The sequence below is a fragment of the Erpetoichthys calabaricus genome, chromosome 11, assembly GCF_900747795.2.
Source record: "Erpetoichthys calabaricus chromosome 11, fErpCal1.3, whole genome shotgun sequence".
In the NCBI taxonomy this organism is placed as follows: domain Eukaryota; kingdom Metazoa; phylum Chordata; class Cladistia; order Polypteriformes; family Polypteridae; genus Erpetoichthys; species Erpetoichthys calabaricus.
This window is the reverse complement of record NC_041404.2, coordinates 45,811,646-45,913,894: the sequence shown is the minus strand read 5'-3', so window position 1 is coordinate 45,913,894 and position 102,249 is coordinate 45,811,646. Positions and strand designations below refer to the sequence as shown.

The 102,249-nt window shown below is 37.7% G+C and overlaps 3 protein-coding genes across 8 annotated transcripts in view; 2 read left to right on the top strand and 1 right to left on the bottom strand.

The window, feature by feature from the left end:
- LOC127529610 (uncharacterized) overlaps positions 1-14,122 on the bottom strand; it is a 24,075-nt gene extending 9,953 nt beyond the window's left edge. The window contains exons 1-3 of the mRNA XM_051933742.1: positions 13,998-14,122; positions 8,011-8,349; positions 1,658-1,859 (exon numbers count right to left, since the gene is read on the bottom strand). Of these exons, the coding sequence (XP_051789702.1) occupies positions 1,658-1,859; positions 8,011-8,349; positions 13,998-14,058 (602 nt within the window). The 5' untranslated portion in view covers positions 14,059-14,122. The remainder of the gene's footprint in view (positions 1-1,657; positions 1,860-8,010; positions 8,350-13,997) is intronic.
- A 5,919-nt stretch (positions 14,123-20,041) lies between these two features.
- sra1 (steroid receptor RNA activator 1) lies at positions 20,042-32,662 on the top strand. 2 transcript variants are annotated; one of them, XM_028813050.2, is made up of 5 exons: positions 20,042-20,176; positions 25,906-26,043; positions 27,223-27,431; positions 29,481-29,589; positions 30,652-32,662. In XM_028813050.2, exons 1-5 carry the CDS (start codon positions 20,152-20,154, stop codon positions 30,813-30,815), a joined length of 645 nt encoding a protein of 214 aa, XP_028668883.2. In that variant the 5' UTR covers positions 20,042-20,151; the 3' UTR covers positions 30,816-32,662. The 2 variants fall into 2 exon arrangements, with proteins under 2 accessions (XP_028668883.2, XP_051789703.1); XM_051933743.1 differs by having other exon boundaries at positions 25,906-26,073; positions 27,241-27,431.
- A 7,859-nt stretch (positions 32,663-40,521) lies between these two features.
- hmgxb3 (HMG box domain containing 3) lies at positions 40,522-92,976 on the top strand. Of its 5 annotated transcripts, XM_051933719.1 has the most exons (22): positions 40,575-40,618; positions 46,309-46,382; positions 46,698-46,884; positions 47,319-47,493; positions 49,356-49,880; positions 51,581-51,676; positions 53,064-53,195; positions 53,285-53,664; positions 55,887-55,996; positions 56,331-56,423; positions 58,647-58,735; positions 60,633-60,734; positions 64,530-64,679; positions 66,917-67,218; positions 68,173-68,300; positions 76,065-76,196; positions 77,493-77,677; positions 80,165-80,384; positions 81,055-81,188; positions 87,020-87,139; positions 87,933-88,142; positions 90,270-92,976. In XM_051933719.1, exons 3-22 carry the CDS (start codon positions 46,739-46,741, stop codon positions 90,720-90,722), a joined length of 3,882 nt encoding a protein of 1,293 aa, XP_051789679.1. In that variant the 5' UTR covers positions 40,575-40,618; positions 46,309-46,382; positions 46,698-46,738; the 3' UTR covers positions 90,723-92,976. The 5 variants fall into 5 exon arrangements, with proteins under 5 accessions (XP_028668881.2, XP_051789677.1, XP_051789679.1 ...); XM_028813048.2 differs by lacking the exon at positions 46,309-46,382 and having other exon boundaries at positions 40,522-40,618; XM_051933717.1 differs by having other exon boundaries at positions 40,574-40,618; positions 46,309-46,884.
- Positions 92,977-102,249: the final 9,273 nt, after the last annotated feature.

Genomic DNA, 102,249 nt, shown 5'->3' with positions numbered 1-102,249 from the left:
GACTGCTGGTTATGTTTCATATTTCATCAGCATTCTTTACACACTCATACAGTCGGTAAGGCGCATATTTGGCTAAGAAAGAACGTTACATTTCTAGCGGCGAGAGAGAGTGGAGGGAGCGCATTTGGTCCTCACCCTCCATGTGTTCTAAATTTGCAATTGCAATTCCACAATTCATACTTATTCAATATTCAATGATAGTACTGAGTAGTGTACAAAAACAGATTTCAGTTTTTACCTTAATTGAAATATTTAGTTGTTTTTAAAATGCTTTTAATTCTGATGCTTTAATCAATTTTAAAACAGACTGTTCAACAAAAAGGTAACAAGAAAAACAAAAGGATAGGCTAAAAGGTCAAAATTGAGTTTTTAAATATTGGATTGTTTTTCCTTACTTTTTTCATTTTTTATAAAATTGAAAACCGTTTATGATTTTACCTTAATTTGTAAATGAAGTCCATGCATCTATCTTTCTCCGTGAAAATCTCCGTCACTTTCTTGTAAAATTCCTCCTTATTTTCCTTTAGTTTTAAAAATCTTAATCTTTCATTTTGGCAGTCAGTTGGAACACAAAATAAAAATTAACGGCCCGCTGCATTGCACTTGACTTTCTGATATCGCTAACTTATTGGCACCTCTGCGTAGAAGAAAAGCAACAACGAGGACCTGTTGGGCTCACATGTGCCCCCTTCAGTGCGGCACGGTACTGTCTGCCTCACCTTGTGCCTTTTCACTACGGTTTTATGTCCGATCAGTAAGACTAAATATGTCACCCACATTCATTAAAGATATTAGCCAGACTGTTGAAAGTCAGGGTGTACAATAAACATGTCTGCAAACATTATATTGGTGACACACAGAGAGACAGCAACAGGCATGCACTAATTGCATACATCAGCCCCATGTGTGTGAGGGAGAGTGCAGTCCGAGGTGAGGGGAGGCTCGTCACTGCTGCACCTCACGTTTCTCCCCTGTATTTGAACAGAAAATGCACCAATTCAGCAATTTTGACTATAAAAATGATCAAAATTATTAGAATCATACAGAAAACAAATTTATAGCACAGACCAGTGGACACATTTATTTTATGTTATCATTATTTTTTTCTTTTTACTTTTCATGATGACAGGTGAGGCAGCCTGACTGCATGTCCCTGTACCCACCCATCATTTACCCCAAACCACACCACACTCCACCCTCACAAAACTCTTCTTTCCCCATTGTACCCTCTCACCAGTTCTACCATTTTTTTCTGAGCTGTTTTACCTCTGCTGAGGCATACAACATCGGCCAGTTCTCCACTGGTGGAAGGGAGAAGTCAAATTCTGACTAAATGGATTATGCACAACATTATCATGGCCCCACCGCTCAGAACCGCTAATTTAAAATAATCAGTTTTTTGAGTTGATTGATATTAGATGAAGCTATGGTAGCAAAATGATATCGGTTATTTCCCTTTATCATTTTGGTATGGAAGGTAAAAGGCTCAAGGGCCGCTAATGCAACCAACCTACACTTACAGTAAATGACCCAAATTGTGTTTTTTGTTTTGGTGTTAATCGTCATGGAAGGGTGGCAGCAATAATCTCTTGTTACATCTAAGTGGCTATCTTATCATTGTGGTTTCTAGAGGAAGCATTGCAATAGCTTGGCTCACCTTTGTTGCAGTGTCTTATACTGGTAGCAAAGACAAACGAAGGGGATGAGAAGCAGCAAGGCAACACAGCTGCAGGACAAAAGAACTGTAAATGTCATGGACAGTGGAGCTTTCTCCAACATCTCCTCTGTGGTATAGGAAGGCTGAGTGATGGTGTGCTTCCATGAGGCTGCTGGCTCTGTGTTCACTTTCAGGTCTTTTGCTTTATTTAACAGGGAAAAAAAAACAAACAAAAATCATAATTGTGTTTGAATAATTATCTCCTTTACACAATGTCATGGGTTATAGGCTGAAACAAAACAGTGGCAAGACCATACAAAGTCCAAGAAACACACAATGGTGACGACAGAGTCTTCCAGTAAGTAAGTGTCAGAGAGAGGATGTGCTGCATTGTTCATAATGGCACTCTGTTATGTTTTAATTCTCTCCTTCACTAACACCTCCAGGGGGTACAGTGTGTGTCCAATAACTGAGCCTGCCCTTTTAATTAGGTAATTAATTTAGTGGGCCTCTCTTGAAGTGATGTTACCAGCCCAGCACACCACAGTGTAGAAAATCGCATTGGCCATCACAGAGTTGTAGAACATGTAAGGGATGTCACTAACCACATTAAAGAAGTGCATTCTCGTAAGAAAAAAAGTGTCTGCTCTGCCCTGTCTTATACACTTCCTTTCTGTTATGAGACCAGCCTGTCATTAATGTGGACCCCCAACTACTTGTAGGGATGCATCACCTCCACATCCACTCCCTGAATAATGACCGGTCATGGAGGCTGTTAGGAGTGCTGAAAGTCAGTTTATTGGTTTTGCAGATGTTAAGTTGCAGACATACATCATAAAATACATCTTGCCAGAGTAGTAATTTTCTCAAACAGAATAAGGAGAAAACAGAAATTTTAATGATTGGCAATAATGGATATAATGAGGTTATCTATACTAATAAAAGGCAAAGCCCTCACTCACTCACTCACTCACTCACTCACTCACTCACTCACTCACTCACTCACTCACTCACTCACTCACTCACTCACTCACTCACTCACTCACTCACTCACTCACTCACTCACTCATCACTAATTCTCCAAGGTGGAAGGCTGAAATTTGGCAGGCTCATTCCTTACAGCTTACTTACAAAAGTTAGGCAGGTTTCATTTCGAAATTCAAAGCGTAATGGTCATAACTGGAACCTCTTTTTGTCCATATACTGTATTGGACTGCAGCTCGCTGGCCGTGGGAGGTGGGGTTGCGTATCGCGTCATCACGCCTCCAACGTAATCACGTGAACTGACTGTGAACGCAGTACGTAGAAAACAAGGAAGAGCCCCAAAGAGCGCTGAAGAAAACATTCATTACACAATTGAGAAGGCAGTGAAACAATAAGAAGCGAGCGAGTGACGCATACAAGCATATTCATAAGTGCAACTAAGGCGGAAACAAAGCACGGTGTAAACTGTAAGTTTAAATTAAGTTTGGCAAGATTGCTTTTCTCCTGTACAACTATACGTTGCATTCTCAACAGTAAGCTTGCACGACTTGGTCATATTACAACCGGAGTGCTGAACTGACAACGTGGTATACAAAGAGAACTATAACAATCGTAATAAACGAACAATAAAACAATACAGAACCGCTAAGCAAGGAGAAAGGACAGCCTTATATGGCGTTCGTTTATAAAACAGTGGACAGGCTGTGTAAAGGCAGCTTCACAAAAAAACAGATCCTTAACAAATTGTTATTGGTATATTTTCCCTCAATTTAAAAAGGTTTTCTTTTCTTCTTAATTAAAATTTAAAAGCAATACTTCACCGCTGCGAAGCCCCTCTAGCGCTGACGTCCGAGGTTCGATTCCCGTAAGTGGAGTGCAGTGAGTGTGTACGCCTGATGAACCAAGAATTAGGGCGACACACGTGTCGCGTACTCTTTGCATTATTTGACAGTAAACTATTTTCAACCATTCTATGATCTGCTTCTCACAACTGAAGGCACCGTGGCTGATGTTAGCTGACTTGCTGGCCAACCATAAGCGTTACCTGGTAGGTAACCACCCATACAATCATATTGTGATTCAGACTACGAATGCCGTGAATGTAATTACCCCGATCTACATGCTGTCAAATAAACGAACCACACGCCGTGGCGCAATGTTAGGGGCTTCGCCTCTAGCGCCGAGGTTCGATTCCCGTAAGCGAGTGCAGTGAGTGTGTACGCCTGATGAGCCAAGAATTAGGGCGAAACACGTGTCGCGTACTCTTTGCATTATTTGACAGTAAGCTATTTTCAACCATTCTATGATCTGCTTCTCACAACTGAAGGCACCGTGGCTGATGTTAGCTGGTGATTCAGACTACGAATGCCGTGAATGTAATTACCCCGATCTACATGCTGTCAAATAAATGAACCACACACCGTGGCGCAATGTTAGTGGCTTCGCCTCTAGCGCCGAGGTTCGATTCCCATAAGGGAGTGCAGTGAGTGTGTACGCCTGATGAGACAAGAATTAGGGCGAAACACGTGTCGCGTACTCTTTGCATTATTTGACAGTAAACTATTTTCAACCATTCTATAATCTGCTTCTCACAACTGAAGGCACCGTGGCAGATGTTAGCTGACTTGCTGGCCAACCATAAGCGTTACCTGGTAGGTAACCACCCATACAATCAGATTGTGATTCAGACTACGAATGCCGTGAATATATATATATATATATGTGTATATATATGTAGATATGTATATATTTATATGTATATATATGTACATATGTATATATATATATATATATGTAGATGTGTAAATTTGTATATGTATATATATATGTATATGTGGATGTGTATATGTATGTATATATATATGTATATGTAGATATGTGTATATGTAGATATGTATATATATGTATATGTATATATATATTTACATAACCTCTTTAACACACTACTTCTCCGCTGCGAAGCGCGGGTATTTTGCTAGTTAGAAATAAACTTGATCCATTAGGATTTAAAGTCAATAATAATAATAATAATAATTCATTACATTTATATAGCGCTTTTCTCAGTACTCAAAGCGCTATCCACACAGGGAGGAACCGGGAAGCGAACCCACAATCTATCTATCTATCAATCTTCCACAGTCTCCTTACTGCAAAGCAGCAGCACTAACACCGCGCCACCTGTGAGGACGTCAAGACGGAGGTAAAGAATTTAGGAGTAACTATTGACTCTGATCTGAATTTTAAATCACATATTAATCAGATTACTAGGACAGCATTTTTTTCAATTAAGAAATATAGCAAAAGTTAGACCTCTTATAACACTGCAAGATGCTGAGAAATTAGTTCACACTTTTGTTTTTAGTCGGCTAGATTACTGTAACGCACTCCTCTCAGGACCACCCAAAAAAGACATAAATCGATTACAATGAGTGCAGAATGCAGCAGCCAGAATCTTAAAGGAAAGGAAAAGAAAATCCGAGCCCATCACCCCAGTCTTAGCGTCACTACACTGGTTACCTGTGTCATTTAGAATTGACTTTAAAATACTGCTTATAGTTTACAAAGCCTTAAATAATCTCACTCTGTCTTATGTGTCAGAATGCCTTTCACCTTAAACTCCAAATCGTAACCTTAGATCTTCAAATGAGTGTCTGCTTAGAATTCCAAGAGCTAAACTTAAAAGAAGTGGTGAGGCGGCCTTCTGCTGTTATGCACCTAAAATCTGGAATAGCCTGCCAATAGGAATTCGCCAAGCTAATACAGTGGAGTACTGTAAAACACTGCTGAAAACACATTACTTTAACATGGCTTTCTCATAGCTTCATCTTAGTTTAATCCTGATGCTCTGTATATTCAATTAATTATCATTATCATTCATGGTGGCTCCAAAATCCGTACTAACCTTTACTCTCTCTTCTGTTCTTTTTCCAGTTTTCTGTGGTGGCGATCTGTGCCACCACCACCTGATCAAAGCACCGTGATGTCCCTATATTGATGGATCAAAGGCCAGAAGTCCACATGACCGTCATCATCAAGTTCTTCCATGAGAACCCTGAATGAAATTAGGACTGACTGAGGTCATTTATGTTAGGTAGAATGCCTAGAGGGGGCTGGGTGGTCTTGTGGCCTGGAACCTCTGCAGATTTTATTTTTTTTCTCCAGCCGTCTGGAGTTTTTTTTTGTTTGTTTTTTCTGTCCACCCTGGCCAATCTGACCTTACTTTTATTCTATGTTAATTAGTGTTCCCTTATTTTAATTCTTATTTATTTTGTCTTTTTTTATTTTTCTTCATCATGTAAAGCACTTTGAGCTACATTATTGTATGAAGATGTGCTATATAAATAAATGTTGTTGTTGCCTGAAGAAGGGGCCTGAGTTGCTTCGAAATCTTGCATATTGTAATCTTTATAGTTAGCCAATCAAAGGTGTCATTTTGCTTGACTTCTCACTACATCCATAATGGCTAACACAGTACAACACCCTAGTACTACAGACATACAAGACACCGAAATATACAGCTACTACATGGAATTGAAGACCCGGCAGAAGATTACATCTTGCCTGAAGAAGGGGTCTGAGTTGCCTCGAAAGCTTGCATATTGTAATCTGCCTAGTTAGTCCATAAAAGGGGTCATTTTGCTTAACTTCTCACTACATATATCAAGAAAATAAATTCTCCACCTGACTCCTCTGTGTCACTGCCCCTTATCAATACACCCCATTATTGCAGAATCATCTGAAAAGTTCTGCAAGTGACATGACCTGATGTTATATTTATAGTCTGAGGTGTTCAGAGTGAAGAGAAGAGCAGACAGGCCTGCTCCTTGTTGCTCACATCTGTATCAGAAACACCGTCTTTGAGTTTAACAAACTGTGGCCTGCCTGACAGATTGTTCATTATCCAGGATGCCATAAGCTCATCCAGTTTACCCAGAGTTTACCCCTTAATAGGGATGGCTGGATGGTGCACTGAAGGCAATGGAGAAATCAAAAACCATACACCCTCACTGTGCTGCCAACTTTGTCCAGGTGAGAGTAAAGCCTTGAGGAGCAGGCAGATGATGATGGCGTCAAACTGAAAAAGGAGGAAACAGAAATCTTAATGATTGGCAGAAATGGATATAGTGAGTGTATTAGAAATAAACCTGATCCCTTAGGTTTAAAAGTCAAGTCAGAGGTATAGAATTTAAGGGTAACTATTGACTCTAACATAAATTTTAAATCTCATATTAATAAGATTACTAGTACTGCTTTTTTCACTTAAAGAATTTAGCTAAAGTTATACCTCTGAAAACTTTGCATAACACTGAAAAATTAGTTCACGCTTTGGTTTTCAGTCTACTAATGGTTTACAAAGCCTTAAATAATTTTGCCCCATCCTATATTTTGGAATGTTTGTCCCCTTACACTCCAAGTCATAACGTTAGATCTTCAAATGAAGGTCTGCTTATAATTCCAAGAGCCAACCTGAAAAGAAGTGGTGCGAATTTTTGGTCATTTTTGACTCTTTTGCCACACACCTACTTGCACCCTGCTGCAGCATTATTTGACTGAAGTCACCAGGCATATCAAGACGTTTGGTCGCATGCATCAGTTTCACTATCTGTGTTGACATCTGATGACCAATACACATTGTCATCACTATTGCTTGATTCAACTAATGGTTCAGTTTCAGTTTGTTATAAAATGGACTTTGTAGCTTCATATTGTCCTCACAGGTGGCGCAGCAGTGGTAGTGCTGCTTTGCAGTAAGGAGGCTGTGGAAGGTTGTGGGTTCGCTTCCCGGTTCCTCCCTGTGTGGATAGCGCTTTGAGTACTGAGAAAAGCGCTATATAAATGTAATGAATTATTATATTTCTACGTCATTGTGTTTTGGGTTGAAGGCTCCACCCTACTCATGAATATTGATGATTTACCTTATAGTGACGAAATGCATAGATATTTTCATGATTTTTTGCAGCATGATGTTTTTGCATCCACTAGATGGCAACAGAACACTGTCATGAAGAGTTTTTCGTGGTTAAAATTGTAAAGCAGATCATCATGTCACCCGAATCTGACTCGGGAATAACCGTAATTACATAGAATTCCGGGCTGGAATCATGCTTATGGTTAACACAGAGGAGGTAAAGTCTAGCATATTGTGAATTTCCCATTGGGATTAATAAATAATCTATCTATCTATCTATCTATCTATCTATCTATCTATCTATCTATCTATCTATCTATCTATCTATCTATCTATCTATCTATCTATCTATCTATCTATCTATCTATCTATCTATCTATCTATCTATCTATCTATCTATCTATCTATCTATCTATCTATCTATCTATCTATCTATCTATCTACATGTGATACATCTTACCTTCAAGCACTTGGAGAAGGATTGTTTGCATTGACACAATTCCTTTGGCATCATACATTAAGCATTGATATGAACCCTGGTCAGCCTTCCACACATCATGAATTACAAGAGAGTAATTGTGCTGTTTAGTCGATTCTCTTGCAATTGATATCCTTCTGTCTTCTGTTATATGAATGATGTTGCCTGTAGCTGAAATAGTCCCAAGTAGCTGGTCACATTTCTTGCCAAAGCAACGGTACCATGAAAGACCACCATCAAGTTTTAGCCTCGACAGACCATTCTTCAGTTCACAAGGCAGTGCAATAGATGATCCTGGCCAAGTCTGAACAGAGTAACAATCTGTCAAAAATCAGTAAAATAAATATATACAGTAGAAGAGTTAAGTATGGAGCCATGGATGACATTAAAAATACCAAAAACAGCAATTAGTTGCAAATTGTTGTTATTTATTGATTGACTTTCTGACCCTGTTCATTCAGATTCACAGTCACAAGAGCCCACAGTGAACTCTGTTAGTGCTGAGAACAAAGAAGGAGAAAAAAATCGTGGATGGGTGTTCAGTTTGGCTTTTGTGATTACTAATGTTAGACTTTAAAACAAAAATAGTTGCTGATGCCTGACTTTGTAGGCCTTTATGGTGCAGTAGAGGTTAGTGCTAATGTCTGTCAGCTGCAGTGTGCCAAGTTCAGTCCTGGGTATGAGAACTACAAGGGTGGAGCGTACATTACCTCCAAGTGCTTGCATTTGTTTTCCTGGGTATTTCACTTTCTTCTTACATCTCAAAAATGTAGTAGGTGTGTTGGTGTCATTATATCAGCCTGGTTTTTGTGTCATATTGTCCTTATGCATTGTGATCAAGATAGTTTTAGAATGTTTATGATGAATTCAGAACGTATTCAGACGCTGTCACTTTCTTCACACTTCATTGTGTTGTGGATTTAATTTCAAGTGGATAAATTTGCCATTTTGATCATTAATCTACACTCAATAACCAATAATGACAAAGTAAAAACAGGTTTTCAGAAAGGTTTGCAAATTTCTTAGAATTTTAAAAACTGAAATGTCTCATTCATGGAAGCATTAAGACCCTTTGGCACTCCATATTGTGGTCAGGTGCATCCTATTTATCTTAGTTCTCCTTGAGATGTTTTTGAGAACTTCATTAGAGTCCACCTGTAACAAACTGATTTGATTGGACATCATTTAGAAAGGCTTTCCTGTGGATATAATTTTCCACAATTCACACTGCATGTCAGGACAAACACCAAGCCATGATGTCCAAAGACCTGTGCCTTAAAACTGTGGTGAGGCTTAGATCATGGCAAGGGGATAAATCCATTTCTAAAGCTTTAAGAGTTCCCAGGAGCACAGTATTCTCAAGAAATTAAATGAAGCTTAGCGATTACTTAAAGAAATGGACTAGATGGACTGCATGGTTTCTTCTCGTTTGTCAAATTTTTTATGTTCTTATGAAAGAAGTTTGGAACCACCAGGACTACTTCATAGGGTTGGCCAATCTAGCCAAATTAAATCAAGAAGGGCTTTGGTCAGGAAGGGGACCAAAAACTCAATGGTCATGTTAAACAGAGCTTCAGAAGTCCACCGCTGAGATGGGAGAACCTTCTAAAGGGTGACCATCTCAGCAGCTCTCTATTGATTAGGTGTTTATGGTTGAGTGGCTAGGTGGAGGCCACTCTTTAGTAAAAAGCATATTAAAGTTTAATGGATTCTGAGAGCATGAGGAAGAATATTCTCCGATCTGATGAAACAAAAAATGGAACTTTCTGGGCAGAATTCTAAGCATTAAATCTGAGCCAAAACCAAGAACTGCTCATCACCTGCCTAATGCCATTCCTATTGTGAAGCATGGTGGAAGTAGCATAATGCTATGGAAGTGCTTTTCAGTGGAAAGGACAGAGGGACTTATTGGAACTGAGGGAAGGATGAATGCAACCAAATACAGAGAGGTCCTTGAAGACAATCTGCTCCAGAATGCACTTGATGTCAGACTGGGGTGGCAGTTCAATTTTTAGCTCAATAATGACTAGAATTAAACAGCCAAGACAACACTGGAGTGGCTATGGGACAGGTCTCTGAATGTCCTTGAGTAGTCCAGACAAGTGCAGACTTAAACCCCATAACACAGCTGTGTAGGGACCTGAAGAAGGTAGTTTACCGACCCTTCCCATTCAATGTAATGCAACTTGAGAAGAAGAGTGGAATACACTGCCCAAAGCCAGGGGTGTAAATGTTGTAGAGACTCACTCAAGAAGACTCAAAGCTGGAATTGCTGCCAAAGGAGCTTCTACAAAGTACTGAGTTAAGGGTCTGAATGCTTACGTAAGTAAGAGATTTCAGTTTTTGATTTTTAATAAGTTTGCAAAACTTTGTGATATAGGTAGGATATCAAATGAAGTGTGATGGACAAAAAGGGCAAATTTATTTATTTGATATTAAGTCTACAACACAAGAAAGTGTGCAGAAAGGGAAGGGGTCTGAATATTTTCTGAATCCATTGTAAAATCAATTGAGTTCATTTTAGGAATCTTTTTCATTGTCATTTTATTGATTTACCAATGAGATCATTTTAAATTACTTTTCATTGTGTGGACTTCTAGATGGCTGCAGCCATGTTGTTTTTGCTTGCTAGGGCCACTGCTGTTGTCATGTGACAAATTGTGTGATTGCACTTCACCAATGAAAGATGGTGGCACCTAGGAGCCTGCACTCGATCAATGAATTCATTTAACAATAAAAATTTCAAATGTTTGCAAGAGTTAAGGGAGAGAAACGCAAGTTAGTGTGAGGACTTCTTGCAATAAATATTTTGTTAGCATTTTGTCTGTGATGCTCATTTTCATTAGGCACTTTTGGTGCCCTGGCCAATGCCTATTGTAAGATAACAAATTTTGCTCCCTCCTTTTTATGGTCATTTAACATCGTAAGTATTAAATTCCATTGTTGATCACAAACCTTTTCCTAGTAGTCATAACACTTTTAGTTTTAGCAACAGAAAATTTACCTTGTATACTGTATGTGTAACTCCTTTTTTTACATAACTTTGAATTTGCAAAGCTGCATGCAAAACAAATTTTTTGAAATGGAGCAAGTTTGGCTCTTTTGCTCATCACTAGCCATGAGAAGTGCCCATGGCAGAGATACTAAGACAAAGGAAATACAGCACTTGTGAACAAATGCCTGTTCTTTGTTATTTTAATGCTGGCTTAACCCTTTGCGGTCGTTAGGCCAGAAAACTGTCCTTAGTAAAAAGTGCGCTATAGGTCGTCAGGCCACCGCTGGTGGCCCTGCAAGTTTCTGACCGATTTGCACAGTCGCCTGGTCGAGAAAAGTGGCCTGTGTTATTCCTACGTGCTTGAAAAAAATAACTGCTGTAATTATTGGCGTTTTTTCAATAATTAATTACGACTAATGTAGCGTGACGTTGAAAATTAAATACGACTGCAAAGGGTTAAAGTCCTAAATAAAAACAGCAGAAGAAGCCGATTGAAAAGTTTAATGGTAGAGCTCAGTGTCTGAACTTCACTTGTGTTCCATTCATGGAAACAAAAGATATTTTACTCTAAAGAATAGTCAATCAGCCATTGTCTAACTTGCATAGTCCTAAACAGGGCCACAGGGGGTGGTGGAGTCTAACCCAGCTAGCATAGGGCACAAGGCAGGAACAAACCCTGGACAGGCCGGCAGTCCATCGCAGGGTGAAAACACACAGACACCCCAACCACACACTCAGGCTAATTTAGTAGCACCAATCCACTTAGCCTGCATGTCCTTGGACTGTGGGAGGAAACTGGAGCAACCAGAGGAAACCCACACAAACACAGGGAGAATGTGTGAACTCCACATAGGGAGAACCTGGGACATGAACCCTGGTCTCCTTATTGCAAGGTCAGATTAGCATGGGAAAGGTGCTCTATAAATAAATTCATTATTATTATTATTATTGTTATTATTATTATCATTATTATCTAATTAAGCCCCGTATTTTTGATATTAACGCAACCCAAATCTTGCTTCCAAAACTTACAACTACTTTTTCTCTCAATTAGCAGTTAAAAGAATTTAAAATAAATACAATAGAGTCATTGATTACTAATAGGAATGGGGATTGGGTATGATTCAAAAAGGTAATCAAGAATAGATTAATAATACAGAAATTGAATTATCCAATAAAGAAAAACAATGAATCAATCATATTTTAAAATACTGTATGTGAGTTATTTTAGTGGCATGTTACATTATTAAGTTGCTTGTAAATAATAATGCATTTAGGTCTAAACAAGTTATACTAGCCAACATTACACGGTTCTCTAATAGCACTTTTCTGGGTTGCGTGGTTCCTCATAGAACCAGTTGCTTGACAAAGAACTATTTCATACTGGGAAGGCCTTTGAAAAGGTTTTTAATGTATGGACAAAACACATCTTTAATGTATAGTAGGCAGCCTGAGTGACTTTAAGCTGCAAAATTCAATTTAAAACCAGAAGTCCACTGGTATTTCAAGAATCTGACATCACCTATTCATGGTTATTTATGGGAATTGTTACAGATTTAAATAAAGCTTCTTTTTGGATCTTTCATATAGATAGGTCTTTTGGAAACAAATAATTGTTCTTGGGTGGCACGGTGGCGCAGTGGTAGCGCTGCTGCCTCGCAGTTAGGAGACCTGGGTTCGCTTCCCGGGTCCACCCTGTGTGGAGTTTGCATGTTCTCCCTGTGTCTGTGTGGGTTTCCTCCAGGCACTCTGGTTTCCTCCCACAGTCCAAAGACATGCAGGTTAGGTGGATTGGTGATTCTAAATTGGCCCTAGTGTGTACTGGGTGTGTTTGTGTGTGTCCTGCGGTGGGTTGGCACCCTGCCCGGGATTGGTTCCCTGCCTTGTGCCCTGGGATTGGCTCCAGCAGACGCCCGTGACCCTGTGTTCAGATTCAGTGGGTTGGAAAATGGATGGATGGATAATTGTTCTTCTATGGCATCACCCAGAAAAAAAACACGTTGACACCTTTATTTTTAAGAGTGTATATGTCTACCATTTTTTCTGACTGGTAAACTGAAGCTCCACTGTGCTTGAAAAGGGGGTTAGGGAGTTGGTATTAGGGTGGCTTGTTGAGGGGTTTAAATGTGTACTGTCACATTGTTCATAAAATAAACCTTGAGGGGCTCTCATCGTTTAATCATTTAGATAGATAGATAGATAGATAGATAGATAGATAGATAGATAGATAGATAGATAGATAGATAGATAGATAGATAGATAGATAGATTCTAATGGCGTACAGTATTACCATTGTTATGAAGGAGTGTTTCTTGACACACTTCTGCTGAATAAAGATAGAACTTTATTTGTCTCCAAGAGGAAAATTGGAAATGTATGTATTGTGTTTATTCTCAATGTCTTTCAAAACGATGCCTTTTATGTTTAATATTGATCGATTCCGATATTATTCAGTTATACAGCCTAGGCAGACGACGAGACGTAGACAGAATGTCTTAAGATGTGCGCCCTTAAATGTGACGGCGCAGGTTAAGTAGAACGTTAACGTTAGGGTACTAACGGCAGACGGAATAAAACTGAGGTCGTATTCGTCTCATTCATTTGTTCCCTACGATGGATCTTCAATCCTGAAGATCAGCTCCTGCCAGACCCGTACTAAGTACAACATTCTCGTTGTGCGTTTGCTGTTGACCATCATCCTTAAACTCATAAATCGCGCTTTACCTGGTTTCTGCCTGGCTCCTGTATGTTGCAGGTTAGGCTTCGACCACCATGACCCTGAACTGAATTAAGTGGGATCGATAATGAATGGATTAGGTAAATTATTGATTTATAACTTTAAATTAACCAAAATAAATCCGGGCTAAAACTCAGCGTTATAAATATACATTAAAGAATAGCCGATTTAGAAGGCAAAAAAGAAGCAACAATGCAATGTACAGTACTGTCGAGGTTTAAAACATTTCACTCTTACCTGTGATCTCCGTGTAGAAAAACAGATGAAAACCAAAAACCAAAACCAACTTGCTACACATGATGAACGCTATTTGTTGGTGTCAGAAAGGTTATATCTATTCCAGTTTCTTCAAATCCATTGTTGTTTTTTATCATGAATTTAATGAAAAAGCAAAAAAAAGAAAAAAAATCACTTTTCTTTTACAGATACGGACGTGTAGCGCTTCTGATTAAAATGTTCCGATGTATCACTCATTTGCAAACCGCATAACCACATTAAGATAGATTTTTTTTGTTCGCCAGCAGTCAGAAGATCATGCTCACAGTGTTAACGAAAGAGTCCGGAATTCTTAATAACAAAGAGAAAAGTATTCAAACAATGAAAAGAACAGGAATCAAAGATAATCATATTAAAGAGACAAAAAAGTTGAAATTGTTGAACGGAATTTATTCTCTGTTTGGTAAATTTGCATCTCAATTTGATGGATGCTATTTATTTATTTTTTCTAAACCGCTGTCCTCCATAGACTGCTGCACCTAACGTAATGCTGGGCTAATAAATCATATAATTAATTCGTCAACCATTATTTTATAGAACACCTCAAATAATAAAAACTATAACAAGGATACTTGAAAAGAAAGTAAATACGAAACAATAAAGCAAAATAAGTTGGGGATTTTTGTCACAAATCTAGAGCTGGTTACATCATTGTATCAGATAAAAGTCTTTTATCTATATAACGTCCTTACAAGTCTCTTTATGAAGGAAATTATTGTTTTTAACAACAAAGATTGAGCCTGGCTATCCCACTGTTTATAGGTTTATAGGCTTATCGCCACTTTACATTTTGATACTATCAACACATTCATCCACCTTAAAAAATACTGACACTGTTACAGCGTGGTGCTGAGGTGCCACCTACTGCACTCAGGTCCCAATCCAGGTGGTTCGTTTTGTGGTGGCTGTGCCAACGTGCTATCAGCACATGCTCCCAACATAAAGTACCATCATTATAACACAATAAAGAATATTCTGTAAACACGAGACAGCAAAGTACACAGAAGGTCATACAAACCCATTAAAAACTCTGATTAAAATATTACATACCCTACAACAACAAACATTTATTTATATAGCACATTTTCATACAAAAAGTAGCTCAAAGTGCTTTACATAATGAAGAGAAGAAAAATAAAAGACAAAATAAGAAATTAAAATAAGACAACATTAGTTAACATAGAAAGGAGTAAGGTCCGAAGGCCAGGGTGGACAGAAAAAAAAAAAAAAAAACTCCAGCTACATATGCAAACACGTTAGAAAATGTACACATGGCCTAACAATCAGTGTTCGAAGGCTGTGCAGGCATTGTAGTCATCAATAGACTAAATTTAGTAGGTGAGTTCTAGAACCTTTTGGATCCACATCAGGTTTGCAGTGGCTAAAGGCTATCACACCAGGACTGGCTGAAAACCCATCACAGGGACCACTCTCACTCACACACACACACACACACAGTATAAACACACAAGTGTCATTTAATATTACCAAAAAAAAAATAAACTTGTAATTAATTCCTTATTTGCTTGAGCATATCTAGAGTTAGTAATTTTGCGAAATGGTTCTTACAAATCTATTCCATTATGACAAATGTTAGGGAATAACAGTGAAAGGCAAACTTTATTACAGCGACTGGTCATTATGTGGCACTCTGATGGTAAACTATAGGGTGACCAGATAATTGAAATCTCAGACCAGGACACTTGTGTAGCATGTATGCCCACACATAACGCCCATCCTCATGATGCCTGGCCTGCTTCATCATCATCATCATCATCATCATCATCATTAATCATCATTAAGGGGATCAGGGATCAGGGCATGGAAAGAAAAGCATGTTCACAGATGAATAAACAGAATTGCACACAGTGCTTAACTAACAAATGCCGGTGCTCTGTTTTTGTCTGCTTCTTGTTGATCAATGTTTTTTAAATTTCACACAAGTTATTAATTAGTACCAGCTTTTGTGTATAGTGTGATGGTATTTGTTTAGGTGAAGCAACGTTTGCGGTATTGGAATAACTTTATTAGACAGTTAGCCCATTAAAACCGAGAAAGCTTGATATTAATCAGTTATTTATTGGGACTCATAGCCTGAAATCGGAATTGTCCTTGACACTGGGACATATGATCCCAATAGTAAATTAAAGTGTCAGTGAAATAAACATATTACAGGGTACTTCATTCGTATCTAGTGTGGTGGACCCTGGCCCGGATGCCCCTTCGCCATATGTTCAGAGGGAGTAGCCATGGACGGTGCAATACCTCCCCCTGGACGCTAGATGGCAGTCCCCCTGGGTTGGAGCGGTGCCTTGGTTTCCTGCAGGGCTCCATGGGAATCAGAATTGGGTCCCGCAGGCACCGCCACGGAGTGCTGCAGCTGGGACTCCTGAGCCATTATGGGCAGTGTATTCGCCATACCCAGAAGTGCAGCCGGAACTCAACCACCTGGAGCACTTCAGGGGGAATATAAAAGGGGCCAACAACCACAACTCAATGGCCAGAGTCGGGAGGATGAGGACGAGGTTGCCTAGGAGGAGTGGTGGAGGAAGAAGAGTGTGGTGTGCTTTATTTGGTGCACTTGGGACTGTGTTGTGCCTGTGGGGGTCACGGGGAAGACATATCCCACAGGTGAAGAAAAATAAAAAGTTTTTTTTTTCTTTCTACGTGCCTCCGTTGTGAGTCTGTGTCGGGTCAGGCACCTATATAGCGCCTTGTTACACTAGATAACGTTTTGTTTTCTGTGCTTGCTTATATTTTATAATTGTACAGTTAGGAAGATAATTTAAATTACAGTGACTCTGAACCTTTTGGACCATTTTTAGTTAAAGAATCTCTTCCTGGACCAAGGGTTTGGGTACTTCACAGAATTTCGAGAGGCTCTGATGAACATTTGATCAAAGAGCGAGGGTCCCCCATGGGGCTTTGAGTGGATCAATCAAGTAATAATAGATGGAGGAGCGGATTGCTTCCATGGGAAGCTCCACAGACCAGTGACAAGTCATAGCCAGCTTTCTTGGAATGGCAGTAGGGAATAACAATGTTAATATGCTTGCCACTCCTGCCTTTTCTCAACAAATTAATGGAACACCAGCAAAAGCTTTTTACAGAACAGTGCCGGTCCCTAGGAAACACTGGCTTAAAGCACTTGGAGGAGTGAAATGCTGGTACACTGTTTGTCTTTTGTTTATGTTCAAGCTGCTATAAAGCCTTCATAAAGCAGAAACAACATGGGGATGGAGAGCTTTCTGCATCCGAACAACTGTGCTTGCAGTTGTCGGATTGAGCAACAGGCCGGTCATGTGCCTACCTAGCCTTATGCTTACCCGCCCACACAAGCACAAATGGCCACTGACAGTGAATAACTTTCTACCCGCACACACAGTCCACTGGCATTTCATTAACTTGATACTCCAATACTGGTGGTGTGGTAAAGGAGATCGATCACATCCTCGTGGGCACATGCTGAAGGCTTCTACAGAATCGCAGGGTCTACATAAGTTCCCAGTTTGTGAATTCTGACCACCGACTTGTTGTTGCTACTCTGAAGATCCAGCTTAGGCCCAGTATGCTACCACCTAGTAGGAGAAAGAGGCTGGACCTGGCCAGACACCAAGATCAGGTTGTTTCTAATGAGTTTGCATGCAGTTTGTGTGAGGAACTTACGGATAGGTGTGACTGCTGATCCTAATGTGATGAGACCTTCCGTCACTAGACCTGAAGGTTGCTGAGAGTTGTGTTGGTGTGAAGGAGGTGTTTCATCTTGCAGGGCACCCTGGATATCTTTGAGAGGATTCACAGCACACGGCTTGATGGCAACTCCAGTCTGAACTGGGAACTGAGAAGGATGGCTATGAGGGCTCTGAGGGCAGATAAGGAGACGTTTATTAGAGGAATCTATAAGCAAGTGACACACCATCTGTGGTCAAGTGACCCACATGCTGCTTACAGAAGAATCAAAGTATTATGTACATCCAAATATATTCCTTGGATGGTTGCAGTCAGGGTGGGTAATGACACTACACTTGTGACCTGCTGGGCTGGCTACTTTGAGCAGCTGTTTAAAGCTGATCCTCCAGTTAGGATGCTGGACATCTCTGGGTCCATGGTTCTTGAGGCTGACCCTCCAATTACCTGTGAACCCCTCAGTCTCAGTGAGATTGCACAGGTGGTGAACCAGCTGAGGGTTGGGAAGGCTGCAGGGATCTGTGGTATCTGGGGTGACCTTCTCCAGGATGGTCGTCAGGCTGTCCTCCTGGCATTGCAAGCAAACTTTGCTTCCATTTGGGGGACGGGTGTCATTCCAACTGACTGGAAAACAGGACCCATTGTCCTTGTTTGGAAAGGGAAGGGTGATTGCCTGGATTGTGGAAACTACAGGGGGATAACACTGCTCTTGGTGCTGGGTGAGGTCCTTGCTAGGGTCATCCTCAATTGGATCTGTGATCACTTGCTCACCTGCCACTGACTGGAGCAGTCTAATTTTACACCTAAGATGTCTACCATCCATTGCACCCTGGCACTGAGGGTTCATATCAAGAGCAAATGTGAAAATCAGCAGTGTTTCTTTGCAGCCTTTGTTGGGTTTTGTACAGCATTCGGCTGAGTTGATCAAGCTGCCTTGTGGGACGTCCTGAGACTTCACGGGATCCCCCTGAAGTTGCTGGATGTCATGGTTGGCCTGTACACTGGTACTGGAGGCTTAAGAGACTGAGTGAGGAGTCTAAGTGTCTGGGCTTGCGAGTGTCCTGATAAAAACTAAAATCCAGGCCTTTAATGACCTGTTGGGCACGGTCATCAGCAGTGTGTCTGTCTGTTTGAGAGAGTGTTGATCTTGTCGAAAGGTTTACTTACCTTAGCAGTGACATTCATGTATCTCGTGGCTCTACCTGTGAAGTCAGTAAATGGACTGGGAGAGCAAGGGGGTGGGGCTCATGAGGTCACGGGAAAGGGGTACATGGCATTCTCAATATCTCTGCAAAAGGACGAAGGTCCAAGTTTTCAGAGTCCTGGTGCTTTTTGTTTTGCACAACATGGACGTTATCCAGTGATCTGAGATGAAAATTGGACTCCTTCAACTCTTGGGTACCGCTGGTTTGAATTTGTGTCGAACGAGTGGTTGTTCATGGAGTCCCTAATGAGGCACAACACCTGCATTGTGAGAGATTGTCAGATATGGCCCTATGGTCATGTGATGCAATTCACAGAGGGTGATCTGGTTCATTGGATCCTAATTGTTGAGGACCCGAGCAGCTGGATCAGGCCAAGGGGACACCCACTTAACACCTGGCTGTGGCAGATAGATGGTCATTTCATTGGGGGTGAGATTGGACCACCTGTCTGCTTTGGGGGTTGCCAATTGGAATCCCGTGCTGTTTCATCGTATGGTGGTTGCAGCAATATGCTGTAGCAATGCATGCTCCCCAACCTGACCTGACCTGATGGTTTAATGATTTAACATAATACTTTGATTGACTTTCTTTAGATTTATTTAAGGCATATATGAATGGTTTAAGACTATGCAAACATTGCCTGAGCAATTCTTTCAACTTTTTTTTTGTTTTCATGTTGTTTTTTTAAGCAGTTCTGTGTTATTTGTAGACAATTTCATTGTGTATTTATTTTAGCCTGACAGAGCTAAAAAAATGAAACTGGCAATGGTAAATACAAATCTACCTTAATAAACTGACAAGTACCTATGTGCCAAATGGCATTCCATACCACATTTCATAGCAAATGGCATATAAAAATGGCATGGACACACAGCTAGCTACACAGACTGGCACTTGTCAATAATAACATGAAAACACATAAAAGAATATTCAGTTGGGAAAAGTAATCCGTTCCTGTTTCATTTCCAGGTTTCTCCTCGTCTTGCATTTACGGGCTACGCAGTTTACAGGAATTCTGTTAATATCCCACTGCACGCTTGTAAAATGTGAAGTCGACCGCTCCAAGATGACAGCTCTATTAACGCGCATGTGCAGCACCGCACAGCACAGGAAGTGCGTCACTCGAGTGGCTGACGTACTGAAAGTGCTTACCGGCGACACGTTCCCGGAACTGCTAGAATTAAATCGAAGTTGTGATTTGGCATTTGAGGTTGTGGAAGTAAATGGCTGATCTCTACGTTAAACCAGGTAACCAACACATTTATGTGTTCTTTAGGTGAAGGGCTGCCACTTTACATCGCGGATCACTGTAGGTTTGGCTTCCCTAATTTGTAAAATACTCTTTTTGTAATTTACGTGAAATGAATCATTGCTCCGCTGTAATCAGTAGCCCGTGGTCAACGTGTTTATTCGACATTTTCACACTTGGTACGCTTTCTTCTGTTGAGTTTGTGTGTGTAACAGCGTTATAAAGATGTTAACGTACTGTCTGATGCACTTATAATTTGTTTGCAAACATAACCTTTAATTGAACAGAACTTAATTCCTCTACTTATTCAGTTTTAAATTAGAGGCATGCATATAATAGGTAACACCAAATCACGATTTGATTCATTTGTATTGTTTTGTAGTGGTGATTTTGTTCGTTCAGGTAGACCTTAGACTTTGTAAATATGTACGTTACTATTTTAGTTTACAAGAGAAACGTTTTTATTATAAAGAGAGCAGGGAGTGGCGGTTACCTATCTGTTTATAGACCTCATCTTTAGATAAAGGCGATGTAGTTGAAAAGAAAAAAACAATGACAACTTGATCTTATAATAATTTATTAAATATAAAATGAACAGATATGCCATTTCTGTCTGTAGAAAGGTAGGTCCACCCTGGGCACTAATAGCTGGTGTTGTCTCCTCAAGTTACCGTTTCCTATAACTGTCAAGGAGTCTCTGATAACAACAGGGAGAAAGTTTTACCCATTCCTCCGTGCAGAATTATTTCACCTGTGCGATGTATGAAGGTTATTTTGCATGCACACCCTGTTTTAAATCCCCCCCACGGCATCTGCCCAGGCTCTGACTCGGCAAACCAGAACATTTCCACTACCATGCTTTACTGTTGCCATCAGGTTCTCCTGGCCAAGTGCTGTTGTAAGTTTCCACCATGTCTTCTGGCACTGTGGCCAAATAATGCCATCTTTTCTTCATCTGTTAAAAGCACATTGTTCCAAAAGTCCTGGTCCTTGTCTAGTGTTCATGGGCAAACTTTAGCCTTGTCCTGTTGTACTTTCTGGACAGCAAAGGGTTCCTCCAAGCACACCTCTCGCATAGGTCTGATATGTACAGCCTGTTTCTAACAGTAAGCTGCGCACTTTGACATAAAAAGTTGCAAGAGCTGCCTGGAGGTCCCATGATGAGATTTTGGGCTTCTTAGAGACTTCTTTCAGCATCTTGTGCTCTGCCCTCAGGGCGAACTTGCTGTGGCATCCTGGTATGGACAAATTGGTAATTGTTTGAAAACTTATCCACATGTAGATGATCTTCCAGACAGTATAATGGATGATGTCCAATTGTTTGGAGATCATTTTAAGTACCTAGTCGGGCTCATAGGCATTTATAACCTCCTTTCTGATAGCCCCAGAAAGCTCTTTTGATATCAGCATGTTGATAACAAACACTTCAAAAAACAAAGAGCAAGACAAACTGAATGCCTGAGGTATAAATAAGGTAGGGTCAAACAAAATCCTCTTTAAATTTGTTCTAATCATTTGCACCCGATTCTAATTTGAGGTAGCATTAAATGTAGAGATGTACATGCACAATTTGCATTTATGTTTATCTAAATTATACAGTGAAATAAAAAATGTAATTCTAGCAGGATATTTGTTATATTACACTATCCTGCTTTGCCTTCCCTGGCTCCCTGTGTCTTACAGAATTGAATATAAAATAACCTACAAAGCTTTAAATGGCCTCACACCAGATTACATCAGTGACCTTCTCCATCTCTATGCTCCTCTTCGCCCACTAAGGACCTCTGATTCTGGCAATCTTGTTGTGCCTCACACTAACCTGCACTCTGTGGGTGACCGGGCCTTCAGCTGTATAGCGCCCAGACTTTGGGAATGACCTCCTGAAATTAATGAGATCAGCTGACTCCATTCATCTGTTCAGGAAAGCTTTTAACTTAACCTGACATTCTTTCAGTCTTCTTCTCTGTCCAGATGCTCAGTATGATTTGTGTGTGTGTGTTGTATCACAAATTATGTTATTTGCTAGGCTTTCTTTTAGTATTGAATGTAGCATTTTACTCTAGTTTATTGTCTCTTATTCTGTTTAATGACTTTGTATATCCTGTATCTGTTTTTTAACGTTCTATTTAGGAAACATCAGTTTCCAATGTTACATATGCCCGCTGTTTCTTTACGAGACTGTGTGAAGTGCCTTGAGCATGGGAAAGATACTATATAAATAAATTATTATCATTATTTGTATCTATACATATTGTTTAAATGAAGAACAAATCTTGATATGTCCACATATCTTTAAAAAAAAATAAAAATGGGGTGAGCTAACATTTTCACCTAACTGTACATAGGAATTAACCCATTGTCCACTCTGTAGGCAAGCATTGTTGGATACATGACATGCACTTGCCTTGGCTAGTTGAACAGCAGATGTACTACTGCATTTAAAAAAAAATACATATATAGATATGCTCAAAAAATGAAGGGAACACTTAATCATCACAGTCTAATGCCAAGTCAATGAAGCTTCAGGGACATCAGTCTGTCCAGTTAGCATAAGTGATTGTGAGTTAACTTTCCCTGCTTTGGTGCAAATAAAAGTGACAACAGGTGCATTGAAGAGGAAACAGCAAGACAACCCCCAAAAAGGGACTGGTTTTACAGGTGGGGCCCACAGACAAATGATCTCCCTTTATCCTTCCTGATGGATTCTTCTCTAGTTTTGCATTTTGCTAGTGTCACTTTCATTTGCACTAAAGCAGGTGAAGTTGATTCACAATCAAAACTTGGACAGATTGATAACCCTGCTGCTTAATTGACTTGTTGTTAGACTGTGCTGATTAATTTTTTTTTTGAGTAGTAGATATAGATAAATTTATATATAGATAGATAAATAAAATACTGAGCAAGTATTTCTTTGTGAATATTCTGTTTATTTTGTTTGGTGCTTAATAAAGACTTGTCAGTGTAAGAAAAATCCTTTAATTATTTTTCTGTACCAGCTTAGACCAATTCGTGGTTGCAGTGGACAAGCTCATGATGACAGCAACCATACATTTGAGATTTTTCAATAAAATAAAGTATTTAGTTTTGTTGTTTGTTAGTGTCCATCTTGCCCTGATGCCCTGCTTTCCTTGTATTTTGTAATTTTTTTTTTTTATATATCCATTTGGTCCTGCTGATTGCAAAACTGCAGTTAATTTTATGGTCACAATAACTTTGAGGCAGAGTATACATTTCCCCCTTGATCTCATATTCCTTGTTGTCATTATCATTTGTATTTCCTGTCTTGTTGTTGGTTAAACCTTTTAAGTTCAGCTGATTCCGTGTTCCACTTTATACTCCGATCCTGGTTATATTTAGCAAACATTTACACACCAAACATTGCGTCAGAGAAGTCAGTTGTAGCAGGATATAATATGCACAGTATTTTATTATGTATTAAAGCATGGAGAAATTATTTGTTTCTTCCAAAATTGTTTCAAGGAATATAGGTAGAAAAGTAAACTCAAATGAACATGCCAACAGGATAGGCTACAGCCCCTGTGACCATGAACTTGATTAAGTGAATTCAGGAAGGGGTGAATTGATTTAAAAATTTTGTGGCTGAAAGTCTTCATTGTTAGTGTGTCAGAGAGAAGGTGTGTAGCGTTATTTATTGTGATATCCTCCCCTGACAAAGAAAATGTCCCTCTTATGAGTATAAAATTTGAATTGAACTGAAATTGAAGTAGGCAGCATATTCTGAAAGACATCAGATATGCAGTTTCCATCTTTCAGTCCTCTTCCTTGCCACACCCTCCATGGTTTTTCATCTAGTACATCATGTTTTTTGTAATGCAATACTTTTCTGCTTGTTGCCAGTCTGAATGATTTATGAGGGACTGGCAATGTGCTTACTGTCCACCATTTCCCCTATACCTATAATATGTTAATTTTATTTTTTTTGCCCACCCCCTTCCCCCAGCCAGGGCGCGATACACGCCAGCCACTTTGCGTCTCTGCCTCTTGCGTTGTGAAGAAGGGGGCTGAACGCATGCTAAGGAGATGGCCTCTCCTCCGAAACCCACTCTTAAATGGTGATACAATGGGAAACAAATACATTTTTTTTTTTACCTCCTCTATGCTCGATCACGACTTGCTGCTGCTGCTTGTGCCTTGCTGCGTGATCTACATGATCTACATGTCACACCGCACTTTGAACATTTAAAAGCCTGTACAGCAGCCGTCCGAGAAAATCACGTCTTGACCCAAGATTTTTTTATATAATAGATATGTTAATTGGACTCCTTGCAGTTCTTCCATACATAATTTTTTACAAGGAAAAAATTAATATTTAATTTATCAGTTTGTTGTTCACAGACCCTGGCAATGACTCAGTTTATTTTATTCCTATTAATGGCCTTTTAAATCAGTAATGCTTACTTGTTTATATTAGACATATTTTTCTTTAAAGCTTTAATAAGTCTTATTCATTTTAAAATTGGTTAAAGTGTTTCTTAAATTGACAAGAATTTTTAGAATACTAGCCATGTGCGCCCAACTACATTGCGCGTGTTAAAGTTGTTTGTGAAGGGCTCCCTGTTTAAACGCGGCTGCCAGTCTTGAACTGGGCCCTTTGTCGCACAGCATTATGATTTTTTATAAGGGAAACAAAATTACAAAACAAAACCCTTGGACATTAATTCGATAGAACGACCTACTCGGAATCACTGTGCGAATAGTAATTATGTGGTGGTGTAGGAGCATTTCTGCTTCTCTCCGTTCACAGTCCGTCTCGTTTTCACGACGCTGTCGTTTCCTCTCATGATCTCTTCTCAACCTTTCTTCAGTCTCGCAGGTTGCTTTGTGGCAATCCAAAGAGTAAGGCAATATACACGGAGCAATGGTTATAAAAGGGGGACACATAGGTATTCAGACTCTTTAAAGCATAAATAGGGATCACTTCACTGACATGTGAGCAAGCCAGGGTACAACTGTGAGACACGCAGCACTCGCCGGCTACAACGTAACAATAATAATTTCCGGAACGTGCTGTTACGTTGTCATTCATTTTACCCACTGTCTTTCTTTCATTCATATGTTATGTAGGCACGTACCTTTTATCTTCGGCAATCTCATTCTCTAACCAGGCCTCAGGAGCTAACCAGCGTAACACTATCCACCACCCCTTTCGTTATTCCGGCACATTGTTGACATCCGTGAGTAACAACAACGTACTAAACTGGAAGGTGGTCCACGCGTGTGTGGAATTCGCGGACAAACAAAGATCAAGATCCAAATAAAGATTATATATAAAGATTAGTTAATTTAAAGCACAACAATTTGTTTAGTTTGAATGTCTGTGTTTTGAGGTGTGACTGGAGTACTACAGTCTTCAGTAGTATAAGCCTGGAGGAGATTCTTAATGCACTGCCTATGTTTTAGCTGTCTCTCTACTGCCATCTAGTGCTTCTTTTCCTAATTCGTTCGTGGACAAACAAAGATCAAGATCCAAATGAAGATCATATATAGAGATATTTGAATTATTGGAATTAGACATTTGAAGAAGTGCATTTGTATTTAATACTTTTCTTATGGATAATAAAGATAAATATAAAGGTCAACCTTTTTCTTGATATGTATTACTTTCTGTCATAGGACACTTTTAAAAATCACATTTACATATGTTTATAATACATGCTGTTTTAAATTGCTTAGTCCTCAGTCAGACTTACCTTTTTTGCTATACTAGGTAACCACGAAAGGGGATGGAATGATCCTCCTCAATTCTCTTATGGACTTCAAGCACAGGCCCAAGGGGCCCCAAAAAGAAATCTGTTAAATAAGAGAGTTCCCCCACCTCAGATGAATGGACCACAAAGCAATACAGGTACTGTAGACTATTGCATACCTGCTAAAAGTTATATTTTGATTAAACAGTTACATCTAACATCATTACAGTTTGGTACAAAAGTAGTTGTGCACTCAGTTCACCTTATTGGCATTTTATAGTGTTATGCATTTTTTTCCTTTTTTCTTTTGCAATGATGGAAATTTGGCTTAGATGAAAATTATTTAATTTTGAGTGACAGTCCAACTGTTAGGTTTTCTTTTAATGAAAGATTGTAAACTTGTGGTGCAGTGGCTCTGTGATTATTGCTGATGTCTCACAGCTCCAGAATTGTGTTTAAATTCAGACGTGGACATTGCTATTGTGTACTTAGATATCTTTTATCAAATTCCAAAGGCATACATATTAAGTTAACTGAGGACTGTAAAGTGGCCTCTAATATAGGTTAGTCTGTGATTCTGCCCTGTGGTAAGCCAGTACACAATCTAATCTTGGTCCCTGTCGTGTGCCCAGTGAGGTCAGGATAGGCGCTGCAATGTAATGATATTAATCAAATGTGTCAGAGTGTTTATCATGAAAGTTTTTGACTAAAGCCAGTACCTTTACTCAACTACATCATGTGTTTTTCAGGCAAAGTAAATAGCATCTCTTATTTTTAGAAACAAGGAAACATTGTGTATTTCTTTCCCTAGAAAACATTCTGCTTCAGAAGACTAAAGTAATTGTTGGCTAGTAATGTTTAGGAATAATTTGATATGGAAATATACATGAATATGTTAATTACAGTACAGTCTGATGGCCTTTATTAGCACACAAAGTTAATAAGCATGCACAGTCTTCTTTCTATACGACCATAAAAAGGCTTGGAAAGAAAAAATATAAAATGTATTAGTAATCTATACATTGTAATTTATAGAGCTTCTTTAGGTAATTTCATCACAATTTTATGTCATACATCTTATTAGTGATTGGTACACCAAATCTCCAGTGCATATACAATTCAAGACATAACCTGTATACCAGCATACTGCTAATGTTCACACTTTCACATATTACATCTTTCCTGTGCAATTTTGCAAAGTTTGGTGTATTTTTGTGTCTTCTACATATTTATTAAAGTATGTTGAAGTGTAGTCTACACTCTTCTCATAATAATATATTAATAAGTATCTTTTCAAAGTTGTATGTAAATTTAACTTTTTTCTGTTTGTTTTATAGGAAGCCTGGCCAATAAAGGGACACCTTCTGCTCCTCCCACAATGCCTTTAGCACCTCCTCCGTGTGCATTTGTTTCTCCGCAGCAGAAGCGATCTGAGGAAGACAACTCAACAGTGATCACTTCTTCAGACAGTGAACCTGATATACATGTAGATACTGTTATGCTGGTTTTGAACTGGGCACTAGCTGTGTGCCAATCAACAGTAAAGGCAAGGAAAAACACAAACTAAGTTCAATTAAGAGATGATCACAAAGACATTATTTTTGTAAACTGTACTATATTTCATCAAGTACTGATGATTCTTTAATATAGTTTACTATATTCCATCGTAACCACTTAAAAGAATATTGACAGCAGAATTCCACTTATAAAAAGTTAATCATTTTCTGTTGATTATTGTGAACTCTGTGTTCAGTACCAGTTCTAGCAGATGCATGTTAGATTAGGTTTCTGAGGCCACTTGTTTTCCCCCTTTTTTTTTCATTTATGTCTTCACATAAGTCAAGCATAAATCAGCCATGCAGAATGTTAACACAGTTTGCTGGGTACAACCAAATATTACAACACATTTAAATTGGATAGGTTTTGAATGGACAGCCAAGCATGCTTTACATTTTAAATGGTCCATATTCACTTTTATAATAAAACAAAAGTAAATTAAAAAAATACAAAGCTGACTAATCCAGCTTTGAACAGTTGAAAGTGATGACTGGTGCTAGTGTTGCCTATGGAAGGGAGCTGTGGTGACAGGGCCAAGACTCATTTTAGTTCTTTTGTATTGTTCTTACACTTAAGTCTTGCGTTACATGTTCTGTTTCTCACCAAACCTTATGGCTAATTTGATGATCACCTCTTAGAACATTCAGGGTCTTACTCTAAAGGTTAAAAGATTGAGCATTCTCCATCTCTGGTAAATCAAAAAAAAAAAAAAATCCTGGCAAAATTAAGGTAATGAGCCAAGTACATTCTCTGACTTGGAAACAAATTCTTTATTTCCATTTAGTTTTGAAATTTCATTTTGCATCCTTCACCACTCTTCTGGAATACAGTTTTTTTTTTTTTTGGAATATCTCACTTTCTTTAAACGACCCTAATTATTAACATAGTTAACTGATACTCATGTTTTATCTATATACAGTATTACTTCTGGCAAGTACTATGATGTTAGATGGCAGAATGTATCAGTGGCCAGTCTCTTTTCTTTAAATGGCCCTGGCATGTTGCGCCACATTTTTGAAACTGTCATCTATCTTTTCCTTCTGTACCTTTGTCTCTAACATTTTTATTGATTTTTTTTTTTTCTTAAACCATATGCAAGTCTCCTAGATCTCTCTGCTCTTACTCTTGCTTTTGTACAGCAAATAATATTTTCCTGTGTCACCCTTGCTGCTAAAACTGGTACTGACCATTTGCTGTAAAGTCCCTCATCTCTCATTTTGGTAAATTCTGGAAGGTATTTGTTTTCAGCTTGGCACTTTTGGAGGTGACAGTGTTGCAGATTAACTAAAGAAATCGACATCTGCCAATAATTTGGTCGAAAGCTTAGTGGTTAGTGAGGCGGGGATCTCTAAATCCTTTTTTGTCTTTATTCTTTAACTTTTAATTTTTGGCCAGCCTCACTCACGGCTATCCTGGCACAAAATGTATTTACCTTTCTCATAACATATTCCTCACAGACGTGGAGTAGAAAAGTTTCTTTGTTTTATCTACTTTGTTTCAATTGTTTGTTTTATTCACAATAGTGAACATAAAAAGAAACTTTAATATACCGTGACGTCTGATCTGGCATTTAGAAACATACAGCAGTTTCTGCTGAAATTTGCTTTTGCAAGCAATAATATGTTAGTTTTTTTGAGCTGCCTACATTATAGAATTTTACTGATATTCATGACTTAATAGCAGTAGTAGTACTTGAGCATCAGGCAATCCTATATATGACAGGTTGACATGACCTTACTTTTTTATTGTTCAAATTTCTCTTAAGCTTGCTGCATTTAAGTATTTTTTAATGATCTCAGCTAAAATGATTTATTATGTTTCTTCAGCTACATGAGTTCAATTTGGAAATAAATGTAGGATTGATTAATGTTATCTACATGAAACTGATGAAAAGTGTTTTAATTTAATATGCAGATTAAATGCTCCGCCTTCCAGCAACTCTAAATATGGTTTAAGTAAGTGTAATTGATGCATGGATTATTAATATTTTAATTCATGTGTGATGCTATTCTTATTATTTTATCTTTCCATTGTACAGAAACAAGTTTGTGATGACATCAGTAAACGTCTAAATTTATTTGTGGATATGTGGAACAGTGGAAAACTGTCACTTCCTGTGAAAAAAAGAATGAACATTTTGGCACAAGGTAATCATTTAATTTAATTGTGATTTAGCTTTTACCATATAAACATAGGCAGTCCATAGAAAATGAAGTTGGAGGTGATAAGAAAACAATGGGTCTCACCCCATAGGATGACCAGGACCATGGATAGTGAAGGAAACCACTTTGGTGGGTAACATGCTAACGTGTAAACCTAAAGTGTGGCTGCTAGCCATTCATGATAATGACAACAATGATGATGATTACCAGTCAAGAAAGAAGTTGCATTTGATAGTATACTTTTTGGATCTGGGTCCTGCGTGTTTGGATTTGAGCTCACTATGTTTTGTTACATGTAAATGACATGTTTTATCACTGTGATATTCTTTCCGAGTTTGTTATTATATTGTGATAATTACTGAAAACAACATCTGAACACTTATGTATTGTGACGCGTGAGTCCCTGTCTTGCACCCCAAAACACGAGGTTGAGTCTCAGTACTTTAGCAAAACCAGCTTTATTCCGCTTGAAACAGGAACAGCACAGTTATTTATTGTAGTTGGATCTACCACTATCCTATACACAGGCACAGCAGTCAGACAGGGTCGTGGCCAAGTAATACTGTTCCCAGCATTTATAATGTTCCTTGCATCACCCATTGATGACAGGCTCTTATAGCGCGACCTCCATCGGCGCGCCACTGCAACGCTGTGAGCCTGCGGTTGCCCCGGCAATAGATGCAGCAGGCACACTTTGGCATGTCGTCCCATTGGGGTGGGTCCCAAAAGAGTTCAGAAAGCTCACAGTATATTTATAAAACAGAACAGAAAGGTCCCAAACCTTGCACATTTGAATAACCAAGCACAAATCAAAGAGATCTATATAAGTGGGATTAATGTAATTGAAAACACACAAACAAAAGCACTTCTATGCTGTAGCTGTCCTCCTCCAAGTAGAATTCTTGCCCTCCACTTCTAAGGTACATACACATAGAATTACACTAACACAGTTTGAATTCAGAGCTGGCAGTCATATAGCAAGTAATTTGAGAGTACAGAGAAACTTGAGACCTTAAAGCAGGGGTTAATTCATATTCTTCTTTTTAGAAATAAAAAAACAAAATTGGAATGCTGCTGATGAAATTCATCGTTCTCTTATTGTGGACCATATAAATGAAGTAAGCCAGTGGATGGTGGGAGTTAAGCGGTTAATTGCAGAATCCAGAAGCTTACCTGCTGAAGTGTTCACTGTTGAAACAAGTGAAGACTAAAAAGACGATGTCCAGACACCTGACTACTGTATTTAATTAATTCACTGCCTGCTAAAAGCCCATTCTGTCAACTGGCAAGAAAATGAAGTGGAACTGAGAATATCTATTTTGGTACAGTATTTGGACTTTGTGTGAATCCTATCAGACCACTATGAACATTAAGACCTGTAATAAGGTGCTATGGTTTAAAAAGATACCCACTGTGGCGTTTTACTTGCAGAATGATTTTAGCATTGGGTGTTCAACTAAACTTTACTGTGCCTTGTGGTGTTCATGCTAGCTGAAAACCGGAATTATATGGATTGACCAGATTTGTTGATCTAAAACCTATTTAGTAAAGTTTCAGCGAAGGTACGTATTAAACACTTTTTTGACACTTAAAGAAGCTTTACGTTTATTTAACAGTTACATTAAGTGGATGCATTTAATTGTAATGGAGAAAAATTAAATTATGTGGTCTTATGGCACTATGTTTTGTAAACCTTCAATTGTTTTCCAGTTTTACAGAAGTCTATATTTATTTCTTTATTTTAATGTGCAGTATTAATTTTTAGTCACTGAAATGGGATTGTTTACTTTAGTTGCAGATATATTTGTTAACTGTACTTCAATGGGAAAAACCTTAATTACTTTAACACTAAACTGAAAGCTTAGTACTAGTAAAGGCTGCATGATATAAACACTCAAATTCATAATTGGAGTTTGAAACTTACTTTAAATGATAAAATGACTAGATATATGACATTTTTAAATATAATAATACATTGCTAATAAGTGATCATTTCAATTAAGAAGATAAAAAATATGAATGCACAATAAACCAAAATGTTTGATTTGTATAGATTTTGCTGAGAGATACAATGAGATCTGTTAGCATTAATTAATGAATAAGATTAGCCAGTCACTTATCAAGTCTTATTTCATGACTGCTTTAAGTAATACTACCATGAGTTTTTAATCTTAAAAGAAGATAAATTCTGACTTATGCTAGACTATGCAAGTTATTGATAAACTTGAAAACGATATGCTTAAATATGTGTTCTCCCACTTAAAGCACTTAGAGCATAATAAATAAAGAACCCTGCTTTGGAAAAATATAGCACATTGTTGTATCATAGTGATTTTCACCTAAAAAGATATTAAATAATAAACTTTGATTTATTTTACAAAAATAGTAATTATGTCCTAAAAATACTGTTGTTTTGATGATGCACTTTGTATTTCTTTTACAGCATATACCTTTTTAATAAATTGTTCATGCACATTTAAAAATAAAGTAAAAGGCTAACTAGTTTGAACATTTTTTTCAAGGTATGCAGGCTTTCCAGTATTAGCATCATAAAGCTCAAGAACGAATTCAGTAGCCTTCAGTAGTTTTTTTATTATCACATATCACTGAAAAATAATTTAAAGCACTGCAGTGCTTATAAAATAAATAAACACATAAGGAAAAAAAATCAAACAAGTAAATGTGGAGAATATCATCATGTCCTTCTGTCCACTAAGCAATATTAAAGCCTATTCCATAAAATGGCACCTGTGTGTGTTGCCTTAAATATTAATAAATTAATCACTCTTTTACCCCCAAGGTAGTATTTGGGACTGTTTTTGTTTTTTTCTTAATCTTATCTAAATCCTTCAGAGTACAGCTAATTTATGTAGATTTACAGTATGGCAGTTTGAAATAAAGTCCCTGCTTTCTATGATATGAAATACTGAATTATGGGAAACGTTTTCTAAACATTTGAATTTATTTACTTTTTGTACCCTCACTGTATCACTGTGGAGACATTGTTTCAAGTAATGTTATATGAAATACTGTTTGTTCAATAAAACAATATATTTTATGTTGAGTTTTTTTTTTTTCGTTAATTGCTTGGAAATGCATTTTATGCTTTTTCCAATTGAGAAGCTTGCTTTATTATTACACTAACTTTGGAACTACTGGAAGTAACAAGTACAAGCTAATTAATTTTTTTAATATGTTACTTGTTGTAAAAATAAGCATTGCGAAAGAAATGTTATAATACTTCATCTAATACGACAAACGTAAGTTTCACCGAAACTGTAGGAAATTTGGAGCATGTGGCCTAAGGAAATTATATCTGCATGAACAATAAACTGCCATTCATCTACAGCAATGGTTCCCAAAGTGTCGCTCATGACCCCCTGAGGGATTGCAATAAAGACCTGGGGCGGGGGTTTGCGACAGGATTTCTAAAAAAAAAAAAGCAAAAAACCATATTAAGGTGTTTATTAACACCCTATTAGAAAAGAAGCATTGCACTCAAGTATGAACTGGTGTTCTGTCTATTGATTCAATTTGACAGTCTTAAGCTGGGGCAAGGTGAAAGACTGAGCATTGGTGATAAGCATTTTGTTGAATGGTTGTGTTTCGCATTGAAAAGTGAGTTGAATTATTGTTCGAGATAGAAACATCTGTACCAAAATTCAATTGCTACGCTGAACTGACCACAATGGGATCAAGTTGGATAAGATGGCTAGCACTGTTTGAGTTGTTTACGGATGGCAAAGACTAATTTTAACAGATAATAAATTGGAAATGACAAAACAACGGAGAAATGGCATTACTTTTGCAGGATGTATTTTCTACTGTGGAAAATACCGATGAGCTGGCGGATTACAACAGTGCATTAGCTGTGTTAAATGCTTACTTTGTGCCCCAGGTGAACATGGCTTTTACAAGGCAAGCTTTCTACCAGCTGACACAAAAGCAAGGTGAGACTGTTCAACAGTTTCTTACATGGCTTAGGCAAGCAGCTAAAGACTGTGGTTTCGAGGGTGATAGAGACAGTCGAAACAGAGATGCGGTAAGTACACTTCAGAATATGTATAGAGGAAGTTGCTAGAAGAGGGCTAACACGGACACTTGAGATTGCAGCACAGTGTGAGCTCCAGAATTTTACCGTATTAAACACTGCAAAATTTCCCATGAGTTCTTGAATACACCGGAATGAATCAAATGTCTTTTTGTCAATTGAAGTCAACCAGAAATCAAGTTTTATAAATTAAATGTATATTATTATTATTATTATTATCTTCTGCCATGTTGCTTATTCTTCTTTGGATCATATTATTGGAGAGAGAGTATTGTTTTGAGCTTGTCAGCTTCTTTTTCACCGACCATTATTTGCACCATATCAACAGCAGGTCATAAAATCTGATTTTTGGTAATTGTATGTGGCTTATTGGCTTTTCCAATGTGAAATGCAGCTTGATAACTTGCTTTCTCATTAGTAGTGGTTGCTGAAGTAAAATGGCTTGCTCCTTGTGGAGGCAGTTTAGCCTTCTTTCCAAGAATTCCACATGCTTGTCTTATATATTTTTTTTTTTTGGTCTGGATGTTTGGTATTTAAATGTCAAAGTAGCTTTGATGGCTTAATACTTTATTTTGACAACACTTCTTGACAAACTACATACTGGGGTTTATTGGAAATAACAGTAAAACCATATTGGAGGTATTTATCACTGTCCAATCTATTTTTCATTTTATTCTTGTCACTGCCAGAAGGTTCCAATGATCTTTTTAAAAATGTATCCATCTTGGATTTAAAATGGATATAGCTCATACTTATTGTTGAATATTCGATATTGTACTTATCACTGAACAGCAAAGCACTCAGTTTAGAAATGATGCCCCATCGTGCTTCACTGCTTATAAAAAGAAAACCAAATTGAAATTTCCAGAAGACTCCAGTGTCATTGAGTAATGATGCAGCGATTAAAAATAATTGGCATGCGCTTGTTTGAATGTGGTGGAAAGTCCAGGAAACATGAAAAACAACAACAAATTGGACTACTGGATAACAGATGTTGCCAGTATTTCTATTATATGATAACTAGTTTACTGCTGCTCAGCTGCTGTTTGTTTACAAGTGGGTTGTACCTAAAAAACTTTGGGAACCACTGGTCTACAGGAAAGGAAGAAAGATTTCCTTTTATCTCACAAGAACTGTTTCACTTCAGGATAAGATGGGCTTTCTCCCCGTCCCCGCTAGTTGAAAGTTAACGAAATAGATTTTGAACTGGTTTTATGTCTTCAATGTTAACTGGAATTAATTTTTGTATTTATATTACAAATGTAATTTCTTTATAGTCCTGTTTCGTATTAAATTAATGCTAATGTTCTGGTGAATTTTTTTCACCCATTTCCAGAAGAGTATGTTTCTGTTATTAAGTGCCTTGAACATGGGAAAGGTGCTATATAAATAAAATTTGTTGTTATCTATGAAAACCCTTTCTATGTTTATGCATATTAATGATGCAAATCCTAGGTATGCTTTCTCAGGGAATGGGTTTTTATGATATGCAACATGTGAGTTTGCTTTCCCTCTCTTTCTATTTCATGGCTGCCGAAGGAACTGGGGCCTCATGTATAAATGGTGCGTATGGCCATTTCCACGTTTACTTTTTTTTTTTCTTTATTTCGCCTTATACAATTTCTTGTATTAGGAATTTGTTAGTTTTCGCATACCCCTTGGGGTCAGAGCGCAGGGTCAGCCATTGTACAGCGCCCCTGGAGCAATTACAGGTTAAGGGCCTTGCTCAAGGGCCCAACAGAGTAGGATCTCTTTTGGTAGTGATGGGGATTCGAACTGGCAACCTTCGGGATACCAGCGCAGATCCTTAGCCTCAGAGCCACCACTCCGCCTTTGAGATGTATAAAAACTAAACTTGACGTAAAGCCACACATAATTTTCATGGCAGCCTCACACTGTGAGTACGTAAGTTTATGCCATTTATCTGTTTACACTGTTGGGGCTGCTCTGTGTTCATTTATGAAAGTGATTTTTTTTTCTTCATGCCCTGTCCCTCTGTGATGATGATAATGATGAGATAAAGCACCCATCAAACAAATGAAGATGGGCTTTATGTGTGGGCATATATGCTACACAAGTATTCCGGTTTGGGACACTGAAAATCTGGTCACTCTACAGTTAGGCCCATAAGTATTTGGGCATTGATGCAATTTTTGTCATTTTCTGTCTGTATACCACCACAATGGATTTAAAATTAAGCAATGAAGATGTGACAGAAGTATAGACTTTCAGCTTTAATTTATGGGGTTTAACAAAGATATTACAGCCATTTTTCATAGAGTCCCTCCATTTTCAGAGGCTCAAAAGTAATTGGATATGTGACTGACAAGCAGTTTCATGGACAGGTGTGGCCCGCTCCCTTGTTATTCAATGACAAAATAAGTAGATAAAAGGATTGGGGTTGATTCAAAGCACTGAATTTACACTTGGTAGCTGTTCACTGGAACTTAACATGAGGTCCAAAGAGGTGTTAGTGCATGTGAAGGAGGCCATCATTTGGCTAAAAAAACAAAATAAACCTATCAAGTGATTGCTGAAACTTTAGGAATGTTCAAATGCACAATTTGGTGCATTCTGAATAAGTAGGAATGCACTGGTGAGCTCAGCAACACCAAAGGTCTACAAAAGACAACTATAGAGGATGATCGCAGAATTCTTTACTTGGTGAAGAAAAACGCCTTCACAACATCTAGTCAGGTCAAGAGCACTCTTGAGGAGGTTAGTGTATCACCATCAAAGTCGACAACCCAGAGACATCTTCATGAATGTAAATACAGAGGGTTTACCTCTAGATGCAAACCACTGGTGACGCGGAAGAACAAGAAGGGCAGATTAGACTTTGCCAGAAAACATCTTAAAATGCCTGCCCAGTTTTGGAAGAAGGTTCTTTGGACAGATGAAACCAAGAATGATGGGAAGAGAAAGGTATGGAGAAAGAAAGGAACAGATCATGATTTGAAGCATACCACCTCATCTGTCAAACATGGTGGAGGCAATGTTATGACATGAGCATGTATGGCTGTCAGTGGAAGTGGGTCACTGGTGTTTATTGATGACGTGACTGCTGACAGAAGTAGCAGGATGAATTCTGAAGTGTACAGGGCTATACACTCTGCTCAGATTCAGCCAAATGCTGCAAAACTCAATGGAAGGTGCTTTACAGTACAAATGGATAATGACCTAAAACGTACTGCGAAAGCAACCTACGAGTTTTTCAAGGTAAAGAAATGGGTAAGTCTTTAATGGCCAAGTAAATCTCCTGATCAAAACCCAATGAAGCGGGCTTTTCAGATACTGAAGACAAAACTGAAGGCAGAAAAACCAACAAACAAGCAGCAATTGAGGGTGGCAGCAGTAAAGGCCCGGCGAAGCATTTCAATGGAGGAAACTCTGCATTTGGTGATGTCCATGGTTTCCAGACTTCAGGCAGTCATTGACTGCAAAGGATTTTCATCCGAGTATTAAAACAATACATATATTTAAATTATATTACTTTGTCCAATTACTTTTGAGCTTCTGAAATAGGGGGGACTCTGTGAAAAATGGCTGTAACTTCCGAAAGCTTAACGCAAAACTTTTGTTAAACCCCTTAAATTAAATCTGAAAGTCTATACTTCTGTCACATCTTCATTGCTTAATTTCAAATCCATTGTGGTGGGTGGGATACAGAGAAAAAAATACAAAAATGGCATCAGTGTCCAAATGCTTATGGACCTAAATGTTTAATTTACTATGGTGGGCTGGCGCCCTGCCCAGGGTTTGTTTCCTGCCTTGCGCCCTGTGTTGGCTGGGATTGGCTACAGCAGACCCCTGTGACCCCCTGTAGTTAGGATATAGTGGGGTTGGATAATGGATGGATGTTTAATTTACCATCAAAATGCCACGTTCACCTGATATCCGGAATGGTCATTCACTGTGATAAAGTTTTCCTTATACTTGTTATTCCCTAACATTTGTCATAACTGAACAACTTTTCAAATCCAGTTTCATGAAAATTACTATGACCAGGCATGCTCAAGCACAGAGGGAATTACAAAAGGGTTTTATCTATCTTACTATCCGAAGGTTGTAAACCAGATATGGACGCTGGGCGCAGGGCGCATCGAAGCGCACTGCCGCACAATATGGACGAGCCCACCACAGAGCAAAAAAATAGCGCAGGGCGCATCAAGGTGCACGCGCACTGCAACGAGCCCGCCACAGAGCGAAAAAATAAAACCCCACCACAGAGCAAAAAAATAAAAACGAGCCCGCACACGCACTGACGCACTGCAACGAGCCCGCCACAGACCAACAAAATAAACGAGAGGAGTCGAAGGTTGTATTACAGTACGGAAACCCCAGAGGTCCACACTACACAGCATACTGGTGAGGAAGGCAAGCTCTATTGTTGGCATGGAGCTGGACAGTTTAACATCTGTGGCAGAGCGAAGGGCGCTCAGCAGGCTCCTATCAATTATGGAGAATCCACTGCATCCACTTAATAGTATCATCTCCAGACAGAAGAGCACCTTCAGCGACAGACTGCTGTCACTGTCCTGCTCCACTGACAGATTGAGGAGATCGTTCCTCCCCCAAACTCTTTAATTCCATCCTGGGGTAAACGTTAACATTTAACATTATACATAGTTATTGTCTGTTTTTCACCTGCATTATTATCATTCTTTAATATTATTTATCGTATCGGTATGCTGCTGCTGAAGAATGTGAATTTCCCATTGGGATTAATAAAGTATCTATCTATCTATCTATCTATCTATCTATCTATCTATCTATCTATCTATCTATCTATTTGAATCACATTACAGTATTGCAGTATGGAATCCCCAAAGGTCCACACTACACAGCATATTGGAATCACATTACAGTATTACAGTAATACATTATTAACAGTCCAGCCACAGAAAACACAGAAACGCCACCAGATGGAAAGAAACAATACACAAGCGCTCCATATTAAACGTAAGTGCAATTATAATTCGTAACAGTAGATGCCGTATAGCTAACAGAGTCACGGCTCCAAAAACAAACAGCTCAACTAACGGAAATACAAAAACGCGCCCGCATGGATACACACGATGAACGCAGGCACCTACAATGCGTTTCTAAAACAGCGGAAGCAAAACAGTCACGGCTCCAAAATGAAACAGCTGAACTAATGGAAATACAAAAACGAGCCCGCATGGATAGACACAATGAACGCAGGCGTCTACAACGTGCTTCTAAAACAGCGGAAGCAAAACAGTCACGGTTCCAAAATGAAACAGCTCAACTAATGGAAATACAAAAACGAGCCCGCATGGATAGACACAATGAATGCAGGCGTCTACAACGCGCTTCTGAAACAGCGGAAGCAAAGGAGTCACGGCTCCAGAACGAAAGAGCTCAACTAACGGAAATACAAAAACGAGCCCGCATGGATAGACACAATCAACGCAGGCGCCTACAATGCTCTTCTGAAACGCCACAAGCAAAGGAGTCACGGCTCCAAAAAGAAAGAACTCAAGTAACGGAAATACAAAACCATGCCTGCATGAACAGACACAATGAACGCAGGCGCCTACAACGACATTCTGTACTTAAATGACATAACAATTACATTTCGATTTTAATTTAAACATATTAATTAATATAATTACGGATATATGTATTTAATTAAATCCATACCCTCCATCGGGTGTCATCCCTGCAACGATTATATGGAACACAGAGTGATTGCCATTCATTCATTTGCGATTTGTTAAGAGAATCGGGTGGTTACTGGTTTATTTAGGTTATGTTAATTGTCATTTGCAATTTGTCACTGTGTGAATATGGTGTGTTTGTGTATATGAATGACAGTGGTCCCTGAGATAGACTAGGGTCCTGTCCAGGCTTGTTTTCAGTCTTTTGCACAGTCCTGGTGGGATTGCCTCTGGCCCCCAAAACCCTGGAATGGATTTAGAAAGGTCTAGAAGCTCTCTCTGTCTCTGTAACTGAGGACTACATTGCCTGCACTGTCCTCAAACACGCTTTAATCTTATGCCATGTGTGCATTTTCTAACTTGTTTATACCATGCAAGCTTTGCTACCTGTCTAAATGGATTGAAATCCAAGTATTGGTGTAGACCTCTGCATTAGCGTGTGCACTACACCATTCAATGCATAAATCTCTGCTATATGCAGTTTGGGTAAGTGACTAGTAAAAGCAGTTGATGCGTGTAATGCACCATCTGTTGGAATGACAGAAACATGGCAACCAGAAAGACAGACACATAACCTTTCATTAAGGGGAATGGTTTCCTTTTTTTATCAGGCAACTATGCCCATACGATACTTAATTATTTTAAAAACCTTTCGTTTTCCTTGTGTTTGCTTCTACCGATTTTAATCTGCAATCGCACTGCCCCGCTTTGTCGCCTGCTGCATTGAATGAGTTTTGGATGTCTTTTACTGAGCTAATTATATTCACCATCCAAACACTGACAATCACGTTCAGGGTCTGGCCATGTGTTCTTCTTTTGCAATACCAGCTCTAACGCGCATAAGATTACGAGAACTGAGCTCGGCACAACAGCTGCGATATTATTTCTGCTTTTAAAAACAGACCAACGCATTTTTCCAACGTTTCCAAAAAAGGGTAATCCGCGAAAGTCCCATCACACCCCCGAGAACCGATCAAGGATAGTCCAACTGGGCGGGTAAAACGCGAACTCGGCAAGACTGCTACAGTTTCCACTGACCAAATAGTTCCGAAAACGGTCCTGTTAACCAAAATGAACTATCGAGACGGAACGTCTGTGTGTTTCTTTAAGAGGCAGTCTTGTCGGCCGCAGCACACCGCGTCTACGTCTCTAAAACGTCTTCATTGATAGGTTCCTGCGGATTCAACCTGTCACCTCATTGGCTGACTCCCTAGCAACAGCAGCGCCATCTTTTACGAGGCCTGGAGGATCCGGGACGTGAGGAAGATTCTGGCTTGTGGTAAGACGATAATAAGTAATAAACACGCAGCGAGCGTATTGGATTGACAGGCTCGTTTATTATTATACTAACCATCGCTTAAAATGAAGTAAGTGTACTTCAGTTAGGAACTGGTTTAGAGGTATTTATGAACGGCTTGGGACCGGGTGGCAACAAGACTGCTGCCTATTGGACGGCAAGGAGGGCCTCGAGTCAGTATGGAGGCACAAGAATAACTTGGCTCGAGCGCGGGGAGGGCGCGGACGTGCGAAGGAAGCGCATTCAGATCGCTAAGGATTACATGAGAGGTGTTGGGATATCGAAGCGGCATTGCTGTGCATCAGGGAGACAAAAAAAAAACGGAGGGCAAAAACCTAATTATAATATGTTAACGCGGTCACCTGTAAAGTAACGGTGGTCGGCTCCTACTTGACCTGAAGACACGAGTGCCTCATCAGTTCTCCCACCCTCGATGTGCACAGTGTATGATTGAGAAGCTGGGTTTTGTAAAGCGACAAATTAGCCTCCCGGAGACTTTTTTTAAATGGGCGTTTCCGAAATGTAGGCCGATTACGAGTTGCCTCTGAAATCAGGGCAGAGTTCAGTTGCACACCACGTCGCGTCATTTTCAGCGATCAGCACTTTAGGATTTGGGAGGACGTACAGGGGTGCTGCCAGAAATCAAACGTTTTGCCACTTAACTTTCATACGCGTTGTTGCTCACGTATTCGGGGCTTTCGAGACTAGTCACTTGAACAAGTATTTAAAGTTTCTTAGTCTCCCATTATGATGATCTTTGAGAGACGAGTTCTCCTGTGGTAGACCAATTGGACCCTCTGCAATTTGCCTGTCGAATAAAGATTGGAGTGGAGGATACAATTACCTGTCTGCTCTTCATGGCTTACTCTCACCCGGACAAAAGTAGCAGCACTTGTGAGGCTTATGTGTTTAGATAGATAAATAGATATACTTTATTTGTCCCCAAGGTGGCATTAGAAGTTTACAGAAGCTCGAGAGAAATATATAAATAATAAAGCAAACAACAACCCCCTAAACGCACACAAGAACTTCTGGCTTGGGTACTGGAGAACTTGTGCAATTAATAACAGAGGTATAGGTGACAGGAAGGTGGTCAGACCAGTCCAGATGTTCATTTTGAAGGCGTTACAGCAGGTCCAGCTTATTGTGTCCAAGAAAAGAATTGTGATTTCTCCAGTGCCTTCAGTATTATCTGGCCATCCTTATAGGGGTGAGCTCAGAGATATGCCAGTGAATGAGCCTGTGGTGTCATGGATAGTGAACTGTTTGTCGGGCAGACACAGTTTGTGAGTCCCAAGGGCTGTGTTTCTGATAGGGATGTGAGCATTACTGGAGCACTAACAAGGAACAAACCTGTCTTATTTTGTCTACTCCGTACACCTCAGACTATAAATATAACAGCAGATTTTGTCACTTGTAGAAATTATCAGGTGTTTCTACACTTAGGAGGTGCAATGATAAGCAGGGTGAGATACAGGACAGGGGTCAGGTGGAGAAGTTTGATTCTTGGTGCAGAAACAATTGTCTGCAACTTAACATCAGCTAAACCAAGAAACTGCTTATTGATTGTTGCCACACCAAAGAGCCTCTGTGTTTGGTCACTATTCAGGTGAGATGAAGCATTGCTTACAAGTATTTGGGGTCCACATTAGTGACAGCTTGGACTGGTCTAGTAACACAGTGGAACTATGTAAGAAAAGGCAGAACAGGCTAATTTTTCCTTAGGAGATTACATTCCTTTAATATGGGACATCCTTCACATCTTGTACAACTCTGTGATGGTCTGTGTGATTTTATTTTTTTATTTTTTAATGTGGTGTGTTGGGCAGGTAACATCATTTAAAGAGTGACCCACCGAATCAACAAACTAATTAAAAGGACAGGCTTAGTTATGGATGCACTCTTGACTACCTGGAGGTAGTAGCGTAAGAGAAAATTGAAACAAAAATGAGTGCCATTATGAACAATGCCCCACATCCTCCCTGACTCTCCCCTGACACAGTACTTTTAGCCAACAAATTAGACAAAAGAAGTATAGGGGCTCCTTTATATCAACAGCAATACACCTGTATAATGCCTGTTTGTGACTGTTACTGCCAAGTCAGAAGTTTTCTTCCTTTAAATTTTTCTCCTTTTTTAGTCATTCTGGTGTGTTTTCAGACCTTAATTGTGAGTCTGTCAATCTGTCTGTATGTCTGCCTGTCTGTCTTATCGTGCCTTTTATTTAACTGTCTAATGAGCTTCTGTAAAATGCAAAATTTCACCTGCAGACAAATAAAAGTTGTTTCTTTGTGTCTGTCTTAGTTGAATCCATTTATATTTTCTGTAACAGATTATATACACTACTTGTGGACATTCACAATTTTAGCATTGAAGTTGTAACATTGTTAATTAGCTTGTGTGGGTCATCAGCTGGGAGACAACAACTGTGTGTCCATTGTCCTTGTCAAAACAGTGAAATGAAAGAATATAATTACACATGCAAAGGTTCTGGGCTGGCAGGGTGGCCATTGTGCATACTTTTGGTCTGGACGCTACCCTTGTGGATTTTGTGTTCTTTCAGTGTCTGCATTCGGTTTTCTCATGGAACTTAATTTGCCTTGCTGCTAAGGGTTATTGTCCAGTTGGAATTGATGGATTAGCTATGGGTTAGTTATATGATATGCAAGTGTGTCCTTAGCAATGGACAGGCTTCCTGTCCAATGCTAGTGTCTGCCTTATGCCTGATCTTGTCAGGAGAAACCTCCTCTACCCTGGTTTGGTGAAGCCAATGCCATATTATTCAACTTCTAGCCATGGGGTATATCAGTTTTGCCTACTGCAGTTGCTGATTGCATCACCAGCCATGTCAGTTTAAGCAACTGAAAATCATTAGTTCTGTCACATTTAGTGATTGCGTGCCAAGTATCTAGCACATTCGTGCCAGTTTTCTGACAGCAAATACCATTCTGCCTGACAGATCCAACGCTGTGCAAAAGGTTAACAGCTGCGGTGAGTTCAGCAGCAGTCTCTGCTCTTTTATTTTCATTTTGTCATTGCATATAAAACATGAGACATCAGACAGACAAGCTTCTCTGCTGTTTACATGGTCCAAAGCCCTCAATTTCCTTATTACTAATTGATATCTTCTATCCGTAATACTTTGGAATGAACATACATATCCTTTCATTTGCTCCAGACTAAGTGAATTTATGATTGTTTATTTCACAAAAAAAAAAAAAAAACGTACTGGCCAATAGGGTATCAGGTCAAATATGAAAATGAAACCCCAAAAACTTGGAATACATCCATTGTAAAGCCAAAACTAGTGCTGTGTATCAATTTTAACTTTTTCAGACCTCCTTAATGCAGGATATCCATGGTCTGGATGCAAAGCAGGAAACAGCCTTCATCAAGACAGGCCCACACATGCACATTCAATCAGTCAGTCATTATGCAACCCACTATATCCTAACACAGGGTCACGGGGGTCTGCTGGAGCCAGTCCCAGCCAACACAGGGAGCAAGGCAGGAAGAAATCCCGGGCAGGGCACCAGCCCACCGCAAGACACACTCCCATACACACCAAGGACAATTTAGAATTGCCAATGCACCTAAGCTGTATGTCTTTGGACTGTGGGAGGAAACCCATGCAGACGCGGGGAGAACATGCAAACTCCACGCAGGGAGGACCCGGGAAGCGAATCCAGATTTCCTAACTGCAAGGCAGCAGCCGCTACCCACTGCACCACCCCATACACCAAGGTGGAAATGCCTATCAGCCTAAACATCTCCGCTGTGGACATATTGAAGGAAAACAGAGACAGGCCGAATGTGTAAACTCTAATTTGCTTGATTTGAACCCAAGATATTGGCTGCATGAAATGATATTGTTACCTGCTACACTACCGGCACCAAATCGTTTTGAAAAAAATTGATTTTTAACTTACACATGCTGCAAGGCCAGTTTGTCATAGAGCACATTTATGCATATGTATCAGTCAACCATGAAACACAGAATACACAAACTCCACATGGACTGTGGACCCAATTTGAATTAAACCTTTTGCTGTGAGGGAGACAAACTGATTTCTGCATGGTGGTACTAAAAAGTGGCCATACAGTTAATCATTTCCAGTCTATTTTGTTCTCATAAATATAATCTGAAGCATAAACTGTAGTTAAGGTTTATGGCTTTTAATTCATGTTTAATTGTGTGCCCCTTGCAGAGATTTCAAGTGACTAGGTTTTATGGTAAGTATACCACCAATATGAGAAAGTAAGTTCAATTTCTGAAATGTCAAACATCTCCTATAATCTGCATATCTTACTCCAGTTATGTTAAAATATATATATTTTAATGTTTGCGGTGGGTTGGCACCCTGCCCAGGATTGGTTCCCTGCCTTGTGCCCTGTGTTGGCTGGGATTGGCTCCAGCAGACCCCCGTGACCCTGTGTTCGGATTCAGCGGGTTGGAAAATGGATGGATGGATATTTTAATGTTTAAATTGACTGCTTTCATACTGTTTTATAGTCTTATATTTTTAATTGTTAAATAGACCTGAATAATTTAATTAACCTGCCAATGCTATGTTAGTTATAGTGATATATTGTATAGAAGCAGCACCTGGCATTGCACAGTTAAGTAATTTTAAACTCTGGTCCCCTTTGTTTGCAAATCTGACTTCAGTCTGTTCTGGTGTTTCACTTGCTGGGAGCCACCAGGTGGCACTGCTGTTCAAATTGTAGTCAAAGTTACAAAAAAAAGGTTCCTAATCAAATGAGATGGCTGTTCAAGTTTTGGCAGAGATACCAGACATGCACGTATATTCACGCAGACACACACACAGATTTTGAGCTTTATATATTAGACTGTACTAGAGGGGAAAGGCCTTCGGTGCCCAACCCCAAGTTGCGGCCAGAATATTAATAAAATCTGTAAATGTGTAAAAGAAAAATGATTATTTATTGGAGTCAAAATCACAAAATTGTACAAATAGGTAAAAGAAAAAATAATTATTATTTAACGGAGTAAAAATCATGAAATAAGAATAAAATATTTACTCTCTTACCGAATGGAGTATTCCCGTTAAACTGAGGTCCACTATGCTCGACGAGTATTTATAAGAGACTAAATAAACAATCCATTCGTTTTAACTGACATTCTTATAGATTAAAAAAAACAAAACTTTTTTTTAAAAATGACTAATTTAAATAACAGGAAAAATCACGTGAAAACTAAACTGGTATGCAATGGGTCATCGTAACTCGACCTTCAGCTAACTAAATAACCTAAATACAAACATTGGTGTTATAAATAGATAATTTTTTTTAATAGTTTGTTCCTGTGAAAGAAAGTTTACTTGATCAAAAATAAAAACCACTACTTAATTTTTTAGTTTATAAATGAAAAGCAGAATAAGAATCTGAAAATCTAACAACATCACATTAAAGTTTGATAAATTCTGAAAAGAATGATACCAAATATATATATGTAGGTTTTAAAATAAGCCAGATTTAAAGCGTGATAGAAAATGTGAAATAAAAACCTCACATAAAATCCTTACGCTTTTAAGCTTAGGATTTTATATATATATATATAGAGAGAGAGAGAGAGAGAGAGATAGTAGATATAAAGTCAATATAAAGCTGAATATAATGTTTTTTCGACTTAATCCACATCTTTTTTTAAGGTTCAGGGGACTGGAGCCTATCCTGACAGAAATGGGTGCCTTGATGATCTACCCTCAACATCTGCCGGTTCATGGTAGGGTCTAACTATATATACACAGCTACATAGGAACAGTTTGGAATCATCCATTAACCTAACATACATCCTTGGGGTTTTAGAGAAAACTTGGCAAAAAAACACAAGAGGGGACTGCGCAAACTGCACAAAGACAACATCTGGGAGCAGGATTTGAACCAAGGATACTGGATCCATAAAACAGCAGCACTAATCACTGTACAGTCGCTATAGATTGCTTGAAATATCTCAATAGTAAACAAACAGTGGTATTTAGTGTTTAATTATTATTGAGTCATTTATGCACTCTTTGTTTGTTTTTTTTTCTTCTTACAGTTTTGTAATATGTGTGGCTTAGTGGGTTCCAAATAATAGCTATGGATGATGTCTGTGAAGGACCTGGGATGAAAGTAAAAGCAGAAGGCAATGAAGGATGCTATAGCTTCATAGAAGTTTCATCACCTAAAAAGAAAAAGAAATGTAAAGGCTATGGAGAAAACACAGAAAAGGCAAAAAAGCCAAGGTATGACTAACTCCAAAACCAAACCAAATCCAGAGATTTTCAAACTTTATAAGCAAATGCACACAAAGTAAAATGTAAATGCATTTTTTTAAAATATCTTTCACAATTCTAATATATTTGTAATCCTATCGGACTCACTAAATATTTCTTAGAAAACCATGGGCAAATGAAAATCCAAATTGAGTAAACTTGCCTCATTGATGGTATGGCATTTCCATAATGTGAGAGGATTCTTTTTTAATGCAGTCTTTGAATGGTTCTTGGCATGCTTAGAGTTAAACCTGCAGTTAGAACAGAATGTTCCATATGCCCATTTTACTGTAATTTTATTGTTCAGGTAGAAACATGACACAATAAAAAATCAAAAATACATAACAGTCCAATTTCTTTCTTAATCTGTGTCACCTGTTTTTACTGCTTTATTTTTCTTGCAGGTCTGCTTATCTCTTGTATTACTTTGATGTTCATCAGAGCATTCAACAAGAATACCCTCACCTTCCACAGTCTGAAATTAACAAAAGGATCAGTGCAAGCTGGAAACAGCTAAACGTTTCAGAAAAAGGATATTATTTGGAGAGAGCCAAACTTGAGAAGGAAGGAATAGATCCAGTAAGTGTATTTCAACAAACAGCAGTTTGGTTTACGCTCCGTTTAAAATTTTTGGATTTTCTATAAATGCAATTTTTTTTTAATTTGATTTTTCCACTACAAATTTATATCAGTGGTTCCTAGCTCCTAGGTCTCAACCCGCATCTCAAACTGCCTTGCTGATATCTCCTCTTGGATGACTTCCCACCACCTCAAGTTGAATCCCAGCAAGACTGAACTCTTGTATATCAGAGGCAACTCATCTCCGAATCTTGACCTTGCAATCTCTCTTGACAACTCGGTTATCGTCCCCTCAAAAACGGCAAGAAGTCTTGGTGTCACTCTAGACGAAGAATTGTCTTTCTCTCCACACATCAGCAACCTCTCCAGGTCCTGCAGATATCTCCTTTACAACATTAGGAGAATCCGCCCCTTTCTCACTACAGAGGCTACTCAGCTTCTCGTCCAGACCTTGGTCATCTCTAAGCTGGACTACTGCAACTCTCTGCTGTCTGGACTTTCACTAAAGGCAACACGACCACTTCAACTGATCCAGAATGCAGCTGCAAGACTCGTTTTTGATATTCCCAAATTCTCGCACACTACACCTCTGCTGCGGAACCTGCACTGGCTCCCTGTGGCTGCCCGCATCAGGTTCAAAACCCTAACACTTGCCTTTAAGGCCAAAACTGGAGCTGCACCACCTTACATATCAGCACTGGTCAAGCAGCGTGTCACTTCTCGCTGTCTCAGAACATCAAGCACTGCACGCCTCGAACCACCCTTACTTAAAAGAAGAGGACGACATGCATCAAGACTCTTTGCAGTGTTGGCTCCTCAGTGGTGGAACGAACTTCCTCTTGCTGTACGAACAGCGGAGTCCCTCACTGTCTTCAAACGTCGCCTGAAGACACACTTCTTTCAACAGCACTTGGACTAAAGTCCCCATACTTTTTTTTTTTTCAAAAAAAAAAAAAAAAAAAAAAAAATTTTGTACTAACTTACTATTTTCTTCTAGCAGGGTTTTGTATACAACTTGGTCAGCGGTAACTTGTTTAATGACAGTAGATTTAATCCTAGCCTTAAAGACTGAAGAACAGTCGTAGACTACTAAGCACTGTTGTAAGTCGCTCTGGATAAGAGCGTCTGCTAAATGATGTAAATGTAAATGTAAATGTAGCTGCCAGGACCTGGAGAGTAGTAGTAATTCATTGTTGGGCTGGTTTTAGACATAACCAGATTTTATAATCTGTATCGATGGGTTAAATTATTGTTGGTTTTTATGAACGTATCTTCAATTTTATTTTGACATTTATTTCAAAAATTCTGTTATCAGTGGTTTCTTTAGGACCTCAATTTGATGATGTTGTTTTTCATGACATTTGAACAACATAACCTCAATTAAAATTTAAACAAATAATGAGTTCCGTTTTTCAACATTAGCATCTTTGTTCAGGACAAGCAGATTTTTGCCTTCCTCTTTGGTTACACTTGGGGAATTGAGAGATACATAATTATTTTGCTTTAAACTACTTTCATGTATTACAGAAACAATACTTGATTCTCAACCTAGTGGCACACAACACCACGAGCTAAGCACAAACTAATGTAATTTTTTTAATACATTTTTTGAGTCCAGATTTTTAATTTTTAATATTGGTTCACAGAGCAGCTCTGTGTCATGTTGTGTAATGTGTCTGCCTTACATTCCTTGGGTTCTGAATGACTCAACCGTCTTCTGTGTGTAATTTGTATACCCTCTAACTGCTAGTGTAATAAGATTCGTTTTGAGTCTGTTTCAGTAACAGTATAGCCTTTGCCTGTTTATGATTATAAATAAAGAACACAGCAAACAGCATAAATATAATTCTTTTTCTTTCTAGGATACTCTGATATCAGGACCTTCAGCTGATCTACCAGGTTTTAGAAAAATTCTTCCTCGCTCTAGTTATGTCCTTATTCCAAAAAGCTGTCAACCTGAGGAGAGGACAAGCCAGAAATCAGAACTCTGTTTGGATCAGGATGAGGCAGAAACCTCTGCCGCTTCTCAGACTTCATCTCTTTCACACGATACTCTGTTTTCTCCAATTGGACTGGGCAGTGAAGTTGAACTTCCTGAGCAGTGTATTGCTGTTGAAGGACTGACAGATGAGGCAGCTGCTGTTCTTAGTCAGTCAGTTGCCCTGCAGCAAATATTGTCTCAGTACTCCAATCCTTCACAGGACAAGTCAGCTGCAGGTTTTGTGTTAGAGCAGGATACTTTGGAGCTGGTGGGTAACCCAACCTATGGAGCGTTTGGAGTGGTTATAGAGGAATCCGTAATGGATGGGTCTGGTTCTGTAATATCTGTTCCACCTGGATCACAGAATGTCGATGAAGGGCATTTAGTGACCATCATCCCAAACCAGGTTAGACACCACAGATATGACTGTTTATTGTGTATGTATTGATAACTTTCACTTTAGCAATGTTTCATGTATCCTTTTTTTATAATTCATTTCACCACCATAGAGTATCTAGTTTTAATTAAACAGGTTAATATGATTGAAGTAATAATAATAATAATAATGCATTTTATTTATAGGGGCACTTTACATAAGCAGTAAATCTCAAAGTGCAACATAAAAAGATTAAACAAAGGCAAGGCAAGATAAAAATACAGATAAAACAACAATAATTATAGCATTCTTGTTAATATGCTTTCCTAAATAGAAAAGTCTTTAGCTGTTTTTTAAAACAGCCCACAATCTGCTGTGTTCTCAGGTTCTCTGGTAGGGCATTCCAGAGCCGTGGAGCAGCGGCTGCAAAGGCTCAGTCACCCATTGTACGTAGTTTGGTCACAGGGGGTCAAAGGCGGTGGGTATTTGTAAAACAGAGGTTTCTTGTAGTGGATTGTAATACAGTGATCCCTCGCTATATCGCGATTCGCCTTTTGCGGCTTCACTCTATTGCGGATTTTATATGTAAGCATATTTAAATATATATCGCGGATTTTTTGCTGGTTCGCGGATTTCTGAGGACAATGGGTCTTTTAATTTCTGGTACATGCTTCCTCAGTTGGTTTGCCCAGTTGATTTCATACAAGGGACGCTATTGGCAGATGGCTGAGAAGCTACCCAACTTACTTTTCTCTGTCTCTCTTGCGCTGACTGTCTCTGATCCTGACGCAGGGGGGCTGTTCGCACACCTAGACGATACGGACGCTCGTCTAAAAATGCTGAAAGATTATCTTCACGTTGCTACCTTCTGTGTGCAGCTGCTTCGTGAAGCGACATGCTGCACGGTGCTTCACATACTTAAAAGCTCAAAGGGCACCTATTGATTTTTCACTGTTTTGTTTTTCTCTGTCTCTCTCTCTCTCTCTCTCTCTCTCTCTCTCTCACCCTGCTCCTGACGGAGGGGGTGTGAGCTGCCGCCTTCAACAGCTTTGTACCGGGCGGTGCTTCGCATACTTAAAAGCCAAACAGCCCTATTGATTTGTTTGCTTTCCTCTCTGTTTCTGACAGCCTGTGCTCCTGACGCGCACTCCTTTGAAGAGGAAGATATGTTTGCATTCTTTTAATTGTGAGACAGAACTGTCATCTCTGTCTTGTCATGGAGCACAGTTTAAACTTTTGAAAAAGAGACAAATGTTTGTTTGCAGTGTTTGAATAACGTTCCTGTCTCTCTACAACCTCCTGTGTTTCTGCGCAAATCTGTGACCCAAGCATGACAATATAAAAATAACCATATAAACATATGGTTTCTACTTCGCGGATTTTCTTATTTCGTGGGTGGCTCTGGAACGCAACCCCCGCGATGGAGGAGGGATTACTGTATAAGGAGTTCTTTAAGATATTGTGGAGCATTTAGTGAAGTAATGAAGTAGTTGTCAAGAGTTTATGCCTTGGCTGTACTGCATAATGTGATTGTGAAGCCACATCTGAAGCCTTTTATAGCTGTTGCAAAAATGCAATACTGTTAAAGGTTCACCTTCTCTTGGTTTGGGGTCCAGCTACATCACCATTTGGCAGCTGTCTGAGCTAGAACTGGTCTTACAAAGTCAATAACTTTTCTTTTCCTAATACATTCATTTTCTGTTATTTATATTTTGATTTCTGTCTTGTAGGAAGCAACAGAAACTGGCTCCACTGCATCGACAGGGCTGATAGTCTTACCCATCAGTAACAAAATTGATTCACATTCTTCTCCTTCATTTAAACTGGTTAGTAACATGTGCTTATGTTTGACACTGGAACATGAAAATGATGTCTGTTTTATAGTTATTTTTTGGTTAATTAGATGTGAGTTTCAGTTGTTGCAGGATGATCATTTTTCACTATTTTTTCAACTTATTAAGCAGAGTATTTAAATGAATAATATATTAGTAGAACAATAGTGCTGTTTGATTCAGTGTGAGAATCTAATATATCTTATTAATAGAGTACAAGAAAATAACAATAGTGCAATATTTGGCGTTTTATATTTTTATACACCTTATATTGACATTCGTTTTGTGACGTTCTGTGAAGCACAGTAGTTAACACTAGAATCCCTGAAGCCTATGAAAAAAACTCATAATCCCGGCCCACCTTAAATTCCTTCACACGTCTCCATCAGTGTCTTTTGATTTGTAAATGTGTCCATCAGCACAAGCAGCCTGCTAAGCAATGCAGCTCAAGTCGCAGAGAAGATTCTCAGAGTTACAGTCTGTTTATCTGGGTGTGAGGTGCCTGGAGTTGTAGAAGGTAAAAAATATATCATCATTTGGAATACATACATTTCATGTGTTTTCCGTTTCTACAACGATCTGTGTAAATGTAGGATGAAATGCGAGGCAGGAATTGTTGAACACAAAACTAAAAAAGAAATGTTTTTCGTATTTTAGTAATAATTGACCAAATGTAGACATGAAGTGTATAATGTGTGAAGACTGATGTCCAAATATCAAATAAACACTTTTAAAAAATTACAAATATAACAAAACAAGTGTGATTTTATTCAAATATATAAGTGTAGAAAAAGAAATTGGGTTAGGGTACGGCGCTGACACAACCACTTTGTTGGTGCAGCGGTAAGAAATGTTGACTTGTAATCAAGAGGTTCCTGGTTCGATTCTGATCTCATTCGTTTTAAGTAGTGAGCTGTTCTTATTGTTACTATTATAGAATATGGGATAGCATATAGGATTGGATAGCAGGCTGCTTGTGCTGATAAACACATTCACAAAATAAAAGACGCTGACGGAGAGGTGCGAAGGAATTAAAGGTGGGCCAAGATTACGAGTAGGCTTCAGAGGTTCTAGTGTTAAAGGGGATCAGAACAAAGCACAATATGACTTTTGTCATTGCTTACTTTTACAGCTTTTTTGTTAAATTTGTGGCCATGTTTCCTTGCTTGCAAAACATTATTGAAAGTTGTGAGTGTATTGTGTGTTAGTAATATCGGTAATATTTGAAAACGATATTATTTTTTAATGCTTATATAGTTCATTTCTATTCAGTGTAGTTATAAATATAGTTTTTCTATGAAATTATTTAAAGTTAATTAAAAAAAGACTTGTTGTTTATATTTACACTAATGGAAACTAAAGATCTTATTGTATTTTTCAGTCAATAAAATACACCAGAAGAGGAAGAGGAAGCTGTCAGACTCCAGGTTGTTCATATACATATGTAACTCGACACAAGCCACCTATATGTCCTCAGTGTGGAAAGAACCTTGGTGGAAAATGGGTGTCAAATGTAATGGTTCTTTTTCAGTGTCTTTATTAAAACAGTGGTTCTTTCTCATCTAGTTTTTTTTTAATCATTTCCTCTCAAATACTTCACAGGAGAAAAAAGGTCCAGACAAAGCAACTGCAAAAGCCGTAGTCAGCAATGTTACTTCTACAGACCAGCATAAAGGTTCCAGTGAAACTAGCAAACCATCCCTTGAGGCTTCAGAAGCAGTGACTCAGCTCATTGTTGCTTCAGCATCGTTTGAGCAGAGAGAAGAACCTTCATCTGAGTGGGGTGAAGTTCTGTTACCCGAGGTTCATGGTGTGAAAAGTGCTCCACAGAGAGACAACGGAGCAGTTACAAAACCGTTAGTAAATACAAACAAACAAGTGAAAAAGGTATCTTCACATTCTAAAAAGTCATCGGCAGGAGTTACAAGGAATAAATCATCAGATATACTGCTTTCTTCAACTCCACCAAGAAAACATTCTAAGTGAGTTGCTTTCCTAAATATTCAATTTTTTATATTAATTCATCTATGAGGTGTGATCAGAAAGTTTGGGGACTAACTGTATCTTCAAAATGCAATATCATAGTGTGACACAGATTGTTGCAATATGCTCTTTTACAATTCTAGACATAATGGTTCATGATTCAGACATTGATTTGTAGTTCGATATAAATTGCACTCATCACACATTTCTTGCATTGGAATAAGTAGTTTAACTTAACCTACTAGTCTAGGCAATTAGCATTTACATTCTGAAAGTGCTTACTATTACACAAGCACAATTTCTTTGAAACTCTGTAAAAATATTTGGTTTGAAAAATACGAAGCACCTTTTACCAGGGACGTGCGGTCAGGGGAGTCAGGTGAGGCATCATAATGAAAAGTAACAAAAACTAATAATGATAACATAAAATAAATTTGTCCACTGGTCCATGGTATAAATTTGTTTTTTGTATGATTCCAATAATTGTGATAATTTTTATAGTCAAAATCAATGAATTTGCGCATTTCCTGTTCAGATACAAAGGAAAAACGCAAGTTGCGGTAGCGACGAGCCAAGCCTCACCTCGGACTGTGCTCTCTCTCACACACTGCAGGTTGATGCATGCAGTTGGTGCGTGTCTGTTGCTGTCTCTATGTAGGTTGCCAATATAATGTTTGCAGACATGTTTATTATACACCCTGATTTTCATGCATGCAGTTGGTGCGTGTCTGTTGCTGTCTCTATGTAGGTTGCCAATATAATGTTTGCAGACATGTTTATTATACACCCTGATTTTCCACAGTCTGGCTAATATCTTCATTGAGTGTGTGTGACATATTTAGTGTTGCTGATTGGACATAAAACTACAGTGAAAAGGCACAAGGTGAGGCACACAGTACAGTGCCGCGCCAAAGGGGGCGCATGTGAGCCCAACAGGTGCTTGTTGTTGCTGCTGTTCTTCAATGCAGAGGTTCTCGGCGCTAATAAGTTAGCGATATCAGAAAGTCAAGTGCACTGCAGTCTGTTTATTTTAATTTTTTTGTTCCGACTGACTGCCAAAATGGAAGATTAAGATTTTTAAAAGGAAAATAAGGAGGACTTTTTACAAGAAAGTAACAGAGATTTTTGTGGAGAAGGATAGGCGCATGGACTTAATTTGCAATTAAAGGTAAGACCATAAACGGTTTTCAATTTTATAAAAAATAGAATCAGACTAAGAAAAAAACAATCCAATATTTAAAAACTAAATTTTGACCTTAAATAAAATATTCTTTTGTTTTTCTTGTTACTCTTTTGTTGAACAGTCTGTATTAAAATTAATTAAAGTATCAGAATTAAAAGCAACTAAATATTTCAGTTAAGGTCAAACTTGAAATCTGTTTTTATACACCACTTTATACTTTAATTTGTATTGAATGAGTATTAATTGTGGAATTACAACGGCCAATTTAGAACACATGGAGGGAGCAGAGCAAATGCGCCCTCTCCACTCTCGCCGCTATAAATGTAACGTTCTTTCTTAGCCGAATATGTGCCTTACCTACAGTATGTGTGTGTAAAGAATGCTGATGAGATATGAAACAAAACTAGTAGTCAATGTGCATGCTGGCTGCCAATTATGTAGTGAATACGCTACTTTTTTGGGTTCATATATTTGTAAATTTGACTCTGACTCACTGCACGTCACTGCCTTTTACTGAATGTAGTCACATTGATTGGCTTGTATATTAAGGTGATCATTGTTGTAATTATTGCTACCAGCTACAGTTCATCTTATTTTAACTTTAAAGAGACAATAGGTCATTTAGCTCAGATATTGATAAATGGCGCTCTATGGTACGGGTGGTTCAGGGCCAGATGGTAAGTGCAGGTACTCATCAACTTTCTTCTTCTCTCTCTCTTTTGAGGGCATGTTGTGGGCATTTCAACCTCCTCCACTGCTAGTTCAGAGATTGCTTTACTTCAGATTCTCTTAATACAGGCATTTTCAGAAGTTTTTTTGTGGGGTGTGTTGGGTGGCTATTTATATGCCTAATTTGGTTTGACCTGTTCCGTACCTTCTACAGTATTACCATTTTGCCATAATAAAAATTTGATCATAAAAAATATTTCTCAAGATACAGAACCAGTCCTCAAATCATCACACCTCATAAATGTCTTGTTTTAAAAGAACTGAGTCATAAATAATTGTTTTATAGTGCAGAACTTGTTTTTTTCACAGTATCTATAATTATGCCATATCCAGTGCTAAAACTAAAGGTGGAGCGAAACATGTAGCACTTGTGCCTAAACGTCCTGTACGAGCCATTCTTCCTGCTCCTGCTCAGGCAGGTAAGGCATATAATTGAGGTTATTATATGACAAAATACTGTATATACCAATCATAGTTCTCGCCCAGTGTTTTTGAAGCCCTAGTTCTCAAGATAGTGAGTTGTATTCACAGGGTTTAAAGATAGATAGGTAGGCTCTGGTTTACATGTTTTCTGTAAGTGTAAAGTTACTTTGAGGTATACTGTAATAAGATTTATTTTTACTTGATTTAAAAATGTGAGACAACATGGTCGGTATAAGATAACATATCTACAGCTGTAATTTTACAATATTATTAATTGCTGAAGTTATTCATACAGCACATATATTAAATTTGGGGCGATTCTCCTTGTAGGGCCAGACCACAACTCTGCTTTTGTTCAATGGGTAACTGTACAACCAGAAAAATGGAAGAACACAGAAGTGGTTAAAAATAAAAGCAAGTCAGGTAAGGGAAATGCAATTTTTTCAGTATACATTTGAGTTATACTTTTATCAATATTTTGCATTTTGTTGTGCATTTAAATTATTTATTCTTCATGCATGGATTTATGAAAAAATATTTGACTTGTGATCATTTTTAATATGTTCATCATTTTGCCTCTTCTTAGTTTACATTGTGACACCACAAAATTTGAAAGAACAGTGTGTTGTTAGTGTACAACGTAATAGACTGGTAAACTGTTCAGGGCTTATTTCTGTGTATTGTTGATTAATTACAATTAATTCTATGCAACCCAGTAATAAAAAGACAGGTACTAAAAATGGAATGATGGGTATATGGATGTTTATTGTTACCTACAACGTTGCCAGACATTTTGTCTGTACATTTTAAAGTTCTACCTGTTTTGCTGTTAGTAGCAACTGTGGAATTAGATTAGTAAAAGAGAAAATGTTATAAAATTTAAAACAGTAAACTAATTTGTAGTTGAAGTTACATTAAATATTCCCCTACTTTAAGACAGATGACTTTGTAAATTCAATGGTGCTTTTCAGTGGGAGATTTTAAAATTTCAGAACTCATTAGATCACACTGTTCTTGAAATATCTCAGTCATGAGATATTATAATATAAGTGTGCCAAATTTTTGCAAAATTGATCAACTGGGTGGTGAGTTGTTTAAGGCTAAAAGTATTATTGACACACTTAAAACTTTCTTTCAGTCCTCTTGATGTTATTCCACCACACCCCTTTGTTGAAACGTTTGATGTTTTGGGTCCATCTTTGTTTCCTATTATCAATGTTTCTATTAGTGAGGGGGCTTGTGCCCGCATTTTTTGCGGCTATTGCACCTCGTCTGTGGGACTCTTTACCTCATTACATTAAGGTGTCACCTTCAATTGAACTGTTTAAAACTAGATTGAAGACTCATTTCTATTCTCTAGCTTTCAGTGACCTTCATTAATACTGATGGTTGCCCTACTCTTAGTCATTTTCTTTCATTTCTTTAACTCACTGCTGGCTGCATTTCATTTTATTGTACTTTATTTATTTTCTTCATGTTAATTGTATGTTTAATGTAAATCACTTTGGCTACAGCATTACCAATGTTGTTTTAAATGTGCTGTATAAATAAATTGACATTGACACTAATTTTATTTAGGCAATCAATTGAATTTGTGGAATTGAATCCTTTCTTTAAAACATACCCAATTTAAATAAAAGAAGGATTTAAAAGTACAAATATAATGTTAAAATTACAGTAAAAGTGCACATATATACAGTGCATCCGGAAAGTATTCACAGCGCATCACTTTTTCCACATTTTGTTATGTTACAGCCGTATTCCAAAATGTATTAAATTCATTTTTCCTCAGAATTCTACACACAACACCCCATAATGACAACCTGAAAAAAGTTTACTTGAGGTTTTTGCAAATTTATTAAAAATAAAAAAATTGAGAAAGCACATGTACATAAGTGTTCACAGCCTTTGCCGTGAAGCTCGAAATTGAGCTCAGGGGCATCCTGTTTCTCCTGATCATCCTAGAGATGTTTCTGCAGCTTCATTGGAGTCCACCTGTGGTAAATTCAGTTGACTGGACATGATTTGGAAAGGCACACACCTGTCTATATAAGGTCCCACAGTTGACAGTTCATGTCAGAGCACAAACCAAGCATGAAGTCAAAGGAATTGTCTGTAGACCTCCGAGACAGGATTGTCTCGAGGCACATATCTGGGGGTGGTTACAGAAAAATTTCTGCTGCTTTGAAGGTCCCAATGAGCACAGTGGCCTCCATCTTCCGTAAGTGGAATAAGTTCGAAACCACCAGGACTCTTCCTAGAGCTGGCCGGCCATCTAAACTGAGGGGGCAGGATTGGTTTCTAAATACTGACAGATTTCAGCTGCTTTCTTGGCTTTCCATTAATTTTTGTACCTCCTTTTTTTCCATGTGTTCAGTACTTTTTTCCCCTGTGTCTTTCCACTTTATTACATAACTTAATTTATAGACTTATTTGTTTTGTTTTCTTTATATATGTGGATTACTTGGGTTGTTACCGACATCTGGTGAAAATTTCACGTCAATAGCCCCATTTGAAATATATTTACTGAGAAAAATATTGACTTGTTTAATATTTATTTTCCCCGTTGTATATATAAAACAACTTTTGCAAGACTATCCTAAATAATAAAAGTATGTATACTAAAAGTACGTTTTTGTTATGTAGTTAAGCAGACTTCGCTGAAGATGTACGGGCTAAAGCCTAATACACTTAAACAACTGGGACATCAGATCAAACAAACAGAGGATGAGCAAGTAAGGAGGTTTTTATAAAACCACTTTGTACATTTCATAAAAAATATATATATATATTTTTTGTATACTTTATGGATTGCTGATTGTTAGGAATTGACTGAGTGTATGATTACAGTGATCCCTCGCTATATCGCGCTTTGCCTTTCGCGGCTTCACTCTATCGCGGATTTTATATGTAAGCATATTTAAATATATATCGTGGATTTTTTGCTGGTTCGCGGATTTCTGAGGACAATGGGTCTTTTAATTTCTGGTACATGCTTCCTCAGTTGGTTTGCCCAGTTGATTTCATACAAGGGACACTATTGGCAGATGGCTGAGAAGCTACCCAGGGGTGTGAGCAGGGGGGCTGTTCGCACACCTAGACGATACAGACGCTCGTCTAAAAATGCTGAAAGATTATCTTCACGTTGCTACCTTCTGTGTGCAGCTGCTTCGTGAAGCGACATGCTGCACAGTGCTTCACATACTTAAAAGCTCAAAGGGCACGTATTGATTTTTGACTTTGTTTTTCTCTGTCTCTCTCTCTCTCTCTCTCTCTCTCTCTCTCTCTCCCTCCCTGCTCCTGACGGAGGGGGTGTGAGCTGCCGCCTTCAACAGCTTTGTACCAGCAGTGCTTCGCATACTTAAAAGCCAAACAGCCCTATTGATTTGTTTACTTTCCTCTCTGTTTCCTTTGAAGAGGAAGATATGTTTGCATTCTTTTAATTGTGAGACAGAACTGTCATCTCTGTCTTGTCATGGAGCACAGTTTAAACTTTTGAAAAAGAGACAAATGTTTGTTTGCAGTGTTTGAATAACGTTCCTGTCTCTCTACAACCTCCTGTATTTCTGCGCAAATCTGTGACCCAAGCATGACAAAATAAAAATAACCATATAAACATATGGTTTCTACTTCGCGGATTTTCTTATTTCGCGGGTGGCTCTGGAACGCAACCCCCGCGATGGAGGAGGGATGACTGTATAGCAATATTTTAAGTTTTTTTAAGAAGCCTTCTTGTTTATTATAAAATAATCAAGGTTTCTTGACTATATTATTATATATAATTAAAACATTATTTTGGACTGCTTTGTGTAGATAAACCAAGAACTACTGTAATTGTGTCAGTTTTTGAAATTTAAATATTCACATTGAATAACATTCCTTAAACAAATACTCCACCCAAAAATAATATTTTTTTACATGTTACTTAAACCATGTGGTTTATTGTGATATCTGAAAAAAACTTTAATCTCATGTTTTCATGGAGAATTCAGTTTTTTTCTGATAGAATGGGAGCCTTGGATGGCCAGTGCTGGGCAGCAGCAAACAATATCAAAAACATTCATTAAAAAAGCCTCACGTTACTCTTGTTGCATAATCCACATATTAAGTCATCTATTTCTGTGTTCACAATGTGCAAAATGCATGCATTTTTGCTAAAATATTGTTAAATAAATAGTTATGGAAAAAATAAAGTAGTGCAGCAACAGGATTGCTGTTCACAAAGAATCCTGTCTTCAATTCAGAAGCACAGTCTTATTTGCTGTTGTCCACCAACAAACCACATGAGGTAAGCAACCTATAAAAAAATATATATCATATTTTGGTGGAGTATTCTGTTTAACAATCTAAAAGAGCTGTTTTGAACACATTAACTTAATTAACTGTATCATTGCTTTTAGTTATGGAATATTCATTGTAAATTTCATTAAAGGTTTTATTTTTTAGCAAAATGAATTTTTATAAATTTCAAATGCAAGTTATCTTTTGAAGTCATATTGAAAAGAATAGGTACTTTGAAAGTATGACGGTTTTCCTTTTTTATTGCGCTTGGCAGTACTTGTGCCTAATCTGAAAATCTGAGTAGTGATGATGTTAAACATGATGTTGAAGTTTAACTAAACTTATTTTTAGAGACTTCCCAGTTTGGCTAATGTAAATCAAAATGAATCGCCAGAAAAAGGAGTGAAGATTTTGTCTGTTTTGTCCTGCAAACATAATCCTCCTACATCTCTAGTAAGTACAATAAACATTTTAAGTCAATCTTCCTTGCTGTCGTTGTATTATGTTTAGAGGTGAAGGTTTATTGAATAAATAAGATTTTTAATTGCAAGATCACATAGCAGCAGACTTTGCACAGCATATTTTAAACATTATCACTCATGTCCTGACAGTTCAGTATTAATGTTGGTGTTCTATTAAATGTTATTCAGTGCTGTAAAAAAGTGTAAAGCACATATTATTTGGTGTTTTTTATGTATATATTGTGACAATAGGTGGCGCTGTACCAACGCTTAACCCGACATAGACAGACACAAGGGGCACACTTACACAAGTTCATGCTTTTTATTTTCTTCTTTTCCAATTCAGCACAGCACACAGTGCACAAATCACCACAAATATAGCTCAGTCCTTTTCTTTCTCCTTCTGTTACTCTTCTGCTGCCTCCCGGCTCCAGCTCCCTGAATAGAGTGAGGTGGCCCCTCTTAAAATGCACCCAGATGTGCTCCCTGATGACCATCCTGCTGCACTTCCTGGTGTGCCAGAAGTGCTACATGGGCACCTGGCTGTACCTGCTTCCTGGTCCAGCAGCACTTCCTGGTGTGGAAGTGCTGCATACCATGGCCTCTGAATCATCCAGGTGCCCCCTGGCGGTAGCTACGGATCCGACAAGGTTGACCTTCCAAGCTCTGTTCCCTTGGCCCCAACACCCACCAGGGTGGCTGCCTTCTCGTGTTCCAGGGGAGGTACTGCTCCTCTCCTGGTCCTTCCATCCTCCAAGCGTCCCAACTGGGCATAAGCCCCAGCCGTCTGCCACAATATATATATATATATATATATATATATATATATATATATATATATACAGTGCATCCGAAAAGTATTCACAGCACATCACTTTTTCCACATTTTGTTATGTTACAGCCTTATTCCAAAATGGATTAAATTCATTTTTTCCTCAGAATTCTACACACAACACCCTATAATGACAATGTGAAAAAAGTTTGAGATTTTTGCAAATTTAAGGTCCCACAGTTGACAGTTCATGTCAGAGCACAAACCAAGCATGAAGTCAAAGGAATTGTCTGTAGACCTCCGAGACAGGATTGTCTCGAGGCACATATCCTGGGGAAGGTTACAGAAAAATTTCTGCTGCTTTGAAGGTCCCAATGAGCACAGTGGCCTCCATCATCCGTAAGTGGAATAAGTTCGAAACCACCAGGACTCTTCCTAGAGCTGGCCGGCCATCTAAACTGAGCGATCGGGGGAGAAGGGCCTTAGTCAGGGAGGTGAACAAGAACCCGATGGTCACTCTGTCAGAGCTCCAGAGGTCCTCTGTGGAGAGAGGAGAACCTTCCAGAAGGACAACCATCTCTGCAGCAATCCACCAATCAGGCCTGTATGGTAGAGTGGCCAGACGGAAGCCACTCCTTAGTAAAAGGCACATGGCACCCCGCCTGGAGTTTGCCAAAAGGCACCTGAAAATTCTCTGGTCTGATGAGACAAAGATTGAACTCTTTGGTGTGAATGCTAGGCGTCACGTTTGGAGGAAACCAGGCACCGATCATCACCAGGCCAATACCATCCCTACAGTGAAGCATGGTGGTGGCAGTATCATGCTGTGGGGATGTTTTTCAGTGGCAGGAACTGGGAGACTAGTCAGGAAAAAGGGAAAGATGACTGCAGCAATGTACAGAGACATCCTGGATGAAAACCTGCTCCAGAGCGCTCTTGACCTCAGACTGGGGCAACGGTTCATCTTTCAGCAGTACAACGACCCTAAGCACGCAGCCAAGATATCAAAGGAGTGGCTTCAGGACAACTCTGTGAATGTCCTTGAGTGGCCCAGCCAGAGCCCAGACTTGAATCCGATTGAACATCTCCGGAGAGATCTTAAAATGGCTGTGCACCGACGCTTCCCATCCAACCTGATGGAGCTTGAGAGGTGCTGCAAAGAGGAAACTGGCCAAGGATAGGTGTGCCAAGCTTGTGGCATCATATTCAAAAAGACATGAGGCTGTAATTGCTGCCAAAGGTGCATCGACAAAGTATTGAGCAAAGGCTATGAATACTTATGTACATGTGATTTCTATTATTTTTAATAAATTTGCAAAAACCTCAAGTAAACTTTTTTCACGTTGTCATTATGGGGTGTTGTGTGTAGAATTCTGAGGAAAAAAATGAATTTAATCCATTTTGGAATAAGGCTGCAACATAACAAAATGTGGAAAAAGTGATGCGCTGTGAATACTTTCCGGATGCACTATATATATATATATATATATATATATATATATTTATATATATATATATATTTATATATATATATATATATATATGTATATATATATATATATATAATGTGTATTTTATTATTTTTAACAAGGAACTGAAAAAATGCATTCTGTAATAAGGTTATAAATAAACACCAAAAAAAAAACTACAGTATATATTTGCCAAATGCATGGCTGTCCAATTGACAACATTGCCCACTTAATGTGCTTTGACCCATGTTCGATTCCTTATTGGTGTGCTATTTGCAGGATGCCGGTAATTTTTGTTTGTGACTTTGTAGAATTCAGATACACATCATTTGTTGATTAGTTACTTTGAATTGTACATGTGTGTCCTCTTGTCTACTGTTTTCTCATCCAAGGCCTTACCACATCAGTGCCATACCACCTGACTTAGAAACAGTTACAATAGAAAATAAATAAATTAGTGGATGTATGGAAATTGCACACTCTTATCTTTTTATTTTCTTGTAAATATTTATTTTTGATGTGCTTGACTGTAATAGAGAATTATTGCTCATTTGACTGTATTTGCCCTTTACGTCATTCAAGTTTATTGGACTAAATTAATGTAAAAAATATGACTCACTAATGACCTCAGTGGTAACTGATCTAGATATTTTGTACTTCTTTGTTCAGTCTGTTACCAACCATTTCTACTTCTATGATCACAAGGGTGCTAAAGGCCATGCCAAAAGAAATGATTCTGAGGCAGGTGTCGGCTTCAGATAACAAATGGGCCTTAATGTATGTTGCCTACAAACACAAATCGTGTAACCTTGTATACGTTCATTATATCTTTTTTTAGTAATCTAAAACATCATTTGGCTGGGCCTTTGCACAAAACTTTCTGAAGAAAATCCTCATGAGCACATGAATAAAATGCAAACTTCAAGCTTGATGGAATCCTGGAGATCCAGAATGGTGACATAGTAATTGTACTACCCTTACAAAATCTAGTTTTTATATACAGTATCCATCCATATATTAGCAGAAATGGGCAAAGCCTCTCTAGCACAAATTAGAGGTCTGATGAGCTGCACGTCCTGTATGAGAAATACCACTTGTGTATGAATGCATAGAGCCGAAATGGCTTTGCATTACTTTTTCCTAAAATTTAGGTTCGCTACACTGAAGGGAAGTGCTCTTCAATTTATGTAGAAGATACCTGTTTGGAAACTTGCCTTTAACTTTCCAATTATTACTTTATTATACAATCACTTAACATAATTTTCTCAAACTCACTTAAGTCCAGATCCTATCTCTGCAGTACTTGTCCAAAGGCAAGAAATCGTTTCTGGATAGAATGAGTTAATCGCAGAGCCCATTCACATGCAATGCACCCACACCGACATTAACACTAGGCCAATTTGGAAGCATTATTTAAACTAACCTGTACCTCTTTGGGCATGTGGGAGGAAAGTCTTAGTATCAAAAATTTAATCACATAAATTGTTAATAAATTGTCATCTGAGCTTTTATTATATAGTTTTGTTATTTTTGCACTGGTTTTCAGGAACTTGGATTATCAACAGCTCGGGGCAAAGGAAAGTGCAAAAACCCATCCTGTGATTTTGTCTACAAAAACAGACACAAACCCCAAGTGTGTCCCACATGTGGCTGGGATCTCACCAAAGACAAACAAGGAAAAAAATCATCAACTTTTGTATGTATTTTTGTAACTATTAATGATCTTAATCAAGTCCAAAATTGTTACTGACAGTATAGGTGGTTCATAAGAAAACATGAATAAAATGTTAGTTTTATTTTTTTTATCATATTAATCGTCTTGTAAAATTATTCAGGACTGTCTGAATTTTCACATTTTTCAAAAACATTTTGAACAGTATAGGTTAAAACTTTCAAATTTAAGGCAAACCATAGTAAATATCAATAACATAAGAAAAAATGAATTAAACTGAGCACTAAATAAATGCCGTGAGGTCAGAGTTCAGTTATATAAATACAGTGGTAACTGTGTAACATTTTTTTAGCGGTCCGTGCTTATCCAGGAGTTTGTTATAGATAACATTTTTAAGGTGTTTCATAGACTTTCAGTTTGTTCCTTATTCCTTACAATTTCACTGAAAACATGAACTTGAATAGATTTATTGGTTTACAGAAAGAATATTATCACAGGTGTTTTTTTTTTTATAGTAATAACCTGTATTTTGCTTTGTTAAGTTTTTCTCTCAATCCTAACAGTTTACTGTCTCTGTTGAGTGCTGAAACAAACATATAATGCTGCAGCTACCAGGTTTCATAGCTGTGATGACCAATAAAGAAAATGTATTCTTAGATTTGAATTAGTTTTGACTGTTCTTGTTGGATAAAAAATTGTATCTAATTACCTTATTTTTATTGCAGTGAATTAGTGGAGATCAGATACAGGGGTCGTCAACTGGTCCTGGAGGACCACCGTGGCTGCAGGTTTTCATTCTAACCCTTTTCTTAATGAGTGACCTGTTTTTGCTGCTAATTAACTTCTTTTGCACTAATTCTAATTGACTTGCTCTTGAATACTCAGACCCTTTAATTGTTTTGTTTTCCTTAATTAGCAGCCAAACAATAATGAGATGCAAAATGAGTCAAAACAACTGGTGTCCATCATGCAATATCTGAAAATAAAGGAAAATGAAGGTTTCAGGAAAGTTGATCTGCTCAGGTCCCCAAAATATTTTAACAGAGCTCTTAGAAAGAGAAATATCAAAAATTTTGGAAATGTCTGCTAATGCACCACGAGCCACAGAATTTAAGAACGGGTTTAATTAATGACAAGAATCGGCATCTCATTAAGCTGCTGGTTGGAGTTTGAGGCCCTAACTTAGCTGGTCTTCTGTTGGCTCCCTCACTTCACATTTCATTTCTGTTTGGGTGCCATTTAAAGAAAGAAATGAAGCAATTCAGAGGAACGATGAAGAAATTCAGGGGAACAAATCTTAAAAAAGGAATTCAATTAAAATGAATTCACAAGAAGTTAATTAGCAGCACAAACAGGGCACTCATTAAAAAAAGTGTTAGTATGAAAACCTGCAGCCATGGTGGTCCTCCAGGACTGGAGTTGGCAATCCCTGAGATAGACACTGTTTTAAAGATCTTAACACAATTAGGGGTGCATACAGTGCTTTTTATATTTAGTACATCAGCTAATATTGTGGTAACATATTATATACACTATTGGTCAAAAGATTTTGAACACTCCCATTTTTCAAGCTTTTATTGAAATTTATTCACTTCAAGTCCAATAAATCGGGGTTAAAAAAAGTTTAGGTCACCAAAAACTGAAAAGTAATGTCATTTTAAAAGTTATACGTAAAGGCGTTTTTCAAGGAACAAGTAATTGGTTAACAACTTGCATCTTTTCTGCAGCAATTCAAGTGTTTAGAACCTTGACAACTGATGCAAACAATACTTACTTGTGTCCTGACGTTTGTTAATTACTGACTAACCCCTCTATCTGTATGAAAGCAGTGTTGGAACAAAGTGTGTTGCCACCCCCTCTTAAGCATTATTTGGACAGTATTGTGCTTTATAGTACTATTATAATTGTAAGAAAAAGACAATTAACAAAGGAAGACAGATCAGTATAACCCTTAAAAGTGTAGGTCTTTCCTTTGGAATGGCAGTGTGAAGAGCAGAAACTCACACAGGCACATGACTGTTGCACACTAATAATCCTCCCATCACTAAAAGCTCCGAATTTCTTCTATAATAGTGTCTATGTATTACCAGTTTAGAAAGATTTCTTTGAATGCAGAGATTTTGTCAAGTATAGTAATTTATCAGATGAATGTGTTTTAATAATAACGGTTTATTAGCAAGTGGATACATATGTGACTGGAATATTCAAGTTACACAAAAAAAAGTAAACTCTTTAACATTTTGGACTTTTTTTCTTTTGAGGAGGAACAAGTGGAAGTTCCAAACATGATAGACCCTTATCAACCCTTGAATGCAGCCCAAAAGGAGATTCAGCGTCAGTCAACCTTGCAGCTGCTCACAAAGACTGTGCTGATTCCAGAAAGTGAAGGAGAACTCTCTGAAACAATGAGCATGATACAAGACCTGAACAGCTCACAGGTGACTTTGACTGCTGGCAATGAAGAAGCTGTTACTGTTGACCAGACAGGCTGGCCCCGCTATTATGAGTCTGCTGCAACTGAGTGTGCCCTGTGTAACTTTGCCCTTTTCAAAGGGGGGCAGAGGTAAGTAACTTATAATTTTTTAATAAAGACAGTTGGACCAAAAAGTTGCATTATTTTGTTTTCTTTTAGTCATTATTCAGTAAATATATACGAAATTTACATCCTTTGTATTTAGACACAGTATTAAACTTTTTGTTTGTTCTTAGGTAATTATAAAAATGAACCATTAAAATGTTTACTTAGGAAATGGTTATCCTTTTTTTAAATTGATCTGCTTTCTATGGTTACATCCACACTATTACATTTTTAATTGAAATGCAGACATTAGACTCCAATTTCACATTTTGTCAACACTGTCTCACTGTTTTTAACACCCAAAAAAAGGAGACTTTTGAAAATGCTCTCTAGAGCCATATACTTCTGAAAAAGCTGGCTCAGCATTGCAATGTGGACGAGTGGAAAATATAGATTTTTAATAACAAAGATGCTAAATGCTCTCTGATTTATTTGCCCTTTCCTGATCAGAAACTGTTCAATACAATGTCTCATTCCCTGATGGTAACCCTTCACAGTAGAAAATCATATTTTCACATAGTGGCCAAAAGTTGCTTTTCGTGGTGCTGTTGCATTGCTTACCTGTATGCATCTAAATTGTGTTCTATAAAGTGTCAATTCTGCATATATGTGCAAATGGCAAATCATTTACTAGTCACTACAGTTTTGCAATAAGTTCCATGGCCTTTGGTGTTACCATCCCTTCAAGGAATTTTCTGCCAGTGTGTGCATGCCCAGTGCAGACAAATGTCTACATCATAGTGTTAGTGTAGCCTAAAATTGCCTTCACTTTATTGCCTACTTGATTTCATTACATTAGGAAAGTTATTTTCCTAATTAAGTCCTAATGTAAACATTGTGCAAACCAATTAATCTGTCCAGTTTGAATTTAATGGTAGATGTGGCAATATAATATTTTTCTTTATAAATTTTTTTTTCCATTCCATTATTATATTGTAGTTCCATAGCTGGACAAGAAGACTGCTGGTTGTTGACTGATTCACAAATACAAACGGCTACAATTCAGCTGAAGATCTGTCTGAATCCACAGTGTCTTGCACTGCATAGTTTCAACGATATTCACTTTGGTAAGACATGTCAATTTTAATCCTAACATAATGCTTTTAATTAAGAGCAGCCTAATTTATTATTCTGTAACAAAAAGGAAGAAAACTAAAGGACTACTTAATTTGAATTCCTTTCACTCTGCAATTTTTTTTCCCCCTCTAGCTTTCCCCCACATCCTGAAGATGTCCATGTTGGTTAGCACATATGCATTCCTTATACGATAGTCTCCAGCTCCCCCACATTCCTCTAATGGACAACATACTCTAAAAAGATACAGTGACGTGCAAAGGTGTTCAATCCCCTTGAAAGTAATTTTAAGTTTCTACATGACAAAAGATTTCCACACATATTTATCCATTCAGTATTTTTAATGTGAACTGTTATTAAGCAATACCTTTCCAAAGTCAAAAGAAACCATTTTCTGTACATGTTTAACTGAAGAAGAAAAACTCAAAAGTTAGTGTTTACATACAGTACATATTCTAGCCCTACACATTAATATTTAGTTGACAACCCTTTTGCTGCAATAACAGCCTTAGTTCTTTTGGTGTATGTACCAGTTTTGCACATTGTTCAGGAGTGATTCTTCCCCATTCGTCTTGGCAGAATTTATAGAGATCCTGTAGGCTGATGGGATGGCGCCTAAGGACAGCACTTTTCAAATAGTGTCACATATTCTCAATAGGTTTAAAATCAGGGCTTTGATTTGGCCATTCCAAGACATTCACCGTTGTGTTTTTGAGCCATTCCAGTTTCGCTTTGGCCTTACACTTAGAGTCATTGTCATATTGAAAGAGAATCTCATGAGCCACAGGTTCATAGCAGACTGGAACAAGTTCTCCTGTGATGTTGTGCGATATTTGTGTCCATCCGTTGTCCCTTTAGCTCTTACAAGATTCCCAGGCCCAGCACATGAAAAACATCCCCATAGCATGATGCTGCCACCACCATATTTCACCATAGGAATGATGTTTCTTGAGGGATGGGTGTTAGCTTTATGCCACACATGCCTCTTTGAAGACTGGCTAAAAAGTTTTTGGTCTTATTTGACCATAAAACCTTCTCCCACATCTTAACTGGGTCTTTCTCAAGCTTTGTAGCAAATTCCATTTATGCTTTTATGTAGACCTTCTTAAGGGATGTCTGTTTTCTTGCTACCTTCCTGTAGAGGCCTGTTTTATATAGAGATTTTGAAATTGTGCACCCCTGCACCTTCACTCCAGTTTCAGCCAAACAGCATTTCAGACTTCTGAGAGTGACATTTGAATTCTTAGTGGTCTGTCTCACCATTCGACATCTTGCCCTGATGTTTAGTTTTGAGGGACAGCCTGTTCTAGTAAGAGTCTGAGTGCTGTGCTGTGATGAACCTTCCACTTTCTGATGGTGGTTCCAACAGTACTTAATTGGACATTCAAACTCTTCGATACTTTTTGTAACCAGTTCTTGTGTTATGCATTTCAATGACTTTCTCACATCAGCATAATGTTCCTTTGTTATCAGTTTTGCAGTTCAACAAAGACTATGGGCCCCACAAAGGTGACTTTTTATATGCAGAGAGATATAAAGGACTCACAAACCAAATTATCATTAATTATGGTCAAATGACTGTCACCTTTTTGTTGTTTGTGAATAATTTGTCATTTGTGTAATCCTAGAGCTTCCAAAGCACAATGGTTTAAATACTTCTGCAAACACTAACTTTTGAATTTTTCTCCTTCAGTTAATTAGCTAGAGAAAATGGTTTATTTTGACTTTGGAAATGTATCATTACAGCATAAGAGGTTACATTAAAAATACTGAATGGATAAATATGTGTACAGAACTTTTGTCATGCAGAAAATGATGATGACTTTCTAGAGGATTTGATACTTTTGACACCACTGTAAATAGAAATTCAACATAATTTGTAAGAAGGGTGGCACAGTAGTACTGATACTACAGCCTCATGGCTTAAAAGACCTGGATTCAAATCACAGCCTTTGCACAGTTTGTCTGTCTGCTGTGAGATTGTCTTTGATTCTACCAAATATGTGTGTGCTAATTGAACTGGCTTTTTAAAATTAACCAGTACAGTAATCACTCCTCCATCGCGGGGGTTGCGTTCCAGAGCCACCCGCGAAATAAGAAAATCCGCGAAGTAGAAACCATATGTTTACATGGTTATTTTTATATTGTCATGCTTGGGTCACAGATTTGCGCAGAAACACAGGAGGTTGTAGAGAGACAGGAACGTTATTCAAACACTGCAAACAAACATTTGTCTCTTTTTCAAAAGTTTAAACTGTGCTCCATGACAAGACAGAGATGACAGTTCCGTCTCACAATTAAAAGAATGCAAACTATCTTCCTCTTCAAAGGAGTGCGTGTCAGGAGCACAGGCTGTCAGAGAGATAGAGAAAAAACCAAACAAATCAATAGGGCTGTTTGGCTGTTAAGTATGCGAAGCACCGCGGCACAAAGCTGTTGAAGGCGGCAGCTCACACCCCCCTGTCAGGAGCAGGGAGAGAGAGAGAGAGAGAGACAGACAAACAAAAATCAATACGTGCCCTTCGAGCTTTTAAGTATGCGAAGCACTGTGCAGCATGTCGTTTCAGGAAGCAGCTGCACAAAAGATCACAACGTGAAGATAATCTTTCAGCATTTTTAGACGAGCGTCTGTATCGTCTAGGTGTGCGAACAGCCCCCCTGCTCAATCCCCCTACGTCAGGATCAGAGAAAGTCAGCGCAAGAGAAAGAGAAATGTAAGCTGGGTAGCTTCTCAGCCATCTGCCAATAGCGTCTCTTGTATGAAATCAACTGGGCAAACCAACTGAGGAAGCATGTACCAGAAATTAAAAGACCCATTGTCCGCAGAAACCCATGAAGCAGCGAAAAATCCGCGATATATATTTAAATATGCTTACATATAAAATCCGCGATGGAGTGAAGCCGCGAAAGGCGAAGCGCGATATAGCGAGGGCTTACTGTATTAATGATGTGCGCGTGATTGTGCTGTACAATATTTAGGCGCTCTGTCAAGTACTGTTTCCTGCCTTGCTCAATACTCCCAAGTTAGACTATAACTCTCATGACCTAGAATTAGGTATTGCAGCTTTGATATTGTTTAGAGGAATGAGTAATTTAAAATACTAAAGTTGTTAATTTATTCTGTTTAATTTAAGTCTACTGTCCAATATCATAATCTGAATGCACTTATATTTAGTTGCTTTTTGAGTTGTAAATTTTCAGAATATTACTGCAAGATACCATCTTCTATACCCTCAGTTTTTGCTTTGTTTTCGATCATTTTGCTTTCTTCAAAAATATTTTAACTTTTTATTAACTGTTTATTGAGCGGTTGAAGTTTGCTTTAGTCTGGGTTAATCACACTTTACAAAGATAGTGCAATGTGCAGTCTAATTTTCTTCCTTATTTAAGGAATGCTACTGTTATTAATCCTTTTATTAATAAAATTATTAATAAAATCCTTAATTATTGTGTGTTTTGCACAGACGCCATGCAGAACTAAAGCCACACCTTGTTTTTGCTTTTTTTTATTTTTCTTGCAATGGGGATCTTTTTGTAGTACTTATTGCTGTTATAGTATATTTTAGCTTATTACTGCTATAGATTTTCAAAATTTAAAAATACATTGGAGAGCACAGCTTTAATCTCAAAAATGAACCTTCCTACATGAAGAAAACAACCCACTATCAACAGAACAAAGGAACACTGTGGACATTACATTACCTTAAACATTTTTATCTTGAATTCCAGACTGCACCGCTTGATACATCATAAAACATATGAGTATATCACAAGGGTTTGTCGTCTAAGAAGTGGCAAGAAATTAAAACATGTTTTTATAATTTGATTGAGTGAGTTTGTTGTTCAGATCAAAGTTTACATAAAAGAGCTATCACTACTTTCCCGATTTAAAGATTCATTTAATTGCTTTGTTTATTGTATGTGAGATGAACAAAAATTGTTTTATGCATGGTTAAGCACAGTAAAACAAGTAAAGATTTAATGCATGTAATAGTTTGTAATGCATGTAATAGCCTGCATAGCAACATATATATTGCGAACGGAGTACGATATCAACAATTGCACACAGTAATAAAATGCATGCTGTTTAGCAGCCTTTCACTAATGCCCGAGATTTTATTTTCAGTAAAATTCAGGAGTGGTAAACAAGCTTACTTTTGACAGTTGCTGATTGATATTTGAAGCCTGACTAACCAGGGTGTACAAAAGCAGTGGGTTGTGCTTTTTCTTGCAGATTGCTGTGTGTTTGAGTAGGATTTGGGAGAAATTATGCACCAATTTTCAAAACTGCTGTTATGCAATTGTTAGTGTAATGGAGGAGTACAAAGCCAGACATGTCGATTACTCTATCAATATTACAAGAAGAGTAAAGAAACTCCAGGGTCACAACACTAAAGTATATACAGCTAACCATTAAAAGAAAGAACAACATGAAGATTCATAGTGAATCTTATTTGATCCAGCTATAGATGTTCATGGCCAGATTGGGCTGAAAAATATGATTTGTAATTGATTGCTGGCCAGATTGGGCTGAAAAATATGATTTGTAATTGATTGCTGGTTTATGGTTATGAATCCTGTTTAGAGTGCAACGGGTCCTGGGTTCAAATCCCAAACAAACCTGTCTTAGTTAGATTTTACCACAGTGTTTAAGTCCTATATGAATGTGCCACTGAGCGCTAAATATGTCAACCAGCAGGTTTATTTTTATAATGGCCACGCACATTAGTGTTGAGTGAATGTGTAATGAAGAAGAGTACTGCACTGTCATTAAGGACAACCTAGCTTTTAGGTAATCAAACAAAATTTAAGGACTGAGTGATCGTCAATTATTTGTGAAACAGCATATATTTTAGGTCTGTTAGATACAAGTGAATGGATATCTGGTTTCCTGTTAATGTTAAAAGGGAACAGTCAGTTTTTTTTTTAATTTTGTAATATCAAAATCCTCAGAATCAAGTCGGCAGCATGAGCTGAGCCATGTAATGCAAGCCCATCCCCTAACTACATTAATTCTTCAAATTTGAATTCTCCCGCCAACTCAACACTAGACTTTCACGTTGACTGGTCTGCTTTTTTTTGGTGATGTATTTGCAAACTTTTACATGTTTCATGCCACAATTTTGTCAAAGCGTCCACATGAAAGAGTGCTTTTGGCCTTTAAAAGATTGAACAACTTGACTATTCCCTTTTAAGGAAAGTTAGAGAATGCTAAGCAACACGTACATTTTAGTCATTAAAAAATTGACACGATATACAAAACAACCTAAATACAGTGCAGTGTACATACAATAATGGTTATGCAATGTGAAATTAGTAGTGTACAAAAATAAATACAGTATATCACAATTCAAAATGAGTATTTAAACATCTCAAATATTTGAAGGTATATGATAATACTGTGATAAAGTGCTTTAATAACCTTTGCGCAGATTAATGTAAAAGTGAACATTTGTTGTCAGTAGGGTTTTCCCATAAGACAACATCGGACATAGGACCGTTTTGTGTTTTTTTTTTTTTTCTTCTAAAAAAAGGGTAAAATATTCTTTAAATCAGTGGAATATGTTTTTTATCTTCTTAATATTGAACTGTTTGTTAAAACTAATAGTATTTAATTATTGCTTTATTTTAATTAATTCATTTTGAAATTCTGCTTAACCCAATACATAATTGTAAAGAGCCACAGCCTATCCCAGCAGCAGTGAGTGCAATGCAGACGCTAACTGCAATTTTGCATTTCTTGTCACGCTAATCCTTGCAGTTTGTGGATTTTGCACATTATCCCTGAATCAAGGTGGATTTAGTACTCTGGTTTCTTCAAAAATCCCAATGACTGTATCTGGACTTGGAACTTAACAAAGGACTCTTAAAAGACCAGAAGTAACCAGAATTCCAGTTATTGCCCACAGTAACTTTTTACATTTTTACATATTATACAATCATATGAAAAAGTTTGGGAACTCCTCTCAGCCTGCATAATTATTTACTCTACTTTCAACAAAAAAGATAACAGTGGTATGTCATTCATTTCCTAGGAACATCTGAGTACTGGGGTGTTTTCCGAACAAAGATTTTTAGTGAAGCAGTATTTAGTTGTAGGAAATTAAATCAAATGTGAAAAACTGGCTGTGCAAAAATGTGGGTCCCCTTGTAATTTTGCTGATTTGAATGCATGTCACTGCTCAATGCTGATTACTTGAAACACCAAATTGATTGGATTAGCTCGTTAAGCCTTGAACGTCATAGACAGGTGTGTCCAATCATGAGAAAAGGTATTTAAGGTGGTCAATTGCAAGTTGTGCTTCCCTTTGACTCTCCTCTGAAGAGTAACAGCATGGGATCCTCAAAGCAACTCTCCAAAGATCTGAAAACAAAGATTGTTGAGTCTCATGGTTTAGGGGAAGGCTACAAAAAGCTATCTCAGAGGTTTAAATTGTCAGTTTCAAATGTAAGGAACGTAATCAGGAAATGTTAGGCCACAGGCACAGTTGCTGTTAAACCCAGCAGGTCTGACAAGCCAAGAAAAATACAGGAGCGCATGTGTGCAGGATTGTGAGAATGGTTACAGACAACCCACAGATCTCCTCCAAAGACCTGCAAGAACATCTTGCTGCAGATGGTGTACATCGTTCTACAATTCAGCCCAATTTTCACAAAGAACATCGTGAAGGGTGATGGCAGGGTGATAAGAAAGAAGCCCTTTCTGCATTCACGCCACAACAGAGTCGCTTGTTGTATGCAAATGCTCATTTAGACAAGCCAGATTCATTCATTTTGGAACAAAGTGCTTTGGACTGATGAGACAAAAATGGAGTTATTTGGTCATAACAAAAAGCGCTTTGCCAAATTTGGTGCAGGTTCCATCATGCTGTGGGGCTGTGTGGCCAGTTCAGGAACTGGGGCCCTTGTTAAAGTTGAGGGCCGGATGAATTCAACCCAGTATCAACAAATTCTTCAGGATAATGTTCAAGCATCAGTCACAAAGTTGAAGTTACGCAGGAGTTGGATATTCCAACAAGACAATGACCCAAAACACAGTTCGAAATCTACAAAGGCATTCATGCAGAGGGAGAAGTACAATGTTCTGGAATGGCCGTCACAGTCCCCTGACTTGAATATCATCGAAAATGTATGGGATGATTTGAAGCATGCTGTCCATGTTTGGCAGCCATCAAATTTAACATCACTGGAGAGATTTTGTATGGAAGAATGGTCAAAAATACCTCCATCCAGAATCCAGACACTCATCAAAGGCTATAGGAGGTGTCTAGAGGCTGTTATATTAGCAAAAGGAGGCTCAACTAAGTATTGATGTAATATCTCTGTTGGGGTGTCCAAATTTATGCACCTGTCTAATTTTGTTATGATGCATATTGCATATTTTCTGTTAATCCAATAAACTTAATGTCACTGCTGAAATACTACTGTTTCCATAAGGCATGTCATATATTAAAAGGAAGTTGCTACTTTGAAAGCTCAGCCAATGATAAACAAAAATCCAAAGAATTAAGAGGGGTTCCCAAACTTTTTCATATGACTGTATGATTAAAGCAAAATTACACTTTTACTTGGAATTATCTTTTATATTTTATTCATGTAATGAAATAAAATATAATCATCATATTAATTTGAAATCTTCATAAACTGAGATTGCATTTTTTGCTGAAGAGCTTGGGATGTCTTACAGTTGTTTCATACCAGTCTGCATGATTCATATTTATTTATCTTTCATTTATTTTCCTTTTTCTATTTTATAGGTCTCTTTAATGTAGGTAATAGGCTTTTGATAAGCTTGGACATTCTATTCAGAATTAGAAATGAAATAAAGCTTGGAAGAAACCCAAAGGAAGCTGCTTTGTACATTCTAGATACTCTTCAAAGCCAGCCTGGTAAATATGAAACGCATAGTGTAGTAAATACTTGCTTTAAATTTCTTACATTTCCTTAATAATGTGTAGAGAAAAGCCAAGCAAAATGACACCTTTTATTGGCTAACTAAAAAGATTACAATATGCAAGCTTTCGAGGCAACTCAGGCCCTCAGGCAAGAAGAAGGGGCCTGAGTTGCCTCGAAAGCTTGCATATTGTAATCTTTTTAGTTAGCCAATAAAAGGTGTCATTTTGCTTGGCTTTTCTCTACATTCATAATGGCTAACATGGTACAACACCCTAGTACTACTTAATAATGTGGAAATGTTAAAATTTTCACATTATGTTTTAATGTATATACTAACCGGTGTCTACAGGTTGTCTTGTGGCGTATAAGTGTATTATTTGTTGTTGATGTTTGTCAGACTCATTGTTACATTATGGTTTGTGAAGATCACACAATGTTCACCCTTCACTTCATTTCCCACACACATTGTAACCATGAGCCGGTCATCTGTATGCTAGTGCCACTTTGCAATTAGTATTGTACAGTAAGTGTTATTAATGCACCCTTGCAGATGTGTTCAGGGACCCTTGTCATTTTAAATGTACTGTAAAGCCAATCTGCCAAGATAACACAAATTAATGAGTTAAGACTAATCCCTTAGTTTTATTGCCATTTGGGGGTTCTTGCAATTTATTTGTTTTATAATTAATAAATTATTATGACAAGGTTTGGTACAATAGATCTCAGCTTTTCAAACGAATTGTGCAATAAGCACATGTTCAACACAGTTAAAAGCTTGTTAAGGGCAGATTTCACAAAAATGTTAAGTTTTTCTTTGAGCAAAGGACCTTGGAATAAATTTACATGTAGTGTGGTATAGAGTCGAACTTTGGGGACCTTTAAATCACAACACGATGCTTTTTTGGACAGTCTAGATGAATAAGCTGGACAAGCTTGTTAGAGTGAATGGCCTGTTCTTGTCACAGTTGTTCTAATGTTCTAAACATTATAGGGTCATTATTGTCGCTTGTAGGGTGTTCAGTGAAATTCTTGCTTACAAACATGATTAACATTCAACATATCATTTAACCACCAACTTATTGACAGACAGGGCTGTTTTCTTATAAATATCTATATTCCCTTTGAAAACTTTTATACATAGTCTTAGTGATTTTGCATGAAAAAAAAAAGATTTTCATTCTGCAAATATTAAATGTCATTTCTTGTAATTAGAAATGTAAGAGACGTGTGCTTTTTTTAAACGTATTCTGCTAAAGGGCAGACTAATTTTTTTCCTCATCAATGTATAGTAAAGAAGTTAAATCAAAGTGAGCTTTGTCAAGTCCAAGAGCTGCTGTACAGTGGATACTGGGCTTTCGAATGTCTTACTGTCAGAGACTACAATGATATGATCTGTGGAGTGTGTGGCATTGCACCGAAGGTGGAAATTGCCCAAAGAAATGTAGAAACTGTTCTCCTTTTGAAAAATCTTGAGGTAAGGTCAACAATCAAAATTTACATTTTTTACATTGTAATGTTTACCAGTTTGTTGTAACCTTACAGTATAGCCAGTTCATGCTGCTTACAAGAATCCTGGATTGACTATACTAGTTAAAGTGAATGGCAAGACAACTTTGTCTAGTATTTAAATTCTGTAGTATATTTTCTTAATTTACTTTTACAGAAATATTAAAGTTACTAAAGTGTATAATTGTTTGTTTTTTATCTTTAACTTTTATTATGATTGAATATCCATCCATCCATCCATTTTCCAACCCGCTGAATCCGAACACAGGGTCACGGGGGTCTGCTGGAGCCAATCCCAGCCAACATAGGGCACAAGGCAGGAACCAATCCTGGGCAGGGTGCCAACCCACCGCAGGACACACACAAACACACCCACACACCAAGCACACACTAGGGCCAATTTAGAATCGCCAATCCACCTAACCTGCATGTCTTTGGACTGTGGGAGGAAACCGGAGCGCCTGGAGGAAACCCACGCAGACACGGGTAGAACATGCAAACTCCACGCAGGGAGGACCTGGGAAGCGAACCCAGGTCTCCCAACTGCGAGGCAGCAGCGCTACCCACTGCGCCACCGTGCCGCCCATGATTGAATATGGTTATTAATAATTTTGTAGACTGAATAACAGAAGTCAAGACTTGCTGTTTATATTTTCAAATAAGTAAATTGAAATATACTGTTTGATTTTTAGGTTCAAAGAAAAGTGTTAAACTTTGATGCAGTACTTTTTAAAATGATTATCAGCATCTGCTGAGGTTGCCAACTGAGTATATGTTGCCAGAGATCTCTAGCTGAAGGAGTCCAGAATAACCTACTGAATTTGTTTTCAATAGCCAATACAGGACTCTTTAGAATCCAAACCAGCCCACTGTCTCTACTGAGATTAGCAGGACTTAATTCCTGAGATTTCCAAGTAAATGTTTCCATAAATGTTTATTGTGTTACAAACAGTCTCTCTAGATCTGTAATTTGTTCCTCCATCTCCATTAAAACTCACGGCTGTTACAGGTAGGATGTATTTGGCATCTATCTATCTGAAGAGAGCCTCAGTGTCAAGCTAACCCAACAAATGCATCAGCGATCATCTTTGTCTTCAGCCACATAATAATAATAATGCATTTTATTTATATAATGCCTTTCCCATGCTTGAGGTGCTGTACAGAGTCTCAGAAAGAACAATAAGATATATGTAACATTGGATACAAATATTTTCTGCATAGCACACTAAACAAGAGAAATAAAAGACTTGCAAAGCATTAAATAGAACAAAAGACAATAAAACAGAGTAAAATACTAAATTCAATACTAAAAGAAAAGCCTGAAGAAATAACATATTTGTGATATAACAACCACACACAAATTATCTTGAACATCTGCACAGAGAGGTAAAATGAAAGAAAGGGTGGAATATTAGGTTAAGTTTAAAGCCTTCCTGAACAGATCAGCTTTACATTTTTTAAAAGAATGAGTTGAGTCAGCAAATTAACATTGGGAGGTCATTCCAAAGTGTGGGTGCTCTACAACTGAAGCCCCTGTCACCCACAGAGTTCAGTTTAGTGTGGTACACAAAAAGATTGCCCGATTTAGTGGACCTTAGTGGGTGAACAGGAGCATAGCGATGGAGAAGATCACAGATGTAGTCCGGTGTGAGGCCATTTAAAGCTTTGCAGGTTATTAATAGAATTTTATATTCAATCCTATAAGATACAGGGAGCCAGTGAAGTAGAAGCAGGATGGGTGTTATGTTCTCGCTTTTACTGCTTTGAGTAAGGACTCTTGCTGGAAAGTTTTGAATTAACTGGAGTTGGGATATAAGATTTGAAAGCCCCCCTGCCAGTAGGGAGTTATAATAATCGAATAAGGATGTGATAAAAGCATGGACAGGTTCCTCAGGATTAGAAAAGGACAGGAATAAACGAACACTGGATATGTTACTGACGTGGACATAAGAAAGTTTCTTAATGTGGTTAATGTGGGTAGAGTAAGAAAGGGAGAATTAAAAATGACACCATGATTCCTTGCATTAGAAGAAGGTCTGATGAGATCATCGTCAAGTGTGACTGAAAAAGGAGCTCATTTTGTTAAGATGCAGTTTAGCGCCAATTTTCAGTTCAGTTAATACTGTATATATGTGTCCATGTGTCCACCAGCAAAGTTTGATTCTGATAACCAGGCTTTAACTTAAGACCATATGGGGGACTTGTACGTTTAAAATACAGTTGGAGCTCAGAAAATGCAAGTGACTTACTCATGTCAAAGAGTGGACTAAACCAGCAACTTTAACGTCCAATACCTTAGCTAAAATTCCACACTACCTGTATTTTACCATACTATTTTATTGTAGAAAGTTACAACACAACTACTTTGATGAAAATTAAAATAAGTAAATAAAAACAAAAAATAGTTTGTCTCTTCAAAGAACTTCATAATATGTTTGTCTTTTCCTTTTTGTAGTTCACTTGGCCTGCTTTTGAAACCTCAGAGGAGGTAAATGTTGATGACTTCTGGTCAACAATCGAAATTGAAGCAATTGAGCAAGCAGCATTTCCATCCAGTATCCCAATCACAAAATTTGATGCTTCCATTATTGCTCCTTTCTTCCCACCTTTAATGAGAAGTTCTATTATTGTAAATACTGAGAGGCACAAGCATTCATGTGAACAAAATGTAACAGGTATTTTTTTGTCCTTTTTATTATGTTGTTAATGATAAAAATGTGTTGTAATCAGTAGGTAAAACAAATCATGATGTTTCAGAACATTGTTTCATGCAATGAAAAGTTGTGTGGCTTTTCAGAGAACTGGATAATATCTTTGTCTTAACTAGTTCTGTCATTCTGCCTGAGATAATGCAGTATACTGCAAGTGTTACTGTACATCAAGTTATACTGTGCCACTTATTCACTATGATTCACTTAAATCACAGCAGACTGTTGCAAAATAAACTATGCCAACAAAATCAACAGTTTTGCCCCCTGCTTGCTTCACTCGCCAACCTCCCTGCGTCTTCGCGTCTCTGCCACTCGCGTATGTGGATTTCATTTTCACCAAATAACAAATCTTTTAATTTAAGCCACATATTGTGCATACATTCGCAAATATTGCATAGATTCTATATTCTTCTGAAATGGTGTGTTTATTCCTCGTTAAAGGCCACTCAAGTAACAGTAATTGTGAAATTATGTTTTAATGGTAATTATATTTTGATATATCAAATTATGAATCTTTATTTATTAGCAAGCATTTACCTATGAGATACGTGATAATGTATCATTCTTTACTGAACTGTGTTAACATAAAATTGTAGCAGTGTATTAACAAGAGTTTTTTATACATACATTTCAGGAAATATTGGTGCTTTTGTCAGGTTAATACATGAGGGTACCTTAAAACCATTCCACATCAACTCGTACAGTGAAAAAGAACTGAGAGAATTTCTAAATGCATGCAATATAGAGAGTCAACCAGAAGATACAAAGGTAAGAACATGATGTAAAAATATAATTTGCTCTTGTCAAATTCAGTTATTTTTTTCATGCTGTGTTTTAGATCGATACTATATTAGGGAAATGGATAGATTGAAGTTTGATTTTTCAGTAGTTTGGGAGTCATTCTGTGTTTATTTACCATTATTAAATGTTCTAGTCAGGGCAAAAATAATCTTTTAAGTCATTTTTGTTGTCTACTTATAGCAGAAGTATAATTGATCTAATGCCACATATCATCACAATGTCTACAGGTTTGCATGCTGTCAAAGTTTTAATCAGTGGCTAATTCATATCTGAAAATGAGATCCTTTCTGTTATATATATATATATATATATATATATATATATATATATATATATATATATATATATGGTTGAAATAGTTTACTGTCAAGTAATGCAAAGAGCACACGACACGTATTAAGCCCTAATTCTGGGCTCATCAGGCGTACACACTCTAATGCACTCCCTCTCGGGAATCGGACGTCAGCGCCAGAGGCGATGCCCCTAACGTTGCGCCACGGCGTGTGGTTCGTTTATTTGACAGCATGTAGATCGGGGTAATTACATTCACGGCATTCGTAGTCTGTGTCACAATCTGATTATATGGGTGGTTACCTGCCAGGTAACGCTTGTGGTTGGCCAGCAAGCCTGCTAACATCCGCCATGGTGCCCTCAGTTGTGAGAAGCAGATCATAGAATGGTTGAAATAGTTTACTGTCAAATAATGCAAAGAGTACGCGACACGTGTAGGTAACCACCCATATAATCACATTGTGACACAGACTACGAATGCCGTGAATGTAATTACCCTGATCTACATGCTGTCAAATAAACGAACCACACGCCGTGGCGCAACGTTAGGGGCATCGCCTCTGGCGCTGACGTCCGAGGTTCGATTCCTGAGAGGGAGTGCATTAGAGTGTGTACGCCTGATGAGCCCAGAATTAGGGCGAAACACGTGTCGCGTACTCTTTGCATTATTTGACAGTAAACTATTTCAACCATTCTATGATCTGCTTCTCACAACTGAGGGCACCGTGGCGGATGTTAGCAGGCTTGCTGGCCAACCACAAGCGTTACCTGGTAGGTAACCACCCATATAATCAGCTTGTGACACAGACTACGAATGCCGTGAATATATATATATATATATATATATATATAATATATATATAAAATATTATTTTTTCTTATCTTATGTAACCTTACTTACTGTATATAATGTGCTTTTGCCCTTGAATTGAAGATTTACCTTACACACATGTGAATTATATTCAACATACTGTATTCAATGATAACATTTGATTTGACAAACCTAGACAGGCACTTTGGAGGCATTTGCTGTTGCCTTTTATGAAACTCACAAGGAGGAGTAATGATAAAAAGCACACTTGTAAGAGCACTTTGCTCACTTTCATATGCATATATGTCCTGGGCTTTGAATGCATGATGGTGAAATCACCAGTCCTGGACTAGATTGTTAGAAAGTTTTATTATTATTATTATATTTTATATTGCTTTTGTTTTTTTCCCTTCTCTTTATAACAAATTACACACACATCTGGAAACACAGATCTAAAGATAATTTTGGCATATACACTTCTCCAGCATGCTGAGGTTATAGTCCTTGGAGGTGCAATTTATCACTAGAGATCACAAAATTGAGGTATCTTAAATGCAAATCTGCTAGCTATTTATTGACACTTAAATGACTGACGCATGGCCTGCTGCCAACCATTCTAATATCTCCCCATATCCACCTCTATCTGCCCACTATGCGTGTCTTGACTAGACATTATAGCTACAAGCAACACCCACAATGACGCTAACTTTACAACCCCAAATGCTGCCTAGTGTAAACAATGGAAAAATCACTTCCAGCTTGCCACAGGCATTAGCCTTCTCCAATCCCACCCTACCGCTATAGTTCTGAAGAGAGCACATTAAAAGACACGTTAGTTTTTCAACACCTAAAAACGGCACAAAATAAAACAGCAGTGAAACCTTATTATTTATGAAATCCCCAAACTGTTTAATTTCAATGTCTTTCTTTGAAAATTGTACATTTTATGTAAGGAAGAGCTGAAGCTTACTGCAGTGCAATGCACGTCTGAATTGTTTGATTTGTAATTTTAAACTGTAGAGCAGAGGGGCAAAGCAAGGACAAATTTTTTTGTCCCAAACATTATGGAAGATACTGTATGTGTCACATGACATTTTAAACCAATCGTCTATAACTTATTTAATTTAATATTTGATAGAAGGAATATACCTTAGCAACATATCAACACCAACACAATACAGAGCAATAATCCAAAGAAAAGGGCAGTTTTTCAATGCTAAAAATGAATTAAATTGTACATTTTCTTTATGTATGGGGTAATTTTATTAATAAAAAAAGAATTGTATATAAATTGTAACGATGGTTGTGTTAAAGCAGAATCTTAGACAGTATCTTGAATACTGTAATTCCATCCAGTGTAACAAGCTTATTCATCATTAAGAAATAAATCTGAGTTAATCATGATTATTTTTAACTTTTCATTAAAAAATATCATTGTGTCTGAACAATCCAAATAAAAGAGAAGTGAATATCAGGTTTTTGATTAACTTAAGAGCTATTGTACAGTATTTTAATAGCTCCCTTGTAATTTGTACATGCAATTTAAAGAGGGACAGTGAACAGAAATGTGGTTGCTTGGAGAGGGCATTGGTGCAGTCAGAAATGAGTTTGTGTGTTAAACTGGAAACGAATGGCTACAGACAAGCTTATCCCAGTCAGTGAATGGGTCATACTAGCATTAGTATATGCTTTCAAAATTAACTCGTAAGATATTGCGACTGTTGAGGTATTTAACATTGAATAACTCATTTGCAAATATGCAGCCTAACTAATTAACTTCTTTTAATATTTCTTTCAATAATATGATGTCAGATCAACAGAATACTTTTAATCAGTGACAGTGTTTTTTCTGTAACCAATTAGTCTTTGGTTAAAAGTGACAATGACAATAAAGATCTATCTATCTAAATAAAATGTCTTTGTTATGTGTAATTAAAATATCTTGAGTATGTCTCCATAATTTCTCAGCTGCTTTAACTTTGAATTTGTTATGTGAAGGTTATTTCTGAAGTGTGCATTCCCCTGTATTATAATAATATAACACAGAATCATGTACTGACTTGCATATGCTTAGTTAGCCATATTAGCATACACACAAACGTGATATTTTAAAATATTTTATATCTATATTGTCAAGGCTGTCATTTAAATGGGGATAAAGATAAACATGGTTGTAATTAGCAGAGCCTATAAATGTTTGGCTACTAATTTTGTATACCTATTTAATTGATCAATAATTTTATTGTTCCATGTCAGGCAGGTTACACATTGGTAGAAGTATGTCTTAGATTTATTCAGGCTGTAGTAATTGAACAAAATGTAGTGCTTTTGGCACAAGTGACTTCAAAGAAGTGGACCAAGAACCTCAGCTGCTAACTAGCTCAGGCTTTATTTCATTCTCACCAATTGTGTTGTTCTGTCAATGATGGAGTAAACAGATTAGTTACATTAGGGTTCATTTCCAGATCCTGTTCTCCATACAACAAATCAGATTTTCTCTGAATATTTGATGGGGTCAACTGATGCCGGATTGAATACTGCCCAGAATTTGCCCTCTTTCTCCAGCTGTGATGCTGTTTCTACTGTTTCATCATTTGGAATATTTTCAGAGGATTTTCTTCCATCCAAACAATATATTCAATCGTAACTGCTCTGTAACTTAAATTTCACAATATCCAATGATAAATCACTTGCAACAAACACTGTCCTTTCTGTGTTATTCAGTCTAGGAAATATGGGTCTTAAATGAAGCAGGTGTACTTGTTAAACTGGGCCATCTACAACCCCTGATCATTAGGATAATACTCCAGTTTATGTACACAAGAATACTAATAATCTTGCATTTTATGTTGGCCCCAAAAGTGAAGAAAGTGGTTCTACTTCAATTTCAATAACAGACATTAACTGTAATGTAGATTCCACTAGCTGCCCCTTATGTTTATGATGTCTTTGTGCAGTTATCTTAGCTTTTTGCTCCTGCACACTATCGTAGGACACCCAAAGTATATACATAACATAGCCCATTCATTTGTAACAGGATGACCATTTGTTTCACTTTCAATGCCAGTAAAAAAGTTAATTGGCAATTGAAATTGCCATTTAAGTACCAGATAATATGAACAATGGTGACATGAACACTAGTTTTATAGGCATAGGTAATCTAAGAAAGATACCAAGGCCAATATCTCTTCTATGCTGGAGGTAGAATTCTTAACAAGTCCTGGAACATTTCATAAAACTTCAAGCTGCTCATTCCCTTAGAGATGTTTAGTGGTTGTCGTACTCTTTTGAATCCAATGTGCTTAGTAAAGCTCTTTAACCAGATTACTCTCAAACTCTCTTCCCTGATCAGAATTGATATGAGGTGGGATCCCTAAAACTAGAGCCAATGATGAAACAAGAGTATCAGCAACAGTACTGGACCTCTGATCCTTTGAAGGCCATGCTGCTGACCCCAAAACAGTAACATCAATTGACATGGTCAAATTAGGCCTGATTACTCATATATGGCAAACATTTGGCTGAACTATTTTGGTCAAAGCACATCTTCCAGATTTTGACACCACTGCTAAACATCCTTTGCCATACTGGGCCAATAGCAACGATTCTGTACCAACTGTAATGTAAATCTACTCCTAGTGACCATGGGCATCATTTAAGGTGAGTAGGTACTTAATCCTGCAAGCACTGAGGTAGTAACTGTTGGAATAGCAAACCCTCACCTGCACCATCGACCCTTCATGGAAGAACCCTTTGTGCTCAACCAGCCACTCCCACTGACAAAGCACACTTTAGTAACTGAAGACATTTGCTCTCATGCTTCTCATGAAAGGCAGTGACTGTCTTGACACTTCTCTGTACTGACCCAATAACTGGATCCCATTCCTGCAGCAATCTCATATTCACAGGAGAACAGCCAGATGCAGTTGTATAAGTAATTTTCTAAAAAAACTGTTTATGTATCATCTTTGATTTTACTTTCAATTACAGTCCTAAGGAAGATATTTCTAAACCATACTGTGTTTTTATTGTTGTGTTTATTTACATGTTTAAATCTTTTACTTTATACTAGTTTTACATACTATGAATAATAACACATATTGTATTATTTAATAAAATACGGGGACATAAAACTCAAAGTTATTAATTCTTCTCAGTTGATAAAACATCCTTTATAATGCTCATCAAGATAATGTCAGTGGGTTTGAATATGTAGATATAAGCATGTGTGTTGTCACAAAATCAAAGAAGCTACAGAAAGATTTGGGGCAGCCACCAATATTATATTATTCCCTGGCTGCAAAATGGTTTAAAGGTTTGTACTGATGTGTACAGATTGGAGTCCAGAACAGAACTGAGGGAATGGAGGAAAGGTGGCAGCTTTAAAGGTCCATATAGGAAGTGACATCAAAGGGGGCCGGAACCAGGAATGACGTCATCAGTGCCAGGTAGAATTTCCCATGAATGGTCTATAGAAAGCAAAGAGAAAGAGTCGGTGTACTCTGCTACCTCCCGGTTTGGCTCGGAATTACTCTCATTCAAACCCTTTAGCTGCCTCCCATGCGCACGTGTGTGACAGTGTATATATAGTATACAGTAGCTCTAATTGTATATTTCCCTAGAATATATTCTTAAACAGAAAATATTATTGGTTTTTACCTTTTATATTGACTTCCTCTTCTGTATCTCATTTTAGGAACAGATGGGATTTTCTCTCCTTGCACTCTACGCATACATTCAGAATGGAGTTCTGACTGCAAAACAGCCTCCTTCACATATTACTGGAGGCAAGTTATACAAAATTTGCCCTCACCAGGTAAATATAATATTTTTATGGTATTTAATATATCTTTAGTCTACACAGTTCTGTTAGCACAGTCAGGAAATGGTGATCATAGCTGACTTTCCAAATATTAACTGAAAAATCTTTTGTTGGAAAAAAAAGTACAACTAACTAGCTTAAATTAAATTAAATGCTCCCTCACTCAATTTGTCTAAAGGTCAGCATGGGAAAATGCCAGCATAGACCTTATTAAAAGAAAAATGATTACCCAACTAAAGTAAAGTTTACAATAGACATCGAGTGGAGTCCACACAAATATTTGCCGAAATGTAGAAATCATTTGCTAAGCAAACTTCTTCGGAATGTGAAAACACCCGTAAAATGCTAAACCTACCTATCAAATATGCAAAAAGTTAAGTGTAAATACTATTTTATCTATCTTAGTACTATACATCCTCCGAGGTGGTGCAGTGGTAGTGCTGCTGCTTTGCAGTAAGGAGATTGTGGGTTCGCTTCCCGGGTCCTCCCTGTGTGGAGAGCCCTTTGAGTAGTGAGAAAAGCGCTATATATAAATGTAAAGAATTTATTTTCTTTATGAGCTTATTCAATGGAATATAGGATATTGGTGTTTGGTGTTTTAGCTGCCTAGTGGTCTTTTTATGAAGTTACAGGCAATGCAAGCTTCCAAATTACTGACAATTTGTAACAGAAACTGACTTTTTACCCGGAAAATCTCAGTGGAAAGAGAATGCTATTGTATGGTATCTTGTGTTATTTTACTCTTTGCTGACTCCAATAAAATGAATTATATGTTCTCCTTTCTTAGGTTATATGTGGCTCAAAATATATAGTACGAGGAGAATCGGCTCGAGACCATGTGGATTTACTGGTATCTTCACGCTACTGGCCACCGGTTTATGTTGTGGACATTGCAAGACAAGTCGCTGTTAGCACCGATATCTGGTATCCAGAATTGGCTGCTCAAATGTGGGGGAAAAACCAGGGATGCTTCTCGGATCCCATGGATATGCCAAAGGTAAGTGTTTCATAATGGCTTGTATTAATTGCTAACTGGATACTCTTGTGTTAGGGAGAAAAACTGTGCAATTTAGATAAACATTTTTCTTTAAACCAGTATGAGAAGTCAGACATTTGATTTTTTAAAGGATATGCATTCTTAACCAAAAAGATATATAGCATCTTCCAGAACTATTTTAACTGATATTTTCCAAATGATCCTTATGTATGGTAAATCATCTCATTTATAGTTGTGAGGTAACAGAAGAATTGTTCCACTGTTTCTACAAGCATGTTTTAATATTGTGCCATTTTCATTAGTTTGGGATCCTACTTACTCCAGTTTTGTTGTAGGAGTCTAAGCTTATCTTCACACCTTTGGGAACATGGTAGGAATTATCCCTGGATAGGCCACTGTTTATTTTCTTCATAATTTAAATTTTTCATTTCAGTCTATTGCTTTTTTTTCTGCATATCCTTCCTTAGAAAAGCATATTGCAAAGTTTTTTAAATGTCCAACAGAATTATAAAAGAATATCTATACCTTAATTTTGTTGTCCAGTAATTAATATAGGGTATAACAGAAGAGAGAAAGCTCTAAAAGTAATATTTCAAGGATCTCAGATTTTTGCAAGTATTTCCATACAGCATACCTTGTGTGTTCACAAACAGATAAGTTATTGATAGAAAAAAAAACCCTAGTAAAAAATTAATGGTAAAACAGCAAAGCATTTTGCTTCTTTACATGTTTGTCATGTTCAAGCCTGATCAACTGTCTGTGTTGTGGGGTGGTTCACTCCTTTGACTACCTTTCGGAACACAGTAGTATCACTTACTTCTCACATCCCATCTTTTTCTCATTCGTTTTTGGCTGTCATTAGTAAGAAAATCACTCGGGGTCTAGTCTGTTCCTGTTTCATATCCTTCCTGTAGCTTAAGTGGATAGCTGCTGCTGCTTCTGACTTGGGGATCCTAGGTTTGCAGAAAACCTCTTTGCATGAGAAAACAGAAACATAGAGGAACGAGACGTGGACATTTCCTCGCCATTGACATTGACCGTGGCCTTTTCATCTTGTGCTTTGCTCATTTTTCCAGTATCTATATTTAGTTGTGCTTTTAATATGGGGCAGTTTGTAAACCATCTCCCAGGATTTCTTCTGGCAAACTCTAGGAATCACTTTTGATCTCTGGTGCAGTCCTCTTATGGCTATAGGCACAACAGACTAGAACTCTCTTAAGGAGTTAGTTCTTGGGTCACGATCTGTAAGTTCCTTTAATGGAACAACATGGCATCTGACCTCTGCTGAGCTATTTGTTCTTTAGATCCCTAGGTGAACATTGCATACTTCTTCCACGGTACAAAAACGCTTTCTTTTGAGTTAGTTTTTCATATGCAAGAGCAAGAAAAAGTAGAACGGAGCGACAAGTGACATTTCCCCTTGTTCCACTTGTAGACCTGTGTTTACTTAAAGCTTCCTCTTTAAAAGCAGTTTCAAGCATCACTACAGTTTCAGCAGCTGTTTTCACTAAGAGAAAACAACATTTAATGCAGACTTGCTGTTCTTTATGATCACCCATCATAAAAAACCCAAGAAAAACTGACACGGAATGGCATACGAACAGAATAGAGCAATGCCACTTGGCAGACTGTCACAGAATACTGTAAGTGTGCTATACCTAGCGGCGAAATTTGCAGCAATGTCTAGATTGCGTGCCAGGTACCAATTCCGGTTATTTTTGGGTACCCCCTCTTATAAAACCTCTCCTTTTGCTATTATGATTTACCTCTAACTTTAAGGCAGAAATGAGCCCTGGATAAAATTCTAGTACACTGCAGGACATACCCATTTACACATTAACATACACTAATATTGAGCCAGTTTAGAGATATTAAGTAAATGGACCTGCACATCTTTAGGATATAAGAAAAAACACATGTAAAAGTGAATCTAGTCAAGGTGAATTTAAAAATATATAAAAAAATAATTTGACAGACTTAAAAAAATGAAATTAGATAATGACTCATTATAGTGATAGCATGTGAACTTAATTAAATCACATACTTTCTGTTCCAACTCAGTTTAGGTTTTGCTGTTAACAAAAGACAGTAAGAGTTCTATTTAACAAGATTTTTTTTTGTCTACAGTATATGTCATGCCCTGAGTTGTTGGACCAGCAGTACACCATGGATATGACTGTGGCTGAAAACCCATTAATGCACCCTATCACCAAATCAACAGCAAGATGGATTGTGTCTCCTGAAGATGACCAGGTAGATCATGAGGAGACAGCTTCAGCACATCACTCCATGTCTTTATGTCATGAATTGGAACAATATGGTGCTGTCGTCCAAGCTATCAAAGACAGCAAAATTAACAGTGTACGTCAGCAACCATTCACCTTTGATAATGCAGCTTATTATTATCTCTACAACCGACTCATTGACTATTTCACCAGCAAGGATATTGTCAACCGTCAAATAACAGATATACTGCAGAGCTGTCAGCCAGGAGAGGTTGTAATTCGTGATACTCTTTATCGGCTGGGTGTAGCCCAGATAAAAACAGAACTGGAGCCAGATGAAGAAACATCTCTATAGATGGAGTCCATTCAAGCCCCTTTTTAATTTATACATATATCTGAATTTTTGGTAATAGTCCTGCTGTCTCCAAAAGAAACTACAGTTTAATTAATGGTAATGGGGATAAATAAAGAGGCAGTAGTGGCTGAGATTGCATTAGCTGCTGTGCAGCTGTCCGCACCTATTACAGACACTATAGTATGGAGCAGCTATTTATATGTGAAGTAAGAAAGTTCTTACTGAACTGATGATTTGCACAGATGTTCACTGGAGGCTAACAAGTGATTGACCCCTCAGTTATCTTCCATCAGTATCAATATTTATATGAAATGTAGTTGCCTTTTTGCAGCCATCCAGTCCTCAATTAATTTTGTATTGTAATTTATATTTTTGCAGAAAAATGTTGTATACGTGACATAAGTAAAGTAATGCAATAAAGACCACAAGTGGATTTTCTGCATTGGTGGGAAGCAGCCAAGTTGAAATGTGGCCTAACTTTGAAAGAACATTGTCAATGAATGCAGCAGGGGAAACGTAAGATGCACCTGGCCAACAGAAAAATAAATCTCTGTAGCAAGAAACCTGCACAAAGTTTAATTTATTGGAAAACTAAATGATTTTTTTAATGTTCAAAGTCGCCCCCCTTGAAGAGAGGAAGTATCCAATTTTGCTGACATAATTTGTTTTTTAATACTTTTTTTTTTCTTTCTTTCTGCCTCCATGTTTTCTTTGCTTTCACAGCTTTTCTTATCTTTACGGTGTTATTGTAAAGCGAGGATAGTAACAGAACCACCCATCACACGGAATCTAACACTGACACTGCACATCGATTTAGTTGGTCAGAAGTGCTCTAGAAACCGAAGTCCAATTGAAAATATTTAAAGCACCATGTGCAACTGTTGGTATTTTCTGTTTAACATTCCATGATGTATAACAATACTGTATATATGGAAGAGTTACATATTTCTTTAATAGAAATCCATATAATTTTTTTTCACCTTTGAAGGCACCTTTATGTACTGGATTAATTTACCATACTGTATGTGAAGTGCTAATGCTAAACTTTTTGGAAGAATGCTTGGACCAATGGCAGTAAGTACTGTGTAGTACTAGTTGTCACTAAATACTCTTCTTACCCTTCTGCTTTACAAAAGCATATGCTGTGCTTTAAAGGTAAAAATATATTCTCATGTGGAATTAAAGTCAAGCTGAATGTTCAAGAGACTTTGAGATGTTGGTTAATATGTTTAACTGAAACTGAATCATACTTTCTATGAAGAGGTGTAGGAAGTCAGTACACTTACTTACTCTGATGTTCTTTCATTTAGTTAAATTCTGAGTAATATGGATTTTGAATGCTTTCTTCCTACAAAAAACTTGATAATCATGATAAATGTACAAGCTATTTAAATAACAAAATCATCATACAACAATATATTGAAGAGACTTAGAATAGTACAGCTAATGTGTTATTCCATTAATGTTACTTCCAGTTTGGTGGTTCAGTAAGCTTGGATTTATGTTCCCTCTTAACTATTCTATGAATATGCAAGAACAAGTTGAAAAAGTTAAGTTTTACACAGACTATGCAATTTAAATATTAAATGACAATAGTGAGGTGTCAAAGCAAAAATAAGGCAACACATTAGACTGAGTACTGCAAACATGCATCTGTTGCTCATTTACAATTCTGTAACAAGACCTTAACATACACTTCACTGGGTCTCCATAACCCTTACAAAGTATCAGTAAAGTTGTGTCTCTGTGATGTGACCGAATAACCAGGCTTCACTACAGAGTGGTCTGAGGGGGCTTAACTGAAACACATTTCTCTTGATATACCATATTTAGTATGAGAGCTGTGAATCCTTCATATTAACAAGTCATTTTGCCATCATGTCAGTATGCCACACAGCACAAAAGACGAATAACCCAACTAGTGATGTTTTAGAAGTATTATGAAGACCAAAGGAAGCCTTTATTAAGGTCTTCTTACATAAGAGTAAATGTGTAATGCATTTTTGCAGTACCTAAACTAAAGTGTTGCCAATAATAGTAATTATTTTTATTTAAAAATCAAAAGGTTTTTTGATAATTTTGCAACATGAAAACCATAGTTCTTTTTCTCTTTTAAGTTATTACAGTTCTAAAATATTCAAGTGTCCCCCACCATGGGTTTAATAAATCTTATCTTGTTATCTCTAAAGCTGTCATCTTTATTGTAACAGCCACTGTAGTGCAGAATTTATTCTTGATTAAAACATTTTCCTGATTAGTTAGGTAAAGTAAACATAAATGAAAATATTCTAAAAAATCTGTTTAAAATTATTTTTAGAAAAGAAAAATTACATTGTGAAGTTTAAAGCCTAGGTGAGTAATTGTAAAAATATTTTTTATTATTATGATAAAAGGACATGCACTTTTGAAGTGATAGGCATATGTAAATGGTGATGTTTTATATATTAACTGACTGCCAAAATGTACGACTCATTACATTGTATATATGCCACAAGTTTCAGAAATATTTTATTGTATAATATTTACATAAAGTAAAATGTCTTGTGCCACTTATTTTTGGAAACTATAATTTATAAACTGAGCCTAAGGTAGCTGGGCATTGTGGCCACTAGGGAGCATCACAGACCCCCAAACCCCAGACACAACCACACGACAGTCCAAGGTGCAAATACAATGAACAATGAGGCCTCTTTTTCTTCCTGCACTGCTCCCATGAGAGCTTTCTCCTCTTCCTCCTCCTACTCTTCATCCTCCTCTCCCAGCTCCTTGGGTGACATGGAGGACTCCCATTTAAACCATACATTATATTACAGCTTATTATTTGTAAAGAAAAGCCAAGCAAAATGACACCTTTTTATTGGCTAACTAAAAAGATTACAATATGCAAGCTTTTGAGGCAACTCAGGCCCCTTCTTCAGGCAAGATGTAATCAAGTTTTACTTATTATTTCTATAGCACTCTTCACTAAGTACAGGCGCAGAGCATTGTGAACAGTTAGATAGATAGATAGATAGATAGATAGATAGATAGATAGATAGATAGATAGATAGATAGATAGATAGATAGATAGATAGATAGATAGATAGATAGATAGATAGATAGATAGATAGATAGATACTTTATTAATCCCAGGGGGAAATTCACATACTCCAGCAGCAAAAAATATTAAATTAAAGAGTAATAAAAAATGCAGGTAAAAAACAGACAATAACTTGAATAATGTTCAACGTTTACCCCCTCTGGTGGAATTGAAGAGTCGCATAGTTTGGGGGAGGAATGATCTTCTCAGTCTGTCAGTGGAGCAGGACAGTGGCAGCAGTCTGTTGCTAAAACTGCTCCTCTGTCTTGAGATGACACTGTTTAATGGATGTAGTGGATTCTCCATAATTAATAGGAGCCTGTTGAGTGCCCGTTGCTCTGCTACGGATGTCAAACCGTCCAGCTCTATGCCAACAATAGAGCCTGCCTTCCTCACCAGTTTGTCCAGGCGTGAGGCATCCTTCTTCTTAATGCTGCCTCCCCAGCACACCACTGTGTAGAAGAGGGCACTCGCCACAACCATCTGATAGAACATCTGCAGCATCTTACTGCAGATGTTGAAGGATGCCAGTTTTCTAAGGAAAGTTCTCTGTTAAAATACAAGTATAATTACTAAATGCAGAACTAGTGCACAAAAACGACAAGATTTGATAAAGCACACAAAGAACAAGGTAGGAACTGATTAAACATAAATGGAAACCAGCAATATCTTTCCATTAATTAATTGATGAACGAGGGCTTCTTGACAATGGAGGAGATTAAAATTGTAAAAGTGAAAGTCAGTCATAGTCACAGTCCTGGAGACTCAGACCTCAGCCGCCTATGCCCCCTCCTGGGCATTCTATAGCGGAGGCTGTACTGGGCCATCCAATCTTATGAGAGAATCTCGTATTAAGGAGTACTTCCAGTGCCAAACCAGAGTCTCCGGAAATCACACCAGGAAGTCGGGCAGAACCATCTTAGTACAGTGGCACCCATTGAAACCATCAGGGCAGACCTTTGGAACCACAATTTCCATGCTGTCATGCGGGTGTCTAAATGGGGCTCGCCAAGATTTGTGCTGACACCTAGTACTGGGGAATGAGCGTCTCCCAATGCCCCTTACTTTTGTTGGCCTCCCTAAAAGAGATTGCCAACCATCCCAGTCGGGATGCACTACCCAATATATGTTCCATCCATTACATGACCTCTCAGTCGGTTAAAGGCCTTGTGCCCATCCCTACCAGGATGACAGTCCATCTGTTTCTCCAACCATGCTGTCACCTCATGCCAGTCTCGTGACTGAGGCAGGGAACACCTTGCCTCTCTTCTAGACTATCCGTTGTATTTGCCTCCTGGCCAGACAAGTGAACAGGGTCCATCTCAGCTGGAATGCCAGTGCATTCACGACAGCATTTAGAATTATGATGTGGTGAGAAGTCAAGCAAAATGACCCCTTTTATTGGCTAATTAGAAAGATTCCAATATGCAAGCTTTTGATGCATCTCGGGGCCCTTCTTCAGACAAGAGATAATTACATGATTACGTCTTGCCTGAAGAAGAGGCCTGAGTTGCCTCGAAAGCTTGCATATTGTAAATTTTTTAGTTAGCCAATAAAAGGTGTCATTTTGCTTGACTTCTCACTACATCTGTAATGGTTAACACGGTACAACACCCTAGTACTATAGAATTATTATGAATTATATTCTGTTTACTTAAATCATATTAAATATAAAAATCAGTAAAAGACCAGTAAATCACGTTAAATACTGAAGTCAGTTTACGTAAAGAGTCTTGGCTAGTAAACAAAGGAACCTGATTTGATATTTCCATGTCGGTAATACTTTCCTTATTTTTATATCCAGATCCTGTGCAGTCCTCTTAACTAGGGTGTAACACATTTATCCTACACTAATCCAGCCATACAAGCCGTACGGTGGCCTGTTTTCTTTAGCGCCCTCATGATAGCTTAGAGGTGCTGTTGGTCTTTAAATCAGTTTTACTTTAATGGTGCAAAAGCATTTTAAAGAATTTCCACGCCACATTATCTCCCTTTACATTTCAAGTTGTTTCATGCTTTTCAGTTCTTTTCTGTACACAAAACATTTCCTGTCACTAAATGGCAATGGAAAATATAATAGCTTGTTTATAGTATTTACTTACAAAAGCACATGTTTTCGAAATAAATCTTTGTAATCTTGAATGCTTTTTCAAGTCTAAGGCTTCTGTCGCATGGTTTAGTAAGCAAAGGCATGGGGCTTTGAATTGGTGGTTTTGAGAACAAACCTAGGGATTAAAATGAGCAAGAAAACAGGGGTTAAGCGCTTCACCTCAAACCAAGATGTTTCAAAAGTTTTTGCAATCAGCCTCCTGGATTATCTCTGCATGCAGTCACGCCACTCTCCAGGTGTGGGTCTGCAAGAGATTTTAATTATTGGCTTATTTCTGATATTAATGACTTGCAACATTCTGTTGATAAAGTACCACAGTGAAAAAACGCAAATGAATAACAACAAGAAATTTAAAGAATTCAAACATCCTAAAATGTCTCACTTTTTTAGTACATAGAACTGTCACTACTAAAGAGTAAAATATTTCCATTTTATAAGCAATATAAACCATATTTAAATGACAATACGCCTAGAATGCTGGTTTCATATTTTCACTACAGACTATTTCGCTTTAATTACAGTAACTAAAAGAATTAGGAATTTAAACTGAAAAGTCATGGAGGGATTTGCTGCTGTACTATATGCAACATTAAAATATTTAAGAGTTGGCTTTTGAATAACCTATAAATATTATCCCTGGAAAGGTATCTCAGAGCTGTCATTTGTTACAAATCTCTTCCTGTCTGTTAGGGCTTTACGTTGACACAAAATTGTCTCGTTCCAGACAGTGCGTAAAAACACTGAATAAGACAAAAAAAAAAAAAAAACTTAGATGTATAAACTGTTGAATATTAATCAAGGGAGATTATACTGCATAATAACATAGGTTCGGAAATTATGGGTCGCAGTTAGTTGCCTTATTTTGGGTTGTGCAGAGTCGAGATTCAGGATTCTAATCGATGAGAAAGGGATGCGAAAACTCTTAAAAAATAAAGGTGCCAGAGTGGCTCTTCAGAGAGGGAATCATCTTTGGTTCCCAAAATATCTATGCACATGAAGATTCCAGAAAGAACCTTTCTTTATTTAGATGCATAACAGACTCAATACAGTAAATAACCAAAAACTAACAGTAACAGATTTGTGAAGTACCAACGTGTCCTCATTTTAAAAAGACTTTACACAGTCCAAGTCCAGGTCCTGGTCACTCTGTAGGTAGCCTACCATACTAAAAGGTTTAAGGGTTTCTTTTCTACATATTAAAAAGTGTTTTCAAAACACAAAGAACCCTACTTCATATGCAGAGAAACCGTCCCAGAATGAAGTGGTACTTTGTCAAGCAATGGCTCTATGATGCGCCACACAACCCAGTAAAGAGCCATAAAATGCCATTAAAGTACCAGTATTTTAAGGAGTTGTGTAGTGTGTTGCGATGAGTTCCAAGGGTAGTTTAAACAAGCACAACTGCTCCAATATGACCTGCATTGTCAATTTTCAAAGGGCCCCCATTAATCACCAATACCCCCCAAAAAGGGTCCCCAGGATGACTGTTGGTGGCGATTTTGGTTCTCGAAGACACAAAAAAGGCCAAATTGTGTTGCAAAAAAATAATAAAGTTTAAGAACCACTGGTATAATGCAGTGATGAGATAACATCTGGAGCACTGTGCACGGTTTTGGTCATGGTGTTACAAGTATGTCATAACAACACTAGAAGCAGAGAAGAGATAAGCAACCTATGTAATCCATCCATCCATCCATTCTCCAACCCACTGAATCCAAACACAGGGTCACGGGAGTCTGCTGGAGCCAATCCCAGCCAACACAGAGCACAAGGCAGGAACCAATCCCGGGCAAAGTGCCAACCCACTGCAGGACACACACAAACACACCCACACACCAAGCACACACTAGGGCCAATTTAGAATCACCAATCCACCTAACCTGCATGTCTTTGGACTGTGGGAGGAAACTGGAGCGCCCGGAGGAAACCCACGCAGACACGGGGAGAACATGCAAACTCCACGCAGGGAGGACCCGGGAAGCGAACCCAGGTCTCCCAACTGCGAGGCAGCAGCGCTACCCATTGCGCCACCGTGCCGCCCAACCTATGTAATCTTAGATCTTTTATGTACTTAGGCAGGAATGTCGATTGCAATAAGACTTCACACTAGTGAGAAGTGAAATCTCGTGGTCAGTACTTGTTGTTAAAGAGTAGTAATGAATGAAACCTGCAGAGTTTGCTTTGTTGTGAGTTCCGCAAAATAACAGATATGTCCGGGAACATCACCAAACTCTGAAAAGTGCATTGAAGTCAATGAAGATGGAGGAACTGAATTAATTTTTTTAAAGGTGCTCATTTTTAGATGTGTTTACATATACTGTGATGTAATATCCATGTCAGTCTGCCTGTCCGTGAAACAATTCAGCTCCTGGTGGACCAATTTTGTTGAAATTTGGCGCTTGTATTTTTCTGGGAAATTTGACAGAACAGTTTGGTTTTTGTTGAGATTTCTCGAATACAGCGGTAAAGTCTGCCATTGAAAAGCACTGGCAAATTTACAAACTCACCTGTCTTACAACAAAGAAATATTTTGATTGAATTAACCATTCTTGTGCTAAAATTGCAACAGTAAGCCAATTTTCAATGTGTATTATTTTCTCGTGTTTTTTGGTTTTTATTCGTTCGACAGCTGCTTCTGACTGCAGAAGTGAATAATCTGCAGTTGTGCATTCTGAAGCAAACACGCCTCGAGGAAGTACATGGAATGGGGCCAGATGGGGTGGAAATTACCATATAAGGAAGGTATAATGTTGGACGTATACAGTGTATCCAGAAAGTATTCACAGCGTATCACTTTTTCCACATTTTGTTATGTTACAGCCTTATTCCAAAATGGATTAAATTCATTTTTTTCCTCAGAATTCTACACACAACACCCCATAATGACAACGTGAAAAAAGTTTACTTGAGATATTTGTAAATTTATTAAAAATAAAAAAATTGAGAAAGCACATGTACATAAGTATTCACAGACTTTGCTTAATACTTTGTCAGCAGGATTTGTACCCACAGACTCAAGGTTTGAAGTTCAAAGCCTTTACCAGTACTGTAAGAGAGGTCGTGATGCTTTATGCTATAGTGACCAAATGTGTTCTCAGTATTTGTCACTCTAAACACTGTGTCAGGGCTGCATTATATACAGTTTATAAAAATTCAGTATTTAACAATGATAATAATAATGAATTTTATTTATATAGCACCTTTTTCTTGCTCAAAGCACTTCACAGAAATTCAGAAAGAACAACAGGGCATATACAACATTGGATACAAATAATATCTGCATAATTACTAAATAAAAGATATGCACAGCATTGAGATACAACAAGCAAGAATAAATCAGAATAAAATACCAAAATGTGAATACTACAAAAAAATCTGAACAAATAACATTATTTGGGGTGCAAATACAAATCTTCCAGGGCATCTGCATAGAGTGTTGAAACGGAAGGAAGCGTCAGAAAGTCAGGGTAAGTTAAATGCCTTCATTAACAGATGAGTTTCAAGTTGTTTTTGAAAGAATGAATGGAGTCGGCTGATCTCATTAATTTCGGGAAGTTATTCTAAAGCCTGTGAACTATAGAGATGAAAGCCCTGTAAGTTTTGGGCACATTCAACCACATTACCAAAATCAGTAGACCTTACTAGGCAGAAAAAGAGCATAGTGATGGAGGAGGTTACTGATGAAGTTCGGTGCATGGCTATTTAAAGCTTTATAGATTAGTAATAGTGAAAAGTCAAGTGAAATGACACCTTTTATTGGCTAACTTAAAAAGATTACAATATGCAACCTTTCAAGGCAACTCAGGCCCCAAGATGTATCTTGCCTGAAGAAGGGGCCTGAGTTGCTTCGAAAGCTTGCATATTGTTATCTTTTTAGTTAGCCAATAAAAGGAGTCATTTTGCTTGACTTTTCACAACATTTATAATGGCTAACATGGTACAACACCCTAGTACTACAGACATAGGTTAGTAATAGAAATTTATACTCCGCTATCCAAGCCACAGAATGCAGAGCAGAATGGTTGTAATGTGCTCGCGGTTGCAGGTCTGTGTAAGGATTTTTGCAACAGAGTTATGAACCAACTGGAGCAATGATAAAAGATTAGAGGGGACATCTGCCAGTAGGGAGTTACAGTAGTCGATAGAAGATGTGATAAAAGCATGGACAGGTTACTCAGTTTTGGAAAGGGAGAGGAATAAATGAACACGGATATGTTATGAAGGTGGAACTAAAAGTTTTTTTGCTGTTTGTTTTTTTTATTGTGATGAATGTGGATGAAATAAGAAGGGGATGAATCAAAAATGACACCCAGATTCCTAGCAGAAGAAGAAGGTCTGATAACATCAACTGAAGTTGAGCTTTACTGCTAATTAGCATGACTTCATTTTTATTACAGTTTTAATTTTAAGGAGTTCTGCTCCCTCCAGGTTTTAATTTCACTGAGGCAAGTTGTGAGAGAAAGCTCTGATAAACTTTCACTGTTAACACCGAAATAGACCTGAGCGTCATCCACATTTAAATGATAACCAGTATGACCAAGTTGAAGCATGTAGATACAGAAGAGTAGAGGACAGAGCTTTGAGGGATTCCTTGTGTGACTGGTGCTGAGCTGAATCTGCTGTAGCTAAGACTAACAAACTCCTGCCTATCAGTCAGATAGAACTTAAACTGTAACTTACTGGCAAAACATCACAATGTTTGGAGGCAGCCAACAATTTTGGCATTACACTCCAGCATGGCTTCCATTGGATGCTTCCTTTGAAAATTTTATATTTAAGAAATGTGAACTCCTATTAGCCACAGAGCCACCACCTCCGATAACAAACAACAGCACAGGAATCTTGACATCCCTTGAGCTGGAATCTGTTGTCTAAGGCTACTTCAGCCACATTATATTGTAAAACCGCATTAAAGGCAAATTTAATCTTCACTACTAATACACGGAAATTACATTCTATTATCAGGGTTATTTTTGAACTTAATGTTATAAACATGAAATAAACAAAATTGTGATAACAAAATTTTTGATGAAGTGACTAGAAAACTGAAAACTTTCAAAGCAGATAACCAAGTGTAAAAATACACCTGAATGTTATGGCTTACGTACATACTCTTTGTGTGTGTGTGTATATATGTGTATATATTATATATATAGTTTAAGCAGTTCAGTTCAGGTTTAGTGAATAACCTGATGTGGTACAAAGCAAGTGACTTCTTTTTTTCCAGTGTTTGGCCAATCTTCTGTTATAAGTTGAATTGAATTCAGTTCACACTACAGCCTTCCTGCTCCAGAGACCTGTTTGTGTGAAGTATGCTTGCTGTGTTAGTGTTCAGTGGATTTTCTCCAGGTACTCCAAAGATGCATCCATTAAATGATAATACTATACAAGAATGCACTGATACCATGTTTGGAAATGGTTCCTACTTTGTGTGTAATAATGCCTGTATTATCATGAAGTTTATGAGACTTACCAAGAATGTTTATTGGGCTCATCCACTCAGTCCATTGAAGATTAACACACACACACAGTGAACCTATCTCAACAACGTCTCGTCCAAACAATGTCTTACTTTTAACACAATTGTTCTAATTATTGAGGAGTGACCTCAATCGCCTTGAAAACTCTGTGAATGAGAACATAGCAATACTAACTCACACTTTTACATTTACATTTACTTATTGGGCTGATGCCTTTGTCCAGGACAACTTACAAAATTTATGATTCAATTATTTCAGTCATTCTAGGTAAAAACAAAGAATAGAAAATATAAAAGTAATGTGGTATTTAATAATGTATAACAATTTACATTTACTTGTTTGGCTGACGCCTTTATCCAAGGTGACTTACAACATTTATGATACAATCGGTTACATTTCTTTTGGTTTTCCAAGTGGAGTACAGGCAAGTCATGTGATTAGCTCCAGGTCACTTAGTGTCAGTAGTGGGATTTGAAGCACATCCTCCAGGTTTGAAGTCCAAAGCCTTAACTACTACACTGCACTGCCTGAATAATGCCAAACAATACCAAATAGAAGAAAATATAATAGAAAATAAACCATATAGCAAAGTCTGGACATAAACAGTCTTAGAAAAGCCTACTGAAAATCAGAAGTGTCAGGGGGTAGATTTTGTCCTGGGCAGCTTTTGGTTTAGTGATCAGTTATTCACAGATTACGTTTTCTGACATCCAAATCAAATGGTCTCACGTTTCTTGATCGCTGATGTTGCTTCCTATGTCACCAATCTGCTGTTGTTTTTCTTTTTTGGTCCCTTAGGCGAGCTATATTTATGATAAATACACACAGGAAGTTTCAGGACATGTGACATTGCACACA

Coding starts and splice junctions, on each gene's coding strand:
- sra1 (XM_051933743.1), top strand. CDS start 20,152: ATGGCTGATCTCTACGTTAAACCAG. Junction 20,177..25,905: donor TGATCTCTACGTTAAACCAG/GTAACCAACACA, acceptor TTGCTATACTAG/GTAACCACGAAAGGGGATGG. Junction 29,590..30,651: donor AATGAACATTTTGGCACAAG/GTAATCATTTAA, acceptor TCTTCTTTTTAG/AAATAAAAAAACAAAATTGG.
- hmgxb3 (XM_028813048.2), top strand. CDS start 46,739: ATGGATGATGTCTGTGAAGGACCTGGGATGAAAGTAAAAGCAGAAGGC. Junction 47,494..49,355: donor AGAAGGAAGGAATAGATCCA/GTAAGTGTATTT, acceptor TTTTCTTTCTAG/GATACTCTGATATCAGGACC. Junction 53,196..53,284: donor GTGGAAAATGGGTGTCAAAT/GTAATGGTTCTT, acceptor AATACTTCACAG/GAGAAAAAAGGTCCAGACAA.